The sequence below is a fragment of the Marmota flaviventris genome, chromosome 17, assembly GCF_047511675.1.
Source record: "Marmota flaviventris isolate mMarFla1 chromosome 17, mMarFla1.hap1, whole genome shotgun sequence".
Lineage (NCBI taxonomy): Eukaryota > Metazoa > Chordata > Mammalia > Rodentia > Sciuridae > Marmota > Marmota flaviventris.
In genome coordinates, this window is record NC_092514.1 from 57,616,665 (window position 1) to 57,760,843 (window position 144,179).

Consider the following 144,179-nt stretch of genomic DNA (forward strand, 5'->3'; position numbering starts at 1 on the left):
GGTGACATTGCCCCGTGGGTGTCCCTGAGGAGGTGGGTCTAGAAATGTCCAGTGAGCGGCCACAGGCTCCTGGCCTTTCTGACATACCAAGAGTCCAGGCGCCGACCTCTGGGACCGGGATGCGCTCACGACCCGCTCCCGGCGCCGCCTCGCCTAGTTAGCTGACAGGCGGATCCTCGTGGGCGGAGGCGAGGCCTCCAGAGAAGAGCCGCGGTTTCCCACCGCCCTCTTTCAGGCTTAGGGTCCAGAAAAGGGCCCAAGGGGAGGAAGCGCGAGTCAGCGTCCCGCCCCGTTGCGTCCCACCCACCGCGTCCCCTCCCCTCTAGCTGCGGGAAAAGCAGCCGCGGACCTCGCGTTTAGCTGTGGGGTGGGCAGAGCGCGGCAGCGGCGGAGGACACCATGCAAGCGCGGCGGTGGCCGCGGCCCCGGCCGCTCTGGACAGCTCTGCTGGCGCTGGGGGCGCTGGCGGGCGTCGGCGTGGGCGTCGGAGGTGAGTGAGGCACCAGCACCACGGGACGCAGATCTCGGGGTCCCGCACCAGTGTCTGATTTGCAGACCCGGGAGGGCGGGTCACGAGTTTCTGCAGTCTGAGTGCGCGGGGTCGTCGGATCCCGGAGCTGAGGACCTTCCTGGCCTGGTGATGGCAGGGCCGAGAGAGAGGTCCCTGATGCTTGGGGGCCGGTCTTCAGCCAGTGGGGCGCCTTCCCTGGGCGGCCTCTGTATGTGCCGCGCGGGTTCGCATCTCTGAGCCCTGCGTTCAGCTGGAGTTGCGCACGTTGCGGTGGTAGCAATTCAGAAGTAGCGCAGGCTGGATGGGACTGTTCCCGCGTTGGTAGAGGGAAGAGCCTCTGCCAGAGTACGCGCGCACTGGCTTGCCAATTCCTCTTTCTCCGTGTAACCCCCCCCCCCCCCCCGCCGCCCCGCGCCCGTACCAACTTTTTAAATTTAGCGGCACCCCCATGGGATGGTTTTGGAGCAGCATGAAGGCTCTGCTCCCTCCCGTGTCTCTGGGTGGCAGCAGTGCTGCTGATTCTGGTACAGACCTCCCACCCCAAAAGTCTCTAGGGTATGCGGAGAGGCGCTCCAGGGAGGCTCAGATCCCTGGCCTCGTTTCTTCTGCTGCTGCTCACACTATTAGCTGCCCCAGTAGTCAGCCTTGGCCTTGGTGTTGGGAGCCCTTGGTGATTTTGCTGAAGGTGGAGAAACCCTGGCTCGGTGAGCTGCGGCTTCCCCTACTGCAGAGGACACACAAGAGTGCACATATGTACTTCAAAATAATACAGTAGTACTCATAAACAAATTAGACCCTGCAGGTGGGAGTTTTTCTTTTCTTTTTTTAAAGGGGAAGGTTTATTAAGTCCATTTCAAATATAAACTATTCAAAAATATTTTGGTGACTGCCTTCAAAACTCTTCTATGTAGATGTAGACATATATAGATTCTGGATAGGACAAGGATGTTTCCCTGGACTTGAGGTGGTTCTGTGGCGGGGCATTTAAATTGTTACCGCTGAAGCTTCCATGTGACAGAGGTGATCTCTAGCTGTAGAGAACAGCCTGATGAACATTGAACAGAAATCAGAATTTTCAGCATTCTGCCCTGGAGATGTTAGAGCCTAGGTCTGCTGCTGCTGGCTGTTGATGGGGAGAGATGGAGAAATCCACAGGTCACCTCACAATTGACTGTTTTCATGAACTTAAAACATTTTAAAATTTACTATTCTAAATTGTTAAACTGACACAGAATAAAATTGTGTATGTTTATGTACACTGTACATGTATATGATGTGGAATGATCCAATCAAGGTAATTAGCATTTCTTTGTGCTGGGAACCTTCCAACTCCTCTCTTAGTTATTTTGAGATATGGAATACATCTAAAACATTTTGCCATATTATTTTTATATCCACAGCTTTCTAAATTCACTTGTGAGTATAATCTTTATATTTTTAGAAGAAAATATAGTGAGGAGACATAAGATTGTGCCTAGCACAGAGTGTGGCTCAATGTTAGTGAAGACGAAGAGCATGTATCTTTTTTTTTTTTGTCTCTCCCTCCCTCTCTCCTAACTCATGTGGATCTGGCTCACACAGTTGTAATGATCCACACAGGACACTGCACATTCATACCTAAGTCTAAGCAGTGTTTAAGAGTAGGGACTCTAGAGACAGCCTTCCAGAGCATCAGTCCTCTGTAAAAGCAGTTTTTGTTATAGTTCCATCTTCTACCCCAGTGTTGGTGGAAGACATTATTAGATCCCTGGTGAAGCAGATGATGGGATGAGAGGAGGACAGTAGCGTTAGAACACACAGTATTGAAGGGATACAGAATGGGGTACAGAAAGTAGGGGTGGGAGTAGAACAGAGAGGCTGCTCAGAGTAAGAGATTCTGGTATGGGGAGAAAAGAGGCTCTAGGGGTAACACTGAGTTTTTTTTTTTTTTTTTTTTTTTGAGTACTGGGGTTTGAACCCAGTGCCTTGTGCATGCTGGGCAGGCACTCTACCACTGAGCCTGGTTTCAGATTTTATCTGCAAAGATGATCTCTTTACATAAGAAATTCGATTCAGTGGCTTCCTCATGTTTCCAGTTCTGTTCTAGCCTAATTAGTTCTGGGCTGGGGTGCTTATTTCTCTTTAAAATTTGTATCCTAGAAACTGTCCAACTGGAGCCCTCTGTAGGAATCCTCGGGGCCTGGAGAGACTTGGGAGAAAGGCTTGTTAGGTAGGGGAAGGGACAGCTATGGTTTAAGCAAGTGGGATGTAGGTTTAATTCTTGACTTTCCCTGATTGGCCATGTGACCTTAGATGAATTACTTAATCTCAAAGGTCCTCAGTTTCCTCATCTGTAAAGTAGAGAAAGCAATACTTCTATGGTTATGCAGAATAAATGTAGACAAAGGCACAAAATAAGTATTTAATAGATGGCAATACTGTTGTCATTATTATTCTTATCCATGGTATCTACCATGCATACATTGGAGGCAAAAGCTGTTGCGGTTTCATGCACAAGTGCAAAATGGGTTTCTAGCATGAGACTGATGGGGTCCCTTTTTCATAACTATTTGCCAGGGGGTCCCTCTTATTTCAACCCATTCCTCTTTGGTGGCATGGCATATTTTAGCTCCTCTAGTCCATCAAGAATGCATAGGTGAGGCCAGGGAGAGAGGTCCAGACACCTGCTTTATCCAGGAGCAAACTTCAAGTCTGTCTCTGGGAAGAGAGGAAGGTAGAAAGTGTTCACAAGACTTCAGTCTCAACGAGGAGAGGGACATGCCTATTTTGTTCAACATTGTGCGCAGTGCCTGGCCCACAGGCAGCGATATGAGTATCTAGGGAATGCTATGAAAAGACATCTAGAGGCGATGTGGTTCATTTTAAGAAACCCAATATTTAAATACTTTCATTCATTCATAAAATATCCTCTAGTGCTTCACTTGGACATTCTGGAGGTATTTGGTGTGTGTGTGTGTGTGTGTGTGTGTGTGTGTGTATGGCTGAGGATTGAACCCAGCGCCTTGTTGCATGCTGAACACACACTGTACCAATGAGCTGTGTCCCCTGCGCGCTAAGATACGGTCAAGACCATAAGTTCTTTAACGTTTGGACCTCTGTACTAGTGCACGATTTGGACTTCTAATCAGAGGGTGCTGGAAACTCAGGGGACCCTGGGTGAAATGTCTGCCTTTTTCCCTCTTTTGGGGGGATCCCCGAAGAAGGCAGCATTCTTCTTTACTCCCCTCAGACTTGTGAGTGTGAGAGAAAGGTGAGAAGGGGTAGAGGTTTCCTGGGGCCATCCTAAGGTGACAGTGTGAGTGGGGGGACCTGGATATGACTCCAGAAGTTCCCGATAGAAATTCTTCCTGTACAGCTCCCCATCCCACTCAAGATCTCTGGTTATCATCCCCTCCCAGCCCCAGGAATCCTGCCCTTGTTGGCAGGAGTGGCCGGGAGACGTGCCCACAGGAACCACAACTCCTGAATCAGCAGACAGATAATTAACTGGGGGAGTGACTGGGCAGCTTCGGGGATAAACTGCTTGGCTTCCCCAGCCTGCTGCTTCACCCCATGCTGCGTCTTTCTTTTCCTGAACCTTGGTCCTCCCTGAGTGGCAAGAGCAGTGTGCCTGCTACAGTTCAGGTCACTAGTGGAAATGAGCAAGGAGCAGAGAAATGACACCGTCTACGGAAACCACCTGTTCTCTCTGTGAAAACTGCTGGCATTTATTGAAACTTGGGACTGTCCTGCAAAAAATGGTAAACTCTACCTTTCTCTCTATGCACACAGTATCCTCAGACACTGATTTTTTAAAAGACATTAGATTTATGAAGGTATTGTTTATATGCTGTAAAATCCACCCCCTCCCTTTTTTTAGGTGTGCAGTTCTATGCATTTTGACAAATCCATGCGGTCGAGAAATTATCACCATAATCAAGATGCAGAATATTGTCATCACTAAAAAGTTTCTTCAGCTGCCCTATAATCAGTTTCCTATCTTCAACCTAGTCCCTGGCCATCACTGATCTGTTTCCTGTCCCTACAGTTGTGTTTTACAGAATGTTATTTAAATGAAATCAAAGAGTGTATAGCCTTTCAAGTCTGGCTTCTTTCACTTATTGTCATGTGTTTATGATTTATCCATGTTGTTGCACGTATAGGTAACTCTAGAGGTTACCCCAGGCTATTCCAGCTGCCTCAGGTGTTGGGACAGTTATCCCTAATTCAGTGGAGCTAGGCCCATGAAACCTTGGAGGTGCAGTTCAGCTTTCATTCTGTATATTTTCTAATTGGATAGTTGCATTTGGGCCATGATTAAGACCTTAGATTTTCCAGCTGCCAAATAATTAAAGATGAGAATTCTGCAGCAACAAACAGTATTATAATTCTTAGTCCTAACAGCAACAGATATTTTGTGGCCAAAGACAATATGTCATGATTCTTAGAGCCAAAAGTTGTAAAATAAACTTGGAACTATTTTACCTTTTTAAATATTTGACTGCATCTCCAAAGAAACAACCCACTGGAAGTCTTCCACAAAGAGCTCCTCCCTCCCTCCCTCTTTTCTCCCTTATATTTTATTTTTTTAAAGTTTATTTGTTCTTTTTAGTTATACATGACAGTAGAGTGTATTTTGACATATTATACATGGACTTTAACTTTCCATTCTTGTGGTTGTACATGATGTGGAGTTTCACTGGTCGTGTATGCATATATGAACACAGTAAAGTCATGTCCAGTTCATTCTGCTGTCGTTTCTATTCCCATCCCCCTTCCCTTCACTTCATTCCCCTTTGTCTAATCCAATGAACTTCTGTTCTCCTCCCCCTTATTGTATGTTAGCATCTGCATATCAGAGAGAACATTCAGCTTTTTTTTTTTTTTTGGTATTGACTTAGCATGATAATCTCCATTTCCATCCATTTACCAGCAAATGTCATTATTTCATTCTTCTTTATGGCTGAGTAATATTCCATTGTATATATATACATGCCACATTTTCTTTATGCATTCATCTGTTGAAGGGCACCTAGGTTGATTCCCTAGCTTAGCTATTGTGAATTGAGCTTCTATAAACATTAATGTCACTGTCCCTCCCTGTTTTTTTTAATTTCAGTAGTTCATTTTCTTTGTTTGATTAGTGAAGACGTTCAAACACTTAAGGAGAGAAAGATGAAGTGATGCATGTGAATCCTTTTATCTTATTTATTTTATGTGGTGTCGAGGATCGAACCCAGTGCTTCCATGTGCTAGGCAAGTGCTCTCCCTCTGAGCCACAGCCCCAGCCCTGCATGGGAATCCTAAGAAAGTCAAATGAGGGAGAGTCAGCTTGCTAATTATAATTAACCAGATGGTGTGTTCCACTCAAACAGGTCCCCTTGCACGTGCCGTGCTCATGTGTGCATGCTTGTGCTCCTTTACCTAAACTTGTGTTCTATGCCACTTCCTTTTATATGGGGGAAAAAAACCAACAACCTCAGGAAAAAGAACTGTGAGTCTGGAATTTAAGAACCTATGTCTGATTCATGGCTCTGCAGGCCTTTTCATGAACTTGCTGGGTGACAAGTCATCTTCCCTCTAGGCCTCTGTCTTGGAGTCTCAGGGGCTGCAAAGCAAGTGAAGGAGGAGATAAAAGAGAGTCTTCGGTTTGTTCCTGTTCCTTCCTCTGACCAGAGCAGTTCCTTCTTCAACGGATTAGCAACTTGGAATTTCATGTTAAGAGTTTCTTTAGGGCACGGGGAGAGGAGTCCTGCATTAGAGAGGACTCCAGAAGTTTAGCAAAAGGCATATTCAGTAGTCACTTTAAAAGTCCCTGTAGTTACCCAAAATCTCTTTGCTAATGGGATTTTTGGGTAGCAGAAACCTAGGTCTGTGAGATCCACTGATGGTTCTAAATCCTTCCATTAGCCACCACACAGGATGGCTCCAGATTAGACCTTCCAACTTGGATCCTCCTGCTTCAGCCTCTCAGGAGCTTGTGCCAATGTCCCCAGCTCTACAGTATCATATTTCTGTCTGCCTCAGAAGTGTTGGACCAGCTCCTCTGAGTGGAGGGGAGCTTGGTGTCTTCCTCCTGGAGCTTCCAAAGTTGGGAACAGACCAGCCTCTGGGAGGTTCCTGAAGGCTGTGGAAGCAGGCTGTCAAAGTTTACTCTTCTTTTCTTTTTCATTCTTTTCTATCTATTATTATTATCAAACAAGAATTGCATATGTTTGTGATGCATGACATGTTTCGGAACATGTACACATCATGGAATGGCTAAATCAAGCTGCCTAACACATGCATTACCTCATGTACTTATCATTTATCTGTGCTGAGAACACTTCAAATCTGCTCTTTTAGGTAAATGAGCAGTTATTAACTCACGATGTTGCACAGTAGATTTCTTGAAGTATTCCTTCTGTTTAACTGAAATTTTGTATCCTTTGTCCAGAATCTTCCCATCCACCCTGTCCCCAAGAATTCATCCTCTTGTTCCAACCTAATTTTGGGTTCCAAGAGGCTATGGGGTTTGGATGCCAAAGGCACAGTAGAACACCTAGCAGACTCCGGGAGGGAGCCTGCACTAATGAATGGCAGTGCAGAAAGGAGGCAGACCAGAGGTCATTTAAAACTAGCTTTAATTTTCTTTTAATTTACAAAAGTAATTCAGCTTGTTAAAAAAAAAAGGCAGTACAGAAATATGATTCTGTAGAGCTGGGGACGGTGGCGCATGCCTGTAATCCTAGCTACCGGGAGGCTGAAGCAGGAGGACCCCAAGTTGGAAGCCAGCCTGGGCAGGGAGACAACAACTTAGTGAGACCCTTCACAAAAGATAAAAAGAGCTGGGCTGTAGCTCAGTGATACAGTGCTTGCCTCACATATGTGAGGCACTGGGTTCGATCCTTGGCACCACATAAAAATAAAATAAAGAAAAACACATAAAAAGATATTATGTCCAGGGGCTGGGGCTGGGGCTCAGAGGTAGCATACTTGCCTGGCATGTATGAGGCACTGGGTTCGATTCTCAACACCGCATACAAATAAATAAAAAATAAAGGTCTGTCAGCAACTAAAATATATAAAGATATTGTGTCCATTTACAACTAAAAAAAGGAAGATATATAGTAATGTAGAAAATACAAGTTTCTCATTATCTCATTCTTACAAATAACAACTGTGATTCACAATAGGATCACTGACATTTAATAATATATTCTAGGCATCTTTTTTATGTCAGTATATGACTTTCCATTATTTATTCTAAGAGATATATAATTTTAGCCAGAGGCAGACTCTTACAGGGCTGTATCAGAATTCATTTAACCAACTTCCTGTTGGCAGTCATTGGAGTCATTCCCAATGACTATAGATGAAGTATTATTTGCTGTTATAGATAAAGTTGCAGGGATATAACCTTATTCATTTATTATGCACCTTAGTTTCAGTTTTTCTACAGATTGAACTACTTTAACTAAAGTTGCTGGGTCAAAAGGCATGGATATTTATTTATTTACTTATTTAGCAGTGCTGGGGGTTGAACCCAAGGCAAGTGCCCTACCACTGAGTCACACTTGCAGCCTATTTTTTTTTCCTCTGTTGCCCAGACTGGTCTTGAACTCCTGGGCTCGAGTAATCTTTCTACTTCGGCCTTCCGAGTAGCTTCCGAGTAACCTAGCAAGGGCATTTTAAATTTTAATGGATGTTGACAAATTGTCTTCTAAAACAGTCAAACCAGTTTGCCTTCCTCCCAAGACTGGCTGGCAGTTAGGGCTGGTGACAGGACTGCGGCCTGCTGTTCTTACTCATGAGACATGAGCTGGGGAGGAAGATCCCAGAGCTGGAAAGCTGGATGCCAAGGTCTCCTACAGGGTACTGCTGGGCTGGGCCTTAAACCGAGCTTGGTACGGTCTGCCTCTTTCATGAGTCAGATGGGAGGTGGGGCTGGTTAATAAAAATTTCCAGAACTCTGAAATGCAACATTTCAGATGTCAGTTATGCCATTAGGAAGAAATGACCCCTTGTGCATTGTGTAAGGGGGCTTGGACCTTGGGATGCTAGGCCTCCTAGAGTACCAGTCAACATGTTGATGTTTCTGGTGTTTGAAAGAATGCATACTTCAGGGGCCAACATTCAAGGTCATCTAATCCAACTTGGTTTATTTTATAGAAAAGCAGAAAGGAAATTCCTTAGAGGTAAAGGCGTTTCCCCTAGATCTCTTGGGCATTGTGTGGGATCTAGCCCTGAGGGCTCCTGTCTCCTGATTTCTTCCTTACATCCTGTCCTAGACAAGAATCCTCTCTTGTCTGACACTGAGGTGGAGAGGGGAGGATGGACATTCCTGGTGCAAGAAGTGACTAGAGTAAAGATAAGGGGGAGGGAACTGGACATTTTTTGAGCATCTACTATAAATTTCTTTTTCATACACATTACCTCATTTAATCCTAAGAACTCATGTGGCAAGCATTGTGCCCATATTTGGGAGCACAGAGTAAAGGAAACAACTGTTGAGGTCTCCAGACTTGGCTGATGTGGCAGGGTTAAACCTGATAAATATTACGGAGCAGTTACGAATTCTCTCTCTCTTTTTTTAATGTTTTACTTGCCGATGGACATTTATTTACTTATTTATTTATTGAATGCAGAATGCATTACAATTCTTTTTTAAAAATTTATTTATTTTTAAAAAATTTATTTATTTATATTTATATAACAATGGAATGCATTACAATTCTTATTACATATATAGAGCTCAATCTTTCATATCTCTGGTTTTTACATAGTACACTCACACCAGTTCGTGTCTTCATACATGTATTTTGGATAATAATGATCATCACATTCAACCATCATTAATTATCCCATGCCCCCTCCCTTCCCCTCCTACTCCTCTGCCCTATCTAGAGTTCCTCTATTCCTCCCAAGCTCCCCCTCCCTATCCCACTATGAATCAGCCTCCTTATATCAAAGAAAATATTCGGCATTTGTTTTTTTGGGGGGGATTGGCTAACTTCACTTAGCATTATCTTCTCTAACTCCATCCATTTACCTGCAAATGCCATGATTCTATTCTCTTTTATTGCTGAGTAATATTCCATTGTGTAATTTTTTTTCTTATATCCATTCATTTATTGAAGGGCCTCTAGCTTGGCTGATATGGCAGGGTTAAATCTGATAAATACTAGGGAAAAGTTACGGATTCTTTTTTTTTTAGTTGTCGATGGACCTTTTTTTTTAAAAAAAAATTATTTACATGTGGTACTGAGAATCAAACTCAGTGTCTCACACATGCTAGGCAATCGCTGTATCACTGAACTATACAACCCCAGCCCCAGCAGTTACAAATTCTTAAACAGAGATGTGGCTGGGCCTCCCAGAGAGCAGCAGAGAGATTCAGGGACAAGCCTGGGATCATAGGGCCAGTGGGAAGGACACAGGTGGCTTTAGACCCCCTGGTCTCCTGCTGGTCTTCAAGCTTTTCCTGCTGTATCCTCCATGCCCATTGTTTAACCGCCCCTGCCTCATCCAGTTTCTCCAGGCTGCATGTTTATTTTATACCACAGCCATTGACAAGATGGGACTCTGCCCAAGGATGTAGTCTTTGGCACATGACTCTCTAATTAACCCCGTCAGAGGCGATAACTAGACATGATCTGGCTTCATTTATAAGGACAGGGCCTACTGGCTGAAGGGTCAGTGACAGGGGATGGCACAGTAGTCAAAACATTTTTGAGCCTTGTCCAAAGGGCATCCACTTGCTCAGGCCAAAGTCCTTCCTGTCCTTCCCTCATACCCCAAGTGGCCTCTTTCATCAAGTCCTTAGAACACGTCCAGCATCCGACCACTCCATCCACTCCACTACCATTCAAGTCCAGACTACTTCCATCTGTTGTCTGGATTATCTTAATAATGTCCTAATTGGTCTCTTTGCCTTCTGGCCTCCCTGCTGTCCGTCCTCCACTCAGCAGCCAGGCTGAGCTGTTTCTGCTCACTTCTGCTCAAATCCCTCTGGTGCCTCTCACTGAAGGACGTGTAGAGACTGAAGACCACCCGCGCTTCCCTGGTTTGTGGCTTCTAAGGGTTCCGATCCCTGCTTCTCCACCCTCCTCTCTTCCTTCTCCTCCTCTATTTCTCTTCCTGCTATTTTTTTTCAAAAGGCTGAGGTCCACCCAGCACTGGGTTTGGGTTCTTTCTGGAGTGCTAGTCCCCTGGATCTTCCCACAGTTCACTCTTTAACCTCATTTTGGAATGTGAACTTGTTGGAGAGGCCTTCCTGATGCCTTCCCCTCCTTGCTTACTATTCATTTATCCTGCTTTATTTTCTTTAAACATTTGCCATTGTTTGAAATTATGATTTTTTTATTGTTATGTTTTTTTTGGTATTTAATAAAAATTTGTTCTAATTAGTTATATATGACAGTAGTGCTGTGTATGATTTTGTTAGCAATTTTCTCACAACATATAAGCCTCACAAGAATGAAGGCTTTGTTAGTTCATCAGTGTGCCTCCAGCGCCCAGGTGAGTCCCTGGTACAGGCAGGTGTCGCAGGGAATAAAAGAATCAGTGAATGCTGACACCACTGAGATATATTGGTAGAAAGGTATAAGGCTAAAGTAACCATTTTGCTGATTAAATATAGCAAAGTTTTCAGTCCAGGCTGACTTATTTCAGGGCACTACTTTTCAAAATTATGTCATACAATATTAAGGAAATGAAAATCCATTCTGCTAGGTTCTTAGGGATTTGGTAACAAAGTACCACAAATCGGATGTCTGAAAACAACAGAAATTTATTCTCTCTGGAGGATAGATATCTGAAATCAAGGTGTTAGCAAGGCCATGTTTTCTGAGACTCTGGGTAAAATCTTTCCTTGTCGGGGCTGGGGATGTGGCTCAAGTGGTAGCGCGCTCGTCTGGCATGCGTGCGGCCCGGGTTCGATCCTGAGCACCACATACAAACAAAGATGTTGTGTCCGCCAAAAACTAAAAGAATAAATATTAAAATTCTCTCTCTCTCTCTGTCTCTTAAAAAAAAAAATCTTTCCTTTTCTATTCATAGTTTCTGATGGTGGCTGCAATCATTGGTGTTCCTTAACTGCCGCCTGTAACTGTGCCTCTGTTGTCACATGCCACCATTCTCTCTGTCTCTGTTTTCACATGACATTTCTTTCATCTTATAAGGACATATTGGATTAGTGCCTACTTTAATGATCTCATTGATTACCTCTGCAAAGCCCCTATTTCTCAATTCTACACTGGGGATTAGGACATACATATCTTTGAGAGTTTAATTAAATCCATAACAATTTTAATACTGGTGGAGGCAAATTATCACAAATGTTTTCCAAAGTTAAATACCATATTTAATTGACTCTGATGCATTGCTTTTTTCCTGTGGTATTGGGGATCGAACCCAGGGCTCCGCACATGCTAGGCAAGTGCTTTACCACTGAGATGTGCACCTATTCCTATCTACCTATTCTTGAAAGGCCAGGCAGTTTTACCTTTTGATGGTCATGGGGTCTTTTTGTTGTTGTTGTTGCTATACTCGGGATTGAATCTAGGGCCTCAAGCATCCTAGGCAAGCGCTGTATCACTGAACTACATCCCCAGTTCTGTTTACTTTATTTTGAGACAGGGTCTTGCTAAGTTGCTGAGGCTGACTTTGAATTTGCAACCCACCTGCCCCAGCCTCCCGAGCCCCTGGGATTACAGGTGTGTGCCACGGCGCCTGGCTGCACTTTATTTTTTGAAAAGTTTAGAATCTCTGAAGCCCATAATCTTAAATTTGGTGAAATGTGGCAGTTTGGATTCCTTATGCTTTAGGCGATGCTTCCTGGAGCTTTTGCTCAGAGTACAGAGGTGTGCATTGCCTTGAATTCCACCTTCTTTCTCCTTCCCCCTTCCTTGGGTTACTGAGCTACTGCTACCTTTAAGAAAGGAACAAAAGTAGACTTCCTTTGAAATACGCTTTATAGAAACCACTTGTGCACACACAGGGCCGTTAACACGAGAAGTTTTGTTCTTCCATGAGTCACCCAGCCAGGTGACTGCAATGGAAGATCAGGTATTGAATCACCCAGGGTCCCCAGTGGACCTTACTGGGAATTGGCCAAAGGTCAGTGGCAGGGCTGAGGATCCAGGCCAGAATTCCTCTCCAACAGACAGTGAGAGAGATGTCCATAGACTGTGGACATCTAAACACTGCCCTCTAAACACTGTTCATTCTAACTTGGCCCTCTCCTGACGTCCCCTGGCCTCATCAGGGTGGCCTGTTCTTGCATCCTGTTTGATGGGACACCATGTCCCCAAAATAGCCTCGTTGACGCATATGACTTCCACTGGTTCCAACTCCCTTCCTTGTTTCCTTTTTTTCCTCTATTTTTCCCACCCTTTGAATCTGCTCTGGTTCTGTGAACCAGGCTGATGTGCCAAACCACAGCCTTCGACTTCTACTTTCCAGGCAAGCATCTTGGCTGGCCTTGCCTACCTTTCCTATTGGCCTTCTTTTCTTGGCCGTCTCTCCTAGATTGGATTTTTGAATGCTGATATTCCTAACTCCATGTAGAAGCCAGATCTGATAGTTGGTCATTTGACCCGAGCCTGATACTTTCTGCTCCACGTTCTCACCCCTGCCCCCTCTGTTTGGGGCGTACTTGGCTTTGTGTCTAGTGTTCTATAAAATAGTATCTTCAAGGAAAAAATAAAATAAAAACATTCATTTGCCCTGAATAGCTTGAGACTAAGGATAAAAACAGCAACAATAAAAACAATGGCAACAGCATTTATTGAGCATTTTCTGTGTGCCAGCTGTTATGCTCAGCTATGTTCCAGGTTCTTTTAATTCTTACAACTATCTCATGAAGACCAGGCCCAGTCCAGCTTGTTTTCCTGCTCTGGCTAAACTGTCAGAGGAAAGAAGCTATAGCAGTTGTCCATCTTTTTCAATGACATTGTGATGAAGATCCCCACTTCTCTCGGAGGGCCATGTCTGGGCCCCAGAGGCTGAGCAGGAACACAGGCTTTTGGGAATGACTGAAAACGTAGGTTCAGACTCCTTGCTCATTGTTCAGTTTGGCAGGGTGGTCTCGGAGCAGCAGCTCCTTGAATCAGCACGGGCCCAGCTTGGAGACTTCTGATGTGAGTCAGTCACTTTGAACCACTGCATTCCAGGAACCTGCCCTAAGTGGCAGGACTTGGTTGGGGAGATCATGGAAGGCTCATTGGTTCTCATGAAATCAACCTGTGATTCATTAAAAACAGGGGATAAAGGGGAGTGGGTAACCATGACTGCAAGGCATGACTTCCTAAAGACCAAATCCCAGCAGCTCAGCTCCTCATCTGGGGTCAGGGACGACTCATACACTAGGAGGGGCCTGCTGTTTTTTATTTCACATCTGGCAAGGCTTTCTTTTGTGGCTATGAATCAAGGACTCATAGGGAAATGCTAACTTGAGAATGAATGGCTGGATAAATGGACAGACTGGGAAAAGTTTTCAAAAACAATCTGATAGTGCCCACGCTTCCCACGCTGCCCACGCTTCTCTTCTGCCTTTCGACTCTCTGCAGTTGCTTTGTGTTTCTCCTCGGGAACCTCCACGGCATTTATATCCAGAATTATTTCTTGGATGCCAGTCCTCATGGCAATTCCCAAAAGGGAGAGAGATACCTAAAATAGTTCAGGCGAGGCTCCTTTCTGAACTCTTTTGATAGAACAATAAAGAGGGGCTATGTCCACATCTGCCCCGGGAGAGAGCAACTGGGAGGCCCAGACATGGTCAGGCAGCCCCTGGCTGGGAGAAGCCTTGGGTTGCCTTGTTGGTTCTGAAGATTGAGATATCCTGACTATGGCTCTGGGAAGATTAGTTTCCTTTATTTTCCATTACAGCTTTTTGTCTGGCTGAGGGATACCCCACCTTAGAGGTGACCTTGATGTTTTAGGGCCAGGCCCGGAACCTATGACATAATTTCCACCCACAGTCCTATGTATACATGCTAAGATTGTAGTCAAGCAGAGGTAGGGCTCTAGAAGTTACTCATGGGCTTATAGCAGCATCCCTCTTGTTGAATTTTAGGATTAAGAAAGGCCCTTGAAGTTAGTTAGACTCAGGTTACGAAGAAACCTGGAGTTTCTAGGAGTTACTTCAAGGATTCCACATTTTGTGGAGAACAGTGAAGGTCTAAATTGAATGAGGGACCCATTTAGAATTCTATGAGTAATTTTGAGAAATGAATTCATTTGCTTAAAAACAAAACAAATAAAACTGATGTATTGTAATACCTTTATATATATTTACTGAACATCTTTGAACAAGGACTGGGTCCTGTCTGGGCAGGCTAGGGCAGGCCTGAAGGGAACCTAAATATGTTGGGTGGCAGTGTCATTAAAATGAGAAAAATAATAATAATAATGTGATAGTATTACTAGAGTTGAGAAAAACAAGGCTGAGAGGAGTTAAATGACTCACCTAAGGCCACACTATTAGCAGGTAACTCAGTATCACAGTCTTCTGATGGCCCATGCACCCTTCTGTTAGATCCCTTTGCCCCTAGTGAGGCCCTACAAATACTGATAAAGTGTAATTTTCTTCTTTTTCTATGTTGGGATTGAACCCAAGGCCTTGCACATGGTAAGCATTAGTGTAAATTTCAAAGAGTTAAATGTATAATTCTAATATAAATAGAAAATAAATGCATGTCAAGGATTTATTTAGCTTAATTAAAGAGAGGACCAATAAAATGTTAGGACTATTTGAAATGAAAATTCAAGGAAGAGAGATTAATACTTGGTCAGTCAAAGAAAGGTGGGAATGAATTATGGCTCATAGATTCAGAATTGGCCAGTGTTTACAAAGCAGTAAATCTTTCAAATTTTTTTTTTTAGTTGTAGATGGACACAATACCTTTGTTTTATTTATTTATCTTATATGGTGCTGAGGATGGAGCCCAGTGCCTCACACGTGCTAGGCAAGCGCTGTACCATTGAGCTACAAACCCAGCCCTACAAAGCTGTAAATCCTACTGTTTGAAGGTTACCTTTTCTACTAGACAGAAATTATTTGCATTTTTGTTGGATAAGAATCATACAGGTTGTTTCTCATAAAAAATCATTTACATTGTCATTGGATACCCGCTACTCTTACAAGAGTTGTAGAGTGTCCTAATCAATAGAAATCAAACAAAAGATAGAAAATAAATCACACAAAAGGTAGAAAAATCAAATATCCTTAACCTCAGCAGGTCATTTTCTGAATGTATTTTTGTCCAGGTGTTGGGATGAAAGGAACTCAGTCACACTATAATAAAATAGATTGGGACATTTTGTCTGGGAGAAGTTTTGGGGATATTGGAAAAGTACTCACTGGGGACAATTTCCCCCAAACACAGACTTGCTGGTCTTTACAGCTGGGGGCAAAGTAGGCCTTTAGAAACCTGGATAATGAAACTGTCAGGATAACTGAATGGATCTTTCTTCGTTCTAGGGAGGAATGGGTCTTCCTCATTCTGTGTCTTATACTGGAAAAGGCCTCCCTGGGGTCCCCGCAAGAAGAGGGGTTTAGTTGGCTGAGGCCAGGGAGGCTGAGCTGAGGAGCAGGGAGCGTGGCAGCTTCTGCACAAGCAGATGCCTGGGTTTTGCTTCCTGGCTGGGTTTCTCAGGGATATTTTCGTGCCCCTTGCTGTCCCCACTCCTCACCCCCATCCCCAGGCTTTCCCCTGTCCTTTGTCAGTCTGAGGACTGTTCACACCAGAATGGTATCTTTTCGGGTACCCCTTGGCTCACCAAATTCTTAGGCAAATCCTGTGAGGCCGATATGTCATTTCGTAGAGAATAGGCAGGTTGCCCAAGGCTATAGTACAAAGAGCATTTGGAATTCAAGCATAGACCTTACTTCCAATGCCCCAATTCCATGATCTTCCAGTTCCGACCAGTTGATTTTTTCTTGACATTTCTGAAGCTCTCTGGAGCATGTCATGCTTGGATTCCAAAATACGTGTATATGGGAAGTGTCGCAAAGGGGCAAAATTGTGACATATGCAGTCGAGGGGAGAAATAAAGAATGTCGAGGCGCTTCTGCCCCTTTCAATGCTTTATTCACTCAAATTACTCAATACAATTTCACTCTATAGGTTCTTAATAAAGAAAATGACAATCCTTAATGCTAGGCACTGCAATAGACATAATAAATTCACAGCAAACAATTCTAGATTGATTCTAAGCACTGCAAAACACACTTAATCATGATAAGCTAATGACAGACATCTCCTCTGCATGCTAAGTTCAAAAGTCTTAAGCCTTAAGCTTTATGCCAGCAGATGCACACTCACTCAGACCACGGTGACCAGGTCCAGAACCAAGGCAGGCTTTTCCTGGTGTGGAGTGGATGACCCGTTGAGGAGAGGGTCATAGGGAGAAGTTGCAGCTCTCACCAAGGTCCAGACGAGGTAGTAGAGTTTGAAAGTGGTGAGGATCACACAGAGGCTCAGGAATGATGACAAGTGATGGGATGTCAGGTCCTCATCAGGCTCTCCAGCTCGAGTGCATCCTTGTTTCAGCTGGCTGAATCCCTGTTCATTTGTTGTATCATTTATACTAAATTTGGGGGGTTTTTGACCCCCTTTCCAATCCTTATCAGCTACTACTGGATTTCTCAGTAACATCATTTACCCTGAGGTCAGAAACATCTGGTCTGGTGGTCTCCACCCTGATCTTCTTGCCTTTTCCTCTTACCAGGCGAGGACAGCCTGCCAGGGGCTTCACTCTGATTACCAGGGTGAGGGGAAGTAACTTGTTTGAGGCCATACTGGAGGGCTCTGTGGGTGTGCCTTGGGAGACTGCAGGTTTCAAACTGGAGTTTTTAAAATGGAGTTGCTTAGGCTGAGGCCTAAGGCCATCCTAACAGGAAGCTTAAGAAGTTTTCAGATTTGCTTTCCTCTAGCAGGCCAATGAGACACTGCCACTAAAGTCACCCTGCCCTCCCTGTTCCCACCATACTTAGGCTATGCTTAATGTTAGTGCCTCTGGGATGCTCTGTGTTGTGGCTGTGAATATCACTTGGGTAATTGAAGAGGACACTTGCCACTTTGTTTTATTTATTTATTTTATATGGTGCTGAGGATGGAGCCCTTGTATTTTCATTTGCACAATGTAGGCATCAAGCCAGTTGTTCATTAAAGCCTTTCCATCAGTTGTGATCAGACACTTGGGCCCATGTCTCAGCCACATCCCATCACTTGTTATCCCTGTGACCTCATCAGCTGAGGGTGGAGATGAGTTTCTCCGAAGTCTTTATTCTCTTTCTTCCTTATCAATAGCCTGTTTGGTAAAAGCCTGTGAAATGATTAAGGTGTGTGCACTTGAGGGCTGTGAACCTGGGTATTTGGGAAAGTTGGGAGGGATAGGGCAGGCTGGTTACTTCATTGAGCCAAATCAGGTACTAATGCCCTTATCTCTGTGTTGCAGGACCCAACATCTGCGCCACAAGAGGCGTGAGCTCCTGCCAGCAATGTCTGGCTGTGAGTCCTGTGTGTGCCTGGTGCTCTGATGAGGTGAGGAACAGATACTGTACCTTGTTTTCCCTGACATAGACACAGACTCCTTAGGTTATCTCCTTTCTCCTAAATGCATAGCAAGACCCTTCTGAGCAAGACTGGGGTGAAGCCTTCCCACTGATGGATGTTGAAGAGCCATTACAGGAACATGGCTGGGAGTGCCACCCAGAGTCTCCTGGAATGCCCCCACCCAGCCAGTTCTGCTGAGCCTCTAGCTTGGCTGTAACCATTGCTACCCTTTATCACCCTTTGCTTGCCTTTCGTTGGGGTGGGATATTCCAGGAAAGAGGGGCCTCATGTCCCAAAGGAGGGACAAAGGGGTATAGATATGGAGGGGTAGCTGTTTTCTTTCTTCTAGAACTTCAAAAAGGCAAATAGAAGAGGAATCTTGCTCATATGTGGGGCATTTGGTTAGAGGCCCTTTCCTCTTCTTCCCCTCTCTGATGGCCTCTTTTTCTTCTTTCCCTCCTTTCTTCCCTCTCCTAGGTGTCAATGAGAGAAGGAGCTGGGCCCATTGGTGAGGATGGGAGGGTGATGGGAAAGGGTTAGCTGTGTCTATGAGGAGGGTTTGTTGTGTCTGGGGCCCTAGGGAATGAGTGTGTCTGAGCAAATGCTATGTTTGTGGCTGGCTTGGGAATTTGGAGCTGGCTAGGCTGGGGGTGGGGAGAGGTAGACCTGGCTGGAGAGATTCCCAGCCATTACAGAGTCTGAGGCTGAGTCACTGGCCACTGGCAGGTGGTTACCTGAGCTCCTGGCCTGGCTGCTACTCAGCTACCAGAGGGAGGCATCCTCTGTCACTCGGCATGTCCCTGCCCTCTATAGTTTTAAGATTGCTCTAACTGGGCCTTTCATTCCCCCTGTCTACTTCTCTTCCTGATTCACTGATTTTCCTAAAAAGGCAACCTCCCATGCAGGCTGCGGGGGAGGGGAGCTGGGAGGCTGTGTTTATCCCCAAGAGGAGGCTGCCAGAGCCCAGAGGCCAGCTCAACATGCTGCTTTGGCCTCTGTGCCGTCAGGCACGGGAACTGCTTCCCGAGGCAGCTGCCCAACATCTGGGCCACATTGACTTCTTTTAGTAAATGAAACATTCCCTGGGGCTGGGAGTGGGAGGTGTGTGGGGAGGGTGAGTCCTTCTCCTCCACCCCCTCAGGTGCCCCTCCCCTCTGGGCAGAACTGGCTGCCCAAGTGTTGAGGTGGCTTCTTCCCTTCTCATCTGCTCTCTCCTCCTTCCTCCGGTCACCATCATGAATGAAGCTTTTTTAATAAGAAAGTGGGAGCTAATGCAGGTGTCTGGTTTGGATTGGGTGGCCTAAAACTGGTAGAGCAGAGGAGGACTGGGGTAGAAGCCCTAGTGTCCCTCATTTCCTCCTTCTCCTTCCTTCCTTTTCAGTCCAACACAAAAGAAAAGGCAGGCAGCTCTGCCCCAGAAAGTCTAGGGGAAAAAAAAAGGAAACGTTCTTGGAAAGTCTGTCCCATACCCTTTTCTTCCCATTTTTCACTCTTCTTGATCTTCCCAGGGTTGAGGTCTGACCAGGTGCCACCTTCAGAACAAGTAACCAGATTTCAGAGATGCAAATATGGAATATTTATGGGTGACCATGGTGACCTCTGAGGCAGGCTGGGTGAAGTCAGGGGCAGGGGAAGGGGTGTGTGCAGGGTAGGATCAAAGTATGAGGTTGGGCCAGCCCAGGAATAGGAAATGGGAACAGCTAAGAATGGAGAAAACTAATGAGGATGGAATATAAATGGAAGCAGAGGAGCACAAAGCTTTAGTGAATGACTACAGCAAAGGGTGGAGGACCCCAGTGTGATGCAAAAATGTGTCAGCCAGGGAGGAAAGAGATGGGAATCCAGACTGTAACCCTTGCCTGGGTCTTCCCCTCCTGCACAGCCAAAGATGGGCTGAGGGTGTAGCTTGGTGCTTCTGCGCCCCATGCCTTGACTGTTCCGAGCCATGCTGGCAGTGCCTGGAAAAACAACTGGTTGGGCTCTGCTTTCCCTTGGTCCTTAGAGGACAGCAGCTCTTGGGTGTGTAGCGAGTGCTTGGCTGGGTAATAGGAAAACATAGCCAACGTGCTTGAGAGTGGTGTTTTGGGCCCATCTGCATAGGGTGTGTTCTTGGAGGGTTGGGGTTGGGGTGGTGTGCTCTCCCTAGTGGTACATCTAGCAAAAGGCCAGCTTCATGCAGAAATTCATCTTGTCATTTTGGTCCCAATGGCACCATGCCGGCGCCTACACCTTTCCAAACTCACCTGGTGGTGAAAATTGCCTGAGGTGTTTGTTAAAAATAAAGGTTTGTGGGATGGACCCTGGACCTATTGCATCAGAATGGGTTGTCATGGTAGCACGTTGGACAAACATTGCTCATCAGAAGAACTGATTGTTGATCAAGGAGAACGGAGGCAGAATTGAGGTTTCCAGTCAAATACAGAACACCCAATTAAATATGGATTAAATAGCAAATAATTGTTAGTATTAGTATGTCCCAAATATCTGCTAAATTTGGCAACCCTAAGGTGGAGGTGAAAGGAAAGCGAGGAACCAGGAGATGGGCGAGCGACAAATGAAAGACGGAGACCAGGCAGAGATACACACGAGAGTTTATTTGTCAGTGTTGTCAATAAAGGCCATCTCTCCATAGATGGAGAGAGACAAAACAGGCTTGGGGTATGGGGCTTTTATGGAGTAGGCTCAGGGATTAGAGCCAAGAGGTTAAGGGTAGAGTTGGTATGAGGGAGTGGTGAGTTTTCTCAGAAAGGCCCTTGGGTGGGAAAGCAACATTTTTCTTAAAATGGCGGCTGTCACTTAAGATGGCCATCCATCTTAAAGCAAGGACTTTACAGGAGGAAATACTAGCGCTTGGTATGTAGGCCTGAGTGCATGCTGGGAGGTGGACCAGCTCCCTCTTAATCTGACATCCAGGGGTGAAAGAAGAAGGTTAGGTTTGGGTCTAGAAAAATAGAAGACTCCAGTAGGACTTCCTTCTTATTTTCCTCTCTGCAGCTATGGAAAGGCATGGGCCACTCTTTATGGTTCTTTTTAGTTACAAACACAATTTTGTTCTCACTTCTTTGCTGTTCTTTCTTTCTGCTTATTTTTAACCTGGAGGATAAATGTCCATCTTGAGAGTTTTGCTTCAACTTGTTATTATAAAAAACATCAACAATGACGGGATAAAATTAAGAGTTCTTTCCTTGTAAACAAGGAAGTATGAATACCCACAACTATAAAGTTCAATGTCTTCCTTCTCCTCTCCTTCTTTTTCTTCTCTCTGTACATCTCTGCATGTTCAAGTGATTTCTTGTTTTTGCCAGATGAACCAGTCAAGATGACAATGTTAATTTATTTGGATTGGAGATGTTTTTGTAGTTCCCTGGAGTGAAGGAAAGTACTAGGGCATGTTGCCCCTTGCTTTTCTCTAAGGAGAATATGCAAAAACAGTACTAGTTACAATGGAAATTGTAGAAAAGAGTCACCTTCTATTCAATTTTACTTGTTTGAACCATATCCAAAGGATTTGAGGGTATTTGACTTATACTGAGGTATTTGTATTCTGAAAGCCTTTCATGCTCACAAAATTATTTTATCCCCTGACCAAATCCTGTGTGATATACAGCATAATAATTATTCATGCTGTACTTTCCCAATTTCCAAAACAGGATTAATGGGGAATAGTACCAAAAGCACGTGTCACTTCCCAGGAAAGGAAGGTAATTCAGCAGCTCACAGAGCACATGGGGCCACACCTCCCACCTCTGTGCTCAGCATCTTCCCTGGGTCCTGTCCATTTTTGCCCTTTTTGTATAAAATTCGGTTTCACTGGAAACTGCAACTTTCATATCTGCCTTCTTTCTAGTCTTCTCTCCAAGTAACCTGGAGACATCCCTTCTACCATCTCTGCCTGGATATTCAGGAAGGGAATGTTGCTCAAGGGTGTTGAGGTCACTGCTCTGGTGTCCTCCAGGGACAGGAGGCTCTCAGGGAGAGCGGGGTTGATGAGCAGGCCTCTGATGTCAAGGGGCGGGAGGGAGGGTAAGAAACCATTTTTGTTTTTCCGTGTTTATTTTTCTAAGGAAATTCATACTAAATTTTAAGGACCTCAGCATGTCTTTGCACTTGAGATCCTCTTCTAATTAGGACCGCCATAGTAGAAAATGGGAGTAAGAGAACCTCCCTCAAGAACATTCTCTTCCTTCATTTGAAGCAGCTTGAAGACATTTGATGGCTTGCAGTTCTCATTCAGTTCTCTGCTCTCCCCACCCCCAGATCTTTCCTCCAGCATCTGCCTTGTCCTGGAAGGGATCAGCTTCCTTGGTGTCTTGGTGATCCACTCATTGCCTTTTTGGGAAGGTTTTCTCAGGGCTTTGTGGGGAGCTGCAATCAGAAATAAGGGTAGGGTGTTTTTTTTTTGGGTGTGTGTGTGTGTGTTTTGTTTTTGTAAGAAAGAGACTATTTCCTGAGAGAGAAGGGTTGGGAGAGAGGTTTTCACAGGTTTCACAGATGGGTTTTCAGCCCATCTGAGTGGTTGGGTTGGAGAGGTAGAGGGACAGGGACTTTGAGCATCGGGAGGTTTGGGCTGCTGACTCTTGAGCATGGTGGTTTTCTGAGGCTCCGTTCCACTCCTGGCATATGGCCACCAGATCACATGAGCAGACCAAGGAGGAAGGACATTACCCATTCTTCCCTATATCTCACACATCCCTGTTTTGCATCCTGCTCCCTACCTGGGGCATTCTCTGGTGTGGGCTCCTCCTTCGACCATCTCTTCCACACCCCTACTGCTCTGCCTTGATCCCCATTCTATACAGAATTAAATAAAGTTTTTTTTATGAAGATAACTAAACAATCTAGTTGGGAACTCAGTTGTGCCCCTTCCTAGCTCTGCAACTTTGGGCTTGTTGCTTAGCCTCATATTTCTTACTTGTAAGATTGGGTTCCTCATTTGCGAAGCCTCCAGGTCGCAGGTTCCTCATTTGTAAAATTATATATAATAGTTCCAGCATTACAGAATCGTCAGGGGGATTGCAATAATCTATGTAAAGTGCTCATCACAGTACCTGCGTAAGTGCTCAGTAAATGTTAACTGCTTGGTCTCTAGACATTAGTAACTCCATTTTGGTTCTAGGACTCCATCTTAACCTGAAACTGAAACTTACAAGCTGCCAAGAAAAAGAAACTAAGATACCCTGTTCCCATAACCTTTCTCCCTTCCAAGGGTCCCTGAATAGAAAAATCTATTGTTACCCAGCCACCTGCACCCAAGGTCAATTCTAGCTTGCTCTTATTCCATGTTTAAAAAAGTTATATAAACCTCCATTCAAGTGACTGGCTGCTGTGCCTTACAGAAGGGCAGCCTGGCAGATATTCTCCGTCAACAAACTGTTGCTTGAACTCAGAGCTGTGTCTCTTGTGGATATTAGCGCCAGCTACCTTAACATTAACGCTAGCTCTTCTGGGATATTGGTATGGGGTATCCACCTGATTTTTAGAAGTGGTTGTGAGGGGTAGGTAGGAGAGCCAGAAGGCCTATACATTGTGAAATAGGTCCAGGTTGTTGGATTCTGGTAGAGAGAAGGGACATCAAGATTTTCATCCAGGAAGCAGGATTTATTAGTGCTGGCACTGGCCCAGCAGATTTGAATCCAAAGTCTGAGCCCAGAATGCAACAGGGCCTTATAGATCCTGTTAATTTTCCCTTTGCATGTTAGCCCCTTTGTCTCCCCTGTATGTATCGTTCATACTTTTGGATTGGGTGTTCTATACTATAGGGTTGCAACCGAGTTGCGACAGGAGTTGTGCAGGTGCACATGGATACTGATGGTGCCATGTTGCCTTCTGTCTTTTCCAGAAGGGCTATTATCACACAGCGATGGGTTTACTAGTTTTCTGGTAGGTCCCTTTGAGCTGGCAAGGAGACTTCATGGACATATGCCCACACAGTGCTGGATAAAGGGACTGAAAAATTGTCTACCCTCTCTATTGAATAGGTGAGGAAACTGAGGCTCAAAGTGACTTATCTGAGGTCTCATGGTCAACTCGTGGTAGACCTAAGACAGAGCCTGCTTCCTGGTTTTTGGTGGTCTTTCTAGTATAGCGTGTCCTCCATTCAATACTTAGGTGTAAATGCACCCAGGGCCCCACAGGGCAATGAGATATAAATGTGGGTTTCTGGACTTTGTTTTTATCTATTGTTAAGAGTCAGCTGAGTTCCCATAGGAGTCACCTGTGGGGGAACTTGAGAACAGCTTCTTAGTTCTGCTAATGCCATTTGCGCTAGGATGGGTCCAGGTCTTGCTTGACCATGTGGCTTCCCTTGGAAGCATCAGGGATGTCTCCTATCTCCAATGACCCTCCTATTCACAGCAAGTGCACTGATTGGCTTTTCATTCTCCAGTGGTCTCAATAATCTCCCTGATCAGGAGGTTATGTGGCCCAGAGTTGCAAAGCTCTTTAGAGAAGTTCCCTGTTCCCTGGATTTCAGACTGACTCAGAGGGTAAGAGCGAAATATTAGTTTTTTTGGCCATTTTAATTTAACTTTAAGTTTTGATCATAAACATCCAGCAAAGTCAGTTTCACCTTAAATTAAGAGTACTGGGCTTTAGCTGAAGTCTGGCTTACTTTGGAGTCATTCTGATATATATTAAGATGGGAGACAGAGCCTTATCTCAGGTAAGGCTAAGATTTATAAATCTTAGGTAAAGTGTTCTATTATTGAACTGATCTTTGTTTTTAAATATCATTTTATAAAGTTTACATATATTGTTGCTTGATGTCACATGAATACTAACTAATACAATATGATATTACATTTAAATTGTACCCAGTTTATAGAACTTTATATTAATCTTATTGATCCAGGTCCAGTTATAGAACATTAAGTGATATAAATAAATCTCCAATATGTTATTTTTATAAGCCTAAAATTACCATGCAACCTTTTGGAGAACAGCAGCTTGATATAATTTTTTTAAAGCTTCTATCTTAAAGACTTATATACCTGGAAAATATGAACACATTTAATACACAAAGAAGAGTAATAGTACCACAATTACATTGATGTTTTATATTAATCAAGTTTAGCTCTTAAAGAAATAACATATTACAATATTGTAAAATAACAGTTGTTGTTTAACCATAGTTGTATACACAGACTTGCTTTAGCACTTACTTACACCTAGATAGCCAATGTACACAGACCTTCTTTATCACTTGCTTAAACCCTCTTATTTACTTAATAGACTCTCTTATCCAGAAACACATTTTCCTTCTATTAAATCCATACCTAGAACCTTCTAATTTCTCTTTCCCATCTGTTAACTCCTTCTTTATTTACATTTTGAAACAATCCTTGTAAATTTCTGAATTTAGGCAAATTATTCCATTTTAATAAAGAGATATTTTGTTATTTGCAGCACACAATTAATCACATCTGCTGACCATTTCATGAAAACATGAACAATGTTTAGGTATATAGAATTATACTGTTGTATGGATGGACAAGGCAAGGCATCTAAGATAGCACTGAAAATAGGGAAACAGTTTTATTTGGTTGCAGCCAGATTCAGAGCTCACTGCTTCTGTTGTAACCAATTAATCCCCTGAACCCCAAGTTTAGGTAGTTTCAGAATTTTGTACCCAACATGTAAGGGGAGGGGCTCAGAAGTTCAGAGTCTGCAGAAGTTCACAAAAAGCAGTTTTTTGTTGTTCTGGGCAAGTTAACTTTTCAAGGATACTTGGGAGGGGGGAGAGCTTTTTCTTCCCTTTCTTTCCTCCCCCTGCCAGCTGTTACCATGGAGCCCAGTTGGTAACTTCCTTATCTTAGAAATGTAGCCATCTCTGGGAAGCCCCAGCTCAAGGCCAGAGGTCTTGTTCACATATTTTGTGAAAAACTAGTAAGGGGGGTGTCTAGCTTTTGGAGTGCTGATTTTTTCAGCCAGTAGCCAAGTAAAACAGGGCAATATGAAAAGAGGAAGTTTATCTACATTAAACTCTTTTGTAGAGATTTTTTTGCTGAAAGTCCTAAAATCAGCCATGGTGAAGATTTCTGGAGAAGGTCAGTTAAGACTTTTCTATGGGCCTGGTAGAGAGGGGGAAGACGGGAAGGCAGCTCGGTGGATCTGAGAATGAGGAAGGAGTGATGTAAACGAATAGGATTTTCCCTAGCAAGGAAAACTTGAGCAGTAGAACAGGATGGGAGTGAATATCCCAAAAAGCCTGTAAGGGACTTTAAATTCTGAGTAACCTGTTTTCAGTGATGAAAAAGCAACTTTAAAAGCCATTTTATCCCAGATCTTGGATAGGGGGTCTGAGGGCTCTCCTCAGCTCCTTTGAGCTTTGGGTTAGCTGATAAGAGGACCTGGTGGGACCCGGTGTGGGTGCTGACAGTAGAAGAGAGGAGTGAGTGGGTGGAGGGATTCCTTCAGTAACTGCTACCTCAGTAAGGGGTCAATGGTCTGAGAACCGGCCGAGGTTTGGGTTTTTGATCCAGTAATTGGAGGGGAGAAATCAGGTTGCTGAGGTGTTGGGGGTGACCGTGGAGGGGCTGGGGCAGAAGGTTGAAGGTGAGGACCTTTTTGAGCCAGGTGATAGAGTGGAGGTTCCTCAGCAAGGTCAAAAGAAGTGGATGAGTCCAGAGGAGGAGAAGATTGGGGATCAGTGGTTGTGGGTGTTGGTTTGTAGGCTAGAAGAATTTGCAGAGGTTTGCAAGAGGTGCAGAGAGCAGGATTGGATCGGAGCAAGAAGAAAGCCTGGACATAAGCCATCTTTACCCATTTTTTGAATGCTCACAGTCCTTAGAATGGAGGGATCCAGGGACCCAAAAGGGGACCATCTGTTTTGGTTGTTTAAGGGATAAGTGGGCCAGGCCTGAGTGCTATATTTGATCAATTTTTTGGGTTTGATGTCTTGTGTCAAGGAGAGGGTTTTGAGGTTATCCAAGAGGCATTGTAGAGGATAGTCGACCGGCAGAGAGGACACATTACCCATGTCGCAAACGTAGCATAAGGAGGAAGAAAGAGGATGCAAAGTAGTATAGGGGAGAAGGAAGGAGACACAAAGATAGTATAAGAGAGAAGGAGGAAACTGATTTATTGGCAAAAGGGGCATCCCTGCTAGAGCCAAAAATCAGGAGTGCCTTAGTGGCAGGTTCGAGCTGCAGGGTTTGGTCGTCACCGAATCCTGACAGTCGAAGCTCTTGTCCTGGCCGGAGCCCGAGCCGTGGGAGACCTTGGCCAAGGCTTTTTGGGACCCCTCCTGGAGAGGCCGGATACTCCCAGGGCCAGAAAGAGGGGAAAGAGAGAGACAGGGGAAGAGAGAGGAAGGGGAGGGTAAGCGTCTCTCTAGCGGTCGAGTCTTGGGGGTGAGAGGACTAGGACTTTATGAGAGCCACCGAAACCATGAAGGTCTGGGTGGGGTGATGTTCAGTTCTCTGTTGTGTGTCTCTGGAGGTTACAGAGTCCTTCGAGGAAGACCTACAAAGCCTATGCTGGTAAACTACCAGCTGGGAAGGGAAGGGAATAATTTTGAATCTAGGAGTCTATTCTGCCCAAGGAAGGAATCCCTGAGGGCCACCGTGGCCTTGAAGGTGTGGTGGGGTGTTTTCCTCCCCGCAGGTGGGCAAAGAGGTTTGCCGGACAATCAACGGTCAAATCCTCCTGACACCACCATTGGGTTTAGGGCTCCAGGAAGGGGAAACTCACCAATTGAAGGCCGGTGGTGGAAGTGGTTCTGGCAATCGAGAAAATGGGTTCAGTTCGTCCGGTGAGTGGCACTTCAGAAGGAAGAGGGACCCAAAAGTGGGTTTTAACCCTCTCCCGGGTTTCGGCACCAATGAAAGGAAAGTGACCACAACACTCAAGCGACCAAGAGATGTTTTTGCAGCAGTGCAACAGAGGAGAAAAGAGAGAAAGAGAGAGGGCGGGGGGGGGGGGAGCATATGCGCAAGGGAGACAGAGAGATCAAGAGAGAGAGACAGAGCAAGAGAACAAGAGAGCAAGAGAGCAAGAGAGAGAGGGGCCCAGCAGGAGGGAGTTTTCATAGCCCAAATCTAACGGGGCCCCTGGGTCTGCAAGCTGCCTTGTTGGCACAAGGGGGGGTTGAGTGTTCAGCCTTGAGTGGGGGTTGAATGTTCAGCTTTGACACAAGCAGATGATAAAGGACCAGACAGAGCGGGGTTTGAGTGCGTGGGCCATCCTGCAGCTAACATTTGTTCAGCCTGCCCTGCAGATAACATAGTTCAGCCTGTTCTGCACCTAACATTCTTCCTACACTTACTGCATGCATTGTCTTATTTAGCCCCAGGTGACATCCCTTTGAGGAAGGAACTACTACTATTTTCATTATTTGTTCTTTTAAAAGTAATTTGTATTGTGGTAAAACGCACATAACAGGATTTACCATCTTAACCATTTCAAGTGTACAGTTCCATGGTATTACATATATTCAAAGTATTGTGAAATTGTCACCATCATCCATCTCCATAATTCTTTTTTTTAAAAAATATTTTTTTGGTTGTAGTTGGACACAATACCTTTATTTTATTTATTTTTATGTGGTGCTGAGGATCGAACCCAGTGCCTTGTATGTGTTAGGCGAGCGCTCTACCGCTGAGCTACAACCCTAGCCCCTCCATAATTCTTTTTGTCATGAAAAAACAGAAACTCTGTATTCATCTAACAGCAACTTTCCATAGCCACCCCCACCCTAGCTCCTGGCAGCTACCATTCTACTCTCCAGGGTTTTGACTGCCCTATGTACCAAGGAAGGGCTATTTGTGTTACAGTTGAGGAAACTAGACTGGGAGAGTTTAGGTGACTCCCTCTAGTAACCAGTTAGTAAGTAGAAATGCTGAGGTTTAGTCTCAGCCAGCCTACTCCTGGGCTGTTGTCTTTTGTGCTTCACTACCTCCCCACCTTTGTTGGTAGTCCTGGGTTGCATGTTGGGAACAGAGAGGGAACAGGACACACACAGCCCTGCTTTCATGGTCTCCCAACTTCCAAATGGTTTTGACCTTTACCTACAGAAAGAAATACATTTCATACTATTATTTGTTATAGTTGTTATAGCTCATTTCCTAAGAAGTAAAAGTTTCATGAAATAACACTTAACTTTTACAATTTATATACTTTTGTTTTTCTTATTTTATTCTATTGCATCTTATTTAATGAGATGATGATTGAGATCCACTTACTACATTGATTTTGAGACCCACAAATGAGTTGTATTTTATAGTCAGGAAAATGCTGGTCCAAAGTCATCTGTAGGCTTGCTTCTTGGCTACCAATCCATGAACAGCCCTTCTGATGTCTCAGTTTCCCTTCTGATTATCCTAGGAAGGACCATACCAGTTCATTTATGCTGATTTAGGTCCTAGGGACTATCCCAGGAAAGACCTTGCTGGTTCATTTATGCTGTTTTAGCTCCGAAGTATGGGATAAGGTCTAAGTCATCATAGCTCTGATTTATAGGGCTTCCTCTTGGGCTTCTATCTTACAGGACCTGCCTCTGGGCTCACCCCGCTGTAACCTGAAGGAGAATCTGCTGAAGGATAACTGTGCCCCGGAGTCCATCGAGTTTCCTGTCAGTGAGGCCCAAGTCCTGGAGGCCAGACCTCTCAGTGACAAGGGTTCCGGAGATGGCTCTCAGGTTACTCAAGTCAGTCCCCAGAGGATTGCCCTCCGGCTACGGCCAGGTAGGCATGGGGCTTATTTTTGAGAAGAAACCTGGGACAGGTGGGCATAAGGCATGAGGTGGAGGTCTGAGCAGGAAATCTTGGGGGAGTATCTCAGAATGGGGTGGGAAGAGAAGCATGTGAGGGAAGATCTAGGTAGGAGAATGGAAGAAAATGCCAAGTATTAGGGTTTTAGTCAGCAGATCTGAGTTTGAATCTCAACTCTACCACGTATTAGGTACTTAGCCTTGAGCAAGTTACTTAACTTTTCTGACATATCAGGTGCTCAAAAAACATTTGTTCTCCCCAGTGCCCATTTTACATAGCGTGTAACTCCCTGCTGAGGTGTGACTGAGATGAAGAATGAGAAAGCAATTTGGGAGGCCCTTTTCCATGGGGAGAGAGACAAGGAATGGGGCAGACAAAGTAGGGACAAAAGACCTTCAGAAGGAAGGAGGATGAGGCTAGGAGACAGGCTTTTTGAAAGCACTGACTTTGACTTTCTGATTAAATTAATAAGAATTTAAGAGAGGGCTAGGGTTGTGGCTCAATGGTACAGCATTTGCCTAGCATGTGTGAGGCACTGGGTTTGAGTCTCAGCATCACATATAAAATAAAATAAATAAAGGTCCATCAGCAACTAAAAAAAATGTATCTATATCTATTTATATATCTATAAAGAATTTAAGAGAGACTTACTATGTGCCAGGCATGTGTCAGGTGCTATGGATTCAGAGAAGAGTAGGACAAAGTTCCTGTCTTTTACACACTCTGGAGTGTGGTAATTACCCAAACTCCTGTGATTCAGGATGATAGACTCTTGGGATCCAAAGGATTAGACAGATGGGAATTTTAAGAGGGTGAAAAATCATACACTTAAAAAGAAGAGGTTAAAAATAGGAATGGTCAAGAGTTTGAAAGAGGAACATAATCATAAAGCAAGAGAGAAGGGACCAGGGCTTTCAAGTTTGGTTGATGAAGCAGTTACTTTTTCCCAACGGTGGCTTAATTATTTATTCAATCTTGGAGGAAGAAAAGGAGATAAACTAATATCTTTATGGCTTCCAGATGACTCGAAGAATTTCTCCATCCAAGTGCGGCAGGTGGAGGATTACCCTGTAGACATCTACTACCTAATGGACCTGTCTTACTCCATGAAAGATGATCTGTGGAGTATCCAGAACCTGGGTACCAAGCTGGCCTCCCAAATGCGCAAGCTCACCAGTAACCTGCGGATAGGTTTTGGGGCCTTTGTGGACAAGCCTGTGTCACCATACATGTATATCTCCCCACCAGAAGCCCTCAAAAACCCCTGTTATGAGTAAGTCTCTCCTCCAGAAACCAGGGAAGCACCCCTCTCCCTTTGTCCCAGGCAGGTCCAAGTCCTGGTTCCCATTTCTAGCTCTAGGGTTGCTTTGTTGGCTGCCTTCTGGTCAACCCATAGCTCCTTTCTACTCTAGTTTTCCCATCTGACACACGGGTTAGCCTGTGGATCTGGAGTATTGTGCCAATAGAGTCCAAGGCTAGTTGGGGACCTAGAAAGAAAATTCATCAGCTTCTTGGTCTTTGTCACAAATATATAGGAGGAAAGAGAATGGGAAAGCAGTGAGGTCCAAAGCAGAGGGAAATTCGTGGATAAGTAAGCAGAGGAGTTATGCTTTCCGAAGGCTTGCTTTTATTGTTGTCATCGAGGGCCTGGATTCTGTAGGGTTAAAATGCAAGAAATTAAATCCTAGAGATATTGAACCCTTTAATAGGGTGTAAATTGATGAATAGGGTGTTTTGTGGTGCTGGGTATTGAATCTAAGGTCTTGTACATGCTAGGCAAGCACTCTACCACTGAGGCACCCCAGCCCTGGTTTCACACTTGAATTTATGGCGGAATGACTTATTTAATTGGTGAATACTATGCAAATCCATGTATTATGGTAATTAAAAATGATGGTTACTCTGTGCCTGACAAGGTGTGAATTTGCTTTTTAGTTTTCAAAGTTTTATGATAAAGTTTCCCCACCCCTACCCCATACCAAGGATTGAACCCAGGGGCACTGAGCCACACACCCATCCCTTTTTATTTTATATTTTGAGACAGGGTCTTGATAAGTTGTTCAGGGCCTCCCTAAGTTGCTGAGGCTGACTTTGAACCTGCAATCCTCCTGCCTCAGCGTCCTGAGCTGATAAGATTACAGGTGTGTGCCACTGTGCTGGACTGTTATCACTTTTAACCTTCTGTCTAGGTTGTACTTTTTACAGGAAAGACATCATCTATTAATTAAACAAGCAAACTATTAGTCTGGGGACAGCAATGTTCCTGTCTGGACATGATATATCAACTTATTGATATTTTAGGGACTTTCTTTTGTGATGGACTTTTGCTGTAGTGTTACTATAGAGAAGTGTTCATTATAAGGTCACAGCAACAACAACTCAAGTCTTAGTCTGGCCTAAATTCTTACTTGCTTACTCCTCACAACAGCTCTTATGAGATACGTGCTATCATGTCCCTGGTTTCCTGGGTTAGGATTAGAGGGGTATGTTGAAGTTCACATGACTAGTAAGTGGAGAAGCTGGGATTTGAACTCAGGCAGTCTGGTTTCACAACTCACTGTCTTTTCTGCGAGGCTAGCAGAAGATGAGGTTGAAATGAGAGAGTTGGCATCTTATCTGTCTGGGCATTTGTGATTGTGTGGAACTGGCCTGGGCATACGACAGTCTGTATTTGTCTGATTCTCTTTCCCTTCCAATTTCTTGCTGCCTTTTTCCTTCAGGGTGTCTGCTTACATTATCTCTTGTTCCTTCTCAGTATGAAGAATGCCTGTTTGCCTATGTTTGGCTACAAACACGTGTTGACACTAACAGACCAGGTAACCCGCTTCAATGAGGAAGTGAAGAAGCAGAGTGTGTCACGGAACCGAGATGCCCCAGAGGGTGGCTTTGATGCCATCATGCAGGCTACAGTTTGTGATGTGAGTTTGGAGGGCTTGGGTGCCAAGCGTGGTTGGCACAGATCAAAGTGGGGAAGTGGCTCACCCTAGGGATTTCTGGTGCAATCTGAGATAAGAACTAGGCTGAACTTTGCACAGTATGAGTAATAAGTTGCTCCTGGTATGCAGTTCCTGCTTATATCTACTCCTTGACCAGAAGAGAGAACTCTTTGAACCTCACTGGTTCCAGTTGTTTTCTGGGGAGAACATCTTACCTTGTCTGGTATTCTTTCAAAATCAAGGCTGAGTTAACTTAACCTCAGCAATGTGGGTAGATGTTCAGATGGAATTTCTTCTAGCCCAGCCCAGCTGTAGGTGGGTAACATGACTATCAGTGGAAGAGTTATGTTTGGAGTTTAAGAGGGAGTCATTTGGCTGTTTGAATTAATCAGTTATGAAATTATTTATTTTCCTAAGAAATTTCTGAATTAGGAAGCTCTAACTTGGATTCCAAGGAATAGGGCTGAGGTCCTTCTCCAAGATGACTTGTCCAGCCCTTCAGGCAGGGAGGTCCTTAGATCTTTGTTCTCTATCAATGATATGGCTGAAGTTGCTTTGCTCTTTTACCTTTTTTTTTTTTTTAACAGGAAAAAATTGGCTGGAGGAATGATGCATCCCATTTGCTAGTTTTTACCACTGATGCCAAGACCCACATAGCACTGGATGGAAGGCTGGCAGGCATCGTCCAGCCCAATGATGGGCAGTGTCATGTTGGCACTGACAACCATTACTCTGCCTCCACTACCATGGTGAGATGCCTGGCACCACCCATGGTCCCTATCTATTATGGCTGCCCTAACCCAGGCAGAGTCCTTGTGTGAATAGGAAAATGACAGCCCTTCTTCTGGGTAGTGAGCAGTTCCCCAGCTCCTGTCTCCTGTCAGCTAGACATCCCCCTCCAGAGTACAGCCTGCGCAACCATTACAGAGCCTTGACTGGGTCAGTGTTCCCACTGCTTCCCTTGTCATAGCACCAGCGGCAGCACCATGGCATCCAGAATGTGTCCAAAAGACTCTCACAGGCCTAGCTGGAAAACAGGTCTTCCCCTCCTGCTCTGTGCAGATGAGTCCTCATTTCGGACACCATGTTCACTTGGGGTTATTGGGAGAAGACAGAGGAAAAAGAGACAAAAATCATCAAAAACACAGAGTGCCAGTCCTATAAGGAAACATTAAAGGGCTTAAAGTCATTAGCTTGAAGAAAATGGATGACTGAGCTGATATGCAAGAAGACTTCTTGTACGTTTTTTAATGTTTTTTAAAATGCTTTAACTATGCACAATTCATTAAATAAGAAGAAACACATTTAAATTGAAACAGAAGTCATTGTAAGCCATAAGATAAATATTGCTGATACTTCTTCATCTCTAAAAGATAATAAGTGAGCAACTGTCTTATCAGGTAGCTTACAGGTACCCCTGTGTAAAGGCAGGAGACTGAACAGGATGATCTCATGAGCTCCCTACAGGGTGTAGGAGCCCACGGATATGTTCTCACTTCACCCCCTCACCAGTGTGGCTGGAGTTCCTTGGTGTCAGCCATATCCAAGTCAAGTACCACTAGGCAATGGGCGAGTCAGCCACCTTTGACACTACCCTATGCAGGGAACTGGATCAGGAGCTGAGGGACATAAAAACTATCCCAAGATCCTACTCTTAGTAGTTTTTGGTTTAGTTGAAAGGCAAGGACATATATATTTATTAATAACACAAAATGCATGATGAATGCAAAATGGATGGCGTAGTCAATAAAGGCTACTGGTAGGTATCCAAAGGAAAAAAGGCTCATTAAGAGCTGGGATGGTCAAGGAAGGCCTTCTGGAGAAGGTAGAACTCGAGCTAGTTCCTAAGGAAGGAGGTGGGTTTCTAAAAAGAAGGCCATTCCAGGTGGAAGGAAGCATGGCCCAGGTCAAGCCTGAGTGGAAGTGGATTGGAGGTGAGCAATGTTTAGAAGAAAGGCTGAGACCACATGGTGGAGGATCATGAGAGCCAGGTGAAGGTGTTTGTCCATTGCTCCAAGATCAGGCCTAACCCAGGGCTGACCCCAGGGAGTTAGTTTATGGTTTTGCTGCATTAAGTTTGAGTAAGAAGAAAAGAGGTGCTTAGCTTTGATGTCACCAACCTGTCACCTTCATTTAACTCCGGAGCTCACAGCTAGGTTTGTGCTGCTACTTTATCCTTCTTGCTTATATATTAGTAAATCATAAAGCAAAGAGGTTTATTTGGGCTAGTGGTTCTGGAGGTGCCATATCTGGTGATGGTCTTCCTGCTGGCAGAGTCCCGAGCAGTGCAGAGAGTCATATCTCAAGGGTCAGAGAGCACATGTATGTATGTGTCTCTTCTGATCTTTCTCTTCTTATAAAGCCACCAGGATTTAATCATGGGGGGGCTCCACCCTAATGACCTTATCTAATCCTCGTTTTCTCCCAAAGGCCCTTACCTACCTCTAAACACCACACACAGTTGGATTAAGTTTCCATCTTATTAATACCTCACAATGGAATCAAATTTCAACCCAATGAAATCTCGAGGGACATACTCAAACCATATCCAAACACAGTTGCATCTCTCTTTGCCTGTGGAGTAAAAAAGTCTTGGTCACAGCCTAAGTTAGCCAAGTTCAAAGGCATAGAATCCATTGAGTATGTGAGACATCTTCATTAACCTCCATGTCCTTCCCCCTTTCCAGGATTATCCCTCTCTGGGGCTGATGACTGAGAAACTATCTGAGAAAAACATCAATTTGATCTTTGCAGTGACTGAAAATGTAGTCAATCTCTACCAGGTAACTGTGCCTCTGGGGCTCTGTGGAGTGGACCCTGTGATGGACGGTCCTGTTATTGGGAGCTAGCCTATGGTACTATCAACTGGGGACCCAATAAGGAAAGATCTTTCTTCAAACCACTCCTCAGAAGCTTAAGATTCCTCTCTGTGGCCTTTCCCCTCCAACCTCCAACCTATTAGGGTGTGTTAATGTTTGATCTGATGGAGGGGAGGCAATTCAATGAGGTGAGGAGTAGGAGGATTTCCTATAATTTTGCTCAGGCCTTAAAAATTGCTAGATATATTCCTGGAAGTGACAAATGAAATATCCTATACTTTTCTTCAATTTTTCATTTCAAGAATCAGTCTGATTTGGGGGGTGGTGCTTTAGGAGATCCCTCCTTTCCTTCAGTAAACTCTGGATATCTTTACCTTTCTTTCTAGAACTATAGTGAGCTCATCCCAGGGACCACAGTGGGGGTTCTGTCCACTGATTCGAGCAATGTCCTCCAGCTCATTGTGGATGCTTACGGGGTAAGTATCTTGTGCTGGGAATGACCTGCCACTTGGCCACTTGATTTGGCTTGCTATGCAGAAGGACTCAGATTTGGGAGTCCTGGCTGTCAGTCCATCATGAAGCCAAAGTGCCTTCCTCTTGTGCTCCCAGAGGCCAGGGGATGACCAACCCTGGGAGGGATGCAGCCTCTGAGAGAGGCAGGGAGGAGTGGGGACAATGAGTAGAGAGCTAAAAGAAGGTGGAAGGGGATAGTGAGGGGGACTAGATGGAGAAGCAATTGTGAGGTGCTGAGTGGGGCACAGTTTAGGTCCAACAACAGAGAAAAGAGGGATCTGAAACATGGGCAGGGTAAGAGTGACAAAAAAATCAGATAGAGGCTGGGCATAGTGGCACATGCCTATAATTCCAGAAATTTGGGAGGCCAAGGCAGTTTGGGGTCAGCCTGGACAACTTAGGGAGACTCTGTCTCAATTAAAATAAAAAATGACTGGGGGTATAGCTTAGTGTTAGAGCACTTGCCTAGCATGTGCAAGACCTTGGATTCAATCTCCAGTAATGGAAAACAAAATTAGGTAGAAAAGTGCTGCTACCCAAGGTGACCCATTTTGACATTTCTTTAATGTATGCCTTTGAGGCCTGCAGAAGGGTGTGGCTGGTTTAGATTTTACCCAGATTTATCTGAACACAAGTGGGGACAGAAAGAGGGAGGAGATTCCTGGGCAGGAAATAGAGCCGGAAATAGGCTCCCAGGATGCTCCAGTAGCCGCCACGCTAACCTCAGCACCTGGCACTGCCACGGTATGTTCAAGGCCACCCAGCAAATTTTGCCTGGGATGAAACTGGCTCTTGCCCATTTCCTTTCAGCTCATTTCTTTTGTTCTTTTCTGCTCAGAAAATCCGCTCTAAAGTAGAGCTGGAAGTGCGTGACCTCCCTGAGGAGTTGTCTCTATCCTTCAATGCCACCTGCCTCAACAATGAGGTCATCCCAGGCCTCAAGTCTTGTGTGGGACTCAAGATTGGAGATACGGTGAGGTGGGCTGGGCAAGACTGAAGATGCAGCTCTGACCCTGGCCTGTGCCCTGGAGTATCTGTGGGCATCCTAGCCCCTTCTTTTCTGGTACCTTCTTCCTGAAGGTTATTACAAATGAGATGTGCTGGAGCTGCCAAGCTTTTCCTCTGAAGTTTCTGTCGCCTAAGCTTTCTTTATCTGCTAAGTGAACTTCCCTGCCAGGGTTTCCAAGAACTTCCATTTTGGTTACGTCCGTCTGTATATGTACATTTGATTGCAAATCAAAAATATTTCTTTACCTTCAAACTCTATCCAACTTCCAGATTCCTCCAAGGTAATGCCTTTCTTTTCTCTACAATGTAAAATGACAATATCGTCTATGAATTTTTATGTGCCTAACTATGTGCCAGGCATTGTTCTAGCTGCTGAAGGTTCAACAGCAAATGGAACAGGAAAAATTCCTGCCCTCATGGAATTTGAGGATGCAGATGTTCATTCTGCCCCTCCATATTTTTCCTTATTGGTTGGTTCTCCTTTGCTTCTGTCCAAGGGGAGGGGAAGAAGGAAGAGAAGGAAATAGATCTTCTGATCTACCCATCTTTCTTTAGATCTATATATTGATCTTTCTATCATTGGGTTTTCTGGGCACATGTGCATATACCCCATATAAGAAATTTTGGCCAGTTATGAAATATTATATGAAAATTGAACAGTAGATCTTCAGCTTATGATTGACTACTCTGTGACACTGTGTGCTGCACAATTGTGCTTTGTGTGCCTTGCTGATATTATGTGACTGTGTTTAGCCAGATATGTCACAATGGCACAACTACCCTGTGTTCTTGGTTTTGCTTTGCGGACGTTGGTGGTGGGAAGGCTGAGGAACTCCAGATCACAGGAGGATTAGACACCCAATCTGGGTACTCCTTGGCAGGACACACACACACACACACACTTCTTCTCTTCCGGGGCTTGAGTGTTAACTGGGATACTTATATCTGAATCCGGTCTGGCTTTCCATCCAGGTGAGCTTCAGCATTGAGGCCAAGGTTCGAGGCTGCCCCCAGGAGAAGGAGAAGTCCTTCACCATCAAACCTGTGGGCTTCAAGGACAGCCTCACCGTCCAGGTCATCTTCGATTGCGACTGCACCTGCCAGGCCCAAGCCGAGCCTTACAGCCACCGCTGCAACAATGGCAATGGGACCTTCGAGTGTGGGGTGTGCCGCTGTGGGCCTGGTTGGCTGGGGTCCCATTGCGAGTGCTCGGAAGAGGACTACCGCCCTTCTCAGCAGGATGAGTGCAGCCCCAAGGAGGGACAGCCCATCTGCAGCCAGAGGGGCGAGTGCCTCTGTGGCCAGTGTGTCTGTCACAGCAGTGACTTTGGCAAGATCACCGGCAAGTACTGTGAATGCGATGATTTCTCCTGTGTCCGCTACAAGGGGGAGATGTGCTCAGGTGAGTTGAAGGCCGGCCCCGCAACGTGCCCACGTAGCAGCGTGGCCAAACTTGCACACGCGCTGGTGGCTCCCGAAACGGGCGAGGGTGGGCAGAGCTGCGCAGATGGTGGTCTTCCACCCCAATGGCCAAAGAACCCAGGAGGAAGAGAGGCAAATTGATCTTTCCCTACCTTGTAGAATATAAGAAACCTAAACCATCCTCTGCTTCTAGGCTTTCTCTCCTTCCTGGAATAGGGTAGGAAAGTGGAGGAACTTCAAGGTAAAGATATATATATATATTTCTGTTCTTTTCTTTCCTCTACCTACTCTGGCAATATTTTAAGGTCCTAATCTTTTTGAGTATAAGGATTAACACCTTTTTTCTGCCCGCCCCCCTCCCCCCAGTCACCGAGTGATGATAATTAAATTTTTAGTATTTCAAGAGACTTGGAAAATAGTAATGTATATGCAAGACATTGAAGCATATCTAATGAACTAATATACTTAGGACAATAACTGGAAGATAGTATGCTCTTTCTTGTTAAATATTAGGCCAGTTTTGTTACCATTGTTGTTGCTTTTCTTTTTGTTTCTTTACTATTACTTTAAATTTTTTTTTTAGTTGTTGATAGACCTTTATTTTATTTATTTATATGTGTTGCTGAGGAGTGAACCCAGTGCCTCACACATGCCAGGCAAGTGCGCTACCCTGAGCCCCAGCCCCAGCCCCAGCTCCAGCCCTTTACTATTATTTTTTTGATGCCAGATCTACACTGTTCAGTATGGTAGCCACTAGCTACACTAGGCCATTTAAATTAACTGAGTCTGGGCTGGGGATGTGGCTCAAGCGGTAGCGTGCTCGCCTGGCATGCGTGCGGCCGGGGTTCGATCCTCAGTACCACATACAAACAAAGATGTTGTGTCCGCCAAAAACTAAAAAATAAATATTAAAAAAATTCTCTCTCTCTCACTCTCTCTTTAAAAAAAAATTAACTGAGTCTGAAAATATATTTAGTTCTTTTGTCAGTAGGCTAGTGGTGATTGTATTTGACTCCACAGATATAAAACATTTCAACAGGGCAGAAAGTTCTACTGGATAGGGTCACCATAGGAGAGTTCCTGGGTACAAATATGGGGTTTATCATTTTGAGTCCTTCTACCTGCTGAGTGCTGAACTGTCCTCACTACAAAATTCATTAAAATCTTGAGGCCTGCGAATAATCTCAAACTGTTTCTCCTTGCCTTAAAGACCACTCCTGGGGTACTTGTCCAGCTAGAAGTTAAACTTTATCTGTAGATATGCTGACAACACCTTTAGATGGCAAATGAGCAGTCTGAATTTTTCCTTGAGCTCTGGAGATGGATTTTTATCTTGATTTAATGCTTTTTTTGCAGTGGACAAACTGCAGACATTTGCAGATTGGCTGGAACTAGTTTATGGGTATGTTTTTATGGCCACTTGAACATAGGGATTATAGTTGCTTCCTGTGATGATCCATGACCCAGACTGGCTTCATCTGCATTGGAGTTTAACCAGCTGAACTAATTGACACAGATGCTCAATTTAACATTAACATTGGCCCTTAAAAAAGCCTGATTAGAACGAATAATCTGTGCCATTCTTCAGCATGCCCTAGAAACATAAAAAAGACTCCTTTTTTACTTATCTATTGGTTCTTTTTAGTTACATATCACATTAGGTTTCATTTTGGCATAATCATAAAAGCATGGATTATAATTTGCCCTAATTCAGTCCCCCTTTTCCCCCTCCTTTTCCCACTGTTTTTCCTCTATTGTACTGATTCTTCTGCTATTTCACTATAGTTTATTCTTTTAAATTAGTGCCTTGTGGAGATACATAATGGTGAGATTCACTGAGGTGTATTCATATATATACATAGGAAATTTAGGTAGGATTAATTCCCCTGTTCTTTGCTTATCCTATCCCTTCTCCCTCTGTCTCAATCTCCTTCCTCTACTCCACTGATCTTTCTTCTATTTTGATGGAACCCTTTCCTTTTCTTTTGCCCTCTACTCCCTGCTTATTTTGGAACAACTTCTGCATATCAGAGAAAACATTCCACCTTTGGCTTTCTGGGTCTGGCTTATTTCACTTAGCACAGTGTTCTTCAGGTCTGTCCATTTTCCAGGAAATGCTATAAGCTCATTCTTCTTTATGACTGAGTAATACTCCATTTTGTATGTACACCACATCTCTTTAAAATCCATTAATCTGTTGACTATTGACGGGTACCTAGGTTGGTTCTATAGCTTAGCTATTGTGAATTGTGCTGCTATAAACATTGATATGGCTGCATCCCTATAATGTGCTAATTTTAGATCTTTTAGGCATATACCAAGGAGTGGGATAGCTGGGTCATATGGTGGTTCCATTCCTAGTTTTTTGAGGTCTCTCCATATGCTTTCCAGGGTGGTTGCACTAATATGCAGTCTTATCAACAGTATATGAATATTCCTTTTCCCCTTACATCCTTACCAACATGGTATTATTTGTATTCTTGATAACTGCCTTTCTGACTAAAGTTGAAACAATATTTCCCCTACTTATGGCAATAAAATCTGAGAGAGGGCTTGGAGGAAAATGATACCAACATTAGAGAGATTGAGGGGCATGTGGCGAGAGAGATCAGGTACACAAAATGAAAACACATAATGGCAATTTTTTGGGGGGGGGTACCAGGAATTGAACTCAGAAGAACTTGGCCACTGAGCCACATCCCCAGCTCTATTTTGTATTTTATTTAGAGACAGGGTCTCACTGAATTGCTTAGCACCTCACTTTTGCTGAGGCTGCTTTGAACTCATGGTCCTCCTGTCTCAGCCTCCCGAGCCACTGGGATTATAGACGTGCGCCATCGCACCTGCCATAATGGCAATTTAAACTAGGGGGTGAGGCAGGAACTTCAGCTCATTTTACTATTTAATAGTACTTACATTATTTTTAAAGTACCAAAGGAAATGGACAAGTTTGGGGTGGGAGATCCAAGGGGAGAAGGTTGGAACTGAGAGCCGGGGGTTTGCTGCAGGAGAGGCCTGCAGAGGGCCTGCTAGGGGCACGCCGGCTACTCTTCTGGGTCCTGGTCTGGTGTGAGGCGCTGTGAGAGGGATTCCAGTCAGAGTGTGTTTCCTTTGGCTGATGGCCCCACTGAAGCCACAAAAGAAAGCTGCCTGGGTCAGAAGCCCTGGTTCCTGCCAATGTGGATGCAAGAACAGCTCATCCTCCGTGCACTGCGGTCTAATCCGTCAGGGAACCCCAGGTGGCCTAGCAGCCTCCCTCTACCACTTCTTGCCAGGGTGTCAGGTGCCTGGCCAGCCTCACATCTGGACCCTGCCATGCTGTCATCACATCCTTAGTGACAGGACTCAGGGGCACATGTTCATCCTGCACCTGCTCTGTGTCTCAGTACTTGGTCCACACTGGTAAATAGGGGTCATGCATGATTCCTGACCTCTCAGAGCTATACTCCAGCTTGTCATTGTCCCTTACTTGAGCTGTTGGCTCTGTGGCCTGTTCTTTGCTGCAAGCAGGGGCTCATGAGGCAGGACTGATGTGACTTGGCCATTTTTCTAGTGCCTGGCCACTGATCATGGCAGCTGGTTTCCTGGCCTGCTCCCTCCCTACCATAGGAGTGGTCTGCGGAGTTGCCCACTTTCAGCGCCTCTGCCTTACACATTGGGGAGTGCATCCTTTCCCTCAAGGTTCCTTTTTTTGGGTGCTGGGGATTGAACCCAGAGCCTTACACATGCCTCACACAGGCAAATACCCACTGAGTCACAGCCCCAGACCTCAAGGTTCTTTTCCACTCCCTGCATTATGAGCACGGATCTATCAGGCACCCTCCATGAGCAGGTTTTGTGCTGCCCTGGTGCAGGGTAGAGAGGTGTTAATAAGAGCTTTGTGCTTCGTTAACGTACCTAGGCATAGTTCACAGCATGAGGCAGAATCTGGCAGAGGTCAGTTGTCCTGGGGGAGTCTTACAGGAATCTACCCCTATAGGACTCCACCCTGGGGAGACTCCCTGTGGATAGGGGAGGCCTGGGCAGTTTCATGGAGGAGGTGGGACGTGTGCTAAGTCTCAAAGGAAGGTTGGGTCATACCGGAGTGGAACAATGAGTCAGCCGGAAGTCCAGCTACGCAGGGAGAGTGATCACATTCCCTCTGACTTGAGACACTTGCTCCTTCCTGCTCCCCTGCTCTCTTCCTTCTTCCCTACCTCCATCTCTTCCACTCATTTCTCATCTGTCTCCCTCCTCTGACTTTCCTGTGAACCCTGGCTAGCCTGTCTTTTGGAGGGGTGCCAATCCTATGACATTACCACACTGTGGTTGCCTTTTAAGGGCTGACTCTGCCAGGGCTTGGGGTCAGCCCGCTGGCTCTGACTGCCCACTTCCACTCCCAGCCTCACTCCCTGGCTGGCCCTGCACATCATCTTGTCAAAGATCACTTTGTTTTGCCTCACAAAGGAAACACTGTGGGATCAGGGTTTCTGAGGAGGCCGAGGCCTCTGAGTACGGCCAAGCCACTGTGGTGTCGGTCTTTCCCCAGTCTAGGAGCCATGGCCAAAAGCAAGGCATAGTGGACGCTATGGGGCCTCACTCTGCTGGCTGTCACACCCCTCCCCTAGCTGCTGTGAGGTAGCTGCTGTGATGATAGCCCACAGCTGTCCTTTCTCCATAGCCTTGCCCTGGACCCACAGGAACTGCCTTGCCCTCAGGCATTGGGCAAGGGCAGTCCCTTTGCCTCAAGGTGGGCCTGGCTGTGTGGTGCCATTCATGCTCCAGACCCCACAGGGTGCTCAGACTAAAGGCAGTCTCTGTCTGAGACCATATTTCTGCTGGCTTTTGCCTCTTGCCCTAGACTACATCCTGCCTCCCCTCTACTCCCTCAGTGAGTTGCTTGAACAAGAATCATCACCACACCTGTTCTTCTAGGGAACCCAACCTCAAGACTCAGAGGCTGTCTACTTTCCCCTTCTGCCAGCCCACACCTCCAGATATACGTGGCAGCTGGCCAGCGGGGGCTTATGTTCCCCATCCATCCTTCCCGGGAAACAGACCTTTATTTCCAAGGCTGCAAAGAGGTGGCTGAGTTGTATTTTGTTTCTTTATGTATTTATTTATTTTTGGTGTGTTTTGAATCTTGAATGCTGATGTGGTTTCTAGAGGGTGGTGGTGGGGTCATGGGCAAAGCGACCCACAGCGGCCAAGAGACACTGGTTGCACCCCCTGGGTTCACTGGAAGAATAGGTGCCAGGTAGCTCAGGCCCAGTACCATCTCTCTTCCAACCCCTTGGGGCCACCTACTCACACAGTGATGTGGCTTCCAGAGCAGTTCAAGTTACTTCCCCTTTGCCCCTGCCTTTCCTCTGATTAACAATCAGATTTTTATTACGCTTCTTCCTGATTGAGAATTCTGGAGAATGAGTCACCTTATGTGGGGTTTTGGAGCCAACTTTTTTTTTTATTGGTTGTTCAAAACATTACAAAGCTCATGATATATCATCTTTCATACATTTGACTCAATTGGGTTATGAACTCCCATTTTTACCCCAAATATAAATTGCAGAATCACATCGGTTACACACTCACGTTTTTACATAATGGCATATTAGTGACTGTTGTATTCTGCTACCTTTCCTATCCCCTACTATCCCCCCACCCCTCCCCTCCCATCTTCCCTCTCTACCTCATCTGCTGTTGTTCAATTCTCTAGGAGCCAACTTTTAAAGTCTTGTGAAATGACTATCAGGGGGATGCAGTTAATGATTCTGAGTTAATGATTGCCTTCAAGCAGACTGACCCCTGACCCCAGGCTCCCTCTCATTCCTACACATTCCTAGGAGGACAATAGTTCTCCCCACCAGGGCTGAGAGCTCTTTGCAATACTGTAATAATATAACACAGAGCATCTCTTGGTTGATATGCATGGGTTTTCCAGAAATTTGGCCATGTTGTAAGCTCCATGATAGAAGGGACTTGGCTTTATTCACTTCTGAATCTCCAGTGCCCACCATGTGGTATGAACTTGATAACTATTTGTTGAATGAATGAATGGATAAGTGAACAAACATTAATGGTGTGCCTGCTCTGTAACAGATTTCATGATAATCACTGTTACTAGAAAAATTAATTTGGCCTATTCCCTCCCATCAAGGAACTCACCATTTAGAAAGAAACAGGAAAGCAAATGGGCATAAAATAAGGATAGAAATAGAGGTAGATTTGCTGGGAGAACCTAGGAGCAGACGGTTGATTCTGTCTGAGGAGATCAGAAAAAAGTTGTTGAGTGAGTAAAAATTTGAGTTGGGCCTTTGAGAGTGAGGGGGAGTTTGGTAAAGGTCACAGGGTGAAAGAGCAGTCTAGGAAGAGGGAACAGCCTGAACAGAAACACAAGGAAATAAGGATAGTGGAGAAAATGAGTATCTCCGTGTGTTGGCTAATGTGTGAAAAGGTCAGGTGGATGAAGTATGTGGTGCTCACTGTCAAAGTCGTGGGTGTTTGCTAAAGAGTTGGACTTAATCCTTTAGGCAGGATGGAGCCTTTGTAAGTCCAAGGATGCTAAACATTGTACAAGGTACAGACAGTCCCTCAAAACAAAAAGCACCAAGTTTGAGAAACGATGCTTTAAAGAAGGAGAATCATGGCTATAGAGGAAGGGTGGTTTGAATTGAGGATGACCTGGAGGAGGGGAGATGATTAGAGTTGCCTGGGGATGGGACCACGCAGGATGGAAACATCTTCAACAAGGCCCATAAACACAACAGTGAGAAACTCCCTTCTTGTGACATCCACTCAAATAGTTCAGTAAATGTGAATTCCTAGAATGTTCTCATCTAGAATTTTCTCACTGGTGTCAAGTCCAGTTACTGGACTTTTCTGTTCTTCCTCAACTGGTAGAATTTTTAAGAATTTGTTTATTTAGGTGTATATGACAGCAGAATGCATTTTAATTCATTGTACACAATTGCAGCACAACTTTACGTTTCTGTGGTTGTACAAGATATAGAGTTGCACCATATGTGCAGTCATACATGCATGTAGGGTCAATGATGTCCATCTCATTCCACCATCTTTCCCACCCCCATGTCCCTTCCCCACCCTGCCCTCCATTTTGCCCCATCAAAGTTCCTCCATTTTTCCCATGTCCCCCCATTGTGGATCAGCATCCACTTATCAGAGTCAACTGGTCAAATTTAACCAGTTGGACTCCAGCTTTTACTGTTCAAGCCACTTTCTCTGTATGTTACAGCAGTCTTCTAGAAAGACTATATGAATATAAATAGGGAAAGTCATTACTTATGGTATTGCACAGAAGGCTAAGTACTTGGGACCTAAAGTCAGAGTGATTTCAGTATGAGCCCTGCTCCTGCTATTTACAAGTTGTGTGGACAGTTTACTTAACCTCTTTGGTCCTACAGAGTTATAAGAAATGAATAGGATAACATATTGAAGAACTTGACCCATATTAAATGCTCAACAAGTGTTCTTGGGCATTATTACCCTTGTAGTGGTTATTTTTGGTGCTTGTTCCTACTGGAAATACTTCCTTGGTCGGTTTGGAACACAGATGCAGTTCTTTTGTGTAAATGCTTTCCAAGGCTTCCCTCCTTCACTGCCAAGGCACCATATTCTGTATTGAGAAGAGGACCAGGATAAGAAGGACAAGTTGTGTTGGTGATGTTGGGGACAGTTGAACTGTGGTGTACAACTCAAAAACAATTTTGTTTTTAAAGAGAGAGAGAGAGAGAGAGAGAGAGAGAGAGAGAGAGAGAGAATTTTTGAAAATATTTATTTTTTAGTTTTCAGCGGACACAACATCTTTGTTTGTATGTGGTGCTGAGAATCGAACCTGGGCCCCACGCATGCCAGGCGAGCACACTACCGCTTGAGCCACATCCCCAGCCCCTCAAAGACAATTTATTGTAGAGAATATTTCTGCAACTTTTGAGTGCAGAGGAGGAACAAAGATGAGCCAGCAGAGGCTTGTTGAAGGCCCCTGGGCTATGCAAGGTCATTGCTAATGATCGTCCATACTGCTGTCCTTAGGAAAATCTCTCTTTTTTCGTTCATCTTCTTCTGTTCTCTGCTGTCTTTTCTCTCCGGCATTTGTGGGATTTAGTTAAGAGCTCCGGCCCTCAGCAGGCTGTGAGGTAGGCTATATCTGTTCTTTCTGCTTACTTAACTCCATTGCCGACTCCATGGGCTCTTGGTACCTTCTGTCTGCCCCTTGGATGCCCCACCCCATGCACCTGTGTATTGGGACACTCTGTGTATCTTCTCTTCCCTGTGCTTGGGGCATCTCCTGTCCTCCATGGCCGCTGTGTTGAGGTTTTCCTGTCTTGGGTATGCTCTCTCAGATTCCTGCTGCTCACCTGGCAAGGTGGCACGTAGCCGATTTGAGAAACAGAATAACGGACATCTGTGGCTGAGTTGTTAGTGGGAGGGACCAGCTCATTCAAATCAGAGCCTATGTTGGTGTCTAACCCAGCTGGGAGAAGACAATGATGACAAAGGTAGACCCCTCGCGTCTGGTTGGAGAAAGGAGCAGTCTATGCCAGATCAAAGGGAGAGAGTTTGGGGCCTGAGGGTCACTTTGCTGTCTCAGGCCATATCATCCAGGATTCTGGGTATTCTCTGTGGGTGCAGGCTGTGGCTCAGTGCTGTGCCAGTTCTTAAGGCTGAAGAGCTACCTTGTCCTCATACAAGGGCAAGAAGGGTGGAAGGCTTGGGAAATTCAGCTCCCGAGACTCCTTTGTCCTGTAGGGACTCAGACCAAGACCTTCCACACCTTGGAACATCTAGAGAGCCGAGTGTGTCCCCATGGAGTAGGGTACCCCCTGATATTGGGCCAGTTCCCTGCTGACCTGGAGGATTATTATCTGTCTTGCTGGGAGAGCAGAATGGAAGTGTGTGGCAGGCTGCCACGGAGTGAGACAGTCACTAGCTGATCCACCCTCTTGGGCTGTCTGCTTTCAGGGCATGGCCAGTGCAGCTGTGGGGACTGCCTGTGTGACTCCGACTGGACTGGCTACTACTGCAATTGCACCACGCGTACCGACACCTGCATGTCCAGCAATGGGCTTCTGTGCAGCGGCCGGGGCAAGTGTGAATGTGGCAGCTGCATCTGCATCCAGCCAGGCTCCTATGGGGACACTTGTGAGAAATGTCCCACTTGCCCGGATGCCTGCACCTTTAAAAAGTGAGTGGGCAGTTTGGAGAGGGTTGGGAGATTGGGAGTGGGGAGAGAGGGTCCCCTGGACTAGAATCCTCAACTCTTAAGTTCTTAAAGTTCTACCTCTTACTCACTGAAGCTTTAGGGAGAAGAGTTTGCTCCTTCTCTTCTCTTTCCAATGAAAACTATGGGGAGTTGGAGGTAGAGGTAACGGCAAGGGGCCAAATAGCACTAGCTGGATTCCAGTTGGAGCAAACTCTCTCCTAGGGTGGCATCTTGAACACTCCCAAATTCAGAAAGGAAGGCTAAGCCAGATATTCTCTGGAACATTCCGGTGCTGATGTTCTGATTCTATAGGAGTTGCAGAGGCTGGAGTTGGGGAAGACACTGTGCAACAGGGGCAACTCGCCAGTACAAACTTCACCTGTTTGTGGGTCAGAGGAAGCCCCAAGTCCGAAGCTCTGCCAGTCTTCTTACCACTTTAAGCAGGGCTGGAGTCATGGGCATGCACCTGTGCAGCTATACAGGGCCCCATGCTTAGTAGGGCCTTTGCATGTTCTGCTGTCATAGTTCTTAGTAATTTTTGAACAATGATTTCATTTTGTCCTGGGCCCCCCCAATTTTGTGACAAGTTTTGACTTTAAAGTTCCCAGAAGTGTGTAGGGCTCACATATCCTGGTTGGTACATGAAGTTTAACAAAGGACCCGGGGACCTCTGGCTGCGGATGAGGAGCCTGTGGGTGAGGAGGACACCTTTCCTCCTGAACTCCACACTTGACTATTTGGGGCCTTAGGATGATTTTACTGGTTGTGTGTGTGTGTGTGTGTGTGTGTGTGTGTGTGTGTGTTTTATTAAATTTTTTAAACTGAGGAGCCGCTTTCTGGGTACGTGGAGGTCAGAGGTGGACTGGGACATGCCTCAGCTTGCTGCTCCCTTGCTTTAATTGACGTGTCCTCTCTCCTTTAGGGAATGTGTGGAGTGTAAGAAGTTTGACCGGGGAATCCTACAGGAGGAAAATACCTGCACCCGTTACTGTCGCGATGAGATTGAGTCTGTGAAAGAGCTTAGTAAGTTCAGCAGGCCTCAGAGTCTCACTCATCTGGGTTCTGAACGTTTTCACTTCAATCTCAGAACCTGCCAAACTCCCATCTGTAACATGGAAGAGTAATTCCTGCTTCAAGAACTGTCATGCAGGCCTGATGCACAGCAGGCATGAAATGAAGTCTAACTTTCTTGAGAGACCTCCTCTGACCCCTCCAGAGTGCCCCTTTCTGATTCCTGAAGCACAGAGACCCAGCAAAAACCTGTGTGTAACTTGTAAAGCTGTATAAATTGGGCAACCCTAACTTCACCCCATCCCCAAAGAAAGGAAGATAATGTACTCTACTCTGCAGATAAAAAAACCTGAGGCACACACTGGGAAGTGGTTGCCTATGGTGGGCCTCATCTTAGCCTAGTAGGCTAGTTCACTTTATTAAAAGTTAAGCAATACTCAGGCTTGTTTGGAGGAAAACCTTCACCCTGATGGTCATTACCCAAATCTCTTTATCCTGAAGCCCTACTTTTGGCTTTCTGGAGTTCCCCAGAGATAAGACAGAAATACGAACACAGCAGGGAGCAAAATTCTTGCCTGCAGTTATTTTTCTTTGTACTTCATCTTGATTTTAAAGATGATCTTTGCTGCTGTCAGCACAGCTGATGTGGCGGTTATCTGGGCCGGGAGGCACTGGGTGGTGCTAGGGAGATGCAGTCTCTCTGAAGATAGCAATCGCCCACAAAGGCAGGAAATTCGTTTTTAGTGAGATCCGTTGTGAGATGGCCAGGCAGTCAGCTTTGGGTGGGAGTGTTATGGAAAAGAGTGAGATCTCTGAACCTTTTGATTAATATCAGAAGTGGGCTGGGGTGAGGTTGGTGATTTGGGGATTGAGTTTGAAGAGGGAGTTTTCTTCTAGAGGGAGCTATGCTTCTATAATTAGCCCAGAGGAAGGGTATGCTAAGATGCCAAGGTATTTTATCATCTAGACCAGGTGGGCATTAGTTCATAAGCATTTCTTTACCTACCTCCTTTGTCACTAAAATCATCATAAAGGTAAATGCTTACCTATATGAATTTTATAACTTATGAAAATTTAAAAAAGCATCTTTCCTACTCATTCATTACATATTTTTCTCCAAACCTGATGAAGTAGAACTATAGTACTATTGTTACCTTTATTTTGTGAATGAGCAAACTGAGTCTCAAGAAAATTAACTTGCCCACAGAAGGGAGTAATGCATTGAGAACTAAATCCTGAAAGGTTTACTCTTTCCTTTGTGCTGTGGTACCAGTACTGATGGCCTGTTGACTTCAGGTCCACTGGAATGTATTTTTAGACTCATGTTCTGGTCCCTCTCCATCACTTATTTGCAGTGGTAATCTTGGCACATTTGCTTAATTTCATGGTGTATCAGTTTTGCCCATCTGGTTCCTCAGTATAGGATGTAGTGCAACTGGTGGAGGGTAACCGCAGTGTCACCAACAGAATAACAGGTTGGAGAGTTAAACGACACACTGTGGGAGGCACACTAGATCAGAAACAGACATGGAAGAGCTAAAAGGGCTGTGTAAACAAAGTATGGAGAATTATTGAGCAAGCAGAGAAAGAGAAGGGAGGAAATGCCTACTGTATGTTAAGGTCTGTTTATTTTATGCATAAAATTCTCCACCAACTCTGTAAGGTGGGGAGATCATTTCCCTTTTATAGATAGATGAAGAAAGAGAGAATGATTGAGGTCAGATAACTTACCCAAGATCACACAGCTGGTAGGTAGTAGAGCCAGGATTTGAATCAAAATGTGTAATGTTATTAGATCATGTCCCTTCCAGAGGAAGGAATAAGAACCAATAAGGGCCCTTGAGGGACAAAATACATCAGTGAGGGTCAGTGAGTGGCAACTGCCAGGCATGCCAGCTATCTTGAACCTAGGCATCTTGCCTAATATCAGACACAGGGTTTCCTGTCACATGCTTTCCTAGAAGTCCTGTGGCAGAGGTCCTGAAAGCTGTCATCTTCTAGGAATTGACTTGTTTTTCATTCTTCCATATTCTCCTCTCCCTTCCCCAGAGGACACTGGCAAGGATGCAGTCAACTGTACCTATAAGAATGAGGACGATTGCGTCGTCAGATTCCAGTACTATGAAGACTCTAGTGGAAAGTCCATCCTGTATGTGGTAGAAGAGCCAGGTGAGTGACTCCTGAAGTCCTGAGTGACTCCTGAAGTCCTTTCTTTACCAGCCAGGAGAGAGAACAATCTTAGGCAGGAATTTCTACCTACCACTCCTCTTAAACTGAACAGGTTAAACCTGGCTTTAAAAGTGATGTGAGAGTTTATTACCCTGGTGAGGGGACGTATAAACATAAGTATCAGCAAGAAAGTGACTTTCTAATTGAGGAGACAGAAAGATAAGAAGGTGGGTAAGGAGAGGAAGAAGGTGGGTTTGGATGTCATCAAGGAACAAAATATGTCGTGACTATTTTTTCCCCTCAGTTTTGGGCATGGAACCCAGGACCTCATGCATGCTGGGCCAGTGTTCTATCACTGAGCTACATCTGCAGCCCTATCATTGCATTTTTGGAGGCAATAAGGTCAAGAAATAAGGAATTTAGATTCTAGAACTTTATAGCACATGGCATAAGTTCTACTGAGGACAGCTGCAATGAGTACCCTGCCTGCTGCTATAAGAGGAAGGCCTGTGGGAGGCACTGATCCTACCATGTCATGGCAGGATGTAGTGATAGGTTTCTGGCACTGATTCAAGGCTGCACTGAATACAGAAAAGATTAAAAATACTGCTTGCTCTCGAGATCCTTTGGAAATAGGAGGAGTCCACCCCGCCATACACAGACCAACCACAGGTTGATTACTACCCAATAGCTAGATTTGTTTGCTTCACCTTACCACCGTCATGGCCTCTGTCTTCATCCATTTTCTACTACTATAAAGAAAATACCCGAGGCTGAGAAATGTATGAAGAGGAGAGGTTTCATTTGGTTCACAGTTTTGGAGGCTAGAAGTCCAAGATCAGTGGTTTCATCAGTTCATCCTCTGGTGAGGACCCCCTTGGCTACATCACCACTTGGTGAATGCTGACTGTTGAACCCAGGGCCATGTGCTAAGCCCGTGTTCTACCATTGAACTATACCCTCAGCCCAGGCTGGGAACTGTCATTTTGGGAACTAACGGGAGTCCAATGAGAACTACATTAATCCCTTGCAAGGGCAATGCTCCCAATGACCTAATTACTTTGACCTATCTCTTATAGGTTCCAGCACCTCAATATCACCATGTTGGGAACCAAGCTTTTAGCACATGAGTGCTTCAGGGACACACTCAAGGCATATCCAAACCATATACCTTCTTTGCCCTTAAACAACAGATTAAGATATGAATCATTAGAAAATAATTTGGAATACTTACTATATACTGAATACTATGCTAGGTGCTAAAACTAACAGTAAATAAGGCAGATGTGGTACTCGCAGGCCATGGGGGAGACAGGCATGGAAATCAATAACGTCATTGCAGTGGGATAGGACTGTTAATGGTGGAGGCTGGGCAAACACTAGAACGAAGGAACAACCTTGGAAGGCTGAACTTGAATCAGCTGGTATCCTGACATTCATAGCTGTAGGAATTTCTTCAAATCATCTTTTAGACAAAGGACCAGAATTTTTCTTTTCCTGCAAAAGACCAAAATATTTTAGGTTTCAAGGGCCATATGGTCTCTGCTGTGGCTACTCAGCCCTGCTATTATAGCAGGAAAGCAGCCATAGATATTCTGTAAACTTGTGGACAATGGCTATATATTTTTATTTTTTTATTTGTTCTTTTTAGTTATACATGATAGTAGAGTGTATTTTGACATATTGTACATTCATAGAGTACATAATTTATATTAATTAGGATCCCATTCTTGTGGTTGTGCCACAAGAATGAAGTTTCACTGATGGTGTATTCATATATGAACATAGGAAAGTTACGTCTAATTCATTCTACTGTCCTTCCTATTCTTATCCTTCTCCCTTCCCTTCATTCCCCTTTGTCTAATCCAATGAAATTCTATTCTTCCCTTCACCCCCTGTTGTGTATTAGCATCCACATATCAGAGAGAATTTTTGACCTTTGGTTTTTGGAGATTGGCTTGTTTCACTTAGCATGATAGTCTCCAGATGTATGGCAAAAGTCATAAAGTCATTCTTTTTTTATGGCTGAGTAGTAGTCCATTGTGTATATATACCATATTTTCTTCATTCATCTGTTGAAGGGCATGAAGTTTGGTTCAATAGGTTAGGTATTGTGAATTGGGCTGCTATAAACATTGATGTGACTGTGTCACTGTAGTATGTTGCTTTGAAGTCCTTTGGGTATGTACTGACGAGTGGGATAACTGGGTCTAATGGTGGTTCTATTCTAGGTTTTCTGAGGATGCTTTCCAGAGTGGTTGCACCAATTTTCTTTTTTTTAAATTTTTTTTATTAGTTGCTCAAAACATTACAATGACCTTGACATATCATACATTTGATTCAAATGGGGTATGAATTCTTATTTTTCCATATGTACAGATTACAGTATCACATTGGTTTTACAGCCACGTTTATACATACAGCCATACTAGTGTCTATTGTATTCTGCTGCCCTTCCTATCGGTTGCACCAATTTTCAATCCCACCAGCAATGTATGAGTGTACATTTCCCCCACATCCTCACCAACATTTATTATTACTTATATTCTTGATTGTTGTCATTCTGACTGGAGTGAGATGGAATCTTGGTGTAGTTTTAATTTGTATTTCTCTAATTGCTGGAGATGTTGGACATTTTTTCATATATTTATTGGCCATTCATATTTATTCTGTGAAGTGGTCATGGCTGTATTTACAGAGAGAGTTGATAGTTGCATTTGGCTCATGGGTTCTCAAACTTTAGCATATTTTCCTGTTTAAAAAAAAACAAAAACCCAGTGCTGGGGTCATAACTTAGTAATAAAGTACTTACCTAGCATGTGTGAAACTTTGGGTTCAATCCCCAGCAACAAAGAACAGTCCTGAGCCCTGTCTTACTTCCACAAACCACACCTCTGTGCTGTTAGTGTTCCTGGCAATTGGGCTACACCCCAACATTTGAGTGCCTCTTGATTTAGGCTCATCAATTCCCCCAAGAAGCCTTCTCAGTCCTCCCCTGGCCTCCATACTGCTGACTAGGTTTGGTTCTTCTGTTTGACTCGCATAGCATCTGTGCTTCCTTAGAAGGACCTTCATTTCACTAGAATTAAATTGCTTCTTTAATCAGCTCATCTGCTCAGATCATATGCTGTGCAGATACACGAACCATGTCTGTCGTATCTATTGCTATATCCCTGTACATCTACCAAGAAGTGAGTTAATAAAGAGGTTTTGAATGATTTTCTAGGTCTGATTATTCCTAGAGGAAAAGTGAGTGTATGTACATCTTGATATCTGCTAACCAGAATTTTGGCTGCTTGGGGAGGGAAGAAAATGAGGTGGTTTGAAAAAGGAGGCAGGAAAGTCTGGAGGAGCTGCCCCAGGTCACCCTTCCTTAGGAAAGAGCTGCCACATATATGTCACCGAGGGCGTTGCTATGTCCATGGGTGGAGGAGTGCATGGTGCCCTGTCTGGAATGTTGTCCACTAGCCCTTCCCAGAGCTTTTGCCCTTTATATGGGAAAAGGAAGGTCAAGAAAGGGCATAACCTTAATTTTATTTGGCAACTCCAAGGGCAGTTGACATGAAGAAGGAGAGAGGAGAGTCTGGGGATGTGTCCATGAGCCAGCAGGGGTGGACTGGTTTGACCACGATTTCCTCACGCCTTCCCACCCACCCTATCTGCAATTTTGTCCCTACTAATTTCAGAAGGGCACTGTGTCTTTGCTTTTGGGTCTAACATTACCTCATCTCTTTGCTTCACCTGTCTTTGCTGGCACTTTTGCTGAATCATTTATCCAAATCATTTGGCTTGGGATTTTGAGACAGCAATCTATTGCCTCAGGTTGTGGGGAATAGAGATGATGGTAACCTTGGTGCCTTGTCAGGAGACCCACTCCTCCACGTTAGGATAAGGGACCCTAGTATAATATGTCAAAATATACTCTATTGTCATGTATATCTAAAAAGAGCAAAAAAAAAAAAAATTAAGTAAAATAAAAAGAATATGGGCCCCTCATTTCCTCTCTGTTTGTCCTGGCTCTGCTTCTCCTCTTAGCCCCAGCCCCAATTATTTCTAGGGACTCCAACTTTGGGGAGATTGTAGCAGCTGGGTTCCCAGAGGATTGTAGGAGATATCTCTTTCTCATGGCCTCACAGATGCTCTCTTTGAAGGGCTGAGCCCTGGCAGGGCAGTAAAAACAGTATGTCACATGGTTAGACATTGCCCATGTGGGGAATGGCCATGTGGAATGGGCTCCTGAGCTGGGGCCTATTCATTCCCAGATAGTCTCCAGATAAAATACAGTACGTTCCAGGCACTGTTTGGTACATACTTACACTTAAAAGTAACTCCTTGTTTATCTGAAAATAAAATTTATCTGGGCTTCCTATAATTTTGTTTGTTAAATCTGCCAACCCTACCCAGACTCCTCTGACCTTGGGTCACTCTGAGGCTGTTGCTGCAGCTGGGGGTGCCTTTCAGAGACCACCTGATCTTGTCTTCTGCTTCTGGGAAGCCACCTGCCCCTGTTGGGACATACGGGTAACAGATTGTTCTCACCTGAATACCTCCTGGGATTCTACCTGTCCTGCCCAGACTAACATGCAGAAGGAAGAGATTTCACCTTGGGGTTTGAAGGTCAGCCCTACTCCATTCTTCCAGAGAATTCATAATTGCTTTTCCCAGAAAAACTGGGGCCCTTCACTCCTGGGAATTCAGACGCTGGAACCTCGCAGCCTCTCTCCAGGCGCTCCTTTAATTATAGACAGGGTGTAATCTGGTGGTTTGGAAAAGGGCCAACTTGGTTTGTGGTGGTGGTTGTGTTTGTGTAATGTGTGGTGAGCATAGAGTGTATGTTTAGAGAAGAAGGTGGGAGACAGTGTGGAAAGTGGGTGTGACATCCTCTCCAGACTCATCAGTACCCATACATACAAACACCTGGTTTCATAACACTTGAGGTTCCAGAGTGAGGTCATTTGTCAGACACCTGAAGTTTATGGGAGCAGAGATCTGCAGAGGATAATCAGCTGACCCTCAGAGGGATGACGGACCTCTGTCTGCTTTGGTTATTGACTGGGGCTGAACAGGAAGTCAGCTTACAATGGGGTAGGATTCTGGATGACTAAATATTTTGAGAAAGAACCGCTAAGATTATCATGGCTGGCAGGCTTCCTGGTCTCTAAGCATGCTAAAAAGGTTCATCGCCCTTAAGGATATAAATATCTAAACCACAATTAACAGACACTAATGTCTACCGGGGCTCAGTTAGCAAATAAATAAAAACACTGGGTATAAGAAGAACACTGGTAATAATGGCCCCTAATGTTTATTGTGAGCCAGGCATTGCTTTCAGTTCTTTAACTATATTTCATTTAATTATTACTCTTTGCAATTTTTAAAATTGAGTTTGGAGGGTTGGGGGTGTAGTTTTTTGATAGAGCACGTGCCTGTCCTGTGCAAGGCCCTGGGTTCAGTCCCTAGCACCCCACCCACCCACCCCTAAAAGGGAGTGTGAATACTTTCTCCATTTTAAAGACAAAGAAAATAGAAAACAGACATCCAGAAAAATTAGTTACTGAATGTCACAAAGTACAGTGTGTTAAGCCAGGATTTAAATCCAGAGTGCATAGTGGCACACTTTGCCTCTGTTTAGGGGAGAAATGGGAGAGTGGTGAGGACTCTCACAAATAGAAAACACTGTGTCCCAGCTAAAAGGAGCAACTGCTCTCAGCTGTAGTTGGTGGCCACTTCATAGGGATATTGTTCTAGAGTTTCCAAATCTTTTGATTTTTTTTTCCCTCTTTTTGTTGTGTGTGGGCCTGGGGATAGAATCCAGGGCCTTGTGGAGTACTCTACCACTGGGCTACACCCATAGTGGCCAAATCGATTTTTTTTTTTTTTTTTTTTTTTGTACTAGGGATTGAACTCAGGGGCACTTAACTACTGAGCCACATCCCCAGACCTTTTTGTATTTTACTTAAAGACAGGATCTTGCTGAGTGGCTTAGGGCCTCACTAAGTTGCTGAGGCTGGCTTTGAACTCACAATCTCCTGCCTCAGCCTCCTGATTCTGCTGGGAATATAGGCATGGGCCACCAAACCCAGCAGAATCAATTAAAAACAAAACAAAACAAAACAAAAAACAGTTGGTTAACCCATATCAGGTGGTCTAGATTTTGTGCAGGAGTGACCAGCTTGAGAGCTCAGATTTAAACCCCTCAGGACAGCTTATTCCCCCCCCTAAAGATTGCTCCTTTAAAAACAAACAGACAAACAAACAAACAATAAATTTGTTTTAAAATTGTCCTGTTTACTTCAGAGGCGTTTCCAGTGCATTGTTCCTCTGAAGTAACACTCAAGGTCTTACATTCATGGCCAGTTCAAGTGATTCCTGCTCTCTGCTTCTTCCTTGCAGAGTGTCCCAAGGGTCCGGACATCCTTGTGGTCCTGCTGTCAGTGATGGGGGCTATTCTGCTCATCGGCCTTGCTACTCTGCTCATCTGGAAGCTTCTCATCACCATCCACGACCGGAAAGAGTTTGCTAAATTTGAGGAAGAACGAGCCAGAGCAAAATGGGACACAGTAAGAGGCTGGGTTGGGCTGGGCATTTTCTTGAGTCTTTGGTTCGAGAACCTGAAGTGGGAACAGCAGCTGTTCAGAGTGGCCAGGGTCATCCAGTACTGCAGTTTTCGGATTATCCTCTGTTCTGGAAACTGGGAGATGGTCTCACTGTTGTCTTTAAGCTTCCTGAAAACTACCGGATCCTCTACCACACGGTGACCATGGGCCATGTCTTGAGTACTGACAGAACAAATAGGACCCAGCTCTGCTCCAGCTGTGTAAAGAAATGGAAAAGAAACTTACTCTTCAATTGAGGGAGACAAGACAAACCTATATTGAGAACAATAATACATTATATAGTATTGAAGTCCAAAGCATTAAAAACAAATAGAAAAAAATAGAATAGCTAACATTGACTGAGGGTTTGCCATGTGCCAGGAACTGTTCTAAATGCTTTTTTATATATTAGCTTATTTCATCCCTGAAACAACCTTTGTGGTGGGGAGTATTAGTGTTCCCATTTTATAAGTAAGAGAACTGAGTGCAAGGGAGTTCAGTGCTTGTCTGATTGTGGGAGGGAATTAGGTAACTATAGGACTTCCTTTTGGGGTCAGCCACTTAAGAATAGTGGCAGGACATCAATCTACCTCATTCTCTTCTTTGCCCCCAAATGATGAAATGGTAGTTTCCAAATCAGACTCTTATGGTCCCTGTTGTTTATCTTGATTTAAGCCAATCAAATAAGCATTTATTGAGAACTTTTTATATACTAATTTTACTGTATTCTCCTTTGGCTAATCTTCCATATTTTAACTATTTTCTGGACCTTTTACATGACATTTTACTCCTTGAATGTCCAGGGTTAGGTCAAAAGTTTGTTCCCATTTGGTGGTGATCCCAGGACTTTGTACCAAATAGTTCCAAAAACCTTGGATGTTTCTGTTAAGAGCATATAGAGCATGCTGAGTCTCCAAAGGACAGAAGAATGTTCTGGGCTTCTTGCAGTTACCATTAAGAACTATTTAGCCAGGTGCAGTGGTGTGCACCTATAATCCTAGCAATCAGGAGGCTGAAGCAGGAGGATCACAAGTTTGAGGTCAGCCTTAACAATTTAGTGACAGACCCTCAACAACTTAGTGACACCCTGTTTCAAAATAAGAAATAAAAAGGGCTGAGATGTAGCTCAGTTGTAAGGTGTCTCTGAGTTCAATTTCTAATACCAAAGGGGAAAGAAAAAAAAAAAAAAGAGAAAAAATTGCCTTACTTCATAGGTTTTGTCATTTTTTTGTTGGAAAATAATTTGAGAAGAGGGGCTTATTTTTCCCTGATAATATGACAGTTTTGTAGGTAATCATTGAAGAAATGAAAACAAATTAAGAATTATTTTAGCCGAAGCAGTCCTCTGTGTTCTGACCTTCACCCATCAACTACTACATTTCTCTCTCTGCCTCACATTGGCTGGCACTGTCACAGCAAAAGAAAAAGGGGAGAAAAACAAAAGAAAGAGTAGGGCGAGAGGAGAAAACAGGACAGATTTGGTGAAAGCTATTCTAGAATGTTTTGGGATTGTCAAAGAATGATGGGCCTCCAAAAAAAAAAAGTGCTGGACTGATTTTAACCCTTTAAAAACAGCCACAAGATGGCCACATCATTTTTCCTCCTCTCATTTCCTGCCCATTCCCATTCTAAAAGTGAAAGTGTGAGTAAAATGAGCACTAGCCTGTTTCATCCAGTCTAGGTCAGAGAAGGGTGTCTTGGGCAAACCTCTCAGGAGAAATCGAAGACTTTGGGACATGAGAGGACCCCGCTGCTGACTGTGAGACACTCACTCTCCTGTTCTCTCCACAGGCCAACAACCCGCTGTATAAAGAGGCCACGTCTACCTTCACCAATATCACCTATCGGGGCACTTAATGACAAGATGTCACCATCAGATCATTTTCAGACTATGCCAGGATTGTGGGCGTCTCTGCCATCATGTTTACAGAGGACAGTATTTGTGGGGTGGGATTTGGGGCTTGGAGTGGGGTGGGCTGGGAGAATGTCAGTATTTGTGTGTGTGTGTGTGTTACACGTGGGAAAATGTTTAATTTAAAATGTGTGATGTGTCCCCAGAGCACAGCTCCTCGGCCTTTGTTCTCAGATGCCTCCTGCAGGGATGTGTCCTGCTTAGCTTGAGGGTAATGTGGAGCTGAGCAGGTGTTCTTCTTTACCTCAGTGAGAAGCCAGCTCTCCTTAGTAGGCCATTCTCCCTAAAGAAAAGGGCAGGGCTGGGGCTTCTCATTTCAGAGAAAGGGATGCTAAGCCCTGGCTCTGTCCTGAGTTTGTAATTTTATGGCATCAGGTCTGACTCTCAGGAACTGCTGGGCCATGCAGCCCGGTTTTGTCACCTGTGTCTCTGTGTCCTTACATTTCCCTCAGGCTGAAGGGAGAGTCAGGGGAGAGCTTCCTGTGCCTTCTGCCACCACCTGGATCAGCTGTGGTTCTCTTGAAAGGGAAGTCCTTGCCACCTAATATACGTTGACCTGATGAGAGTGAGGAAGGCAGGGCCACTCAGGGTCCTGCATGGCATGGGGGATGTGCCAGCTTTCCCCAGTTCATACTCACGACCCTTTAGATTTGCCTCTCTGGCAACTCTACCCCGGAGGTTTGTTCAGAAGTGTCATCCTTAGACCAGCACCTTCTCTTTTCCTCCCATTTCCACACCCTTGCTGTTGCAGATATTTGCTATGTACTGGAGACTTCTCTCATGACCAATGGCGGGTGCTATGGTGAGCACCAGAGGTCCTCCCCTTCAGACCTCTGCTCCACGTCCGAGGCACCTCCACAACCTAAGCCCGGGCCTCTGTGTGCTACATCCACCCACAGGGGTGGCTGCATTTACCTACCTCATGGGTGTCTTGTGAAGGAGTCATTCCCATGAGTCTGTTGAACCTAAGTGCCAGGATGGCATGATGGGCCAGTTGTATCAGCATGTGTGGCCTCTATTCCTACAGGAAGGAGAGCCTCATTTTAACTCAGTCTTTAATCTGAGAGGCCACAAGTGCAATCTTATTTTATTTTGTTCGTGGGAGTACCTGAAACCATGATGAGGTTTGCTTACTCTAAAGGGACATGTATATAAACATACTTACTTTATATTTGTAATTTTATTTGATGACAAAGAAGGAAAGTATAAAAAGCCATGCAGACATGAGTGGGAAGCAGACACACCAATTTGGCATCATTCATAGGAATTTGCTGCCCAGTCGCTGGGTCTATAAGGGGTCCTCAATTCTTGGGAGCCTGTGGGAATAGATGTATGGACACGCTGGACCTTTCCTGAGGGAGAAGGACTGTTCTTTCGTCCCAGCAAAAGCAGTTGCTCCATTGGTGTTGACTTTTATCCCACATTAAAAACTGGTCTTAGCACCCTAGAAAAGGGTAAAGATTTATAAGCAGAAAATCTGTACTCAGTGCCGCAGCTAAGAAATCTTTAATGCTAATTAGGGCAAGCCACTTTCTTCTCCCCAGGACTCAGTTCTCTAGTAGTAAAAAGTATGGATTTGGACAAGCCTACCATGAAGGCCCAATTCAACATTCTGAGATGCCAGAATCTTAATGGTATTAAACATGAAGTCAAGATGGGGGTGGGATGGGACTGGGGTGCAGTTCAGTGGTAGAGCCCTTGTCTAGCATGTGTGAAACCCTGGATTTGAATCCAAGCACAGCAAAACAAACAAACAAACAACAACAACATCAAAACTGAGGGATTTTGCTAGAGTTTGCTTTTTAGTTGGAAGATCTGAGAGCCCTGGCTTTGGAAAGAGCAGATGTTAATCCCTATCATTCTTCTCAATGAGAATCTCATCCTCATCCTATCTTATCTCAGAACCCTTTCTCCAACTTTTGTTAGCAGGTATGTCTCCTGATGTAGCACTTAAGTTTCACTTAGTTATTATTTCTTAGTTATTTTGCATATCAATAAGAAGTAGCTGATCCAGATGTTAACACTGAGAAATTACAAATGAGGCTGATGACTGAGCCCTTTCTCACTGGTAGATTACCCTCACAGTAAGAGATGGGAATACGTAGAGGGACAAATAAGGGAAGGAGAAGGATGATCACAAATCCAAGAAGTTCTGAAGTTAATTGTGCTAACCTTTGGCTATCAAGACAGATTTTATGAGAGTAATAGTGGGACATTTTCCTTAGATAGGATGGTTTACATGAAGAAACCCTATGGAAGGAGGAAGGCAGTGTATCCCAAGGATGAAAAATATTGTGAACTCTTGTGTGAGCTTCTGGGATAAGGCTTGTAGGCCTTGAAGACCAGTGTTGCTTATTTGCCAGATGGAGACTAGAGGTTAGTTTTGGCATCGAGTGAACATCTAAATAGTATTCTGGCATCAGACAATATAGTGCAAAGGGGTTGTACCCAGCTCTTTTGGGGGTAATTTTTTGCCCAGTCTCAGGGTCTGTGGACAAGAGTTGGAAAACTGAACATTCCTGACAAGTTGCTGTATCAGGAGTCAGTTCTTTGCCTCTCAGTCATTCCTAGACTGTCCAGACACTTCTGTTTGTTAAGTTTCCTGAAATTACTTAAGTGCCTTCCTGACTTCCTCACCACCTCCTCTGAGTTGTGCAACAGTGAATTAAATGTGTTTTCCAAAAAGAACTGGCCTAAGGCTGTCCAATGCTTCCTGTGTTGTTATTTCTGTTTCCTCTGGTTAAAAAAGAATAAGTGTCATTGCCTCACAAATGATTATTTTAGAGTAAGCATGCTTCCAAGTGTAACAGAATGACGACTACTATGTAAACTGAAGTTTCCGTCAGGACCCAGAGCTTTTCTTTTCTTTTCTTTTTCTTTTTTTTTTAGAGAGAGAGAGAGAGAGAGAGAGAGAGAGAGAGAGAGAGAGAGAGAAATTTTTAATATTTATTTTCTAGTTTTTGGCGGACACAACATCTTTGTATGTGGTGGTGAGGATCGAATCCAGGCTGCACGCATGCCATGCGAGCGCGCTACCACTTAAGCCACATCCCCAGCCCCCAGAGCTTTTCTTTAGACAATAATATTTTCAAAATGAATAGGCTATTACTAAGAGTTTGTTCTAACAGTTTCGAGTTTTTTTTTTTTAATTGACATTATTTAGGAAGTTGTGCAACAACCTCAACCTCAACAACCTCAACAGAACAGACTGTCATGCTTCCTTTGTGGGAAACATGAATGATAAAGGCTTGACGGCAAATTATTTATAGGGCTATTTACATGTCCAAATTTTACTTCAAGTATTGGGTGTCAAAGTGTGGTCCCAGGACCAGCCACATCAGTATCACCTGGAAACTTGTGAGACATGAATATTGAGCCAGGTGTGGTGGTGCACTCCTGTAATCCCAGCAGCTCAGGGGGCTGAGGCAGGAGGATCGCAGGTTCAAAGCCAACCTCAGCAATTTAGTGAGGCTTTAAGCAATTCAACAAGACCTGGTCTCAAAAGCTAAAAAGGGCTGAGGATGTGGCTCAGTGGTTACGTGTCCCTGGGTTCAATCATCCCTGGTACCAAAAAAAAGGACACATAGTAAATATAAGATATATGAGGCTACTACCAATGTAACATGGCACGGTATTTTACAGTCAATGTAGGAATATACTCTAAAATACATAGTAGAGTTGATACATTAACTAGTAACAGTACTTTATCATCATTAAGTGTTTTGTACCTAATACGGAGTATGTACTTAATAATCTATGTGCTACTTTGGCAGTATATTAGATTTGTTTACACATAACTAATGTGTTATTCTACAACATTATTATGGTTATGATGTCACTAGGTGGCAGGAATTTTTTAGCTCTGTTATAATCTTATGGAACCACTGTCATATATACTGTTGGTCATTGACCAAGATGTGGTATGCAGCTCATGGCTGTACTAAATCAGAAAATCTGGATGTGGGACTAGGCAATCTGTGTTTTAAAGATTCGGCTACATGCTTATGTTTGAGAACAGATCTAGAAAGAAGGTTATAGAAAGCTCAGTCACTATACTGTTAAGAAAATACCTTGGCTGGTTGATTCAGAAAACCAAATATCCACCCACACAAAATGAAATTCTACTTTTGATCCATTTTTCAAGTTAAGTGATTTTGGCTTCTTGAGTTCATTCAAAGCCACATATTTCCATGAAAAAACTAAAAGAGGTAATAGATTGGAATCTTGTAACAACAAAAACTAACAGCATACTTGGAAGGCACCTAAGAAAACTTCTTTTGTGTATCAAACTGCAGGCTATCACAGAATTTATTCACAAGAGTTGGGATTAAAATCTAATTATTAACATTATCATCCTATGGGGTAGAGAGAGAAGAGGGGAGGGGAGAGGAGGGGAGGGGGGATAGTAGAGGATAGGAAAGGCAGCAGAATACAACAGACACTAGTATGGCAATATGTAAATCAGTGGATGTGTAACCGATGTGATTCTGCAATCTGTATACAGGGTAAAAATGGGAGTTCATTTCATAACCCACTTGAATCAAAGTGTGAAATATGATATGTCAAGAACTATGTAATGTTTTGAACAACCAACAATAAAAATTAAAAAAAACACATTATCATCCTATAGGATGCCAAAATAAGATGGTAGAATTTATAACTTCATTTCTGCTATTTACAATTTATTGATCACTGACAGTGTGGGATCGAACAACTTTACAAAACACTCCCATCACTTTTGCCTTTGATTCTTAAATTTCTTACATAATATACATTTTGAAAGTAACACAATGAACAACATTATAAAGATTATATGAATATAGACCTAATCCTTTTATGTTGAAATCTTGTGAGTTTTTTTATTTATATCTTAGTCACAGGCAACTAAATGGATGGAAGTGGAGACCTTATGAGAAAAAAGAAAGATGTGCAAGGATGTTAGCTGGACTCTGCTTTTCCTGACTCTTGCATGTCAAACACATTTGTAATACTTTAGCTCTGGGCCTCTGTTATCTGAACTCTATAGTAATAGAGCCATCTAATGACCATTGGGGCCAATTACAAGCAGATTGGTAAATACAGAGCACTCAGTTTTCACACTGATACAACGGAATGATAATATATGCTTTGCAAGTTAAGCCATTTAAAATAATTTCTATTTGATTTTTAATACAGTATATTTCTGAAAATATATATTCCTAATTTGTTTAATTTGGCTAATACATGCAAAGAAGACAGTCTTAGATGTTTGTGATTAGGGTTAACTATATCAGTAAATAAAAACTCAAAACTCTACTCGATGTGGCTTCCTAAGAACAGTTTGTATGACGAAGGGAGATTGAGAGGTCAGGATTGTGTTTGCCGTCCTTGAAGCTGTTAATGTCATTGTGAAGTTCCTCCAACCTCTTGCATAGAGGAAGCACTTTTCGTCAGTTCTGTGTTTTCTGACAATGCATACAGAAAGCAGCACTTAGAAAATTTAAGAGCCTTTACATAATACGTCCATTGTAAATTATTCTTTAGTATTGTCCCTGAAAAAAACTCTGTAAGGAAAAAGTTTCACAATTAATTGTGTTTTACCTAATGTGTTAGCTGGGCTTTCCAGTGACTCATGCATAATTGGCATGATTCTTTGGAGAGGTCATAGTAATGGGTGGGTAACTATTGCTTTGATGGCCAATGGAAATATCTAGTTAAGAAAAAGAAAAAGAAAAATGTTCATGGGTGTAGGCTGGACTTTGCTTTTCCTGATTCTTACAATCACCACTGTGACAAAGATTGATAAGTAGCCCAGTATATGTTTTCTCCTTCTAGGTCTCTCTTGCAGCTCGATGTGCCATGTCCAGCTCATAGACAATGAGATTTAAGTGGAAGAGGTGCATGCAACTTCCAATAATGCCATTTAAGGGCAGAAACATGGCTTTATTCTCCCTTTCCTTCTTCCTGAAGGTGGAATTTATAGCTAATAGCTAGAACTTAAGCAATCATGATGGAGCAAGATGTGACTTAGGGAATTGTATCAGTTATCTATCTATTGCTGCATTGCAAACAGCATTACCTCCAATTTAACAAACATTGTTATGTAGCTTCTGTAGTCAGGAACTCAGTGATGGCTTAGTTAGGTAGTTCTGACTCAGAAGCTCTCATGAGGCTGAGATCAAACTGTTGACTAGGACTGCAAGTCAACTGAAGTCTCAAAAGGGCTGGAGAATACTTTTCTAAGATGGTTTACTCTGATGGCTGTTGGCAGCAGGCATCATTTCCATGCTGGCTATTGGCAATAGGCCAATATCCAAATGGTGGTTGGATATCTTCATAGGAACACTTGGGAGTTTGCATGACATGTTCACTCTGTTTTCTCTGAGAGTGAATATCCAAAGGAGAGCAGGGAGGAAGCCACAATCTTTTTATGACTTAGTTTTTAAGTCATAATTTACTTTTTATAAGAGTCACCCCATCACTTTTGATGTACTCCATTATAAGTAACTTGCTACCAACCAACCTTTAAGGGGATGGGAATAGATGCTACCTCTAGAAGGAGGAACACTGTGGACAGAATCATTGTACTCTAGTGGTATACACTTCCTAACCCCCAGAATCCATGCATGGAATAAAGAACTTTATTGATGTAATTAATGATCTTGAGATAAGGAGATTATCTTGGATTGTCTAAGTAGGTTCAAAGTAATCATAAAGGTCCTTATGGGTCAGAGTAAAAGAATCAGCATAGAAGATGTGATGATAAAAGCAGGTCAGAGTGATATGGCCAGAAGTCAAGGCATGCAGGAAGCCTGTAGAAGTTGGAAAAGATAAGGAATACTCCTCTACAGCCTCTAGAAGGATTGCAGCTTTTGACATTAGCCCTGTAGGACCAGTTTTGAACTTCTGACCTCCATAAATGCTAAGATAACAAATTTGTGTTGTTTAAGTCACTAAGTTTGTGGTATTTTTTTAACAGCAGCAAGTATTTTTGGATGTATTTAAAACCATCACTGTCCACAAATTATTTATAGTTCTCCCACATATAAAATAAACTCACCAGTCTTATGGCCTCAAGATGTTACTCCATTATAGTATTAACTCAAAAAAGTTTATACTCTTGCTGGGTACAGTGGTGCATGCCTGTAATCCCAGCAATTCAGAAGGCTGAGATAGAATTGTGAGTTCAAAGCCAGTCTCAGCAATGGCGAGGTGCCCAGCAACTCAGTGAGGCCCTGTCTCTAAATAAAATACAAAATTGTGCTGGGGATGTGGCTCAGTGGTCCAGTGCCTGTGAGTTCAATCCCAGTACCAAAAAGAAAGTTTAGACTCTTTTCCTCTAAATAGAGGGGCAGATGAAGTTTCTTGGGTATAATTACTCTTATACAGCTACTTAAGTACATACTCATCAATCTGAAGTGGAATAAAGAAAAAATTATATGTTCTTCTCCTACAATAACCAATATAAAGTGGTAGGGCATATAGGACAATTGCTACAGAAGCTTCTGTTCCAATAGGTAGAAAAAGAAAAGATGGTATACAGAAGTTACTGGTCAGTAGCAAATTCTGAAATCCACTTGGTTACAGGCTTGCAGATCCTCTTTCAAAGTCTGGGAGTAATTCTTTATGGTGGTTTCACCCTTTGGACTCTTGGTTTTACCCTCTAAGTCATCTTTCTTTCATGAAAGGTAGTATGTATTTGCATGTTTTTTCAGCCTCCTTCATGCATGTAGAAATGTGAGTGTACTCACAAATCATTTTGATATATGACTTTCTTTACCTTGGACTTCTGCTAAAGGGCAAAGACCTTAAACTTCTTAGAAACCCTATTATGTGAATAAGAGGACCTGTGAGGCACACATTTTAGAGGGATTTTTGTCTGAAGAGGACTCTGATGTACCATCTTTAAACACCCCTGGGATAAAAGCCAGTGGACCAGTAAAACAGAACACTGTCTCCCTGCCTTGGCACACAGTATCAGCTCTGGAGTGACTGTCTCTCAAGCTTTGAATGTGAGAGAGAAGTAAAATTCAATCTTAGGTCATGATTTTGTAGAAATTTTCTGTTACTGATAAAATAATTGAATCTTAACTTATCCTAACTAAGAACATCTTTGGTGGTTTTGGGGGTCTGTGGAATGAATGTATAACAAAGTAACTCATGAATAACTTTAGAACCCGAAACTACAGTTATTCAGGATTTGGTAAGCCTCCACATTCTGTTGATCAGCACACATTCTGAACCCATCATTATTCTTACACATTAGTAGTTTGATACTTGCTTTCTGTGGTGGCTCATGCCTATAATCTCAGCTACTTAGGAGGCTGAGGCAGGTAGATTACAGTAGAGGTCAGTTTGAACAATTTAGTGAGACCCAGTCTCAAAATAAAAAGTAAAAAGTGCTGGGGTGTAGCCCCTAGGTTCAATTCCTAGTACCACCAAATTAAAAAAAAAAATTCTTAATGAACTGGTAAATAATTACTTTATATATATATATATATATATATATATATATATGACTATAAATAAGAGTGGGAAGTGGGGAAGTTGGGGATGGAAGGTAAGTAGATTGGAGATGTTTACAAAAATAAAAGACCTGGTCTCAGCACTTAGGTTATTTATAGACTCTTTTTTAAAATGGGAGAATAATTACAATTTTATTAGGACTATTTGGGCTCATGTTTTGAAACTATGTCACATTTTTGAGGTCAAAAGGCAATTTTAAGCAAATAGACTTTTAAAAAACTATTTGTTCTAATTAGTTACACATGACAGTAGAATGCATTTTGACACATCATACATAAACGGAGTATAAGTTCTCATTCTTCTGGCTGTACATGTTGTAGAATCACATCAGTCATATAATCACAAATGTACATAGGGTAATAATGTCAGATTCATTCTACTATCCTTTATTTAAACCACAAACTAAAAGACTCTTTAGAGAGGATAAGCCATATGCATTTTAAAAGTACTAAAGAATTACAGCCCAACATGTCATGAACACAGGTGCAAAAATCCTCAACAAAATACCAGCTAACCATCTGAGTACAGTGGCACATGCCTGTAATCCCAGTGGCTCCTGAGGCTGAGACAGGAGGATCAAGAGTTCAAAACCAGCCTCAGCAATTCAGTGAGGCCCTCAGCACCTCAGGGAGACCCTGCCTCTAAATAAAATACAAAAAAGGCTGGGGATTTGGTTCAGTGGTTAGGCGCCCCTGGGTTCAATCCCTGGTACCAAAAAACCAGCTAACCATATTCAGCAGTACATGAAAAAGGTCATTTACCACGACCATGTAGGATTTATCCTTAGGATGCAAGCTTGGTAAACATAAGCAAATCTTTAAATGTGAGACATCATAATAACAGAATGAAGGAAAAAACCATATTCATCTCAATTGATGCAGAAAAAGTGTTTAACAAAATTCAACATCCTTTCATGATAAAAACTGAAGAAACTGTATATAGAAGGAATATATTCCAACACAAAAAAGGCCATATATGACATACCCATAGTTGACATATTATGAAAACTTTTCTTTCTTTCTTTTTTTTTTTTTTTTGGTACCAGGGATTGAACTCAGGGGCGCTCGACCACTGAGCCACATCCCCAGCCCTATTTTGTATTTTATTTAGAGACAGCGTCTCACTGAGTTGCTTAGCACCTTGCCATTGCTGAGGCTGGCTTTGAACTTGTAATCCTCCTGCCTCAGGTTCTAGAGCTGCTGGGATTACAGGCATGCACCACTGCACACCATGGCCTATGAAAATTTTTCTTAAAATTAGAGAAAGACAAATTTGCCTCATTTCACCATTTCTTTTCAACATGGTACTAGAAGTCTCTTGCCAGAGCAATTAAGCCAGAGAAATTAATAAAAGATATCTTAATAGGAAAGGAGGAAGGGAAATTGTCTCCATTGATGATAAGATCTTATTTATATAAAGAATATTTTAAAGATTCCACTAGAACCAATAATAAAATGGATACAAAGTTAGCAAAAATCACTAGCAGTTTTATATACTAACAGTAAACTATTCACCTGCTGGCACGTGCCTGTAATCCCAGTGATTGGGAAGGCTGAGACAGGAGGGTCACTAAGATGCCAGTCCGGGCAATTAGTGAGACCCTGTCTCACTAAATTTGCTTTTACAAAAAAGTAAAAAGGGCTGGATATGTAGCTCAGTGTTAAAGTGCCCCTGAGTTCATCCCCAGTACAAAAACAAACAAAAAATGGCAACCAAAAAACCCAAAACAAAAACAACACCCCCCCAAACAAAACTAAACCAAAACAAGAAACCAAAAAGAAATTAAGAAAACAATACCATTTATAATAGCAAAAACCAAAAACAAGCACAAAAATCTTAGGTATAAATTTAACCAAGGAAGTAAAAGATCTGCATACTGAAAACTAATGATGAAATAAATGGAAGAACACACAAATAGATGGAAAGATATCCTGTATTCAAGAATTGGGATAATTAATATTGTCAAAACATCCACACTATCTAAAACAATATACAGATTCAATGCAATCCCTAATAAAACTATAATGACATTTTTCACAGAAATGGCAAAAATAATCCTAAAAGACCTCCAAAAGACAAAGAAATCTTGAGTAAAAAGAACAAAATTGGAGGCACTATGCTATCCGACTTCAAAATATACTACCAAATCAAAATAATGAAAACAGCAGAGTATTGGTATAAAAACAGACAACACAGATCAACAAAGCAGGATAGAGTCCAGAAATAAACCCTCACATTTATAGACAACTTATGAGATACAGGTACAATTTCATTCATCTGCCTGTTGATATCCAATTTTACCAATACTATTTATTGAAAAGATTGTTATTTCCCCATTATGTGTTCTTGGCTCCTTTATCAAAATATACATATACAAAAGTAAACAATAATGAATAAAAGACTTGCATGTAAAACCTGAAACTATGAAACTACTAGAAGAAAACAGGAGAAAAGTCCCATGATATTGACCTGGGCAATTATTATTATTTTTGGACATGATTCTAAAAGTACAGGCAACAAAAGCCAAAATAGGTAAGTAGGACGGCATCAAACTAAAAGTGTTTTTTTTTTCTTAGTACTGGGGATTGAACCCAGGAGTGCTTAACCACTGAGACACATCCCAAGACATTTTTATTTTTTATTTAGAGACAGGGTCTTGCTGAGTTGCTTAGGACCTTGCTAAATTGAAGAGGCTGGCTTTGAACTTGCAATTCTCCTGCCTCAGCCCCCTGAGTTGTTGGGATTATAGTGTGCATCACCATGCCTGACCAAACTAAAAGGTTTCTGCACAGCAAAGGAAATAATTAACAGAGTGAAGAGACAATCCACAAAGTGGGAGAAAATATTTACAAACCATACATCTGATAATCATATCCAAAATATGTAAGGAACCCAAATAACCCAATGCAAGAAAAGAAATAACTCAATTAAAAAATGGGCAAAGAATCTGAAGTAGACATTTCCCAAAAGAAGACATACAAATGGCCCACTGGTATTTGAAAAATGCTTACTATCACTACTCATCAGGGAAATGCAAATTAAAGCTACAATGAGATATCACTTCATATTGGTTAGAATGGCCGTAAGAAAAAAAGAATAAGTGTTGGTGAGGGTGTGGATAAAAGGGAACCCTTGTACATTGTTGGTGGGAATGTAAGTTAAAGCTGCCATTTTGGAAGGAGGTTCTTCAAAAAACTAGAAATGGAATTACCATAATCCAGCAACTCCATTTCTGGGCATACCCAAAGGAATTGAAATTAGTCTATCAAAGAGTCGCCTGCACACCCATGCTTTGTGATGCATTATTCACAATGGTCAAGATATGGAATCAATCCAAGTGTCCATCAATGACTGAATGGATAAAGAAAATGTGGTATATATACAAAATTGAATATTTAGCCTTAAAAGAGGAAACCTTGCAGTGTGTGACAACATGGAAGAACCTGATGGACATTATGCTAAGTAAAATATGCAAGACACAGGAAGATGAAACTCAGAAATAGAGGGTAGACCCAGGTGTGGTGAAGGACGCCTATAATCCAAGCTATTCGGGAGGCTGAGGCAGAGGATATCAAGTTGGAGGCCAGCCTCACCAACTTAAGGAGACTCTATCTCAAATAAAAAGTGAAAAAAGGACTGGGGATTGGGGATGTAGCTCAGTGGTAAAGGGCCTCTGTGTTTACTCCCTCCCCAGTACTTCAAGGGAAAAAGAAAAAGAAATAATAGAATGTTGGTTGTCAGAGGCTGGGAGGAAGTGAAGATTGGGAGATGCTGTTCAAAGGGTACACTGTTTCAGATAGATTTTTTTTTTTTTTTTTTTTTTTGCACCAGGGATTGAACTCAAGGGCAGTCAATCACTAAACCACATCCCCAGCCCTATTTTGTATTTTATTTAGAGACAGGTCTCACTGAGTTGCTTAGCACCACACTTTTGCCAAGGCTGTCTTTGAACTCTGGATTCTCCTGTTTCAGCCTCCTAAACCTCTGGAATTACAGGCCTGTGCCACCACATCCCACAGGAGGATTAAATTTTGAAATATGTTGTAAAGCATACAATAATGTACTATATTAAGAGCTGCTGAAAAAATTTCAAATCTCATTTCTAAAAAGATAAGTGAGGTGATCGAGGCTATAAACTTGATTTAATCATTCCATATAAGGTACATATATTAAAACATCACATTATACCCTCACATATATAAACAATAATGAGTCATTAATTTAAAAATGAAATAAAAGTTCTAAATGCTTACAAAGCAGGGTTTTAAGATACAAATGAGCAGGTAATATCACTGAAGGAATTAAATATTGCAACATTTATCGAGTACTACATATACATTTTAAAATTCCTACAACCCTTGAAGAACAGAAAACAGACTCAGGGAGTACAAGTAATTTGCTAAATCTTGTGCAGTAAAGACAGAATGTAAATTGTATCCATCCATCTAAAGCCTGTGCTGTTCAATTCAATGTAAATAACAGATAAATTACATGGATAAATGTAAATTACATGGATAAATGCATGTAAACATACTGACTGATATGTTTATAAAGGACAGATATTTATAAAAGACGGATGAACTTTTTAAAAGAAAAATCTTCTCAAAATGTTCTTACAGAGCATTTACAAATTTAATATGGCCCTAGAAAATGATTAATTTCACTGAACTGGATTTTTTTTTTTTTTTTTTTGCAACAAGGGATTGAACTAGGGGGGTGTAACCACTGAGCCATACCCAGCCCTTTTCATATTTTATTTTGATACAGGTTCTCGCTAAATTGCTGAGGCTGCTTTTGAACTTGTGATCCTCCTATCTCAGCCTTTCAAGTTGTTGGGATTACAGATGTGCACCACCGCCTCTGGCTGAACTGGATTTATACAACGTATTAGGGATATAATATTTGAAGAAAGCAGTATTTTTTCTTTTGCCACCATCATTTCAGGGAAGTACAAAAAGTTGATTTAATAAATAAATCCAAACTATCTCTTACAAAAGAAAGAGTACCTCAAAAGGTAGCCTGGGATTCATTTCAGGTAAATATTGGTAAGAAGGGCCTTAAAACTGCTGCTTTCAGTCTCTTACTACTTATTTTTCGGCACTGGGGATTGAACCCAGAGGCCCTCTACCACTGAGCTGCATCCCCAAGCCTTTTTATTTTTTATCTGGTGACAGGGTCTCACTAAATTGCGAAGGCTGACCTCCAATTTGCGATCTTCTTGCCTCTGCCTTTCGAGATCCTGGGATTAGAGACCAATACCAAGTAGCAGAAACCAAGAAGCACCGCAAACTCTGGAAGAAAGGGAGGTCGGAGGTATTCAAAGCAGGGATAGAAAACCAAACTGAAGTGGGGGGTCAGGGTACCGCGCGAGAGCACCGGAGAATGAACAAAAACAGAGCTGCTGGAAGAGCAGCGAATGGGTAGGATGGAGGACGAAATCCAGGGCTGCCGGAGAACAGCGAGAGAAAAGACCCCGGCACCCAGACACCGAGTTCAGGCCCGCAGTGCCGGCCGTGTGAGGTCACAGCTCTTTATGAGGTGGGGCCCACGGGCTCGACCGCAGCGCTTTCCAGTCGGCGCCCAGACGGCGGCGAGCTCAGCCGCTTCCCCACCGCCCGCCCTAGAGCCTGGATGGTGGTGGAGGCGGCGGTGGCGGTAGCGGTAGCGGTGGCGGTGGCGTGGCTCTGGCGGAGGCGTTGGCTCTGGCGGAGGCGTTGGCTCTGGCGGCGGCAGCCAGGGTCCAGAGCCTGCCTCGCTGGGTTCGCTAGGTGGGCGGAGCGTCGGACGCGGTCAGGTGACCTCGGGGGCGGGGCCGCGCTGCGCGGGAGCCGGGGAAGGAGGCGGAGCCAGGGCGCTGCGCGCGAGGGTCTTGAGGGCCTGGGGGACACCCGCCTGTCGCCCAGAGCGAGCCTCAGCTTGAGGGAAGGAGGGCGGGGCAGTGCAGGGCAGCCAGGAGGGTCCATGGGGTCCATTGAAGCAACGCTGACGAGGTGTCCAGGCGAGGTTTGCTGAGGAGAGAGGAAGGCAGAACCTTGGAGCCTGACGGGGGAGAACAAGATGTGAGGGAGGACACAGTAGAACATTAAAGGAGCTGGGTGAAGGAAGGTTCCAGAGAGGAAGGCGAGGCTACCAAATGGGACAGTCAGAGGGGCAGAGTGACAAGGACTGGGACTAATCACGCGGTCCCTCAGAAAGTGGCTGTAGAAGGGTGGAGGACACGGTCGCTGGGAAACTCCCTGTCCCCGGCAACTTGCACTTTCATCTCCAGGGTCGTTTGCTGATTTGTTGACACGTTGACTTTCTTCTCAGAGTTGTTTGACTCATAAAAACGGGGCCTATGGGACTCCACCAGAGCATGGGTTCTTGCCCCAGGAGGAGATTCACAGAATATTTTTAAGCAAATATGACAAACGGGAGTGATTAATGTGTGAATGTTCCTTGATGGCAATAGGTGCAATGAGGTTAGGTGTGCAATTGCTGTTATAGACATTTGCAAGAGAAAAGTGAGTGGGGCCACTTGGAGGGAGGGGCAGTGTGAGCGAAAGGGGAAAGTACTCTGTAGTGGCATGCCTTACATAGTCTTCTGTAAACATGCCTTTCTTTTTTCTCATTAAATCCTCATGACTCCACTTCCTCCTCAGTTACTGCTCTCTTTCCCTTGACAGCGAAACTTCATGAGAGAGTCTACTTTATATCTGCAGTATCCATCCTCATCCCCTTTTCTCTCTCCAAGGATGTTTTATGAGCCACCATCCTGAGGCTCCTCTCAACATCTCGGGTGTTCTCTCTACCTTGCAAAACCTAATGAGTCTTTCAATACTTGTCTTGACCAATAGCACCTTTTACCACAATTGATTACTCTTTGAAGTACTTTCTTTACTTCAGGAGGCCCTAGAGTGATTCTTTCAGAAAGGACCTCAGGTCTTGTCTCCCTCTGTTCAGAACTCTTTAATGATTCCCACCCCTTCGGGATAGGAGCTTAAGTTCTTAGTATTATTAATGGGCCCTCCTTAATCTGCCTGCCTCCTCTGTTCTGTTTGCTGTTTCTGCTTCAGCTTCCAGTGTCTTCTACGGTTCTTGGATAGTGAGGCTTCTTTTTGCTCTAGGCCTTTGTACTTGCTCTTCTTTCTGGCTGAAGCCTCTTTTCTGAGATATTCATAGGCTCCCTACCTCTGTTCCTCTTCATTCAAGTTTGCCTCTCAGTCAAGTGTTCTTTGGCCACCCTTCTGTTACCTGCATTTCTCCCTCTACACATTGCTTCCTATTCTTCTTCCCTTTACTTTTTTCTTATTAGTATTTATCACAGATAACTGACAAGTACAATATATTTTAATTTTTTTTTTCTATTTTATCATCTCTCTCCTTGACTAGGATGTAAGCTCTTCTTGAGCCAGGGTTTCCCCCCCATTTTGTTTACTGCTATATCCTCAGGCCCAGAAAGAGCTTAGCATAGTGAGCAGGCAATAAATCTATGTTGAGTTTACAGATTGAGGAATGAATGGATAGATGATTAAAGAACTCCCAGTCATCAACATCCTTCATTTTTCTCCTTTTTATTTTTTTATTATTATATATACAATTGTCCTTGATACTATGAGAGATTATTCAAAGAATGATAAGTAACCAGTCCCAGTTCTTTTAGGCTGGAGTTGATAGAAGAACTATACATGTCAAAATTAAAATCCAAATGATTAGTGTAACTTGAATCATGAGGACAGCAAGGATAGTGAAGACAGTATTGCTCTGACAAATAATTTAAAGATTGAACTGATTAGAGAAGGTATAGAAGAGATTTCATAGAATGGGTTGCTGGGAGATCTGGATAGATTTCTAATGTCTTCTTGAGATGGGTATTGTTAATGTGATTTCATTTTATTTTTAAACCTATTTTGGATTCCAGAGATAGTAGATATATCACATTCAAAATTAATTACTATAGCATATTTCAGAAATAAATGCAAACAATTTAAAAGTGATGGGTCTCTATTTGACAGAATAATGATACTTCACAATACGAAAAAGACACTGATGGATACAACTAGAATTGTAATATATAACATTACTAATAATGTAATAAATAGCTGTTCAGATGTGGCTCAGATATGAGTAAAAAAAATTGTGACAATTTTGGGAATTTCCAGAAGTGTTGGTTATTACTGTCGCATGATGTGAAATCCATAGTCTCAAGTGAAGCTAAAACATCTTTGGTTTGTAGTAGTATTGTTTTGAAGGCAGTGTTGTATGGTGCTGAAGAGCATGTGCTTTTGAGTTAGATTGCCTAAATTCAAATTCTGATTCCATTACTTGCTGGCTGTGTGGTCTTGGGAAATTTCATTTCTCTCCAAGTCTTTATTTTTCTCATCTGTAAAATAGGGATAATGGCAATTCCTTAAAGGACAATTGTGAAGAATAAATTAAATAATTCATGTCATAGTGTTTATCATAATGTTTAGCACATAGTAAGCATTTGTTAGCTGGTGATTGCTGTTTCTGTAGTTCTACTCCTTAGGGTTTATTTGAATAAATATAATTGGATTTCTCTGCTTTTTGTGCCACTTGAGGTGCATTTATTTACTTCTCTTTATACCACAAAGGGACTGGGTGCTCTCCTGTGATTTATAATCTAATAATTGCTTTTTTATGTCCATGTATCTGCAATGCTAGGTATTATACCTTAAGAGAGTGTTACACTGAAAAGATAACTTCAGGTAGATAAATATAACTATAAATATAATTACTTAAATTTCCTAAATAGACATATGATTTTTTTTTCTATTTCTGCAGGAAATCCTTTTGCACTGTTGCTCAATCATACTTGTTGATCAAGGCCTTTTAATCCTGAAGAGCAGAATTTATCTCTCAGCAGAAAGATGGAAACAAAAGAACATTTGTTCTGCCAGGTATTTGTTCAAGACAGTTTTTAAAGATTCCCTGTATTTTTTAGTTTATATTATTATACATCTATGATCATTAAGCAAATTTAGAGAGTAAGAAAGTCCTCAGGAACCTGCCTAATATCTGAGATGATTTTTGAGCTCTTTTAGTGAACATATGTTGGACTGTCATCTAACAACCCAAGTAGTACCATACCAAGAGAATTTCTGTGGGGTGTGATGGGAATATCTTTTGAATGTAGCAACCTGGATAATTCTTCAAGAGATCAAAGAATTTAAACTGTCTTCCAAAGTGGCTGTTACCATTTGCATTCCCACCAACAATGAATGAGTTCCGTTTGTTCCACTTTCTTGTTCATATTTGTTACTTATAGTGTTTGGGATTTTCACGTTTTTAAAATAGTGTCATTGAATTTTAAAATTATTTTAAAATTGGCAAATAATAATTGTGTATATTTAAGGGATACAAATTGGTGTTTTCAGCTGTGTATATGTAATTGAATGATTCTGTCAAGATCATTCCATTGTTTCCATCACCTCATCAACTTATCATTTTTGATATAAGAATATTAAAAATTTGTTCTTTCAGCCATTTTGAAATACACAATACATTATTAACAAGTGTTGTTACCATACAGTGCATCAGTTCACTAAACTCTTCCAGTGTAACTGTAACTTTGTACTCTTTCCTTTTCCCATCCCTCCCTCTTCTCCAGCCTCTGGTAAACAGCTTTTTACTATGTGTCTATGAGATCAGGGTTTTTATATTTTACATATAAGTGAGTTCATGCAGGGTTGTCTTTCTGTACCTGGCTTATTACATGTAGCTTTCAGTCTTATCCATGGTGTTGGATATGACAGAATTTCCTTCCTTTTAAGCCTGAATAGTATTCCATTGTGTTGATATACTGCAATTTTTTTTTTATCTATTTGTCCATGGACACCAAGGTTGATTTTATATTGTGGCTATTGTGAATAATGTTAAAATCAATCTGGGAATGCAGATATCTCTCTGACATACTATTTAGTTCCTCTGAATATATACCCAAAAGTGGACTTGCTGAATCATATGATAATTCTATTTTTAGTTTTTTGAGGAACCTTCATACTATTTTCCAAAAATGGCTATACCAATCAATGTTCCAACCAACAGTTTGTAAGGGTTTCCTTTTCTTCAGATCCTTGCCAATCCTTGATATTTTTTTTTATCTTTTTGATAATAGCTATTCTAACAGGTGTGAAGTAGTATCACTGGTTGTAATTTATTTGCATTTCATAATGATTAGAGATATTGAACATTTTCTTTCAAATCTGTTGGTCATTTGTACTTTTTTTTCAGTACTAGGGATTGAACCCAGGGTGTTTTTCCACTGAGCTACATCCCAAGTCCTTTTATTTTTTAACTTGAGATAGGATCTTGCTAAGTTGCTGAGGCTGGCCTTGAATTTGCAGTTCTCCTGGTTCAGTCTTCTGAATTGCTGGGATTACAGGCATATGCTACTGCACCTGGTTTATACGTGTTTATTTTTGAGAATTGTCGGTTCAGATTCTTTGCCAACTTTTTAATTGGATTGTTTTCTTGATATGTTTAGGTTCCTTATATAGTTTGGATATTAACCCTTTATCAGGTGTATGGTTTGCTTATTTTTTTCCCACTCTGTGGATTGTGTCATCATGCTGTTGTTTCCTTTGCTGTGCAGAAGGTTTTTAGTTTGATGCAATCCCCTTCTTGTTTTATTTTTTCCTTTTTTGGTGCTGGGGATCAAACCCAGGGCCTTATGCATGATAGGCAAGTGATCTACTACTGAGCTGTAGCCCAGTCCTTCATTCAGTCTTAATAGTCGGTTTTTACTTTTATTATCTGTGCTTTCTGGGTCATATTAAAAAAAACCCCGCCATTACCAGTGTTGTGGCACTTTTCCCAAAGGTTTTCCTCTAGTAGCTTTGTAATTTATTTTACCCATTTTGAGTCAATTTTATATATTCAAATTAGACAAGTAGTGTCTAATTTCATTCTTTTCTTTTTTAATTTCATTCTTTTACATGTGGATATCCAGTTTTCCAACCACCATTTGTTGAAGATACTGTCATTTCCCTATTGTATGTTCTTGCCACGCCTGTCAACAATCAGCTGACTGTAATACTTGAGTTACTTCTGAGTTTTCAATCCTATTCTAGTTTTTATGCTAGTACCATGTTGTTTTACTATATTACTATATTTTTTAAATATATTTTACTGTATTACTATATATATTACTATATATATAATATATATATTACTATATATATATAATATATATATTACTATATATATTACTATATATATTACTGTATGTTTTACTGTATTACTATAGCTTTATAATGCATTTTGAAATGAGGAAGTGTGATGGCTCTAACTTTGTTTTGCTTCAGATTGCTTTGGTTTTTTGGGGTCTTTTCTGATTTAATACAAATTTTAGGATTTAAAATTTTTTTTTTTAAATGACATTGGAATTATCACAGGAATTACATCAAATATGCTTTGGATAGTATGGATGTTTTTATTTTTTAGTTGTAGATGAACACAATGTCTTTATTTTATTTATCCATGTGGTGCTGAGGATCAAACCCAGGGCCCCACATGTGTGAGGTGAGCACTCTACCACTGAGCCACAACCCCAGTCCCTCAATGTCTTATAGTTTTCATTATTGAATTTTCACCATTCTGACAGGTGTGTAGTGGTATCTTGTTTTAATTTGCAATTTCCTGATGACAGTTGATGTTGAGCATCTTTTTATATGCGTATTTGCTATCTTTACATTTTCTTTGGTGAAGTATTTGTACAGATCATTTACCCTTTTAAAAATGGGTTGTTCTTTTCTGATTGCTGTTTCAAGAGTCTTTTGTATATTATGGATAATAGTCCTTTATGAGGTATGTTCTTTGCAAATGTTTTCTCCCAGTATTTATCCTCTCCTTCTCATGATAAGTTTGTTCATAGAGCAAAATATTTAAATTTTAATGGAGTCAAGTTCATTAGTTATTTCTTTCATGGATCATGCCTTTGATTTGTATGTAATTTTTATGATTAAAACTATTGCTTTGTAAAGCATATGGTAAATATTTTCAATCTGATGCCTTAAGAACTAGATTCAGGTATTGTTAAATATATTAATGAATGCCATGTATTTTAGAGGTTCATAATGCATTGAGGAAAACTGATGATATTTAAAGTAGGTCATCTGAAATAATAATGCACTAATGAATAAAATCATTTTTAACAAAATTCCCTTTGGTAGCATTATTTGAGAATAAATACTGATCTAACATGAATTATTGGACCCAGAATGTTGCATTTGATGTATAGGTACAAAGAGAACATGGATAATTGTGACTCTTGATTGTTCACAGGCAGAAGAAAATATTGGCTTATCAGTTAATAACTCTTCTGGAACCAACTTGCAAACAAGAAATATTGAAAACAAGAAATACATCAAATTTTCTAAAATAGTGGAGAACAAAGTTTCACCTGAAATTAGGGGTTATAATCCAGAACATAAAAATGTGTAAGTTAAAAATGCTGATCTTAACTTTATTGAATTATGCTTTTGTTAGTGCCAAACATATAGTTTATGTTGCTTATTTGTGGTCATTCTTTCAGGAGCACAGCTTTAAATCTTAAATAACCATTCTTACATTCTTTGCTCACTTCTGTCACAACTATATTGAAGTCTGTTATCTATCATAGAATACCAGTTAGAAGAGAGCAATTATCAAAATTATCAATGTGTCTGTAAGTTTATCTTTTTTTTTTCCTTGCGATGCTGGGGATTGAACCCAGGGCCTTGAACATGTGAAGCAAGCACTCTACCAACTAAGCTATATCCCCAGACCATATAAATTTATCTTAGGGGGCTAGGGATGTGGCTCAAGCGGTAGCGCGCTCGACTGGCATGCGTGCGGCCCGGGTTTGATCCTCAGCACCACATACAAACAAAGATGTTGTGTCCGCTGAAAACTAAAAATAAATATTAAAAAAAATTATCTTAAAGATAATTTAGGAAGGAAATAAAAGTGTTCTTCTATCTGAGCTTGGGTTACTGGTTTCCATAAAATTAAACCATTTGAATATTTGTTAATTCTTTTTTTTGTATATTTCATTGCCTTGGTTACCTTTTGTTAGTTACAAAAGAAGCTCTAGCCTTTCACATATATGCAGGATAAATAATACTTATTTTTAATATAAATTAAAATTTTTAATTTCTTACATACATGGCAATAGTGGAGTGCATTACATTCATAACTATCCATTCACAGCACAATTTTTCGTAACTCTGAAAGTATGTTCACACCAAATTATGCCATTATACATGAGCTCTCTATTTTTTTTGCATTACAATTCTTAATACGCTTTTGTACCACAGTTTATCCATATCTCTGTTTAAAAGATTGGAATAGAAAACTTGCTTCTCGTAAAAAGAAGAAAGCTCTAAGAAAACATTCTGGATATATCTCACTTTATCTTTGTCCACCTATATGCTTGTCTTACCAATTGGTGAAGTTGGAAATTATCTGAGCATTGTGATTAAAGAGGCACTTAGACCCAAATCTCCTCTACTTACCATAAATTTGTATTTCTACTTTATTTAATCTAACATTTTTATCATGATTTCTGTTAGATGGCAAAAGCAAGTCAATTGTTTCCAGAAGATCACAATAGAACTTGTTATCTAATAAGAAGTAGAAGGTAGGGGGAATGTCCCTTACCTTGTTTCTTTAGCATTGTTCAAAGTAGGTTAGTACCTTGGAGACACATGCCCCAAAGGAATGGAATACAGGACAAATATTTTAAAACTATCCATTATTTATACCAAATCATCTCTATTCCATAAGATGTTGGAGCAGCTCAAAATTTAAAAACATACTTAAAAAAGAAGATGAAACACCACAATCATGTAGTAGAGTGGAAGCCATGATTGAACCAGTTATAGGAAGACTCAGTTTCATGAGGGATATATAGGGAAGAGGTGAGAGAGACAAAGCAGCAGTAGACTCTAGGCTGTGACCCATTAATGGTCATGAAATTAATGGTCATGAAATCAGTTTAGAAAGTCACTACTAGTTGCTGGGCATGGTTGTACATTCTTGTGATCCTAGCAACTTGGGAGGCTGATGCAGGAAGATCACAAGTTCAACGCCAGCCTCAATAACTTAGTAAGGCCCTAAACATCTTAGTGAGATCCTGTCTCAAAATAAAGAAGGGCTGGGGATGTAGCTCAGTGGTTAAGCACCACCCGTGAGTTCAATACTCATTACCAAAAAAAAAAAAAAAAAAAAAAAAAAGTAAAGAAAACAAAACCAAAAAACCCCCAAACCAACCCCCAAATTATATAACAACAACAACAAAAACCCAAACATACAAAAAGAAAGTCACTACTATTTTTTTTCTTTTTGAAGGAAATAATTTAGAACTGATTACATTAGAGTACTTTTCACATAATATAGATAAGTATTGTTTTGTGGAATAGTTTGTTATTATATATTCTCTTTCTGAACTGTTTCTCAATAGAAAATTTATGTTAGCCTATTTATTTTCAAAATAGTTGAAAGTCATTGCCTATGGGACCAGCGGTCTGTAGAGGGGACTAAGTAAGATAGGTAATTTCTATTTCAGGATAGGAATTTGGGGGATTGGATTTAAAAGGGAAACAGAAGCTGGGTACCCTGGCGCATGCCTCTAATCCCAGCAACTCAGGAGGCTCAGGCAGGAGAATTGTGAGTTTAAAGCCAGCCTCAGCAAAAGTGAGGCACTAAGCAACTCAGTGAGACCCTGTCTCTAAATAAAATACAAAGTACAGCTGGGGATATGGCTCAATGTTTGAGTGCCCCTGAGTTCAACCCCCAGCACTCCTCTCCCCATAAATAAATAAATAAAATAAAATAAATTAAAAAAAATAAAAGGGATACAGAGTCCAAAGGGCAAAGTATCTGCTGGATGTATGATAAAATTTTCTCTTATTTTACAAGTTTGTTTAGGACTAAATTTACCTAAAACTATTAAATATATAACTTAGTCATTATCCTGTGTATTACCTAGGCAGGTCTTGCTCTAAAAAGAAGGAACCATTTCTGAAAAAACTTTTAGTTCTGTGAACAAGGAAGAGTAAGATATTACTCCAAGTATGAGGAGCTGCAACTCAGTTGATGTGAATACTGGACAGGAGCAAATCTATGGGGTTTGCCATAGTAAGTCCCAATTTGTCTGCAGGTTAGAATTATGTGGGTATTTTTAAAAAATTTCAATATCAGACCACATCCAAACACTTAAACCAATATTTGGGAATGGGACATATGTATTAGTGTTTTCTGAAGCTCCCCAGGTAATTACAATGTGAAGAAGACAAGTTTGGAATCTAGTTCAGCCTGGAATCATTCCTAGTCAACAGTGTTTAAAGAACACAAAAATAATTTTATGTTTGTCCTTGAAATTTAGATATATCCTGGATTATCTGAAGTAAAACTATGTAGTTTTCCAAGAGCATTGGTCTTGTCTCTTCCAGTTTGATTCAGGCTAATTGTATTTATCTTGTTGTATTATGTGATGTTTGTGTTGTGAAAATTCTTTGTGGTACAATAGGAAGTGGAAATAAGAAATAAAAGTAACAAGAAAGCAAATTATTAAAAGGCAGTTCAGCCTCTAGTGCCCAGACTTTAGCCTTGAAATACCACTTCTTATTAAAAGGCTCTTTGGAGATGTGGCCAATTTCAGGTAGAGAAAATATACAGAGAGGCCCAGAACATCTTGATTTCCACAGATAAGAAAAGTAAGGAAGAATGTTACCAGTGATACATCAGGAGGACTTAAGTGCCTACTTGAAGAAGCTCCTGCCTTTTTCCACTGAAGATGAGAAAATTAGAGCATCAATAAAGAATAATTTTTACAGGGATTAAACTACATCAAATATACTTAAATTCATGTATTCAAAATTATACAGAGAGTCAATTGGACATTATGTACTTCCTGAAGGAAAAAACACCACTTAAAAAAACAAGTGGTTTTGTACTTCCCCCTAAAAAATTAAACATTAACATGATCAAACTTTAGAATCCTATGATCATGATGAAACTTCCAGCAAAATCCAGATTGGAAAATCTACGGGACAAATGACATCATCATCATCATTTTCATCATCGTCGAAAAATGAAAGGAGAAGCTATAGATAAAAGGAGATTTAAGACAGATTAGCCAACTATAACATGGGGACTTTATTGAATCTGATGCAAATTACTGAAACAGTTTATATTGTTTAAGTGACAACCGGAAACTTGAACTCTGATTATCTTACTTTATGATATTAAGAAATGCCTGTTAATATTTCAGGGGTCATAATAGCATTTTAGATGTTCTTTATAGAAAAAAACACCTAATGTATATTATGGAGATATACATTTGAAATCTTTACAGATGAGACTGGGTGCAGTGGCATAGCCTGTAATCCCAGCTACTTGGGAGTTGGAAGGTGGTTCATAAATTTGAGGCCAGCCTTAGCCATTTAGCAAGACCCTGTTTCAAAATAAAAAAATGAAAAATTATGGAGAGTTAGCTCAGTAGTAGTGTGTCTCTAGGTTCAGTCACCAGTACTCCTCCCCAAAAGATCTTTGTAATGAAATAATATGATACTGGGATTTACCTCAAAATAATAAAGGATAAGAGCAGGGGTAAGGATATAGATGGAAAAAGACTGGCCGTTAGTGAAGCTGGGTGATAGTTACATGTGGGGGATCATTACATTATTCTATTTTGGTTTATGTTTGAAAATTTCCATAATTAAATGTTGAAAAGAAGGAAAGAGGAAGAAAAGCAATCTAGGAGTTATTCTGATTTCTGTGTGATTTAGGTATAAAACATCAGTATTCCTATGTAGAGAAGAAAAATCCTCTGATTTTTCAGGAGCAAAAAAGCTCAGGAGAAAGAAAAGTTTACAAGTACAACTGCACAGTACAAGAACTGAGGTAAATATTTGGAAATTTTCCTTTCACCTTCAAATATTTGTCCAAGTTTTAAAAATGTCACTATTTTAAGTGTTATTTCTCCTTCCTCTTCCTCTCTTTTTCCTGAGTCACATTCCTACCCCTTTTTAAAAAATTTATATTTTGTGTCAGGCCTTGCTAAGTTTCTAAGGCTGGCTTTGAACTTGTGATCCTCCTGCCCCAGCCTCTCTCTTTTTCTTCTTCTTTCTTTCTCTTTTTTTTTTTTAAACTTTGGAGTCTCATGTTGCCCTGGCTGGAGTTGATCCTGCCTCAGCTTCCTGACTTTAGGAGTACACCGTCATGCTTGGTTTTCCTTCTTTTTTAAAAAAAATAAAATAAAGAATCCTTTCAGAAGATGATGAAAATTTGTCCTTTTTTCTCCATTAAACCGATTTTAGTTTTTAAACCTGTGTCCTCTGCTGACATTTCTGCTATTTTAAAAATGAGCCTAGTGTTTCTTGGTTTGTGGCAGCATAACCTCAGTCTCTGCCTTCATCTTCACATGGGTCTTTATGTCCTTCTCTCCTGTATCTCAAATTTCCCTCTTCCTTATTTTTGTGAACATATCCATTATTGGATATCTCATTTCAAGACCCTTAACTTATATCTACAAAGAATTTTTCTCCAAATAAGGTTATATTCACAGGTTCCAGAGATTAGAACATTGACATATCTTTTTGTGGAGGCATCATTCAACTTCCTACATTTGCTTATTTTTTAAAGTTTATTTCTATTCCAATTTCATTCAGAGCTTTTTAAATAAAATCATTCTTTTTAGATATGCATGACAGTAGAGTGTATTTTGACATATTACACATACCTGGAGTGTAAATTCTAACTAGGATCCCATTCTTCTGGTTTTACATGATATGGAGATTCACTGTGACGTACAAAGAAAAGATATGTCTGATTCATTCTATTGTCTTTCCTATTCTTATCCCTGCTCCCTTCCCTTCATTCCCCTTTGTCCAATCCAGTAAATTTCTATTCTTCCCCCTCCTCTCCTTGTTTGTGTGTTAGCATCTGTATATCAGAGAGAACATTCAACCTTTGTCTTTTGGGGATTGGCTTATTTCACTTAGCATGATAGTCTCCAGCTCCATCCATTTACTGGCAAAAGTCATAAAATTCTTCTTTATGACTGAGTAATATTTCATTGTGTATATATACCACATTTTCTTTATCCATTCATTTGTTGAGGGGCACCAAGGTTGGTTCCATAGCTTATCTATTGTGAATTGAACTGCTATAAATTTTGATGTGACTGTGTCACTGTAGTATGCTGATTTTAAGTCCTTTTGGATTTAAACCAAGGAGTGGGATAATTGGGTCAAATGGTGATTCTATTCTAAGTTTTTTGAGGAATTTTGACTGCTTTCCAGAGTAGTTGCACCACCTTTCAGTCCATCAGCAATATATGAGAGTACCTTTTTCCCTACATCCTCACTAACATTTTATTTTCATTTGTATTCTTGATAATTGCTCTTCTGACTGGAGTGAAATGGATTCTCAATGTAGTTTTAATTTGCATTTCTCTAATTGCTAGAGATGATGAATCTTTTTTTGTATATTTGTTTACCATTCTTATGCCTTCTATGAAATGCTTTGGCAGTAACTTGAAGAACTTTAAAGTAACCCTGTGACCTTGCTATGCATCCATTGCTCATTAATAACTACATCCTAATAATACCCATTCTCCTCATGATTCCTCAAGTTCACATTACTGTTCCACTAGGGCAAGGCACTGCTTGTGTCCCCTGTTTCCCAGATGAGTTCAATCATTCTCTTTTTAGTGTGAACAAGAGAGGCATATTTCAGTTAATATGTTTGGCCAGAAGTAGCCGTAGAAAGTGTGCAGCCATACAGCAAGTGGCTGCCCTGCAAGCATCTCAGTTGTTTTTCACAATTCATAATCCATCTTCTTTCAGCCCTGGTAGCAATTTCTCTAGAAGACATTTTCAGAGATTCCTTGGAGATCTTCTCTGTCTTGGGCTCCCACCTCCGGCAAATGAATGATGATGGCAAGAATTGTTTCTGGGACATAGTTGTCAATCTTGATCAATTAGACTATGATAAATGAGAGTTTCCACTGCTAAGAAGTAGAAAAATGACATTTTTTCTAAAGAAAGCTGCTACATCAAGGGGGTATCATTTCCTGGTGCCCAGTGTTCTCCCTGTGCTTCTTTCAGCACCTGGGTAGCACAGAAGCATAGGGCTCCTAAGCATAGGAGGAACCTGGAAACGGATCTGAAGAATGGCAGACTCCTCATACTAACTCCTACATTTCCTTTTTATTTTTCTATTTTGATATTTGTTGTGCTTCCTAAATCTGAAGTTGAATGCCTTTCCTCAGTTTTGTAAAATTTGAGTTCATTTCTGTTAAGAGAATTTCTTCTCCCTTAATCTTTTACTATCCTTCTGATTCTTGTTAGAAGATGTATATTAGACCTTATGATTCTGTTCTTCATGTTCTTTCACATTTGTATTAACTCTATGTTACTATAATAAAATACCTGAGAAATTAACTTATAAATGGAAAAAGCTTTATTTTGTCCTATGTTTCTGGAATTTTCAGTCCAAGATCAATGGCTCCATTCTTTGGGCCTCTGATGGGGCAGGAATATATATATATGTAATGGCAGGAATATGTTCCAGAGCAAACCACAACCCTCATGAGCTAAGAAGCAGAAAAGTGAGACAGAGACTAGGATTCCATAGTCCCTTTGAAGTCATGCTTCCAGTGATCTAAAGGCCTGTCATGGAGTTCCACCTCTCAAAGCTTCTACTACCTCCAGACTTAGCCCAGGGACCAAGTCTTTACATAGCAACCCATTAAACTATAGCAAGATTACTTCACATTGTTTTTATCTATTTCTCTTTTTCTTTCTTGTATTTTGTAATTTTTCCTTATGTACTTTGTGGTACACTTGTTCTTCATCCACCTGAATTTAATTTGCAGTTTAGCCTTCCCATTGAGATTTTTTAAAAATATTTTTTTAGTTGTTGATAGACCTTTATTTTATTTATTTATATGCGATGCTGAGAGTCAAACCCAGTGCCTCACACATGCCAGGCAAGTGCACTACTGCTGAGCCCCAGAACCAGCCCCCCATTGAGATTTTTATGTTTTTTTTTTTTTTCAGTTGTAGGTGGACACAATACCTTTATTTTTTACGTGGTGCTGAGGATTGAACCCAGAGCCTCACACATGCTAGACAAATGCTCTACCACTGAGCCACAACCCCAGCTTCCCCCATTGAGATTTTAATTTCAGTGATTATATTTTTTAATTCTAAAAGTTTTATTTGTTGATTTTTAAAATCTGTCTTAAATCATATTCTTTGCTCATTTTCCTTAGTTACTTCACTAAGGGTATCTGATAAAGATTGGTATCTGATAAATATATGAAATCTTTGAGAATCTAAATCTGTCATTTTGTATGATTCTCATTTATATTAACTGTGTCCTTGAACATTTTATATTTTGTTCATTCTTTCACATATACTTGATCTACATTTATGGGAGTCTCATGATAAATCTTTGTACCTCCAAGAGAATTTTTTTGAGAATTTACATTTGCTTCTGCCTTGCACTTCTTAACTGTTATATGTCTGGGATCACTTTAAATGAATTTTTAAAATTTCTATTTTCCTGGCCCGCATATTTAGTGTAAATTTGAATTCAAAATTTGTGTGTGCCTGGAGACATGGCTATAACTGATGAGGAGAAATGGTCTTTCTTCTTCTCTTTCTGTTTTCCAGCCCAGAGTTGAGACAGAAAGAAACCATACTTGGCATACTCCTCCAGTGAAGGTAAGTTTTTTCCTAGCCTATTCTTGCTGAGAACATTGATTTGAAGATTTTGGGATCTCAGTACCAATTTCTATCAATCTTTTGTGGCTTGAGTTTGTTTTCTATATTCTGAGTAGTCTTTGAAACTCAAAGTTATAGGTTCCATGTAAAATTGAAGACATCTATAATAGAGTCCTCCTTTTCTAAAGTGGTATTTATTTATCTAGCTGTTTGTCTAGATCTATTATCTATTTATCTAGCTGTTTGTGTCTTAAATCATGTTTGTATATGCAGGGGTAAGTGGTAATTTACTCAATCTTGACAATAATTACCTGTGTCATTTGAATAACTGTGTTGATTCTTCACATTATTTTGTACCTGTAGTTAAAATCTGTTTATGTAGCCTAGTCTGGTGGCTGAGTCATGTTGTTCTCACTATACCATAGGTTTTCCCTGTGCTGTAAAATTCATGACTGCAAATTGACAGAATATGAATTAGAAGGCAATTAGTGGTATACTTAAGAAAAACATGGCTTTGCAGAAAGAACATCGTATAGTTTATTTAAAAACTTAGCATATATGAAATGCAATTTAATTACAGAAAGCAATTTTACATCAGAAGCATAGCTAGGTGAGAAGCTCAAGTTATGATTATCTTTTAAGAGGTTCATTTTCTAAGAGTGATGGATTACTAGGGTTATCTCAGGCACCAACGTACTTGCTTTTGGACCTAGATTGCCTCTCCCTCTCTGAAGCTGTCAAAGGAGGAGATGACCAGGAAAGAAAGCACTTTATGCCAGTTGCCGAATCAGTACCATGTTCCCAAGACTTCATTACCTCTTTATACATCTTCCTCACTTATTCGGTATTAAATTATTGTATTCTATTCCTTAACTATTGCTTCAAGATTGGGTTTTTTATTTTCCAGAGTTATCTGTCTCTTTTGCATACGTAATGTCAAATATTTTTTGCAAATTAAGAGACTGTGCTCTTAGGATCAAGTAGAGATAAGAGCACTGTACTTGGGATTGGAAGACTTAAATTGAGTACTAATTGACATCATATTTTAGTTTAGGCTCTTGTAAAATTCACTTTACATTTCTGGGCCTCATTTTCCACTTTTGTACAAGAATCTTGTATTATATACACTCTTAATATTTCTTCTAATACTGATGATATATAATTTATTTATTTATAATAGTATCAAAGGAATCATCTTTTCCAGACATTTTTACTGACAGGTGATGAAATCTTTGATTCTTTGGCTGTTTAAACATTTAAAAAAATTTTTTTAGTTGTTGATGAACCTTTTTTTAAAATTTATTCATTTATATGTGGTGCTAAGAATTGAACCCAGTGCTTCATGCATTCTAGGCAAGTGGTCTACCACTGAGCTACAACCTAGGCCCTAAAGATGTTTTTATTTGCCTTATTATAAAACTTTCTTTAAAAAATTGCTGTGACTTATAATAGGAAAAATTGGACCACAATGAAAGAATGACGTCTATTTTTCTGACTAGGCTCAGTAAATTCTATTCCTTACAGATACAGTGTGTAAAAGAAACAAGGTGGGAATTCTAGGGGAAGAATATGAAACTCTATCACTGGAAAATTCTTTGGGAAAGGTTCTTATGATGAAAAAGAGAGAGAGGGAGGGAGGGAGGGAGAAGGAGAGAGAGAGAGGGAGGGAGAGAGGGAGGGAGGGAGGGGGAGAGAGAGAGAGGGAGGGAGGGAGGGAGGGGAGAGAAGCAGGTAGATATGAATCTCAGGCTATTGATAGATTTGCTAATATTTTTTAAAACATTTTTAGTTGTAGATGGACTCAATACCTTTAATTAATTAATTAATTATGGTGCTGAGAATCGAACCCAGTGCTTCACATGTGCTAGGCAAGCCCTCTACCACTAAGCTACAACCCCAGACCCGGTTTGCTAATATTTTAAAATGTAGTTTTATATAATTGTATTTGCTGCTTTCTAATGTGGATGTTTCTTTGACAGGGAAAAGAAAATACATTCTAACCTCTCCCTGACATTATATGAAGAAATACCTCAAGGACATTTTTATGCAGAAGAATTAAGTGGTAATAAGAAGTTCTAGAATTACTTGAATAAATTTCCTGATTATATGCTTTTTCAGCAGTTAGTGCTTATTTTTCCATTCCCAGTGGCTTATGATACGAACTGATATTACATTATATAATAAATGCTGCAGGCCCTGAGAAAACAAAAGTAGACAGTTTAGTTCATAAATATCTTTTGCTCTATTGATTTAACTGGAATATTCTCATCAGCACCTTTTAAAAAATTATTATTACTATTTTTAGTTGTCAATGAACCTTTATTTTATTTATTTATATGTGGTACTGAAACTCAAACCTAGTGCCTCACACATGCTAGGCAAGTGCTCTACCACTAAGCCATAGCCCTAACCCTTATCAGTACCTTTATGCTAAGGCGTATTCTACCCTTTACTCCTTCTTGACATTAACCTCTACCATAACTTGGGCTTCTTCTTTGTATTTATGGACTAATTTGGCATAGTTTTCTTTCTTTCTTAACTCTGCCCGTTGTATTAGCTTAGTGTCCAAGTAGATAACCCCTATGCTGCTCTAGCTTCCCACCTCTATTTCTCTGACCAGAAATCACGGCTGCAAATCATGATGGTCATCATGTTGAAATCTAGACTTTCATGTCTTGTTCTATGTTCACAATCTCTTATACTCTTAGCTCTTTTTATTTACAATTTCATTTCCTTGACCTCTGTATTTGGTGTACAATATGATTTCTAGCCCTAGCTACTTTTTTAGCACAGTTGGCATTCCTTTAAGTTTTGGCCAGAGCTCTCTCCTATTTCCTTTGGTACCTATTTCAAATAGTAATTTCTATCCTCAAATCCTCAACCCTATCACACCTATTTGTTAAAATTTTAAAAACCTTTTATTTAATTAAAATATTAAGATTTGCTTCTCTGAAATATATGAAAGTGGATATTTTCTCCCCCATTTCTTTTTGTTCTTAAAAATTTTTATTATGGTAAAAATGCTTAGCATGAGATCTACCTTCTTAACAGTTTTAGGTGTAAAATACAGTATTGTTATCTATAGGGACAAAATTGTACAGCAGAGCTCTAGAACTTATTTATTTTGTGTAAATTTTTATTTTGTTTTTTGCTATATTGCCCAGGCTTACCTTGAATTTGTGATCCTCCTGCTTCAGTATGAAGTGTAACTAAACTTTTATGTCCATGCTTAACAACTTCCTGCTTTCTCCTCCCCCCGTTCCTGGCAACCACAGTTCTATTCTTGCCTTCATGAGTTTGATTGTTTTAGACATATTATGCAAGTAGAATCACACAGTATTTGTCCTTCTATGACTGGCTCATTTAACTCACATAATGTCCTCTAGGCTCATCCATGTTATAGTGTATTACAGGATTTTCTTCTTTTTAAAGGCTGAATAATATTCCATTATGTGTATATACTACACTTTTTTTTCCTTTAAATCCACTCATCTTTTGGTGGACATTCAGGCTGTTTCAACATCTTGGCTATTGTGAAAAGTGCTGCCATGAACATGGAAATGCTAATATGTCTCTTTGAGATTCTGACTTCAGTTGTTTTGAATTAATACCCCGAAGTGGGATTGCTGGATCATGTAGCTTTATTTATTTCAGAATTTTCATAAAGGCTGTTTGTTGGGAGGAATCTTCCTAAACTCCTTGCTCTTCCTACCCATAAACTTACCTTTAAACACCATCCATAGTCTTCCCTTTTATCTCTTTGGAAAAGTTTTTCTGTCACCAGACTAATTCTTTCACTTCTAACTTGGGTTCATTTTTTTTTTTTTTGCTTCCACAGGATCTTTTCTTTACCAATTTTATATTCATTACTTTTCAGAGAAGTGTCTTCAATTGTTTTCATTAGTTATTCCATTTTTTTTTGCTTCCCATTTCACTGAAATCTGGCTTCACATCCAGTATTCCAGTAAAACTTTTATTATTAATAAAGTCACTGTTGTAATTTAAAAGATCTTTCTTTTGTATTCAGTGCTGTTTCCTGAAAATAAAATTTAGTAGTTACTGAACTATACCAAATTTAGTTCAACAGATTTTTTTTTGATATTCTATTCTGAAGTAGGAGCGGAAACCAAAGAATGAAAAGTCTTGCCTCAGTTCAGTAAATGATATCGATATGCAAGCAGTCTATGATACCAAGATATTTGGTTGAGGTAGATACTGAGTGCTATGAGAGCACAGAGGAAGTATTCAAAATTTCCAGGGAAACCTTTTCCTATGTGATCTTTGCATGACTTTTCTGACAATTTCTCAATGTCTCCAGATATATCTAAATAAATCATGAGCTAGATTTTAAAGAATCTGAGAAATAAATGTTTACTCCCCTTTCTTCTTTTAATGATTTTTTTTCCAAGAGAGTAGGGGGAATAAGGATATTTATTCCTTTGAATTAACTAACTAAATGTTTTGTTATGTGTGTGCAGAACTTCTTAAAGCCTGTAAAATTTTTAGTAAAATTCAAAGTGGTAAGATTTATGTGAATGATCTGCCAATGGTCCTTGGTACCTTGAAGATTTCTATAAGTGATTCAGAAATGCTACAGGCACTAAAGACTATTGATATCAATGGTAAGTTTTTTTCTTTTCCATATTAATTTAAGCTGGTCATATTGTAAATTATATGAAAGATAATCTTTAAAATGTTATAAAACATAATTTTTGTCACATGTTCTAAAACACTTTTGTTTTAAAAACATTATCTGATGATAATGGGTCAATAATTTTTTTAATAAAAATTGGGCCTCAGGTACACATAATTTTACTGATTTCCAGATTGGATTATAATGTATTCTCATCATTGGTCTATGGATGGTTAACTTAATCATATTTAGTTGTGCAGTGGTATTCAATAATATAATAAATATCTGACCTGACCACCCAAAATGAAAACTAGGACCTTGATAATAAACTTTCACCTATCCATAAAGTTTATTAAATAACCCATTCTTTTTTTCCCAACCTGATGTAAGCATTTTTTTGAGTCCTAGCTTATTATTTTCTTTTTATAGTTTTATTGTTATGGATATATATTTCTGTAAAATAGATAAGAATTATAACTTTTTTGTTTTTGAAACTTTAGTAAAAAATTTATCATAATGTATGAATCTTTTGGGGCTTTTTCAGTTATTAGATGACTAAGATTTATTCATATTGTTTCATGCTTCTTTTAGTTTGTTTAGTCATTTGCATAATATTGTGTGAATATATCACATCTTATCCATCTACTCTCTCATTGATGAGCATTGAGTTTCTTTCTAAGTTTTTGCTACTGTGAAAAATATTTGGCATGACAGGTTTCCTGATATGTATGTACTAGGGTTATTCTTGAGTATATACTTATAAGTAGAGTTACTAAACTATAGGTATATAAATTAATGCCATACTGTTGTCCAAAGAAGTTGTACCACTTTACATATTCACTAGTAAGTAATATACCCAAGTAAGGTATCCTGTGGATCCACTTTCTTTTCAATATTTGGTGTGTTTAAACTTTTTTTAAAAAAATATATTTTTGAGCTGTAATTGAACACATAGTATTTTTATTTTTTTATGTGGTGCTGAGATTGAACCCAGTGCCTCACACTTGTGAGGCAAGCACTTTACCACTGAGCTATTGTCCCAGCTCCATGTTTAAACTTTTTTAAAATTGGTTTTCTTAGTATACATGATTTTATTTTATTTTGGTACTGGGGATTTAACCCAGGGGCCCTTAACCACTGAAATACATCCCCAACTCTTTATTATTTTTTATTTTGAGACAGGGTCTTGCTGTTACTGAGGGCATCACTAAGTGGCTGAGGCTGGCCTTGAACTTGGATCCTCCTGCCTCAGCTTCCCAAATCGCTGGGATTATAGGGGTACACCACTGCACCAGTTTAGACATTTACTTTTATTAATTATATTTTATAAAGTGGTACTATGAAATAAGGAAGCATTTCTTAAACAAGGCAAAAAAGGTTTGAGTGTAATAGGAGGAGTTTGGGCTTATAAGAAGAGGTTAATAAATTTTATATATTTGACCATATTAAAATAAAAAAAAACTTTTGTTTGCCAAAAAACACCTTAAAGTGAAAACATGTTACAAACTTGGAGATATTTGAATTTCACACAAGTGAAAAAGAATTAGTTTTAAGACCATTTAAAAAACCCGTACAAATTAGTAGCAAACAATGAGGTAGAAAAATAGGCAAGACATATTTTACATAAAAGTATTTTTCATAAAAGAAAACACATATAGCCAATACTTATATAAAAAGTTTATTCAGTTTGTAATCCCAGCTACTCAAGAGTCTAAGGAAGGAGGATCACAAATTTGAGGCAAGCCTTGGCAATTTAGTGAGGCCTTGTCTCAAAATAAAATTTAAAAATGACAAATTTAAATAATGATATCAGTCCTACATTTAAAAAGTCCTGAGGGTGTAGCAAATCACTAAATATGTGATTTTAATCAGTCTCATATTAATGGTGAAGTTACCTCTAAAATATTTGCTCCTACAAATAATAATGCCTAAAGAACATTTGTACATAAACTCTTTCACATTTGTTCAAACATTTCTATAGAACAGATTTTTAGAAATAAGAAAGCTGAGTTAAAGAATATAACACTTTGACAGGTATTGCAAAATTGTCCTATTCCTCACACAAAGTTTCCCTAAGTCTAGCCCCCCATAATGACCATGAGTGTCCTTTAGAAGTATGGGTTCTAAATTCTATTTATATTGACTATAAGTTATTATTTTTAGAAATTCCATGGGTGATTTTCAGGTAGTCCATTAAGTGGTCCCTCTCAATGTGATTTTTAAATTTGATTTCTTTACCATTTTTAAAATTACCTATGGGAAATGGTTTATGTAAAATTATGTTATTAAGGTATTATTTTGCCTGAAACAAATATAGAATGGAATAAGTTAATGAATTTATAAGATCAGGTAGCATGTATGTCATCAAGTCAATATTTTATGCCTGATTGCACTATTTGCTCTTGATAGGAATTAAGAAAAGCACATATGTCATTATGATTATAGATATTCATCCTTGTTTATATCAACCTAACTTAAGTTTAAAATGACAGAGAAAAAGTACCCAAAACCTGCAAATCTTGGTTTTATTTTTCATCTCTCAATATAATGTAATGCAGAAACTGTGCTTCTTTTAAAAGATATTTCTTGGCAATGGAAACATGAAACTGAAGATGTATTTTCTTATCTATCCTGAAAACTTATCACAAAGCGTGGATCTTTTTTTGTGAGAAGCCTTGATTATTAATAGTGGGAAAATGTTCAAACTTGGATTTTCTTGAGCACACATCCTATCTTTAAATATCCTAGAAGGATGTTTATCCCTTATGTGAGTCATACATGATTGGCAAGATCTTGTTTTTGTGTGCCCTGGGAATGTTAACTTACTCTGTGACTTGGATAAAAGAAAAAAATTTGAAAATAAATTTCCATAAAATACCTCAATTCACTCCAGAACTCTTGATACTTTTAAAAAGAATTTTGAAGGAGATATTAGAAAAATTAATAGCTCTGACATTTCCCTTGAATATGTCATGGCTCATTGCTTCACAGCGATATTTATTTTGCCAAATGTTCTAGAAGAAATATAGCTGTTAAAGTTGTCATCTTCATCTGCATCAGAACTTTGAATTATTTCCTTTTCAAGAGTTTTTGTCAAGAAATTGAAGAAAACATGAAATTCTCTGATATATTTATGAGTAGTTTGCATATAGTTTTATTAAGGTATAATTGACATACAATAAGCTGCACATATTTAAAGTGTCCAATTTGATAAACTTTGAGATATGTATTCACCTATGAAACACTATATTCAACATTATGAGTTTATTCATCACCTCTAGTTTCTTTATATTCTTTTTTAAGCCTTTAGTTTCTTTTTCCATCCCAAATCCATTCCTAGGCAAATCCCATCCTGCTTCAGTCACAATAGATTAGTTTATATTTTCTAGAATTTTTATATAAATGGAGCGTGCAGTTTTTACTTTTTTTAGTGTGGTTTCTTTCACTTCAACTTATGTTGAGGTTTATCCATGCTTTTATGTGTATTGATAATTCATTCGGTTTTATTACAGAATACTATTCCATTATATGGATATACAATGATTTGTTTTTTCATCTATGAATTGAAAGACTTTGGTTTGTTTTCAGTTTGGGATATTACAAATAAAACTAGAATAAACACTTATATATCTATATATATTTATGATTATATTCTTTCATTTATCTTGAGTAAATACCTAGCAGTAGAATTATATGCAAGTCCTTTATTGGATAAGTGATTAGTAAAATATTTCCTTCCAGTCTGGCTTGTCTTTTCATTAAGAATGTCTTGAAAAAGCAGAAGTTCCTACTTTTGATGAAGTCCAGTCTACATTTTTTTCTTTTGTGGATTGTGCTTTTGATGTCTTATCTGAAAGCTCTTTGCCTAAATGGTCACAATGAAGTCAGAAAACAAGTCAAGTAGTTGATTAAAATTTGGACAGATGTTTCACTAATTTTGAAGGAAAGAAGAGCCCTCTTTCAAGTTGTTACACTGAAGAAATTTGGAGGCAGATAACAAGCTTCCTAATATTGAAGAAAGTATTTTTATGGTATGGAAATGAGAGCAATTAAGCCTTTTCAGTTTCTTTGCAGTTAGAAGCCTGGAGGCAATTGGATGGAAGCACTGAAGTGTTTTTACTTCTGCTCAGATGACATTAAATAGAAATGCAGATTTATAATTATTTTTTTCTGGTGTCCATAGCATCATTGATCTATAAATCCTGACAAAATTAACCTCATTTATTTAAAGACAGAAAGAAATGAAATCAAAATTATTTAACTTGAAGAATCTTGACAAATTGATTTTTCTTGATAAGGATCTATTTTTGTTCAGAAAGTGAATTTTAAAAACCCCGATTCTGTGCTTTGGCAGATTCTGAGAATCAGGATTTTCATCTCTGACTGTCATTAGAGATGACTTATGCACCCTCATGACAAAAGCACTGCATAATTTCAACTTCTTTTTCAAACCAAACAACCACAATTTCTTATAAAAATCATCATTTGTACAATTTAGATTTCCTTTCTTTTTTTCTTTTAAGAAATAGTCATTATTTTTTACATGAAAAATGAGATGACTTCTCTGGTAAGTATTATTTTAATATTGTGCAGTATTTTGTTCATGTATTTTAATGGGGAGAGGGAAAGAAATGAGGTGAGATAAACCTTTTACAAGAATCTCAACTGGATCCCTAACCTCCCCAGAAAGGCTTGGAACCACTTTTCTATAGCACAGTGAAATCAGTTCTATCCTCTAAGTATAAAACCCATTATGCTTAATCACTTCTCAGGTAAAATTGGCATGTTATATATATTTTACATCTAATTATAAATATAAACATTAGAGTCTTAAACCGAGAGCATTACAGATCTACAGTCCTAGTTCATAGCATTTCTGTTATTGCTGGTGCACTATTTACTATTTAATTATAACACGTAACTTTTTTTCTGGTAAGTTTTCTTTACATATAGTGTTATTGTTGACTGCTCTTGTGTACAGACAATGGTATTCTAACATCATCAGTTAATCCTATTTACATTTTTTAGCTTGTATTTTTATTTTATGTTTTTAATGAGTTTACTGATATTATTTGCTGATGGGATTTTTTCCTTCTCTTTCTGAACCATTTTTATAGTTAATGGAATGCTGGATTTTTCAAATTTCCTTAAGGCTGTGAATGATATTTCTTATGTGACCTCTCAGGATTCAGGTAAAAAGACTATTCTTCAAAAGTATAGAAGAGAATGTTTTGATAGTAACTAATTTTAGGGTGGGGTGGGCATATTAATTTGTTTTTTCAGAATCTCTCACTGGGAAAGTGAGACATGAGTCCTCTCCCATTCTCACAAAGACATTAAAAAGTCTGGATCATTGCCACAACATCCTTTCTATCTCCAATTATGAGTTAATTTGCTTTAAACACTACTTGTGTCATGCCATTTTCTTGCTCAAGAATTTAGATGCTCTTTTGAGAAGGGTCTGTTCAGTTCTTTTGCCCATTTATTGATTGGGTTATTTGTTTTTGTTTTTTGGTGTTAAGTTTCTTGAGTTCTTTGTATATCTTGGAAATTAATGCCCTGTCTGAGGAACAGGTGGCAAGATTGTCTTCCATTCTGTAGGCTCTCTCTTCATGCTCTTGTTTGTTTCTTTTACTGTGAAGGAGCTTTTTAGTTATATATAACTAAAAGAACCAATTTAAAAAAATAATTTAGATGCTCTTCCTATTATATAAATTTTTATGCTAAGCTTCCTCACATCTTTAAAATTTTGCTTGCACTTGTTTTTCCACTGAAATTTTCCCAGGTTAATTAGTCTAATTAATCTCCATACATGTCAATTTCATTCTTACTTTTATGTGTGGTGTGTGTGTGTATGTGTGTTTGTGTGTGTGTGTGTGTGTGTGGGGGGGTGTTTTCTGTTGAAGTTTCGTATTTCTTCTCTACCCCTGACAGTATTTCTATTTGGTTGAAGTATTCTGAGACTAATCAAAGACTCTCACATTTCTTTTGTTTTTTCCTCTTAAAACAAAACATAACAATTCATTTACTCTGTCAGGAATTTGCTTGTATTTCTCCCTGAAAATTTGGATATTATGGTTTGCCTAACGACTTAGTTTACATTATAAATAAATTGTAAATATAGTGATTGAATGGAGTATTCATGTTAATGATAGAAACAGTACTTCTACAAGTTTGAGACCTCTAATATTCATTACTTGTTCTTGGCTTCTTCATTAGGTAAGATCAAGTTTCCCTGAGCAGTTGTTGGTATTATCTAATTTTATAGTTAACAGACTCTTTTTTCTTAGAATCAAAGATGTTTGAATTTGATAGTCTTTGTATTTCCAGAAAAGCATGCAAATATGCAAGAAAAATTGTTTATTCACTTATGTAATAAATGTTACTAAATGTCTACCTTATATAGCAATGAACAATACATGTAAGATGATGCTTGGTTTGCTTTTCCTTTTTGACTACTTATTTCCTACTTGACATCTTGATTAACTTTTATAACATTGAGATTTTTCTTGATACTCTTTGTCTACTTGGTTTTTGACTTACAAATTGTTCCTGACTAAAGGTTCATGTGTGGACTCCTAAGTACTGCCTTCTTGTTGAACCACTAGTGAGAATAGCTTATTGACTTCAATATATTCCTTGCTCTTTTAAGTCCTGGCTTCCTATATTGATCTTATTTTCTATTTGCGGTTGAAGTGTTCTGAGACTAATCAAAGATTCTCACATTTCTTTTTTTTCCTTTTAAAACAAAATATAACAATTTATTATTTTTATAAAATATCCAAGCAATATGTGTATAAACCTACAAAAGACCCTCTTTAACTTTTCCTACCTTGCTATAGTTTAATATTGACTTTAAAAATCCTTTTTATATGCCACAATGGACACACACACACTTAACAGAGTTTATGCATGTCTTGTCAAGAAAAAATGAGTTATCAATTACCAGGTAGAGGAGAGTTAGAAGACCTAGAACTTGTAAAAGTTGGGAATCTAGAAATCTCTCCAGAAAATGACCGGAAAAATATAAATGTCTTTTACTTTAAGAAAACGGGAGGTTTTGCTAACATTTCCCCCCCCGCCCCCCGCATGATGTCTCATTATTTCTATTTCTTAATTGTGAAATTTGACATTTTTAACATAATTACTGGGTATTTATATATATTTTTTCTATAAATTGTCTTTTCATGTTTATTGTCCGTTTTAAAAACTGTCTTGTTTATTTCTTATTGATTTGTTAGGGTTTTCATATTCTGGCTGCTGATTCTTTGTTACAAATGTTTTTTCCTATTATAATGTTTTTTTTCTTTTAAATATTTTTTTAGTTGTTGATAGACCTTTATTTTATTTATTTTTATGTGGTGCTGAGAATTGAACCCAGTGCCTCACACATGCCACGCAGTGTGCTACTGCTGAGCCAGAGCCTCAGCCTCCTCCTTCTGCATTGTTTTTCTTTTAATTTTAGAGTGATATATTTTTTGAAATAAGAATGTTAAATTTAATCATAGAATTTATTAACTTTCTTTTATTTCTTCTGAATAAAGAAATAATAACTTTGCTAACACACACACACATTTTTATCATGATTATTGGCTCTTGTTTTTCAAGGTTCCTGTGAACTTGGGGACAAGGAGATGAGAATAGAGCAAGTTAAAATGTCACAAAACTCACTGTTTCTTAATGAGAGCCATCCATTTTTTTTTTCTTTTGAGGACACTTCTTGGATTGCTAGAAGCCTTTGTTTTATTTCTAGAAGTTTGAAAAAAGTTGATTGTGACAATTTTTGCCAGTGTTCTCATTGCTTTTAATGGAGGAAGATTTTTTTTTTGGATTTTTTTCCTTTGTTATTTTGTCTAACTTTATCAATAACTACTAGTTGGATGAATACATAATGCTCAGTTTCCCTTCTTGGTTGTGTTTATCCAAAGATTGATATGCTTATTGTATCCTGAGTTCCAAGAAAATCTAATCTGACTATAAAGTGATTTGTTTTCTGGAGTTAGTTAAGGAAATTTTTTTTTTTTTTTTTTTTTGTGTGTGTGTGTATATGTTTTAATCAAGGTAAATTAAGGGATGTTGTTGTCAGAGGAGTATTTAATTTAGCAGTTGGACACAGCTTTCCATTTAAGTTTTCAGGAAAGCTTTTTAGTGAAAAATTCTTGATTGGTGTGTGCATTTTCTTCTAACCATGTTTATAATTCATTAAAATTTTTTTTTGTAGTTGTATATGGACAGCCTGCTTTTATTTTATTTATTTTTATGTGGTGCTGAGGATTAAACCCAGTGCCTCACATGTGCAAGGAAAGTGCTCTGCCACTGAGCTACAGCCCTAGCATCTCCAATTCATTTTTGATGTTAGAATTGCTAGCATAATATTTACTAATTTCCCTCTATAAATCCCTCTTCAATCACTAGGGATCATAGAAAATTCAACATCTCTCCTGTGACCATTCCTATACCTGCCCACTTCCAATGTGGAAATGATCTTTGAATTTCTGAAACACTTTGAATACATGACATCACACTTGTCACATATTGCCTTGTCCACTGTATGTATTTAGTCTTTCAGATTAAAAAAATAAAATCTCTCTTAAGAAACCATGAAAAAAAAAGAATTGCTAGCATAATAATATTAAATTTCTGAAAAAAAAGAAACCTTATAGTAGTGGTTAAACTACTGCTAAACTCTTTGTAATATGATAAAACAGCTGAAAAGAAATTTCGCCTCTCTATCATTCTTCTTTTCTAATAAAATTTTCATTTTTAAGCAATTAACAACTCCTTCAGATTGTGTATTAAATGATTTGCTATTGTGGATTATACCATTGGTAAGAAATTGTCTTAATTAAAATTTTTAAGAGTTAAATAGTATAGTGATTAAAAGCAAGCATTGTGGATTAATATTGTTAGATTAGTATTTTGACTCTTCTGCATACTAGCTGTGAGTTGAAGGGGACTTTTTAAGCCTTAGTTTTCATATCTGTAAGTAGAGATAAAAGCCTATTGTGATGATTGAATGAGCTAACTCATAGCTTTTAGTGCAGTTTTTGACACATGATCAATATTCAATAAATACTAGCTATTGTTATTGATATTATATTAATATTTATAATAGCAAAAATTAGAATTTATTCTAGAAATGTGACCAGAATTGGAAAATGCCTACTTATAGGTGAATATTTAGAAAACCTCACGCTTATGTAAGGTTATTTTCCCTATATGGTTACTGTCACAAAATCAGTTTTTTTATCCAGGGAAAGCTGTTGATTCTCGTGGTACAAAAATTTCTTTGTTTATTGTTTTTCACAGCATTCCAGAAAGCCTTGGAGATTTTTTCTAGGATAAAAGATGGTTGGGTTCCTACTGATGAAGTAGTTGCTGTTTTGAGTAGCATGAATATCTTTGTAAACCCTGACACACTGCAGGAAGTGATCAAATATTCCTATACTGACCGTGAGTTACTTGAATTTTAGATACTAATTTTGTGATTTATCTTTTGTTTCTGTGTTTTCATTCTTGATTCTTAACCTTCTGCCACTGCCACTGCTTACTGGTGTCTATAATAAAAGATAGTCTTGAAAACTTAAACAAAATGTTTTATTTTTGATATGTTTGGTCTAAGAGTAAAATGGATTTAAAAATTTTTATAACATCATCTCGCTTTTCAATAGTTATTTCTTATTTTTTTAGAGAGGTAGTTTCTTGTAGTATCAAGAGTATTGGCACTACAAGACCTAAATTTCTTGAATTCTCAATTTTATTATGTAGTTTGGATTAATTGCTATGCTGTTCAATTACTGTTTGCACAATGTAGATTACTTTAAAATATTATAAATATGTTTAGCAGATGTTTTATATTAAATATATTTGTCCAAGGGATATTCTCTAATAAACAGACTAGTGATTGATTAACTGATTTAATTCATTCATTTAATGAGTCAGATAATCGCTAATTTGATATCTATTGTATTTGGACCTGTGCTAGGTGATACAAAGTAGAATAGAACACAGTTCTTGTTCTAAGGGAGCTCACATTCTAGTGTGAAAGAGTCAAGTAATGCTCTGTGACAAGTACTATAATAGAATGTACATAGGCTGCTAATACATATTGGAAGCCCCAGGGAAAGATTATTAGAGGAGATAATGTCTGAGCTAAATCTTGAAGAATTAATAGGGATTAATTGGTTAACAGAAGTGGTAAAGGGTGAGAAAAACATTTTAGATTGAGAGAACAGTTTATATAAATATGACAGAAAAATAATCAGACATGGCATCCTTTTCAATGAGTTTCACTGGTTTTGTATATTAGTGGTGGCTTTGTAGTAGGTGTTTGGCTGCTGATATGTGGTCTGGAGGTAGAACCAGGTGTCATAGAGTTCGGTTAGGTTGTTATTGGGCTCTGGAGTCGTAGATATGAGTGGAGGAATATGTAGGAGGTAACATTAGTAGAGGGATATATTGAAATATGAAAATATGTATAAAATAGAGATTTTAAGTACTAATAAGCCATATTATTAAACATTCTTTAGGATATACCCTACCAGGAGCAAGAGAAATCATACATGAAACTGTTGCAACACTTTGCTTTTTGGCTTATGAAATTCTAGTCTGGGTCTCCAGATCTCCTACTTTATTTGGGGAAATAGGCTGGACAAATGATAATATTTTCATAGGATTATTGTAGGAATTAAATATGAACAAGTATCACAGTGCTTGGCACTGTGAACAAGCTCAAGGAAGGTGAAGCAAAAACCTAAGAGTCATCTTTGACAACTTCATTGCTTTCTCATTCTCAAGCAATCATTATAAAGTTCTCTTATGCATGTATGTGTGTATGTATATATTTTTGTGGTACTGGGGCTATTACCCAGGAACACTCTACCACTGAGCTATAGTCCCAGCCCTTTTTATGTTTTATTTTTAGATACGGTCTTGCTCAGTTGCCCAGGCTGGCTTTGAATTTGTAGTCCCCTACCTCAGACTTCGGAGTTACTGGGTTTGATTATAGGCTTGCATCACTGTGCCTGGAAAAGTTGACTTATTTTAAACTCCTAGATATCTATTAAATCATTCTATTTCTCCATTTTGATTCAAGTTACTATAAACTTTTCTTAGGACAATTGCAGTTCATCCTTGCAAATCTACTCATATCCACATTTATCCTTTTTATGCTGCAAATAAAATGATGTTTTCAAAGCACAGATATGACCTTGTTATTCTCCTTGCATAAAATCCAATAATAGCGCTTGGACAAGAGCTGTTTAGGGTGGCTTTAAGGTAATGTATGTATAAGGCCTTGCATGGTCTGACCTTTACCCAGATCTTCAGCTTTACCTCAGACCTATTCTCCCTTGCTCTGTGCCTTTTTAGAGCTTCAACTATATACATCAAGCCCCTTCCTTTCATATACCCATTGCATATATTATTTTTTCATCCTTGAACATTTCTCTTTTACTTAATTCCTACTTATACTTTAGTCATTTCCTACTTACACTTTAGATCAAAATTTAACCATCTATTCTTCAAAGATTTTCTTATTCACTTATCTCATGTTATAAACTCTCATAGTACTAATTACAGTTGCAAATTATATTTTTAATTTTTTTAACATTTGTATCTTAAATGAAACTAAACACCAAATGGACAGATAACATGTCCACTTTTGCTTAACATTATATTCTCAGTACCTAGAAAAATGCTTTTAGTACATATTAATTGCTCAACAAATACTTGTTAAATTAATTAATAATTCTGACCCCTTATTTCATCATTTCCAATTAGAAAGAATAATATGTCCTTCCTTTTGTTATATTTATAAGTTGGCTGCAATTCTCATAAGGAAGGTACTTGTCTTTTAGTTATGAAAATCATCTTAATAGGAATGTTTGATTATGGGAACTAAAATCTACTGGGAAACACCTAGACTGAGCAAAAAGGTAAGGTGAAATACTCTACAAATGAAAACAATAGGAATTTAGTATATAATAGAAGCTTAGTAGTGCAGGAAGATTGATAGAACCTAAAAGTGGGTGGCTGAGTAGGGGTGGTAGAGAGAAGCCATAAAACTTTAGGGCTATAGTATATACTTGCTTATCATGCTCCTTAATTTTAAATTATCAGTAAAAGTTTTAGTCTTGTATTAGTGTTGTTGATAGGGGAATTTAAAGGGAGAAAGATCTGTAGATTCTATTTTGGGTTTCTTTGAGATAGAGAAAGGTTAGTACCTATAGAAGGTGATAATGTGATATCAAGAATCGATGGGAACATGCCTGTAATCCCAGGGGCTTGGGAGGCTGAGGCAGAAGGAGTGCTAGTTCAAGGCCAGCCTCAGCAATTTAACAAAGTCTTATGCAACTTAGCAAGACTCTGTCTCTAAATAAAATATAAAAAAGGGCTGCGGATGTGGCTCAGCAGTTAAGTGCCACTGGGTTCAATCCCTAGTACAAAGAAGAAGAAGAAGGAAGAGGAAGAGGAGGAGGGAAGGGGAAGGAGGAGGAAGAGGAGGCCGGGGAGGAATCTATGGGAAATGTTATAGCAGCACAAGTCATAATAACCAAACTATGTAATGAGCCTTGGTGTTCATCAATGGATGAATGGATAAAGAAAATGTGGTATATATACACAGTGGAGTTTTTATTCAGCCATAAGGAAGAATGAAATTATGACATTTGCAGGAAAATGGATTGATAATAATATATTAAGTAAAATAAGGCAGACTCAGAAAGCTAAGGATAGGATTTTTTTTTTCTCACATGGAAGCTAGAGAGGAAAAAGTAAGAGACAGGTGTGTGTGTGTGTGTGTGTGTGTGTGTGTGTGTGTGTATCATGAAAATTGAAGGGATATCAGTAGAATAGAGGAAAGGAACTGGAAGGGGAAATAATGGGAACCAATATTAGCCAAGTTATATAAGTTGTATTATGTACACATATGAATAGTAACAATGAATCCCACCATAATGTGCAACCATAACACACCAATAAAAATATGGGAAAAGAATCTATGGGAATAGAAAATAAAACAAAAATCAATTGAAGGAGTATAAGTTACTCAGGTAACTTTAAATTTTGGACAGGTATTGATTTATGTTAGTATATGGTCTGGGGTCTGAGCTGTATTGGTTTAATAGTAAAGGAAATAATGAATTTTGGATACTGAAAGATTTGGGTCACCCCTGTAAGATACAGGTGAATTTTTTTTTTTACCATACGATTTATTTTTATTTTTTTAGTCATACATGACAGCAGAATGTATTTTGACATATAAAACATACATGGAAAGATACAGGTGAATTTTGAAGTAAAGAATAATATAATTGAGTTACCTTTCTAAAAGGAAACAGCATTATAGATACTGTTTTAACACCTTGTTTTTGCATTTGGTTTATTTTTGGAGTAATGATGACAGGCAGATAAAATGTTCATTTTTATGAATTTTCTTAATGAAGAGGAAGGAATTGTGCTTTTGGAATTTTCAGAAAAATGAAAGAAGAGGTGGACATGGTGAATTAGGTTATTGAGTTCAAGGCTGCAGTTGCCTGGGAGGCTGAAAAACCTCTGTATATAGAGGAGGTAGAAGTAGCACCTGCAAAGTCTCATGAAGTTTGAATTAAAATCATTGCCACTGCACTTTGCCACACTGATGCTTATACTCTGTGTGAAGCTGATCCTGAGGGTGTTTTCCAGTGATCTTGGGACATGAAGGTCTGGAATTGTGGAAAGTGTTGGTGAAGGAGTTACTAAGCTGAAAGCAGGTGATACCGTCGTTCCACCTTACATCCTACAGTGTGGAGAAAATTTTGTCTAAATCTGAAAACAAACCTTTGCCAGAAGATAGGTGGAGCCTGGCTCTACTTTTGTGGTCTTTGGTCTAGGAGGAGTTGGCTTGGCAGCTATCATGGGCTGTAAAGTTGCTGGTGCCTCATAGATTATTGGTGTGGATATCAATAAAGGTAATTTGCAAAGGCCAAAGAATTTGGAGCTTTTAAATGTATTAATCCCCAAGACTTCAGTAAACCCATCCAGGAAGTGCTCATTGAGATGACTGATGGAGGAGTTGGACTATTCCTTTGAGTGTATTGGTAATGTGAAGGTCATGAGAGCAGCACCTGAGGCATGCCACAGTCTGTGGGTCAGCATGGTGGTTGGAGTAGCTGCTTCAGGGGAAGAAATTGCCACTCATTCATTCCAGCTGGTGACAGGTCGTACATGGAAAGGCACTGTCTTTGGAGGATGGAAGAGTGTAGGAAGTATCCATAAGTTGGTGTCTGAACATATGTCCAAAAAGATAAAAAATTGATGAATTTGTGACTGGCAGCACGTCCTTGAATCAAATTAATGAAGTTTTTGAACTTATGCATTCAGGGAAGGGCATTTGAACTGTTGTAAAGTTTTAAATTCAAGAGAGCAAAATGTATTTATCCACACTCCTAAGTCTTGTGATCTGATGGAAACAGCTGGACAGATATGGAGGTCTTCCAGCTGATAGCCTGTTGGATCTTCAGTGACTACGATAGTGAACAGTGTTAATCTGTGTGATTCATAAGTCTCTGCAATCAAGGACAAGGCTAACACAGTCACAGATCTGTTTTCTGGACTCTCCTTCACATAAGTAATTACAGCTCATGAACAAATATTACAACATAATAAAAGTAATTTCCAAAAAAAGAGAAATAGCAAAAAGAAAATGGAAAATCAGTTGATGGCAGTTCTTGAAGTGTCAGTTATTTTGGTTTCTGAAATAGAGTATTGGTATAACAGTTTTTTTTCCTCTTAGGGAAATTAGTGATCTGGAAATGGAACTGGGTGAAAAGTGTGACTAACACAATTTTTGCTAGAGGAGGTTTGTTGATATTGTGGAGTTATCTGAGGATTACTGAAATGCAGTGTTAATGGTTACTCAGCACCTTCAGAGTAATGTTAAACTTATATATGACCTTAATGATTACAGTCATTTTTTTCTCTCATTAGATAGTTGTATTTTCCAGGATGAATTTCTTCCAGAAGTACATATATGAGTAGGAGGCTGATCTGAACTTCCCTTATGAAATAAATGAACTTTATTGATTAACTTAGTCACAAACAGGAATTATTCTTTATGGTTGTGGTGAGCCAGGTAGGGGCCTAAATAGTCATTTCAGATTCTAGAATGTTTCTCTGGCCACCAGGGACTATTTAAATAGATAGTTTTGTTTTTTTTTGAATAGGTATCTATTATTACACAGAAGCAAGGAGTAAATATTGAGCAAGAGCTAGTGAATCTATAGAAATTGTTGGCTATCACATTCTCATTAGTTGCTGCTGGACAGATAAGGAGTTTTATAAATGGAGAGCAGATAAAGATAATATGGTCATCATTATTAATATACATATGATCCAACAGAAGAGTTTTGAGTGGTAAAATTTAAGTGTTTTGAGGGATAAAGCCTTGACTTAAGACTTAACCTAAGAACAAATGGTGGCATCACTCAATTTACAGCAGGGAATTTCCTGGGTAGATGACGGGATATGGTAGAGAACCATAATCAAGAACAGAATGAAGTAAAATACTAAGGAAGTGAGTAACTAGAATGTAGGCGGCAATTCCTGATCAGAAGGTGATTTAACATCAATTTGGTCTAACATTTCTTTGATTGGTTCAAATATATACTTGCTTTGCAGTAATTTGAAGGCCTGTACTTGACATACATAGCTTTATCAATTTTCAGAGAATCAGAGTGAATCAAGCTTATTCAACATTAAACTATATTGCACCTAATTTAATTCTTCTTAGATTCAGAAGTCTCTTAAAAACCACTTCTCTCAGTGTGCTCACTAACACATATTATTGAACAGTGGACTAAAGAACAAATTCAGTATTATTATAGGTAATAATACTGAATTATTTCTGGGCCTTTTCACCTTGGACGACAAGGGAAACCAATACTTGGGTGAAAAAATTTTTATACTACCTCTGTGCACGATTGGAATGACATTATTTAATCACTGCATCTGAGCTTGTTCTTGGTCATGCATTGCCTGAGAAGAAAAATGGCTTTAGACAGGGGTGGTGGCAAGGATGGGTAGGAAGTTAAAGTACATAGAAGGTGCTAAATATGAGTAAATAGAAGGTACTAAATAAATGGTTATTTGCTATTTATTTAGCATTATCTATAGCCTCCAGTGTATTTTATTTGTTTGAAAATAATTTTGAAATGATAGGAATTAGGTACTTTATTAGGCATTGGGGAAACAGAAGTAAAGGACACATTCTCTATTTTTGAAGCGCTCACAATTTAGAAATTAAGACAAAAGAATAAATAAATACTACCTGTAGTAAATGCTCAAAAATGTAAAATGAATAAAATGTTATATAGACTATCTAGAAAAGAAGCTTAAAATTCTACTATTTCAATGAAAAACTCTTATTAAGAAGCAAAACTATAATCTTAATTTTATATTTCACTTCACTTATTCATAATTTCAAACATTCAAAACTCATAATAGCTGGTTCTCTGTTCCCACTTCCTATATAGTGAAAACTATATCTGTGTCAGAAGTAAATACAGTATTTGAACTTATTTATTTCTATTACAGGTAACCAGATGGTGGATATTGGTGATATTGTATTTGCTTTGAATGAACTACAGCAACCGTATGAAGATGTTTGTAAGGGACCTCTTGTTGCTATAGCAAGTTTTGTTGTAAATATAGTGTATTTAAATTAAATCCTAATTTATAAGTTTTACAAAGGATTTTGAGAGTCTTTGTTGAACCCTCTAAATCAGGGGTGATAAAAAGTTAGATATAATGTTCTTACATATACCTTGTTAATGTTGATTATGTAATATGACTATCATAATTTTTCTTTTATCTTACACTTAATACATTGCAACATCAAATTTAAAACAAGATTGTAATATTAAATATATGTGCCAGCCATATTCTGGTAATCCTAGTGACTCGGGAAGCTGAGGCAGTAGGATCACAAGTTTGAGACTAGCCTCAGCAACTCAGTGAGGTCTTCTGCTGACCTTGTGTCAAAATAAAAAATAAAAAAGGGATGGAGATATAGTACAGTGGTAAAACACCCTGGGTTCACTCTCTAGTATTTAAAAAAAGGATAATATTTAATTTATAATTTGTAAGGGATTCTGACATCCTGACATTGATCCTTCTATCAGTATTTAATTTTTCTTAATTAAGTATATTGTTTTTGATTTCTTCTTATTGCATATCATATTACTCACTATCTATTCTCTCATTTATCTAAATTTCATTTGGTTAAAATTACCCTATTCCCATAATTTTAAGAATTATGAAGATTTATGAAGCTTATTACATAAAAAGTAGCTTCTAGCCTTAGTCCTTCCCCAGCTTTTCTGGAGGTGATCATTTTAAATGTTTTATCTGATTTCTTGGTATTTATATTAATAACATGTTTACTTTGCTACTTAATGATTTTTTAAATAAAAAATTTGATATGATAATTATATATATTTATGGACACAGTGTGATGATTTTATATATATATATATATATATATATATATATATATATATATATATATATAACGATCAAGTCAGGTAATTAAGTTTTCAATCTTCCTAACACTTATGATTTCTTTGTTTTGTCAACCTCCAAGAACTTAAATGTTATTTTTTAGAATTTCGAGCAGGCATAGTAAACTTCCTACTTAAAAGAATAAGGATTTAGCTCTGTTTCATTTTTCTGTGTCCCCAACATACTCAATTTCCCCATATTTATCCACCCATCCAATATATTTATTTATATATATGTATACATATATAAAAATTTATTTAATTTTAAATTCAGAATTTATATTAACAAATCTATATAAACACTATTCACACCTGACCCATATAGTATCATATCATTACTTTGTTCTTCTGTGCAACATTTGTTCCTTCTTTAATAGTTGTCATTTATATATTTGGTTGGTTTTTTAAAAGTGTATTTATTATTGACTTGACCCCAAACGTTGCCAGATGAGTTAAAAATCCTCTTCATAATTTTGACTGCACCTGGTTTTCTATCAGTTTTGTGCTCTTGAAAAAATTTTCCTTAGAGTACTCTGAAAGGTGTAGAGACCAACAAATAGCATATTGGAAAACTGAAATGGATTTTTTTGATCTCTACATCTTGTGTACAACTGTCATCCTGGGGTCTCCTTTACTCACATTTTGGAGACTCTTTTTACTTCTGTATCAGATTCTTTCCTCACATTTGTCTGATAGTTTGGCATGGGATTTTAGATTGGAAATAGTTTTTTTTCTACGAAGCTTGGATTTTCTGGTTTCCTTTTTTCTTTTTCTTTCTTCTTCCCTCAGTCCCCACCCCCCTCACTTTCTTCCTTTCCTCCTTTTATTAGTACTGGAACTTAAACCCAGGGCACTTTACTACTGAGCTACATCTCTAGTCCCTTTTTTTTTTTTTTTTTGAGACAGGGTCTTGCTAAATTGCTGAGGCTGTCCTTAAACTTGTGATTCTCTTGCCTCAGCTACTCAGGAGCTGGAATTATAGGCGTGGACCACCATACCCAGTGGATTTTCTAGATTTCCATGTTGCTGTTGAAATCTTAAATTCATCTAATTCTTGACCCTTCTGTTGTACCTGATTTTTCTCTTTCAAGCTTATGGAATATTTTCTTTTCATTAATTGTACTAAATTTTTAGTAATGCGTACCTTGAAATATGTTTCCTTGTAACTGTGTGCTGTGTATGTGTTCTTTGATTCTGGAAAATAAAAAATGTCATTTAGTTTTGTCTATTATTTTTTTCTTTTTGGATCTCTTGGTATTTTTATGTTTGACTGCCAGTACCAGTTCTCCATTTCTTTTTTAAGTCATTTTCTTCTTTATTTCGGCTTATTTTCTTTTTTGTTTACATTCCTTGGGATCAGAGGTGGTGCTTACATGCAGAGAAAACAGCATACTCAAAGATTCGAAGTATGAACCAGGCTTAGTCTCAGCGACTCAGGAGGCTGAGGGAGGAGGAACACAAAAGTACTAAGCCAGCCTCAGCAACTAAGCCATGCCTTAAGCAATTTAGTGACTCCCTGACTCAAAATAAAAAATAAAAAAGGGCTGGTAATGTGGCTAAGTGGTAAAGTACCTCTGGGTTAAATCCCCAGTATCAAAAAAGAAAAAAAAAAAAAGGTTTAGAGTATGATTATGAGATTGTGACCAAGAGCCAGTAGCTCAAGGTGGACAATCCTGCAAAGTAAAACTTATTTTCTCCATTTTTATGGAGTTAGACATCAAAATGAGCATTCTTTATAAAAATCAAACAGAAAGTATACAACAGAGCTGGGATTTACACTGTTATCTGTTATTGTGCATGGTCATAAAAAGTGAACATATAGTTTATCTTTTATATAAGTTTTTTTAATATGAAAAGAGGCACTATTAATTCTTATCCCAGACAATAAGTCGAGACTCTTTCGGGTTCTCCATTTTTCTAAAAATATTTTTTAGTTATAGACGGATGCAATATTTTTATTTTGTTTATTCATTTTTATGTGGTGCTGAGGATTGAACCCAGTGCCTCAAATGTGCGAGGCAAGCGCTCTGCCACTGAGCCACAACCCCAGCCCCTGGTTCTCCATTTTTAAAAAACTTTTCTTTTTGTTGTTCCTTATTGTTTTCTTTCCTTTTAACTTTTTATTCTGCTTTCTGGGAGATTTCCTTAATTTATCTTCTAGGAACTTTTTGGTTTATTTAATCCCATTTGTCTATTTTTACTTTTATTGTCTGTCCATTGGGTTCATATCCAAAAAACGAATTGCTCATACCATTGAAATGGAGCTTTTCTCTTGTTTTCTTCTAGTAGTCTTATAATTTCAGGTCTTATATTTAAATCATTGATTCATTTGAGTTAATTTTTGTATATGATATAAGCATCTAATTTAATTATTTTTCATGTGAATATTCAGTTGTCTTAACATCATTTATTGAATACATTGTCTCTTCTCCATTGAATGTTCTTGATACATTTATTGAGGATCAATTGACCATAATTGTATGGATTTATTTTGGACTTTTTATTCTGCTCCATTGGTCTATATGTCTGTTTTTATGCCAATACTATACTGTATTTATTACTATAGTTTTGTAGTACAGTTGAAATAAGTGTGATGCTTCCAGTTGTATTATTTCTTGCTCAAGATTGCTTTGACTAGTCAGGGTTTTTTTTTTGTAATTCTATACAAATTTTAAGATCATTTTTTATATAGGTCTATGAAAATGTTATTGGAATTTTGAAAGGATTATATTGAATTTGTAACTGTCTTGAGATAGAATGGCCTTTTTAACAATATTAATTCTTGAACATGGGATATTCTTTTATTTATTTTTGTCTTCTGATATCTCTTTCATCAGGGTTTTGTAGTTTTTAGTGCACAAGTCTTTTACCACCTTAGTTAAATTGATTCCTAAGTAGTTTTTATTTTTGTGGCTATTGTAAATGAGATTGTTTTCCTGATTTGTTAAGATAGTTTGTTGTTAGTGTATAAAAATGCTATTGATTTTCTTTTAAAATTCTTTAAAATTTTATCATGCCTCAATTTACCTTTTTTAAAATTATATTTTATCTTTTGATTAGCATGTAATAATTGTAAATACTGATGGGGTATGGTGTGATATTTAAACACATGCATTAATTGTGCACCAATCAAGATAATTAGCATTTCCCTTTCCTTATCATTTCATGTTTGGAGTCTTTAAGTACCTCTCTGTACATGTAAAATATACAGTAGGTTATTGTGAAATGTAGTCATTCCATTGTGCTAGAGAACACCAGAATTCTTTCCTTTTGTGTTCTGATATTCATTATCCAACTTCTCTTAATGCTCTCTTTTCCCTACCCTCCCCAGCTTCTATTAATCACTAGCCTACATTTAGATCAATTATTTGTAGTTTCCATATATGAGAGAGAACATGCAGTATTTGTTTTTCTGCCTCTGATTTATTTTAAATTAACATAATGTGCTCTAGTTTCATCCATTTTTCTGGAAGTGAGATTCTTCTTTGTTGATAAATAATATTCCATTGTGTAAATGTAACATATTTCTTTACCCATTCATCCACTGATGGAAACATAGGTTGATTTTAGATCTTACTCATTGTGAAGAATGTCACAATAAACATGTGAATGCAGGTATGCTGATTTCATTTCCTTTACATGTATGCCCAGAAGTGGGGTAGCTGGATCATATGGTAATTCTACTTTTTTTTGAGGAGCCTCCATACTGTTATCCACAATGGTTGTACTAATTTAAATTCTTACCAACACTGTATCAGAATTTCCTTTTCTTCACATGCTTATCAGCATTTGTCATTTTTTGCCTTTTTGATATTTATTTTTCATGAGAGTATTCAGTTGTCTTAACATCTGAGATATAACTGGGGTGAGGTTATATATCATTGGGTTTTGATTTTCATTTTTCTAATCATTAATGATATTGAGCATTTAAAAATTTTTTTTTGGTTGTTGATGGGCCTTTATTTTATTTTATGTATATGTGGTGCTGAGAATTGAATCCAATGCTTCACACAGGCTAGGCAAGCACTCTACCACTGAGTCACAACCCCAGCCTGATATTGAACAGTTTTGTTACACCTGTTGACCATTTGTATATAAAATGTTGAATTTTATCAAATAGTTTTTGTGTACTTATTAAAATTACCACATGATTTTGTCCTTCATTCTGTTAATGTAATTTATCATATTTGTAGATTTCCGTATGTTGAACCATCATTGAATCACATGGATAAATTCCACTTGATCATTGTGAATTATCCTTTTAATGTACTGTTGAATGTGGTTTGCTAGTATTGAGAAATTTTGCATCTATATTCAATAGTGATATTGTCCCTTGAGAAAGATTGGTGTTCTTTAAATGTTTGGTAGTACTTAGCAGTGAAGCCTTGGTCTTGAGCTTTTCTTTGATGGCAGACTTTTATTATTATTATTATTATTTTATATTTATTTTTTTAGTTCTCGGCGGACACAACATCTTTATTTCATTTTTTTTTAATGTGGTGCCCAGAATCGAACCCGGCACCCCGCACATGCCAGGCGAGCACGCTACCACTTGAGCCACATCCCCAGCCCCATACTTTTATTATTGATACAATGATCATCTTTGTTATTGGTCTGTTTAGATTTTCTATTTCTTAATGATTTAATTGGCAGGTTGTATGTTTCTAGAATCTATCCATTTCTTATAGGTTATCCAGTTTGTTGTAGTATGATTATTCATGGTAATCTTTTATGATCATTTATATCTCTGGTTTTTGATTTTGAGTCCCCTATTTTTCTTTGTCTAGCTAGAGGTTTGTTGATTTTTTCTTATCATTTGAAAAAACCAACTCTCAGTTTTACTGTTTTCATACAGACTTCATTTTATTTATTCTACTCTGATCTTTATGATTTTCTTCTTGTAATAACTTTGCGCTTAGTTTATGCTTGTTTTTCTAGATCTTTGAGGTGTAACATTTGGTATTTATTTGGGATCTTTCTTTCTTCTTCTTTTTTTTTATAAGTCCAATGGCACGTTTAGGTCTTGCTAGCTGGGCATGTATTTGTTGTAAAACTTGAAAACCAGTATCAGCGTACCCTGGTTCTGAAATATTAACTGGCAATAAGACAAAAGAGGGCTTATGAAGTATCAGCATTCCTTTCCCTCTATTATATCTGGTGATGCAATTAGATTACATTTGTTACATGTTATAATATATCTATCATCTACCCATTTAACTTTCACATTTCCAATAATTAAGACATAAGGAGATTGAACACAGGCTCATAAGCCATAGCAAGAATCTTCCTTACAGTTCTTGCCAACAAATTCTGGTAAAGGCTTGTCTGTAAAATGTAAAAATTCTGAGGCAGCAATTAAGCACCAAACATCCTTTTGAATACCACCTTCACTGTAGGTCAAAATATTGCTAACAAATCCTGCAGGTGTCATAGCAGAACTTTTTCATAATTGTCTTTTATCAATTTTTGGAGACCAATCTAAAATATACCCACTATCTTTAGACACCTTATGTTATACTGGAAAGGTATTTACACAATCTTTCCATCTAGGAAAGGTGCCAATTTCTATTGCAGAACTGTTAGGACCGACAATGAGGTATTTGTGGAGGTTCTGCAGAAATGACTGGTTTGTTATGAGAAAGTCCCATTTTAATAACTGATCTAGTATAAGGTTTTAAGTCTCCAGTAATAGTATGATTAATCAGTCTAGGTCTCCCAATTGCTATCTTTTCCTCAAATGATACTCTTAGACAGTCATCATGTTTATTGTGGGACCAAAACAAAGGTAATTGGGCACCATAGCCAGAATAATTAAATTCAGTCACATAATTGGGAGAAATAGGAGTGTCTGTAAATCCTCCCATCATAAATGGGTCATTAGTAAACACTGGGATGGATTCTCCAGTCCACACAGCTGGGTGTACTAGTGGTGGATCTGGAAAACAGGTCCAATAAGTGTCTGCTTGACTCCCTTTTACCTGACAGCTGAGTAAATGCTATTACTGCAGCAAACAACATCATTGGAGTCTTATTTCTCCCTAGGAGCTGAATCATTCGCGAATCGTGTGTTGTCAGCTTCTTCAGGTCTTCCCACGAGATCAGCTTTTCCGCTGGGTCTTGCTGGGTCATTTTCTTCCTTTTTTGAAATCGCTTCCTTTTGAGGGAAGGGTTCACCGGGTCAATCTTCAGTCGTGTGAATCTTGGTTCTATTTCCTCCATGTCTCATTGCACTTTCAGGCACCCAAATAGGACGAAAAGCACCTTCTGAGGCTGCTGATGAAGTGTTTGTTTTAAAGCCCAGCAAGTATAAAACCTTGTAGGTGAGTCGGGCGAATATCCAAGCAGAGGGGAATAATGAATTCTGAAATTGTCCCTTTTTTCTTATGGGGCCTGAGAACGTCCTGACAGAGTTTATTTGCATTTTCGATGGCTAGCTGCTTAACAATAAACTCACAAGCACCCGGATCCCCTATTGATCTTTGGTCGTTTGATACAGGCGCTGCACAAAATCGGCATATAGCTCCTCTGCACCCTGTTTTATCTTAGTCAAAACTAAACTAAACTGGTTCTGGGAGGCAATTTGTTGCCACGTGCGTTTAGCGCATGCGGTTATCTTATCATAAACTGCAAATTCATAATTCAACTGTCTTTCCAAGTCCTGAAATTAGCCCGTCCCCATAAGCATCTCTAAGGGGGTCTCATTATTTTGCCTTCCGTTTCTCTCTGCCTGCTCTGTACAAAAATCCATCCAATATGATTTCCAAAGGAGGAAATCTCCACTGCTCAAGCAAGATCCAGCGATAGATGCCCAATCCCTTGGTGGGAGGGGCTGATGACAAACTGACTGGAGCAAGCTTTGTACAAATGGCGAATTAGGGCTGTAAACATCACAAGGGTATTGTAACTCTTTTATAGTTTTAAAAGGATTTATAGCATATATGTGGACACGCTAATCTTGCACGTTAACCTGTTCAAAAACTGGGAAAAACTGAAACCCGTTAATGTATTCCCCCACCTCCTGCACTCTCCTGAACCCATGTTCAAAGTACCTACTAAAATTTGTTCTCCCAACTGGATGTGGCCCAATTGAATAGCTGGCACTGGTCCTGCTAGACATAATCTATTAAAATTTCCTGATAATTCCTGAATTTCATCGTCTGATTGCTTTCCTTCTTACTGGGACTCCTCACCTGTATCCTCATTGCCATCTTGATTTCGCTTCCCAAAGCTTCCAAGGGGAATGCTTATCTCTTTAGACACCTCCACTGAGCTTTCCTGGCTTTCCTCCAGAGGGCGTTTCTTTAAGTCTGGGATCTTACTTTTTTGATGTAGTCATTTATTGCTATAAGCTTTACCTCTTAGAGCTATTTTTGCTGCATCCCACAAGTTTTGACATGTTGTATTTCCATTTTTATTTGCCTCAGGACATTTTGTTTTATTTCATTTTTTCAGTACATTAAACAGAAGCAATCCACTACTGAGCTATATCCTTAGCTTTTGAAATTTTCAAAAAAGAATTTGAGACAGGGTCTTGCTGTGTTTCCCAGGCTGGCCTTAAACTTGTGGTCCTCCTGCCTCAACCTCCTGATGTGCTGCGATTATAGGTGAATGCCACCATACCCAGGTTATCTTGGGACATTTTAAAAGTTCTCTTTTAATTTCACTTCCTTCATTGACCCATGAACATGTTGTTGAATTTCCATGTGTATGTGAAGTTTTTGAAATTGCCCATTGTTGATTTCTAGTTTTACACCACTGTGGTCAGAAAAGATACTTTGTATGATCCATTTTCTTAAATTTGTTAAGACTAGTTTTGTGGCCTGTTCTAGGATCTATCCTGAGGAATGCCCCATGTATAATTGAGAAGAGTGTGCATTCTGCTGATGTTGGATGGAATATTTTGTATAGATACATTTGGTCTAAATTTTAGTTTAAATCTGAAGTTTCCTTATTGATTTTCTGCCAAGATGGTATGTAAGGATTATTAATATGTAAGGATTTACTATTGTCACTTTGTTTTCTGATTGTTAGGTTCTTTGTTCCTCTCTTCCATGGTTATTAAAAAAGTCTAGTGATATGTTTTAATTCCTTACTTTTAATCTTTTTTTAAAAAAATTATGTTTTATTTGTAGTTGGACATAATACCTTTATTTTATTTATTTATTTTTATGCGATGCTGAGGACCAAACCCAGGGCTTCGCATATGCTAGGTGAACACTCTACTGCTGAGCCTCAATATCTGCCCCACTTTTAATCTTTTGTATAACTTCTATAAGTTTTTGCTTTATAACTACCATGAGGCTTATGAAATGTTCTTATAATAGGCTATTTTAACCATATAACAACTTTGATCACGTAAGCAAATGACTTTATTCCACCCCTCCTCCCACTTTAAAAATTTTTTTGATGTTGCAATTTATAATTTTTATATTATGGATTCTTTAACAAATTATTTAGCATATGTTATCTCTAATTGTTTTGTTTTTCACTTTCATATTGATGATATAAATGAGTTTCCTACCACCATCATAGTGATAGAGAATTGTGAATTTGTGGACTTTTAAAAAGTATGTATATTTTTAATTATAGGTGAACACAATACCTTTATTTTTATGTGGTACTGAGGATTGAACCCAGTGTCTCATGCATGCTAGGTGAGTGCTGCACTACAGAGCCACAACCCCAGCCCCAAATTTGTGCACTTTTATCAGCAAGTTTTATATTTTCTCATGTTTCTGTGTCACTAGTTAGTGTCCATGTCTTTTGACTTGAAGACCTTCTTTTGGTATTTATTATATGATGGGACTGGTTGTGATGAACTCCAAGCTTTGTTTGTCTGAAAAAGTATTATGTATCCTTTATTTCTGAAGGATAGCTTCACTGAGTATAGAATTCTTGGTTAGCATTTTTTTTTCCCTTCAGTACTTTGAATGTATCATCCCACTCTCTCCTGTCCTATAAAGTCTCTGCTAAGAAATCTCATGTTAAGCTTATTGAAACTCCCTCGTATATTATTTGCTTATTTTTTCTTGCTGTTTTCATGATGTGCTTTTACCTTTGGTATTTGGATGTTTGACTATATTTGGTATAGTCTTGTTTGGATTAATTCTAACTGTAGACTTCTTAATCATGGGTGTTTATCTATTTTCCCAAATTTGGTTTTCCACATTTTTATTGGTGCATTATAGTTGTACACAATGGTGGGATTTGCTATTATATATTTGTACATGCACAAAATACAACAATATAATTTGGCAAATATCATTCCCCAGCACATCTCCCCTCCCTACCCTTCTCCCACCACCTCTATTGATCTCCCTTTGATTTTCATGAGATCTCCCCCACCTCTCTTCCTTTTCCTTCTAGTTTCCACATATAAGAGAAAGTAAATGACCCTTGAATTTCTGAGTTTGATGTATTTTGCTTAACATAATGATGTCAAGTTCCATATAACATAACTTTACTGCAAATTATATAATTTCAGTTTTCTTTATGGATGAATAAAACCCTATTGTATACATATTCCACATTTTGTTTATCCATTATCCATTGATGGGCACCTAGGCTAGTTCCATAGTTTGGCTGCTGTGAATTGTGCTGCTGTAAACATGGGTATGCAAGTGTCCCTATAGTATGATGACTTTAATTCTTTAGGATATGTACCTAAGGAGTGGTATAGCTGGATCATATGTTGGTTCCATTCCTAGTCTTTTGAGGATTTCCATGATGGTTGAACTAATTTACAATCCCACCAACAATGTAAAAGTGTTCCTTTTAGTCAGCATCCTCTCTAGCATTTATTATTATTTGTATTCTTGATGACTGCTATTCTGACTGGTGTGAGATGAAATCTCAGTGTAGTTTAGATTTGCACTTCCCTAATGGCTAATGATAGTGAACATTTTTTCATATATTTTTTGGCCATTTGTACTTCTTTTGAGAAGTGTCTGTTTAATTAATTTGCTGATTTATTAATTGGGCTGATATTTTTGCTGTTTTTAAGTTATTTATACTTTCTGTATATTAATTCTGTCAGATGAGTAGTTAGCAAAGATTTTCTCCCATTCTGTAGTTCTCTCTTCACATTTCTATTTCCTTTGATGTGTAGAAGCTTTTAAATTTGATACCATCAGTTTACTAATCCTTGAATCATTATTTCCTGAGCTTTAGGGGTCCTATTGAGAAAACTGTTGCCTATGCGGATATACTGGATTGTTGACCCTATGTTTCCTTCGAGGAGTTGCATAGTTTCTGTTCTAATTTTTAGGTATTTGATCCATTTTGAGTTGATTTTTGTGCATGATGAGAGATGAGGGTCTAGTCTCATTCTTCTAAATCCGGATAACCAGATTTCCCAGCAGATTGTTAAAAAGCCTGTCTTTTCTCTGACGCATGTTTTTGGCACCTTTATCAAGAATCAGATGTTTGTTTCTGTGTGGGTTTGTCCTGTGTCTTCTATTCTGTAACATTAGTGTATGTTTCTGTTTTTATGCTAGTATCCAGTAATTTTTTTTACTATATCTCTGTAGTATAGTTTTTGAAGTAAGATATTGTGATGTCTCCAGTCTTCCTTTTTTTTTGGCTTAGAATTGTTTTGGCTATTCTTGATCTTTTATTCTTCCAGATGAATTTTAGGACTGTTTTTTTCTAGTTCTGTGGAAAATTGGCATTTTGATCATTGGTATTTTGATGGGGGTTGCATTGAATCTGTTTATTGCTTTTGATAGCCTGGCAATTTTGTCAATATTTCTTAAAGTATTTTTTTAGTTATACATGGACACAATATCTTTATTTTGTTTATTTATTTATTATTTATTTTTATGTGATGCTGAGGATCGAACCCAGTGCCTCACATGTGTGAGGCAAGTGCTCTGCCACTGAGCCACAACTCCAGCCCAATTTGACAATATTAATTATGCCTGTCCATGAACCTGGGAGGTCTTTTCACCTTCTGAGTTCTTCTTCAATTTCTTTCTTAAATATCCTAAAGTTTTCATTATAGAGGTCTTTTACTTCCTTGGTTAGATTTATTCCTATGTATTTTTGGAGGCTATTACAAATGGGATTGTTTTCCTGAATTCTTTTTCAGCAGATTCATTATTATTACATAGGAAAACTATTGATTTTTAATGTTGCTTTTGTAACCAGCTACTTTGCTGAATTTGTTTATTAGCTCTAGCAGTCTTTGGTGGTAGAGTGTTTTGGATCTTCTGGATAGGATAGGATCATCTGCAAATGGTGATAATTTGACTTCTTCTTTTCCTATTTTTATTGCTTCCCCCCCATCTCTGCTCTGGCTAGAATTTCTAGCATTATATTAAATAGGCATCATGAGAATGAACATCCTTGTCTTATCTCGGATTTTAAAGGAAATGCTTTCAGTTTTTCCCCATTTACTATGAGATTGGCTTTGGGCTTTTCTTACATAGCCTTTATGATGTTGGTTCCTTTTATACCTGTTTTTTTCAGCATTTTTATCATGAATGGGTGCTGAATTTTGTTGAAGGCCTTCTCTGCATCTATTGAGATGACGAAGTGATTTTTGTCCTGATTCTATTTATGTGATCTATTATATTTACTGATTTGCACTTATTAAGCCATCCTTTCGTTTCTTGAATAAAACCAACTTGGTTGTGATATACAATCTTCTTAATATTAAGTATTTTTATATTTATCTTCATCAGGGATATTGGTCCATAGTTTTTTTTTTTTCTTTGATGTGTCCTTATCTGGTATTGATAGGAGTGTGATACTGACTTCATAGAATGAATTTGGAAGTGTTCCATCTCTTTCTACTTCACAAAATAATTTGAGGAATATTGGTATTAGCTCTTCTTTAAAGGTTTGGTAGAATTCAGTTGAGAATCCATCTGGTCTTGGACTTTTCTTTTTTGGAAGGTATTACCACTTCTATCTCATTCTACTTGTTGGTCTGATTGGGTTTTCTATGTCCTATTGATTCAATTTTGGCAGGTCATATGGGTATAGAAAACCATTTCTTCTAGATTTTCCAATTTATTGGAGTATAGTTTTCAAAATAGTTCCTAATGATTGACTGTATTTCTATGATGTCTGGTGATTTCTCCTTTCTCATCTCTAATTTTGTGAATTTGAGTCTTCTCTTTTTCATTTGGTTAGTTTGGTTAAAGGTTTATTAATCTTATTTATCTTTTTAAAGAAACAAATTTTTGTTTCATTGGTCCTTTGGTTTGTTTTTTTATTTTCAAATTTATTGATTTTGGTTCTGACCTTAATCATTTCCTTCTTTCTACTTGTTTTGAATTATTTTTTTCTTCTTTTTCAAGAGCCTTGAGATGCATCATTAGGTTATTTTGGATCTTTCTGATATACTCTCGTGTAGGCACTCTTAGCTTAAATATTCCTTTTAGAACCGCCTTCAAGGTTTCCCAAAGTTTCTTGTATATTGTATCACTATTCTCATCGAGTCTATAAATTTTAAAATTTTTTCTTTGATTTCTTCTGGCACCCATTTATCATTCAAAAGTGTATTGCTCATTCTCCATGTGTTTATACTGCTTCTTAAGGGTTTTGTTCCAATTGTATTTCATTATGATCTGACAAGACATAATCTTATTTTTTAGGTGAGCTTTCTACCCCATTATTTTCCTCTTTTATTTCACAGACTTCTAGAACTCAAACATTTGTTCTTTTGATGCTGTTCCATATCCTGTAAGCTTTGTTTATTCTTCTTCATTCTTTTTCTCCTCTCATTGTGTATTTTTCAAATAATCTATCTTTGAATTCATACATCCATCCAGCAATTGATGCTCTTTTTTTTTGCATTTTTTATTTCATTCATTGTATTTTTCAGTTCTGGGATTTTTTATTTTATAATTTCAGTTTTCTGTTAAATTTGTAATTTTGGAGATTTATGATCTTCTAGATAATATAGATTTTTTTTTATAGGAATTCTGGGAATACAATGACCTTAATTAAAATGAATATTTTGAATTATTGTCCAGGTGTTTGTATCTTTGGGGTCAACTAATAAGAAATTATTGTATTATTTGATGATATAAATCTTTTATGTTTTCCATGTTTTTTTGTCTTATGCTGATGTTTTCATATTTGGAGAAATAGGGAATTATTTCAATCTTTGCAAACTGGAGTTTTCTTCAATAACTTTTCAGAAATATGTCTAATCCTACCCAGAGATTCTGGGTTGGTCACTTTTTATGGTCCACAGTGTTAATGTAGAAGTGTTAAAAGATTTTATTTTTACCTATATACTAGCTTATTTCTCTTTGATAGACAGCAGTTTGAGATTCATATAACCATCTTTAAAGCTTTACAGGATATTAAAATCCAAAAATTTAAATTCTTCATTCTCATACAGATCAAATTATGAAATTTGTCATTTGTTAGTTTATTTTTTTTTTTACTGGGAATTGAATCCAGGGGCACTCCACTGAGCTACACCCCCAATCCTTTTTATTTTTTATTTTGAGATAGGGTGTAAGTGCTGAGTCTGATCTTGAATTTGTGAGCCTCTTTGCCTCAGCCTTCTGAGTTGCTGGGATTATAAATGTTCACCATCACACCCACCAACTTTTCCATTTTTAAAAATGTAGTGCTTCCTACTCAAGATTATACTACTACTCTAATTATGTTTTTTTATTTATATTTTGGCAGTCTTATTCAAAGTTATACTCCATTGAGTAGTATAATAGTTGAAATACTTCAAAACGTAAAATTCATACGTAAGGTACCACTCTGAACCATCAGATGAATTCTGTAAATGAAGCTATAATTTGGGATATTGTGTTAATGTTTTTCTAAAGATGCTATTTTATGTGTGAAATTATTTTAAACCCACAAATACTGAAAATATGAGAGTAACTATTTTCATTCTAATTTTATAAATTGAAACTTACCCTCTATACCTTCCTAATAGCTCTGTATCCTTTTATTAAAGGAATTTATATTTGTATTAGCTTATTAGTCTGTTATATTTCCTTTAAAATTTTTTCCAAATGCTACTTAATATGAAGATATTGCTGCATAGAAAGACTCCAAGTGCCATCATAATATAAGAAATTGAGTTGTTAAAAGCAAATTGGCTCTTTAAGTTGCACAGATCAAAGATATTATCTTGAGAATAATACAACACTATATTCTGTGTACAAAAGTTAAATAATTAAGGTGTTTTATTTGATACAATAGATCTGAAATGAGAACTGAAAGAAATAAAGGATAATACTATTAACTAAGCATAGGAGATCAATGATGATAGATGACAGAATTTATTTTATTTTTATTTTTTATATGACAATGTAATCAGGATAGTTGTTTAGGTTGGTAGACATACAAATTCAATAAAACTATTGTGGAAGCATATTGGCTTTTAAATATTTTTTTAAAATTTAATATATTATAGTTATATAAATATTAGCAGGATTCCTTTTGACATATTCATAAATGCATGTAACAGTTTTCTCTATTTCAATTCCCCCCCTCTTAACCATCCCCTAATCCCCTTCCTCCACTCTATTGGTCTTCCTTCTATTTATTTATTTATTTATTTTTAATTGATACATTATAGTTATATATAAAATTGGAATGCATTATGGTATATTCATACAAGTACCTAATATAATTTGGTAAACTTCATTCCCCAGTTCTTCCCCATTTTCTCCTTTCCTTCCTCCTCTTTGGTTTCTCACTTCCACTCTACTGGTTTTCTTTCTATTTTCATGAGATCTCTTCCCTTTTTTAAATGCCTTTTTTTCTCTTAAGCTCCCACATATGAGAAAAAACATTTGACCCTTGACTTTCTGAGACTTTCTTATTTCACTTAGCATGATGTTCTCCAGTTCCATCTTTTTATCAGTAAGTTACATAATTTCATTCTTCTTTATGAATAACACTCCATTATGTGTGTGTATGTATATACATATATACACACATATATATGTATATGTACATATATACACATATATGTATATCTGTGTATACATATATATGTACATATACACAAAATTTTCTTTACCTGTTGTTCATCTATTGATGGGCACCTAACATTGTGGAATGTGCTGCTGTAAGCATTGGTATGCATGTATCACTATGCTGATTTTAGTTCTTTTAGAAAAATATCAAGGAGTGATATAGCTGATCATATGATGGTTCCATTCCTAGTCTTTTGAGGAATCTCCATTCTTTTCAAAGTGGTTGTACTAATTTGCAATTCCACCAACAATATAGCCTAATGTCTTCCTAAAGTGTGAAGGAATAGAGAATGAGAATCATATTCTAGTTACACTATCACTGTAGTTTCAGTATAACTTTAAACAGCTTTGGATGAAAATACTTAAAATATATTAAGCTATTATATTTATTCTAGTTAATAGTTAACTCTTTTCATCATCATGTCTCCTAATTTTTAAAATTTGTTATACTTCATTTTATATACTTAAACAATGGGTAATTTCTTGAATGACTTTTATAAGGACTTAGTTGTGATATTTTGAAATATAATACAAATTATACAAGTAGTGAAATAATTAAATATGTTTCTCTTCACTTAGCAATTATTGAAGATTCAGCCCCGGATGAAACTACTTTAGACAGTGAATTACCAAATGTAGCAGGACACTCTCTACAACGTAGGATAAGAAGCTTACCTGCCAGACCATCTGAATCTTCAATACTCAAGAATTTGAATGGAAAGAGCCTCCAATATCATAGTAATATTATGGAGAATGATGACACTGAATTTAAACAATCAAGATATTCTTGGCCAGTAGGACAATTCCTGGGCAGAGCTGATAGCAATCATGAAATTCATGACCCAAAGTCTGTACCACAAAGCTTGAAGAATGTTATAAGCCTCAGTAAATCTTTGGATAAAATTGATATTTCAAGTGTTCCCAAACTTGAGAAACTAGTTGTGAGAAGGCCTTCCACCCTTCTAAAACAGATTTCATCAGAGGAAAAACCAGCAATTACTACCTTGGGTTAGTATCACATATATAAGTCAGACTCTAGGTGGTTAATTGCTTTAGTCATCTCTGAAATGACCAGAATGAGTCAATTTTTGCATAGTTGCAAACATTTTAATAATCAATATCATGTGTAACTATTACTTTTGATGCATAGGCCAGTGAGTATAATCTTGGGGTTTTGAAGACAGTTCCTTTTCCAGATAACCCCCTTTTGGGAAAACTTAATTTTGAGATTCTTATTCAATGATTAAAAACTCCCTAGAGCTATTTACCCTAGTGTTTCTACTCCTATTTTCCTTTGGGGATGTTTTTTAATAATTTATTTGAACAAGTACATAGGAAATCTATGTGAAATTTTTGCTTAGCATTCCACAATTTAACAATACATGATACCTCTAGTACTTCAGGTATTATCTCCTGTGGATATCAAGAGAAAATGATACTATACATCTGTAACCTCCATGGCCTTATCAGATGATGGGCAATGTTTTCTCAACCAATATACATACTCCCCTTCTGGGCTACTTCCATCACAGAAGTATTGTGAATGGAACCTAATTAAACAATTCTTTCTATAGTCCCTAGCTGAAGTTACTTAGTCATGTCTATTCTCTCTCTCTCTCTCTCTCTCTCTTTTTTTTTTGTCTAGTCTCATTAAAGAATTTTTTTGACATTTTTATTGCATTTAGTATTTAATAGTTAAAATATTTAAAAAATAGTCATTCATATGTTAATGGATAATTAAAAAAACTCAGTTGAAAAAAGAATATGATATATTAAGGAGAATTGGGGGATGTTTATTCTGATTCCTTTATAGTTGTGCTGCTGATACTCTGCCTCATTTATTTTTTTTTAAGGTTTTTTTTTTTTTTTTTTTTTTTTACTTGTTGATAGACCTTTATTTTATTTTATTTATATGCGGTGCTGAGAATCCTAGTCCCTCACACATGCCAGGCAAGTGCGCTACCGCTGAGTCACAATCCCAGCCCACTCTGCCTCATTTCTATTTCTCAAGGTTCTTTGCATTTTAATAAGAATTAAAGCCTTAGATTATCAAAGTACTAGATTAATACATATTTGGTGCTCAGAAGAAAGTTATACTTACCTTCCTGGAGTCATTAAAATCAGAAGTCACCTACCACTGCTACACTTATGTGTTGTCTATAGAGAAGTATTAATTTATCTGGTATAAATTCCCCAAAATAATTAATGGTAACTGATCATTTGTGAATTGTGACTTCCTCCATGATTTAAAAATAAAACATTTTTTTAAAAAAATTTTAAGATAATTTTACATTCCCAACAGTTACCAAACTAGTGTTAATGTCTTGTGTAACCACAGCAAAAAGATCTAAACCAGGAAATTAGCATTGATACAACACTACTTACTGATTTTTAGACCTTATTCAAATTTCACCAGTTATTCCATGATTTTTGTTTTTATGATCTAGGATCACACATTAAATTTAGTTGTCATATGTCCTTAGTCTCTTCCAACCTGGGGTGGTTCCTGAATCTTTCATTTTTTTAAGTCATCAATGGACCTTTATTTTATTTATCTGCTGTGTTGAGAATCAAACCCAGTGCCTCATACATGCTAGGCAAGGCTCTACTGCTTAGCTACAACCCCAACCCAACCTTAACATTTTTGAAGAACAGTGACTAGTTATTTTATATAATATCACTCATTAATTCCTTACATTTCTTCATGAATTAATTCAGGTTCCAAAATTTTTAAAATCATGATATCACATAAGTGATGTTGTGCCCATCTCAGTGCATCATAGGAGGAGGCTTATGATGTCTATGTATATCTGCTTTTTGAATTTTATTTTTTCAAGTTGTGAACTGAGAGTTTATAGGATGAGAAATAACTCAAATTTTTCTTGAAATTCTGGACTTTAACAAAGTATATTCATGTTTTGATATCTTGAACTTACTATTTATATTTTATTTTTTCTGTTTTTATTAGTACTTTATGGTTATAAATAATATTGAGGTTCATTTTGACATAATCATACATGCATGGAATAAAATTTTTTCCATTTCAAGTACTCAGCACTTCCTCTTTCCCTCCCTTCCTCTACTGGTCTTCCTTCTGTTTCTTTATTTTTTCTTTAATTGGTGCTTTACAGATATACGTAAAGCTGAATTTCACTGTGGTATATTTATATATAGACATAGTATAGTTATGTAGTTCTTTCTTTTAATCAGAAGTAAGCAGCACTGTCTAGGTCACTGGAACAGCCTGTTTCTCCAAACTAGTAGCTTGTAAATGTTTATGTAATTGTAGGACAATTTTGTGTTTGAGCTAAAATAGAAACATTAAGTATTATGTAACATAACAGAAATATGAAGACCATCAGTTCTCCTTTCTATTAGGTAATACTGTGTAGATAAAACTTGTTCTCTGATTACTAGATAAAGATTTTAGTACCAGTTATTGCTTTAGACACAAATTCTGTTGCTTAACAGTCCTCTACATTTTGTATATTTAGAAAATGTCTCTGAAGTTATCAGTTAACTCAAAGAAAATTACATTTTTAGCTCTGATCTTAATTATTTCCTGTTCTACTTATTTTAACATTCATATACTATACCTTTTTAAGGCCTTGAAGTGTAGCATTAGATTATTTATTTGGGATCTTCTAATTATGTAGGAAATGCTATAAAATTTCCTCTTAGAACTGCCTTCATACTGTCCCAGACATATTGATATGTTGTATTTCTACTCTCATTTGTTTCTAAGAATTTCGTGTTTCTTCTCTCATTTCATCTTCGATCCATTATTCATTTAAAAGAGTAGTGTTCAATCTCCATGTGTTTATATGGTTTCTATAATTTTTCTTGATGTTATTTCTAGTTTTATTCCATTTTTGATCTGATAGATGCATGGGATTTTCTCTCTTTGTTTTGTATTTGTTAAGACTTACATTGTGTAGGGCTGGGCTTGTGACTCAGTGATAGAGCGCTCGCCTAGCACGCGTGAGGTATTGGATTCGATCCTCAGCATCACATAAAAATGAAATAAAGATATTGTGTCTACCACCTATAACTAAAAAATAAATATTAAAGAAAAGAGTTACATTGTGGCTTAGAACATGGTCCATTTTGGAAAAAAAATCCATGAACTGCTGAGAAAATGAAATTAGCTGATTTTGGGTGAAATGTTCTGAAGATTTCTGTTTCATCCATTTGATTTTTAGTATTAGTTAGACTGGAAATATCTTTAACAATTTTGTGTTTGGATTACATGTTTGTTGGTGAAAGGGGTATATTGAAATTGTTGTATATTATTGCATTAGGGTACATTTGGGATTTAATGTCCAGAGTTATTTTTTTCTTAATGTAATTAGGTGCAATGAATTTGGGGCATAAATATTCACAATCATTATATCTTGGATTGTTCCCTTTACCAATATATAGTGAGTTTTTTTTGTATGTTTTGACTAATGTTTGCTTGACAGCTGCTTTGTTGGATATGAGAATAGGTACTCCTGCTTTTTTTTTTTGATTCTTGATTTTTTTATAACTTTATTTTTATTAAAAAAAAATTTTTTTTATGTGGTGCTGAGGATCGAACCCAGTGCTTCATGCGTGCATGGCAAGTGCTCTAACACTGAGCTACAGCCCCAGCTCTGGATGTTTTTTTTGATCCTTTTTCTTTCAGCCTGTGTGTGTCTTTGCCTATGAGATGAGTCTCTTGCTAACAGTATATAATTGGGTCTTTTTTTCCCCTTCAATAGACCCTAGAGATTAGTGCTACGATGTGTGAGAGGTAAAGATTTGCTCCCAAGATGTAGGCTCTCTATTCACCTCACAGATTATTTCTTTTGATGAGAAGAAACTTTTTAGTTTGAGTCCATCCCATTCATTGATTTTAATTCTTACGCCACAGGAGTCTTATTAAGGAAGATGGGGCCTAATCCCACATGATGAAGATTAGGGCCTACTTTTTCTTTTATAAGACACAGGGTTTCTGGTTTTATTCCTAAGTGCTTGATCCATTTTGAGTTAAGTTTTGTAGATGGTGAGAAATATGGGTTTAATTTCATTTGTTGCATTTGGATTTCCAGTTTTCCTAGCACCATTTGTTAAAGAGGCTATCTATTCTCCAATGTATGTTTTTGGCACCTTTGTCTAATATAAGATAATTGTAATTTTGTGGGTTAGTCACTGTGTCCTCTATTCTGTACCATTGGTTTACCAGTCTGTTTTGGTGCCAGTACCATGCTGTTTTCATTACTATTGCTCTGTATTGTAGTTTAAGTTCTGGTATAGTGATGCCACCTGCTTCAGTCTTCCTGCTAAGGATTGCTTTAGCTATTCTGGGTCTCTTATTTTTCCAAATGAATTTCATGATTGCTTTTTCTATTTCTATGAGGAATTGTGGGAAGCCATCCTGACACGTGACTGGGCGACTCCCGTTAAGGGTCTGAGGCTTCTGGCTGTGTCGGAATTTTCCCGGCCCTTTCCTGATGAGAGAACCCGTCCGTGTGGGGGTGTGACTGACCACTGACCCCGGGGGCCCAATCACTGACCCTGACCTTGGAGTGCAGTCCCCCCTCAACCTTCATTGGATGGAATTATCCCCTGAATTTCTTGTTCCCCAATAAAAGGCTACTCCCTGGCGTGTTCACTCTCTCTCTCTCCTGCTAGCCCTGAGTAATCCTTGCTGCCCTGCTGGGCGGTTAGAGGTCGGAGCCAGAGAGGGGAGCCGTCTCGGACCTGGCAAAAATAAGGTAACTGAGTCAGTGTGTTTTATTTCGATCTCTTCTAACTAACTTTATGCCGAGAACCTCATTAATGAAACCATTGCGCAGGCCGCATTGCTTTAGCTATTCTGGGTCTCTTATTTTTCCAAATGAATTTCATGATTGCTTTTTCTATTTCTATGAGGAATGCCATTGGGATTTTGATTGGAATTGCATTAAATCTGTATAATGCTTTTGGAAATATGGCCATTTTGATAATATTAATTCTGCCTATCCAAGAGCAAGGTAGATCTTTCCATCTTCTAAGGTCTTCTTTTACTTCTTTCTTTAGGGTTCTGTAATTTTCATTACATAGATCTTTCATCTCTTTTGTTAAGTTGATTCCCAAGTTGTTGTTTTTTTTTTTTTTTTTGAGGCTATTGTAAATGGGTAGTATACCTCATTCCCCTATAGCTCTGTTGTCTAAGATTTGGTATTGTTATGCTTCCTGCTTCACTTTTCTCAGTAAGGATTGCTTTGGCTATTATAGGCCTCTTATTTTCCCAAATGAATTTCACAATTGCCCTTTCTATTTCTACAGAATATCATTGGAATTTTAATGGGAATTGCATTAAATCTGCATAACAGTTTTGATAGTGTGGTCATTTTGACAATATTAATTCTTTACTGTTTTGTAGTGTTCATTGTAGTGGTCTTTTACCTCTTTTGTTTGATTGATTCTCCTTTTTTTTGAGGCTATTATGAATGGGGTAGTTTTCCTAATTTCTCTTTAAGCTGATTCATCATTGCTGTATAGGAAAACAATTGATTTATGGTGTTAATTTTACATCCTGCTACTTTGCTGAGTTCATTAATGAGTTTTAGAAGTTTTCTGGTGGAGTTTTATGGGTCTTCTATCCTTATATCCTTATTCTCTCCTTATTCTGTAAGTTAGGCATTCTCATAAAGATGTATTTTGGTGTGAGTCTGTTGTAATTTTGTATATTTGGCTTTCTGTAAGCCTCCTGTATTTGATTTTCCATTTCATGCTTAAAATTTGGAAATTTTTTGATATTATTGTCATTGAAGAAATTGTCAAGAATCAACAAATGGGACGGATTCAAACTAAAGAACTTCTCAGCAAAGGACACAATCAATAATGTAAAGAGAGAGCCTATAGAATGGGAGAAAATATTTACCACATGCAGCTTAGCTAGAGCATTAATCTCCAGGATATATAAAAACTCAAAAAACTCAACATTAATCTCCAGGATATATAAAAACTCAAAAAACTCAAATAACCCAATCAATAAATGGGCTAAGGAACTTAATAGACACTTAACAAAAGAAGAAATATAGTAGATCAACAAATATATGAAAAAGTGTTCAACATATCTAGCAATTAGAGAAATACAAATCAAAACTACTCAAAGATTTCATCTCACTCCAGTCAGAATGGCAATTATCAAGAATACAAGCAATAAAAAAATGTTGGCAAGGATGTGGGGAAAAAGGTATACTTGTACATTGCTGGTGGGACTGCAAATTGGTACATCCATTATGGAAAGCAGTATGAAGATTCCTCAGAAGAACTGAGCATTTCTTTGGTTTGTATGCAGAATTCTCCATCTCTCCCAATAAATCTTTTTTTTTAATATTTATTTTTTAGTTTTTGCTGGACACAACATGTTTATTTCATTTTTTATGGGGTGCTGAGGATTGAACCCAGTGCCCCGCGCATGCCAGGCAATCGTGCTACCGCTTGAGCCATATCCCCAGCCCCCAATAAATCTTATATTTTGTCTTTTCATGTTATCCCATATTTCTTGGAAGTTCTATTTATGGTCTCTTAACATCTTTTCTCCATAGTCAACTTTACTAGGTAACTTGGAAACTCTGTCTTCCAAGTTACCTAGTCTATTGATGATGCTTTCCATTGAATTTTTAATTTAGTATTGCTTTGTTCATTTCAAGGATTTCTGCTTGATTTTTTAAAAAGAATCATTATTGAAGTGATCTTTTACTTCCTGTATTTTCTCTCAGATTTTACTCCTTACATCATCATTTAACTTGTAGATCAGTTTAACTATGTACATTCTATACTCCTCTGACATTTCTTCCACTGTGGTGTCGAAGGATTCTGTTACTGAAGTATCTTGGTTTGTTTGGGGCAATTTATTTCCTTGCTTTTTGATGTTGTTTGTGTATCTAACAGTATGGATCTGAGGCAGTAGAATTTCTACTCTGTGCACTTACAGTGTCCTTGAATGTTTCTCATACCTCACTAATTGGGGAGACAAAAAATAAGAACAACCAATGCAAACAATATACAGCATTAACCCAATTATTTCCTGCTATGACATCTATAATATTAATTGTCATAATAAATAAACTATATGCTCAGATATTGCCCACAATAAAAACGTAAGTTTGCAAAAGGGTTTACAGTTTCAAATTGTGGACAGGAAGAGAACAGAAGTGATCTAAGATGTGATGATTATGATGGAAGAGGTAGAATATGTAAGTAAAAAATTAAAATAAGAGTGAAAGAACAATAGAGATTGATTATAGAAGAAGAAAAGAGAGAAAGAGAATCAAAGGAAACAGATAAGTGATAGAAAAATATAAAATTTAAAAAAGTAAAAATAAAAGTATACAAAACAAAACTGAAATGTACTAATCAAGCATCCTAGTCCTCAAAATACTGATCCATGAAAAAGAACTGGCTTCAAAAATGCTAGAAATGAGAAAAAAACAATTATGAATACAAATATCCATGAAACATTAAGGTCTCCATTCAGAGAAAATAAAATATATTAAAATTAAAAACAAAAGATCTTGATGAAAAGTGTTTTTTTTTGGAGTTAAAAAGACTCTGTTTTCCTTCTCAGCAGTGTTAGGTATGGTGGTTGGAGAGCGATGCTTGGTCCACCCTCACTGTGGGGTTTGCTGGAGTGAGAGAGGAAATCCCTTAAGTAGAACTCTTGGAGGCAGGGTTTATGCTTACTAGGCTCCTTGTTCTTCGTTGAATGGTAATTGTTCTCAAGATTTTAAATCGGAACACCTCCAGGACCTATCAGTTGCTGAATCTTGCTGGAAGAGGGCACCCCAGGCATCTCCCTGGATTTCCCTTGTGCAGTAAAGGAGCCAATTCTTGGTTTCTTCAGTCACCTGTGGACTCCAGGTTTCCTGGTTTTGGGTTTAGTCTTCAAACTTGATCTCTCTTGCCCCCAACCTTTCACATTCACAGCAAGGGCATCTCTCCCAGTGGGTCCTGCAAGTGGTCGTTTGGAGGGGGAGGAGGAAAGCCAGTGGGTTTCCATGACCAGTGTAAAACCCTCTTCATATTTGTTTTTTTCCTGGTCATTTAGGCACACTCTATGTCTTGTGGTGTGGATTTGCTAGGCCTGTATTTCAGGTCAAACTTGGGTTTACTAGGAATTGGCTTACCCGGCTTTCCGCCCCAACTCTGCGGCTCCAAAATGGTTCCTTCCTCCATCCTCTGCATGTAGCCAGCTGGGAGAGATGCAGCTCTTTCCCTCACAATGATGTTGTGCAGCATCTTTCATTTTAGTGGGGCAGTTTCTTTGATCTTTGAACTCTGCAGTTCAAAGAGTTCAGGCCTCCTAAAAATGTGGGTTCCTTTAATTCCCTTATACCTCCACTTTGCACATGGGGGGACTGCTGTGGCTGCTGTCTCTGGTGGTAGCTGTGGAGTACTTCCTTATTTTATTATATCCAATCTCCTGAGTTCCCAATATCCTTTGAATGTCCAGTATTAAATCTCAGTCCCCCCCCCACCCCCGCCGCTTTTTCCACCCACCTTGCTGAGAAGCTGCCTATCTGCTTTCTTGGTTTCATGCCACAGAGTAGCCAGGAAGGCGACCTTTTCTATTCCGACATCTTGAAATCTTCCTCAAGTTAATTTTAAATTTGATTCACTGTTGTCCTTTATTTTCAAGAGTTCTGATTGTTTTCTTTTTCAATAAATCTACTTCTTTACTGAACTGGTCTTTCTCCTTCTCTATTTGCTCTCTTAATTCATTCCTTAGATCTTTTAGTTCATTAATCATTTTTTATAGTCTTCTGGAATTTCATCATCTTCATATCTGTGTTCCTTTGTAGGGGGATTGTGAAATTTGTGGGGAGATTTGTTTGCTGTTTCCTCATGTTTCAGAGGTCTTGGACTGGCACATCAATGGAGATGGATCCCCTTCCTCTTTTATGTGTATGTTTTTTGGTATGTAATTGTCTTTTTTCTTCTAGGTACTTCTCTGTTTTTGCTGTATGAGTAGATGTCCAGCCATAGGACTTGAGATCCTCCTCTAGTTGTTCCTTCTTGGGGCCTGGTTGTTGGTTTGAGAGTTTTCTCTCTCTCTATATATATATTGATATACTGTTGAGATTTGAAAAGGGCTAGTTTTCATGTGTGGAGTGAGATTTACTGTTATCTGAGTGTGAGTATTACTCAGAAGCAGGATCTCTACTCTGTGAACTTAAAGTGCCCCATTCACTTTTCAGCCTCTGTTGGAGAAAGAGGGAGCAAGGAATAGTAATGATGTAAGCAAATAATGTACAGTCAAAATAAATATCTGGTGTCCACTTTGACATTGGTAACACTAATTAACACATATATAGGAATGGTTAGCCAAGACTAAACCCCAGCCCACTCATATATGCACTAACAGTAAACAACCATGAACTAGATAAGACTTAAAATAGCAGGTGTCTACTATGTCATCCACTGTATTAATAATCACAACAACACGAAAGGGCAGGGATTATAAACTATATAATTCTATCATATAGTGCAATTACAGTTCTTTAAGAGAAAATAGAGTACAAAGGTAAGAGAAAGTTTGAAATATTTTAAAATTTTAAAAATTAAATATTTAAAAAAGGAGAAGTAGAAAATAGTAGCAGATGACATCTATAAAGATGGAGGAGTTAAAAAATAAATAAAAATATGAAAGAGAGGAAGGGGGAAAAGGAAAATTTGGCTATTAATGGGGGATAAGAGTGAAAAGTAAAGGGATACTGAGAAACAAAAACCACGATACAACAAATACAAGATCAAAATAAACCAAACCCACATCATTTAAAAATTTTTTTTTTAGTTGTTGATTGACCTTTATTTATTTACTTACATGTGGTGCTGAGAATCAAACCCAGTGCCTCACACATGCTAGGCAAGCACTCTACCAAGTGAGCCACAACCCCAGCCCACTCACATAAAATTTTACCCTACCAAAATCAAACACAGGCTAAGTAATACATGGGTGAAAAAGAAATTAAAAGAAAAATAATATGGGGCTTGGGTTATAGCTCAGTTGATAGAGTGCTTGCCTCACATGTGTGAGGCACTGAGTTTGATCTTCAGTACCATATGAAAATAAAATAAAGGTATTGTGTCCATCTACTACAAAAATATTAAAAAAGAAAAATAATATGAATATATGAAAAATATTCTTTTTAAAAATATATTTTTTTAGTTTTAGTTGGACACAATACCTTCATTTTATTTATTTATTTATTTTTATGTGGTGCTGAGGATTGAACTGAGCACCTCTGCACATGCTAGGCAAATGCTTTACCAATGAGCCACAACTCTAGCCCCAAGAAAAAAAATATATTCTTGAACTTATCAGTGCAGCAAGAACACACAAATACTGCATATAATCTGCATACAGTCACACATATCAGAAAAAATAAAATATACAATAAAAATTTTTTAAAAAAAGGAAAATGGGGAATAGGAAAAAAAATCTTAATGAGAAATAAAGGTCTTATTTCCACTGAGGTGGTCAAAACTTAGACAAGGATGCATGTTTATTGCTTATGCTGTTGTGCCATTCTTTGTGTGTATGTATGTATTACCACTTATCTATTTATTTGTTTTGGGGTTCTGTGACCCTTAGTTCAAGTGCTGGGGATTTTAAATTCTAATCCTTGTTTCTCACCAAGCTGTGAACTGTTTTGACCAGGAGCCGAAACCATTTGTAGTAACTCTCAGTTTCTCCTCTCATAGTATAGGATGGTATAAACTGAGGCATGCTGACAAATGGTGTACTTCCATAGTGGGGCTGGTGCAGAGTTCTGCATTGGAAGTTCCAGAAGCTGGGGTTTAGTCTTGGCTGACCTTTGGAACTCTGTCAGGTGGTAATAGGGATTTGATCCACATGCCCTCTTGCTGGGCAGATGCCAATCTCTATTGGATATCTGGGTTTCAGGGGCGTTCCCCAAATTCCACTTTAGAGTGAAGAGTCTAAACCTCCACATATTCCACTGCCATGGATGTAAATTACCCATGATCAGGCCTTGAGTGCAGATTCCCCATCTGGCTGGTTACTAGTACCTTCCCAATTGCTCATATGGGCTGTCAACAACAAAGGTATTCTCTCTCCTTGGTATCCCCAGCCTGATCACTCTAGGCACATTTGTCTTTGCATCTATTTTGTTCATGCTAGTCCAGGCACACTCAGCTGGGTGACTAGATTGGGTCAGTCTGCCAACTTCCTTTGTGAGTTTCCAGTCTCTCACTTTTAATGCCACATGGCTGCTTCAACATGGTTCCCAACACTGTGGAGAGTCTGGTTCCCTGGGAACTGTGAGATGAGTGATTTTGGTTGCTTTTCCCTCAACAACTTCCCCCACCATCTCTGGGTCAGTTAAGATCAGCCTCCTTCTCTATTCCACAGGTTCCCCCAAACCAATTTTATTTGCCATGCTTTCCTCTTTCTCTGCCTGTGTTCCCTTTCCCCTCTGCATTGGGCTGGTGGCACTTAAGCTGACACTACCAGCTGAGCTGGCTCATCTCTAATGTATTATTTGTTTTATTTTCAAAGTTTCCAAACTTTCTGTGTCTCTATGACCATTTTATTATCCAATGTTGAATTGCACTGAATTCCTTTAGTCACCGACCTTGCTGAGGTACAGCCTTCTTACTGTTTAAATCTTGTGCAGAGTAACTGTGTTGTATGTGTGTGTGTGTACCCTTTTCCTCTAAAATGCCATCTTCCTCTTATCTCTTTCAGATCTTTAAAAAAATTTCTCTAGCAATGTTTTTAGCCTTCAGTTTCCAAGGCTTTTACATTTCTTTTATTAATTTTTAAGTATTTTATTCTTTTTGATGTGATTGTGAATGAAATTGGTTTCTTAATTTTATTTTCATATTGTTTTTGCTAGTATGTAGAAATATATTTGACGTATATATTTATCTTGGGTCTTGAGAACTTGCTTAGTTTATTTGTTCTAGTAATTTTTTTTGTTCCTTAGCATTTTCTGTGTATAAAAATCACATCAATTATGAATAAAAGCAGATTTATTTCTTCTCCAATCTGGATGTCTTTAACTTTTTTCTCTTTTCTTATACTGGTTAGATATGTACTATAAAGTTGAAGGTTGAATGGAAATGTTAAAACTCGAAATCTTTTCCTTGTTCTTGGTAGAGAGAAAAGCAGATAGTCTTTCATCATTAAATATATCATTAGTTGTGGATTTTTCATAGATACCCATCATTAGGTTGAGGAATTTTTCTTCTTTGCTTAGTTTATTGAGAGTTATAATTAATTCTTAATTTTGTCAGATGCTATTTCTACATCTATTATGAGGGATATGTTCTTTTTGCCAAAAATTTATTTTGGGGGTTAATTTAAAGTATAATTTTTGAAAATTTCTAGATTGGGTTCTTTTTTTGATTTGATTATACTCAAAATTTCTAAAAAAGATTTGCATTAATTCACTTAAATACCTATATTTGGTCTTAAATCTCCTCTACTAAACCCTAGTTCTAGAATAACTTCCTCATGCAAGTAAAATTAAAACTGTCACAATCTCATATTTCATCCCCATATGTATTAGATTCATTTTTGGAGAAAATTTGAAATGTCTTCTCATTTTGGGAAAGAGATGCCATTTAGTGTCTTGAGTATTAATATGCAGAATTTCTGGTTTCTGCTGTTTTATCATTTTTTCTTTTATATTTAAATATATTCAGTAACTTTTATAAGCCATTAATGTACCAAGCTTTGTGTGCTAATATGAAAGATAGTCTTTGCTACTACAAAGCTCACCAGAACGAAGGGTAAAGTTGCATATGTATATTTTGCATAGAGTGAAGTTAGTATTTAAAAGTTGTGGCTTTTTAGCATGTTATTTTGTCCTCATATATTGGGTAATGGTGGATTTTAATTAACAGTTATTTTTACCTTCAAGTAGATTTGTCTCTTATAGAAGGTTACACAATAAAGACAAAGAGATTATTTGTACTGTCAGTTCATTTTTCCTAGGAATTTCAATTTCACAGATTAAAATTTTATTAGTGTAGAGTTGTATAGTGTTATATATATATATGTGTGTGTGTGTGTGTGTGTGTGTGTATATATATATATATATATATATATATATATATATATATATATATAATTATTATTTAGTTGTAGCTGGACACAATACCTTCATTTATATATTATAATCCAGTGCCTCACATGTGGTAGGCAAGCACTCAACCACTGAGCCACAACTCCAGCTCTGTATAGTATATTTTTATTTATATCTGTAGTTATATTTTCTTTCTAATTCTTAGTATTATGTATTTATGCTTACTTCTTTTCTGTTTCTCATCAGATTGCTTGGGGCATGTATTCTTCATTGGGACCTTATTGGGACCTTCCATCCATTTACCTCTCTACTCTCTCCTTATCAGTCTCCTCCTGTTTTTACTTTTCTTCCTTATCCAGTTTAAATTCTCTAATCTTATTTACATGATACCCTGAATTCTCTGCTTCCCTGTACTTTTGTTGCACTTAGGTAACAAAGCTCCCAATACTGAGTGAACCCAATCATCTACCTTCTCCTTGTGGCTGACAGCATTTCTGGAGAAAATCACACAAGTTAGCAGATTATATAGGGTACCATTATAAAAGCAATGGCTGCTGGCCCTTAAAGCTACCCCGGAATTTTGTGATTTTTTTTTTTTTAATACTTAACTCATTTTCCTACTCCTTGAAATAGCTTTTTTTAAAAATTTTTTATTTTTAAATTGGTACTAGGGATTAAATCCAGAGGTGCCTAACTACTGAGCAACATCATAAGCTATTTTTATTTTTTATTTCGAGACAGGGTCTCATTAAGTTGCTTATGGCCTTGCTAAGCTGCTAAAGGCCTTGCACTGAGGCTGGCTTTGAATTTGTGATCCTCCTATGTCAGCCTCGTGAGCCACTGAAGTAGCTATTTAAAATCCCCATTCTAACTTCAAGTCCTACTTCACCTCCTGTATCTTTCATATGTAGTGATAACTTAACCTTTAAATAGGAAGTAGAAGCTTATTTACAAATTTGAGGCTATTTCCCAATATTTTCTTCTAAAAGTTTAACAGTTTTTTTTAATAAATAAATCTTTTGATTTATCTGGAATTGATTTTTATAAATCAGGTGAAATTAGGATCCAATCTTAGTTTTTATTCATAAGGATAACTAAGTGTGCCACTTTTATGCTAGTTCCTAGTTTGGAATTGGTTTTCTCATCTAAAAACTTAATAATAGAGTTGAAATTGATTTTCTTATCTAAAAACTGAATAATAGAATTGATATGAGAATTCATGAAGTTATATTTAAAATTTTAGAATAGTCTGTATATTATGCACATGTAATAAATACAAGTAACATAATAAAGATCATCATCATTACCATCATCATGTAGCAAACTAAGTCTATAGAGTTGTAATTGAGATGTCTACATAAAGCCAGGACACGTGTGTATTGTGTGATTTGAAATGTGATATTCTCAGATGGTAGTCTTGGGATTTAGTTTATCATAGGAAAAAATTTCCCCCATCTAGACCTTAGGCAAAGATCAGACTTTTTTCTTAAGTTCTTAAAAAGGTGACCAAATTGTTTTAGTCCTAATTTTCAGATGGGAAGACTTCCTAGGGTCCGGACTTTATGTAGACATCTCAATTACAACTTTAGACTTAGTTGTACTACATGATGATTGTGATGATCTCTATTATGTTACTCACATTTATTGAGTGCTTATAATGTATCAGTAGTATCCTATAATTTTAAATATAACTTCATGAATTCTCATATCAACTCTATCAAGTTTTTAGATGAGAAACAAGGCAGGGAGGTTTTATAAAAAACCCTAATATCACACAGCTGAGTAGTAGCATTAAGATTAGAACTCAGGTAGAGCTTATCTTCTTAACTTCCACTTTATGCCATCTGACTGCTGCGGCATCAGCTCAGGCACATACACAGTTAATGTTCATTCTTAATTTTTGGCATTGATTCCCCTTCTTTTGAGTTTAGTATCCAGGGACTTGGGCCTATAATTTAAGAGTCTTTTAAAATCCCTTTCATTCCACATGGCCCTAGCTCCAGTGCTCTTACTCTGCTCATCTACTACATTACCAAAATTTTTGGTTTTTTGAGATGGGGGGTCTTGCTCAGCTGCCCAGGCTGGTCTTGAACTTCTGGATTCAAGCTATTTTCCTTCCTTGTTCTCTGAAGTTCTGGGACAATACGCATGTGTCACCATATCTGACAATCACCAAATGTTTTTATTGGTATTTTAAAATTTGGAATAGAAATTGTTTTGTGGTGAAAGTGAAAGTGAATCTGGCTATTCTTATTGTACTATATTGCCAGCTCTTTCTTGGGCAACTTTTTAAACCAAGGTTGAGGTTTTAAACCAAGGCTTCACAGTTGCTGAACAAGCACTTTGAGTCACACTCTTAGCCCGAATTTTTTTCTTTCTTTTAAAAACACTAATTCAGGTTCTTGTCCTTATCTTTCCATACTAACTTTTTTTTAGCTAATTTATTTTATTATTAGTTGTTCAAAACATTACAAAACTCTTGACATATCATATTTCATACATTTGATTCAAGTGGATTATGAACTCCCATTTTTACCCCGTATACAGATTGCAGAATCACATCGGTTTCCAGACTAACTTTACAAAAACTTAAATCTGATTTTGCTAAATACAGTGTTCAATTTTCTGTATTCATCTTGTTTAAACTCTAGGTTAGATGCATGTTTCTTCTAGAAAATCTTTCTTGTTTTCTAATACTCTAATCTCCTAATTTTCCTCCCACTTTATTAGCCTTTTCTTTTTGGTCTTTTTGCTAGCTGCTGCATTTATGGCTGAATTTTAAGTATTAGCATAATTCCAGCCTCCACTCTGATTCCCATTCTCTTAAGATTCTTCTAGAGTAGTCTTACTGCTTCAAGTATTATCTGTATTCTTGACTTCTGATTTATCTCAAACTTAATGTGTTTACCAATAAACTTTGGCTTTCCTGTCTTTGACATCACTATACAGTTGCTTAAGACTGAAACTTAGGAGTTCTTCATGGTCCCACCCTCCTCAGCCTTTTGTTCAATACATCATTAAATACTCTCTGCTTCATTCTCAAAATACTTCCTGAATTTCTCCACTTATTAGCTCCATCACTGTCAACCTTGTCAAAGCCACTGTCATCCTTTTCTCTGTATTTTCCTGTCTGATCTTCCAGAGAATCTATTCTCTCTCTATAGCAGCAGAGTGATATTTTATAAATTTTAATAAGATAACTTAATTCTCCTATTTAAAACACAGTGATTTTTATTGAAATTCTGATATAAACAAAACTTCTTTCCATTGTCTATGGTGATAGATTAAAGAGAAAGTAGGAGCCAGGGGAGAATATATAGAACAAAAGTTATTTAATTCATTATTTTAATAATAGGAAGTGTTTGTGAGTTCAGACTTCAGACTTTTGTAAATCTAAAGTTCAAGGGAAATTATTCTTTATAATTTTTCATGGATGAGGGCCCTATAAATTCTTCTTCTTTTTTCTTTTTCTTTTTCTTTTTGGTACCAGCGATTGAACCAGGGGCACTTAATCACTGAGACACATCCACAGCCCTTTTTTTTAAAAAAAAAAAATTATCTTGAGACAGTCTTTCTAAGTTGCTTAGAATCTCACTAAGTTGCTGAGGCTGGCTGTGAATTTATAATCCTCCTTCATCAGCCTTCCAAATCTCTGGGATTACAGGTGTGTGCCACTGTGCCTGGTGCCCTATAAGTTCTTGAAATATTTCAGAATCCTCAAAGATATATTAAGTTGGGTTAAATATTTTATTGTGTTTTGTTACTTAAAAGCTGGCTGTTCAGTTATACTATATTTGTTATTGTTTTTAACCACAAAACCATTAATTCTTGACTATTCCAAATAAGTTTGTTGTATTAACTTTGTGAATACACATGTTATAAAATTTGTGTTTTTATGTTCCTGTTAGTATTGCCTGATATAATTGAGAACCTCCATAATATCAGCAAGGAGCAAATGAATGTCTCTGACCTGTGGAACATTCTGTCTACTCTGAATAGTAATTTAAAAAAAGATGAATTCCTAGCTGCTCTGAAATTCACAGCTGTTGATGGTGGGTATTCCAAATACTAAAATTGAGATATTCAAAGATATTATTCATCTTCTGTTTTTGATAACAGCCAGTTTAAATGTCAGGTGATATCTCATCGAGATTTGAATTTGCATTTCTCTGATTAGAGATTTTGAGCATTTTTTCATGTCTGTAGGCCATTTGTATGTCTTCTTTTGAGAAAGATCTATTTGAGTCCTTTGTTCATTATTTAAATAGTATTGTTTTCTTGCTCTTAACTAATTTGAGTTATCTATATATTTTAGATATTAGCTGCTTATCTGATATGTGATTTTCAGATATTTTTCTCCCAACCAATAGGTTTCCTCCTTATTCTTAATGTTTTCTTTGCTCTGAAGAAGCTTTTTAATTTTAGGCAA

The 144,179-nt window shown here is 38.7% G+C and overlaps 2 protein-coding genes and 1 pseudogene across 2 annotated transcripts; all 3 read left to right on the forward strand.

Annotated features, from left to right (window-relative positions):
• Nucleotides 1-308: 308 nt before the first annotated feature.
• Nucleotides 309-59,416, forward strand: LOC139702341 (integrin beta-3). The gene is made up of 15 exons (XM_071603309.1): nt 309-490; nt 17,933-18,018; nt 29,516-29,711; nt 30,759-31,011; nt 32,494-32,656; nt 33,262-33,423; nt 35,362-35,457; nt 35,880-35,969; nt 36,845-36,979; nt 37,987-38,416; nt 47,395-47,617; nt 48,558-48,658; nt 50,696-50,815; nt 57,209-57,375; nt 59,203-59,416. The coding sequence occupies exons 1-15, from the start codon at nt 400-402 to the stop codon at nt 59,266-59,268; spliced, it is 2,379 nt and encodes a 792-aa protein (XP_071459410.1). The 5' UTR covers nt 309-399; the 3' UTR covers nt 59,269-59,416.
• A 17,262-nt stretch (nt 59,417-76,678) lies between these two features.
• LOC114081399 (EF-hand calcium-binding domain-containing protein 13-like) lies at nt 76,679-90,624 on the forward strand. The gene is made up of 5 exons (XM_071603334.1): nt 76,679-76,728; nt 80,114-80,268; nt 84,601-84,715; nt 89,259-89,389; nt 90,525-90,624. The coding sequence occupies exons 1-5, from the start codon at nt 76,699-76,701 to the stop codon at nt 90,622-90,624; spliced, it is 531 nt and encodes a 176-aa protein (XP_071459435.1). The 5' UTR covers nt 76,679-76,698.
• A 14,445-nt stretch (nt 90,625-105,069) lies between these two features.
• LOC139702509 (alcohol dehydrogenase class-3-like) lies at nt 105,070-107,571 on the forward strand (annotated as a pseudogene).
• The last annotated feature ends 36,608 nt before the right edge of the window (nt 107,572-144,179 follow it).

What these genes read in the sequence shown, in the direction of transcription:
- LOC139702341 (XM_071603309.1), top strand. Translation starts at nt 400, where the DNA reads ATGCAAGCGCGGCGGTGGCCGCGGCCCCGGCCGCTCTGGACAGCTCTG. An exon ending in ACTCTGCCTCCACTACCATG is followed by an intron (nt 33,424 to 35,361) that starts GTGAGATGCCTG and finishes CCCCCTTTCCAG; the next exon opens with GATTATCCCTCTCTGGGGCT. An exon ending in GATGCCTGCACCTTTAAAAA is followed by an intron (nt 47,618 to 48,557) that starts GTGAGTGGGCAG and finishes TCTCTCCTTTAG; the next exon opens with GGAATGTGTGGAGTGTAAGA.
- LOC114081399 (XM_071603334.1), top strand. Translation starts at nt 76,699, where the DNA reads ATGGAAACAAAAGAACATTTGTTCTGCCAG. An exon ending in AAGAACATTTGTTCTGCCAG is followed by an intron (nt 76,729 to 80,113) that starts GTATTTGTTCAA and finishes GATTGTTCACAG; the next exon opens with GCAGAAGAAAATATTGGCTT. An exon ending in TGCACAGTACAAGAACTGAG is followed by an intron (nt 84,716 to 89,258) that starts GTAAATATTTGG and finishes TTTTGGACCTAG; the next exon opens with ATTGCCTCTCCCTCTCTGAA.